The sequence below is a fragment of the Cucumis sativus genome, chromosome 6, assembly GCF_000004075.3.
Source record: "Cucumis sativus cultivar 9930 chromosome 6, Cucumber_9930_V3, whole genome shotgun sequence".
Classification (NCBI taxonomy): domain Eukaryota; kingdom Viridiplantae; phylum Streptophyta; class Magnoliopsida; order Cucurbitales; family Cucurbitaceae; genus Cucumis; species Cucumis sativus.
Genome location: NC_026660.2, coordinates 12,037,982 through 12,159,877, shown reverse-complemented (window position 1 = coordinate 12,159,877; position 121,896 = coordinate 12,037,982). Strand labels below are relative to the sequence as shown.

At 31.9% G+C, this 121,896-nt stretch overlaps 12 protein-coding genes and 1 long non-coding RNA gene across 21 annotated transcripts in view; 7 read left to right on the top strand and 6 right to left on the bottom strand.

The window, feature by feature from the left end:
* The first annotated feature begins 434 nt into the window (after positions 1-434).
* LOC101212799 (SMR domain-containing protein At5g58720) lies at positions 435-6,544 on the top strand. Of its 3 annotated transcripts, XM_004143109.3 has the most exons (11): positions 435-1,284; positions 2,071-2,096; positions 2,771-2,893; positions 2,988-3,103; positions 4,081-4,313; positions 4,477-4,550; positions 4,630-4,686; positions 4,913-4,980; positions 5,067-5,173; positions 5,777-5,847; positions 5,991-6,544. In XM_004143109.3, exons 1-11 carry the CDS (start codon positions 753-755, stop codon positions 6,111-6,113), a joined length of 1,530 nt encoding a protein of 509 aa, XP_004143157.1. In that variant the 5' UTR covers positions 435-752; the 3' UTR covers positions 6,114-6,544. The 3 variants fall into 3 exon arrangements, with proteins under 3 accessions (XP_004143157.1, XP_031742718.1, XP_031742717.1); XM_031886858.1 differs by lacking the exons at positions 5,777-5,847; positions 5,991-6,544 and adding an exon at positions 5,422-5,523; XM_031886857.1 differs by lacking the exons at positions 5,777-5,847; positions 5,991-6,544 and adding an exon at positions 5,411-5,523.
* A 2,549-nt stretch (positions 6,545-9,093) lies between these two features.
* Positions 9,094-11,664, bottom strand: LOC101213040 (peptidyl-prolyl cis-trans isomerase CYP20-1). The gene is made up of 7 exons (XM_004143110.3): positions 11,509-11,664; positions 11,178-11,256; positions 10,378-10,425; positions 10,249-10,272; positions 9,730-9,912; positions 9,563-9,638; positions 9,094-9,473 (listed from the first exon to the last, which is right to left on the bottom strand). Exons 1-7 carry the CDS (start codon positions 11,572-11,574, stop codon positions 9,335-9,337), a joined length of 615 nt encoding a protein of 204 aa, XP_004143158.1. The 5' UTR covers positions 11,575-11,664; the 3' UTR covers positions 9,094-9,334.
* Positions 11,665-14,934: 3,270 nt separating this feature from the next.
* On the top strand, positions 14,935-16,353 carry LOC101213282 (probable pyridoxal 5'-phosphate synthase subunit PDX1). The gene has a single exon (XM_004143111.3). The coding sequence runs from the start codon at positions 15,036-15,038 to the stop codon at positions 15,972-15,974; it is 939 nt and encodes a 312-aa protein (XP_004143159.1). The 5' UTR covers positions 14,935-15,035; the 3' UTR covers positions 15,975-16,353.
* Positions 16,354-16,758: 405 nt separating this feature from the next.
* On the bottom strand, positions 16,759-26,603 carry LOC101213524. Its single transcript, XM_004143112.3, has 5 exons — positions 26,261-26,603; positions 25,671-26,029; positions 25,018-25,113; positions 17,588-17,647; positions 16,759-17,498 (listed from the first exon to the last, which is right to left on the bottom strand). The coding sequence occupies exons 1-5, from the start codon at positions 26,361-26,363 to the stop codon at positions 17,295-17,297; spliced, it is 822 nt and encodes a 273-aa protein (XP_004143160.1). The 5' UTR covers positions 26,364-26,603; the 3' UTR covers positions 16,759-17,294.
* A 2,575-nt stretch (positions 26,604-29,178) lies between these two features.
* Positions 29,179-30,444, top strand: LOC116404648. The gene is made up of 2 exons (XR_004217625.1): positions 29,179-29,350; positions 30,215-30,444. It is a non-coding gene; the product is annotated as an uncharacterized LOC116404648 (long non-coding RNA).
* An 11,236-nt stretch (positions 30,445-41,680) lies between these two features.
* On the top strand, positions 41,681-44,760 carry LOC101213761 (zinc finger CCCH domain-containing protein 66). 2 transcript variants are annotated; one of them, XM_031887537.1, is made up of 2 exons: positions 41,681-41,920; positions 42,454-44,760. In XM_031887537.1, the coding sequence occupies exon 2, from the start codon at positions 42,479-42,481 to the stop codon at positions 44,507-44,509; it is 2,031 nt and encodes a 676-aa protein (XP_031743397.1). In that variant the 5' UTR covers positions 41,681-41,920; positions 42,454-42,478; the 3' UTR covers positions 44,510-44,760. The 2 variants fall into 2 exon arrangements, with proteins under 2 accessions (XP_031743397.1, XP_004143161.1); XM_004143113.3 differs by having other exon boundaries at positions 41,682-41,920; positions 42,401-44,760.
* Positions 44,761-47,211: 2,451 nt separating this feature from the next.
* On the top strand, positions 47,212-49,103 carry LOC116404797. Its single transcript, XM_031888282.1, has 3 exons — positions 47,212-47,565; positions 48,297-48,593; positions 48,685-49,103. The coding sequence occupies exons 1-3, from the start codon at positions 47,479-47,481 to the stop codon at positions 48,697-48,699; spliced, it is 399 nt and encodes a 132-aa protein (XP_031744142.1). The 5' UTR covers positions 47,212-47,478; the 3' UTR covers positions 48,700-49,103.
* On the bottom strand, positions 48,050-56,984 carry LOC101214006 (internal alternative NAD(P)H-ubiquinone oxidoreductase A1, mitochondrial). Of its 3 annotated transcripts, none has more exons than XR_004217874.1 (9): positions 56,304-56,982; positions 55,978-56,191; positions 55,726-55,886; positions 55,410-55,475; positions 55,115-55,278; positions 49,954-50,068; positions 49,645-49,824; positions 49,131-49,551; positions 48,050-48,872 (listed from the first exon to the last, which is right to left on the bottom strand). XR_004217874.1 is itself a non-coding variant. In XM_031888281.1 (9 exons), the coding sequence occupies exons 1-8, from the start codon at positions 56,766-56,768 to the stop codon at positions 49,399-49,401; spliced, it is 1,518 nt and encodes a 505-aa protein (XP_031744141.1). In that variant the 5' UTR covers positions 56,769-56,984; the 3' UTR covers positions 48,106-49,291; positions 49,391-49,398. The 3 variants fall into 3 exon arrangements, 2 of the variants coding, with proteins under 2 accessions (XP_031744141.1, XP_011657124.1); XM_031888281.1 differs by having other exon boundaries at positions 48,106-49,291; positions 49,391-49,551; positions 56,304-56,984; XM_011658822.2 differs by having other exon boundaries at positions 48,106-49,551.
* A 14,160-nt stretch (positions 56,985-71,144) lies between these two features.
* LOC116404354 lies at positions 71,145-74,042 on the bottom strand. The gene is made up of 3 exons (XM_031886568.1): positions 73,888-74,042; positions 71,365-72,026; positions 71,145-71,288 (listed from the first exon to the last, which is right to left on the bottom strand). Exons 2-3 carry the CDS (start codon positions 71,905-71,907, stop codon positions 71,145-71,147), a joined length of 687 nt encoding a protein of 228 aa, XP_031742428.1. The 5' UTR covers positions 71,908-72,026; positions 73,888-74,042.
* Positions 74,043-83,496: 9,454 nt separating this feature from the next.
* On the bottom strand, positions 83,497-87,286 carry LOC116404429 (serine/threonine-protein phosphatase 7 long form homolog). The gene is made up of 4 exons (XM_031886808.1): positions 87,235-87,286; positions 87,079-87,134; positions 83,887-84,285; positions 83,497-83,810 (listed from the first exon to the last, which is right to left on the bottom strand). The coding sequence occupies exons 3-4, from the start codon at positions 84,253-84,255 to the stop codon at positions 83,601-83,603; spliced, it is 579 nt and encodes a 192-aa protein (XP_031742668.1). The 5' UTR covers positions 84,256-84,285; positions 87,079-87,134; positions 87,235-87,286; the 3' UTR covers positions 83,497-83,600.
* Positions 87,287-90,117: 2,831 nt separating this feature from the next.
* On the top strand, positions 90,118-97,066 carry LOC101206451. 4 transcript variants are annotated; one of them, XM_031887961.1, is made up of 12 exons: positions 90,129-90,357; positions 90,674-93,376; positions 93,452-93,578; positions 93,681-93,763; positions 94,441-94,685; positions 95,009-95,095; positions 95,216-95,315; positions 95,565-95,624; positions 95,709-95,769; positions 95,857-95,983; positions 96,400-96,442; positions 96,540-97,066. In XM_031887961.1, exons 1-12 carry the CDS (start codon positions 90,274-90,276, stop codon positions 96,687-96,689), a joined length of 3,870 nt encoding a protein of 1,289 aa, XP_031743821.1. In that variant the 5' UTR covers positions 90,129-90,273; the 3' UTR covers positions 96,690-97,066. The 4 variants fall into 4 exon arrangements, with proteins under 4 accessions (XP_011657123.1, XP_031743822.1, XP_031743821.1 ...); XM_004143169.3 differs by having other exon boundaries at positions 90,130-90,357; positions 95,565-95,769; XM_011658821.2 differs by lacking the exons at positions 95,009-95,095; positions 95,216-95,315; positions 95,565-95,624; ... (2 more) ...; positions 96,400-96,442; positions 96,540-97,066 and adding an exon at positions 93,891-94,139 and having other exon boundaries at positions 90,118-90,357; positions 94,441-94,563.
* A 363-nt stretch (positions 97,067-97,429) lies between these two features.
* LOC101214250 (asparagine synthetase [glutamine-hydrolyzing]) lies at positions 97,430-102,150 on the bottom strand. The gene is made up of 13 exons (XM_004143115.3): positions 102,071-102,150; positions 100,886-101,024; positions 100,187-100,282; positions 99,928-100,069; positions 99,647-99,837; positions 99,383-99,544; positions 99,211-99,291; positions 98,899-99,120; positions 98,667-98,801; positions 98,488-98,568; positions 98,319-98,405; positions 98,072-98,179; positions 97,430-97,981 (listed from the first exon to the last, which is right to left on the bottom strand). The coding sequence occupies exons 1-13, from the start codon at positions 102,148-102,150 to the stop codon at positions 97,742-97,744; spliced, it is 1,764 nt and encodes a 587-aa protein (XP_004143163.1). The 3' UTR covers positions 97,430-97,741.
* Positions 102,151-115,928: 13,778 nt separating this feature from the next.
* The window catches only part of LOC101214487 (6-phosphofructo-2-kinase/fructose-2,6-bisphosphatase), an 8,361-nt gene continuing 2,393 nt past the window's right edge, over positions 115,929-121,896 (top strand). The window contains exons 1-16 of the mRNA XM_004143116.3: positions 115,929-116,583; positions 116,678-116,741; positions 117,032-117,324; positions 117,839-118,045; positions 118,399-118,608; positions 118,689-118,784; positions 119,210-119,308; positions 119,397-119,426; positions 119,870-119,923; positions 120,207-120,260; positions 120,331-120,408; positions 120,488-120,579; positions 120,674-120,731; positions 120,833-120,907; positions 121,249-121,296; positions 121,886-121,896. The exon at positions 121,886-121,896 is cut by the window's right edge and continues 87 nt beyond it. Of these exons, the coding sequence (XP_004143164.1) occupies positions 116,392-116,583; positions 116,678-116,741; positions 117,032-117,324; positions 117,839-118,045; positions 118,399-118,608; positions 118,689-118,784; positions 119,210-119,308; positions 119,397-119,426; positions 119,870-119,923; positions 120,207-120,260; positions 120,331-120,408; positions 120,488-120,579; positions 120,674-120,731; positions 120,833-120,907; positions 121,249-121,296; positions 121,886-121,896 (1,661 nt within the window). The 5' untranslated portion in view covers positions 115,929-116,391. The remainder of the gene's footprint in view (positions 116,584-116,677; positions 116,742-117,031; positions 117,325-117,838; positions 118,046-118,398; positions 118,609-118,688; positions 118,785-119,209; positions 119,309-119,396; positions 119,427-119,869; positions 119,924-120,206; positions 120,261-120,330; positions 120,409-120,487; positions 120,580-120,673; positions 120,732-120,832; positions 120,908-121,248; positions 121,297-121,885) is intronic.

Sequence of the window (121,896 nt, the reverse complement as noted above, 5' to 3'; positions counted from 1 at the left end):
GAACAATTGTATTTAAAACTATTTTTGAATTAAGCAGGGACATTTGAGACATTGTTTCATTTATTTGTTTTTCAATTTTGCTATTCTAACTATTTTTTTAAATTTGTTATTTTTTAAAATAAACTCCTAATTTGTCCTGCTTCATGTGAGCCCTATTATTTATTTATTTAAAGATTTATTAAAAGAAAAAAGCAAACGCCAAAAGCCAATTTGAGCCCTAAAACATCTAACAATCTCAACAAAACACACAAAATCTATCTTCCCAAAACCCACGCAAAGAAATGCCATTCATCCCAAAAAGTTTTCTTGGCTTTTATTTTTTCCTTTTAATAAAATTTAAAAATAAATAATCTAGTCAGCAACTTATTAACCACATCAGCATTTAAATAATCTCAAATTTAATGACTAATTTGGAACAAACTTTTAATTGGAGCACCCAAATCCGGCGATGGGATGGCGTCGGTTGGGTTCGCCCTATATATATATACATATATATATGAAATCTAATCCTCCGATTTATATGTTTTCATGGATGTAGATGGAGATTCTCCATTGACGTCAAAATCCAGTTCTCACACTTTCCTACCACTTTTTTCTCCCCAATTCCTCAAAAAACCTCCATCGCTATCCTTCTTCCTCTTCCTCTTCCTCTTCCTCATCCTAATTAGGGTTTCCAATTTCTTCAATTTTCTCTTCCTTCCTCATTTTTCCATTTCCTTTTTCTATTTATATAAATTTCAACATCCCTTTCCATGAAGAACCCTAAGAATAAGAAGAAGAAGAAGAAGATCATCCAATCGCCGGCGTTGGGATCCACCCCTGCTACCATTGTTGCCAAAGATAGTGTTATTAATGCCGTTGGTGCAGTGACGGAGGCGTTATCTGTGGCTTCTCTTAACGATCCGTCGTTACCTGTTTCTAGACAAGCGAGGGTTGGTCTGAATGAAGACGTTGATAGTTTTGACGATTTGGCCACGACTTCTTCCTCGTCTTCAAGTGCGATCACGGCTTCGAGTTCCAGTTCCAGTTCGTATTCCTCTGAGGATGTTTTAGATTATAAAGGTTATATGGGGAAGAAACAGAAACGGCTTGTTGCTTCTACGGGAACAATATCTACGGTTTTAGGGAAGGATTATGTTCGGTCCTCATTGAAGAGGGATTCGAGGAATAAATTCATGGAGTTTGACCGTGGGAAGTTTTCTCAACACGAGGCAGAGCAATTCCTTTGCTCCATGTTAGGGGATGAGTGTGAACTGAGCATGGCCGTCGTAAGAGATGTGCTATGTGAGTACCCTTATTATTCCTCATACCTCTTTAGTTTAGATTTTATGGTGTCTGAGTAGCAAACGAGGCTATTTTGCTAGTTTGACTTTATTCATTCGTATTTATCTGTAAATCCAGTTATTTCTAATGTACTGATTTATGCTAGATTATAGATAATATGAATGCTTATCATCTTAATTACAGATTACAGACATCATTATATCTCCATTAAGGCTGTAATTAAACCATATTGCAAATTTCAGGTTTCAGTCCTCTAATAATCTGGGAGAGAAAGTTCTAGGGAAAATATTTAGTTTGAACATCTGAGGCTTGCAATAGACAAGAGAGCCACCTTGTTCTATAGCCAATCTCTTCTCAATGAAATACTGTTATTGTTTGCCATACATATAATATATAGAAATTATATTGCTACAAGGAAAATAATTTAGAGATGGTGTATGCCCCTGGTAAACTGTTAGGAACCAAGGTGGTATGGGTGGCCTTTGTCCTACTTGATTTGAATGGAATGACCAATTTGGTACTAAAATGTCTCTGGGGTGTGGTTCTCCACGGTGCTTAAGTACCTAACATAAACATTATCTTTTGGAACTATGTTTTCTAGTAACTACTTTTTTCTTTTCTTTTCTTTCTTTCTTTTCTTTTTTTTTTTTTTGGGTGTTTTTAGATGTAACAGAATTGGATATCAGCTCTTTTTCTTTCACCCTTAATTATTTGTTATTAATATTATTTGTAACAATTGGATATTAATTGTGTCAGTTCATTGACTATCCAGTTTTATCTCTGCAGGTCAATGTGGCTGTGATGTGGAAAAGGTACTGTGAGTACTTCTGTATTTTGATTTTCCCTCCCGATTAGTTTATCAATTACGTCAGCTACCATCTCACTATATTTTCCCTTGTATCCTTTTCTGCTTGAATTATTTATTGTCATAGTATCATAGGAGCTTATTGTCCAACACAGCCCATTAATATTAATGCCCTTGTAATTAGTAATATACTTTCCTTCAATTTATTGTCATGTCTCATTTATAGTATCAATACTTGTGACAGCTGCAATGTTTGTGGTTCTCATTTTTTTAAGATCTTAAGATATTTGTTAGTGAGTGCTAGCTGTTTCTTTAATTTTTATTAAATATTTGGCTGATTGATCTGATAGTCTTTTACACCATTTGTCAATTTTCAATCTTTATGCCTAATTATTTCCTTGTACGGATTTAGTTTATTTACCAATCACAAGCTACCAGTTCAAATTATGGAGATTTTCTGCTAACCTCACCTGCTACCTTATAAATGAACCATAAGTGGACTTGGAATTTCCTTTTCCCCCTTTCAACCAGAATTGTTGGTGTCAGCTTGTACTTGTTTTTAAGTTTTCTGCCACTGAAAATTGTTTAGGTCCTATATACTACATGAATATTTGCTTTAGCAATGATTTTTTGACTACCATGTTTTTTAATCCCAATTTTGGGTTTGATCAAATGTTTCAGGCTTTAAATGTATTGCTTGATTTAGCTGGTCCTTCTAGTAAACAGTTTGAAAGTGATAGGGACTCATGCAATGGTGCTAACTTTCAACACAGTTTGGAGTCTCCAATTGAGCATATTGAAAATGTGAGGAAGAGTTTTCCCCTTTTAAGTAACCTTCTGTATTCAATCATGTCAGCAAATATGCTTACTATGTGCTATGTAATTTGCACTCTTTCAGGAATATGGACTTGTTGGATGTTGTGGACAGTTGATAGATCGTGCATCAGATTCTACCTCCTACTCGTCCGAAAGTGAGTTTCCGGAGAGTATATGGTCTTTTGCGGCTGTATGTAGGTGAGTTGTTGGTCTTTTTTTTAATTATTTTATTTATTATAGTTGTTGTTTCTGCATTTAACCTCAATGAGTTGAGCATATAGTGGTACGTAACCTCGGGTTCAATTTGACTCATCTATCTTGTTATAAACATCTTTGGATTTTAAGGGTTCCACTTGTTTCCATTACCATTTAGTTCAATTATCTATCTGTTTCAAAACCTTCTCTCACCTTTAGAGCCTTCCCTGGTGGTGGTTATAATCCAACTTAATCATTTCAAAAGTTGTTGCCTCTTCAAACATTGACTTGACAGTTATAAATTGCCTCTTGCTTTGGAGCTTGAAATCAGACACAAAAAGATTCTTTAGTTTCTCAGATGCTGCGAAGCTTGTGATGCTCTGTTTTCTGAATTCCCAATGTCCAAGTCTGATCAAAATGTCTTTTAATTACAATGCCATGCACAGTGTTTGAGTATCAGCCAACCCTGTTTTCCCTTTGATGTTCTTGTTCACAGAAAAACTACAGAAAAAAATTGAGACTCACCAAAGTATTCTGATTCAGTTCGGCAAAAAACATAATCTTTTATGCTTGTTGTTATAGTGACATACAGTCCTTGGGAGTGGAGGAAAAATTATTGAAACTTCTTCTGTGAAGGGTTTGCACGAATGTTTCTGGAGTTGATATGGTTGATCTTTTATGTTGCAAACATTCCCAGTTCATTTAGTAGAAGATGAGAGTTTTAGCATTTTAAGATATTCCAGAGTTCATTTTCATTTTTTTATTGTTCGTGTTAATTCTTTAATAAAATTTGCTACTGTATTCTGTTTGGAAGTCTGTCTACATGTTTAAAGTTGTCAACGACGACGTTTTACTTTAGTGATGCAATTTTTTGGCTTGTGATGAGTCATTTGTGGATGAGGTGAATTCCACGATGAATTTTTCTTTTAATATGTATGTGATGTAAAATTTTATCTGAACTCCCTCAAACCAAAAAATAGGAATGATGTGAAGGTTCTTGCTGGTTCTGAAGTCCAAAAACCTCAACCCTCAAGAAGTGTTGAATCTGATCTCCCTCAAACATTGTTAGAAACTTTATTCAACATTTCGAGAAGTCCTGAATATGAACCAAACACCATGAATTGGAGAAGTATGGTGAAGAAAATGCAATCTCTGGGACCTGCCATTGATGTCAATCCCCCAAGTTGTGTTCAGAATACTAATGAAGTTAAATGTAATTTTGCAACTTCTTTATGTGATTTTGTTTTGGTATTATTTCTCTATATAAACTCTCCAATCATGTCTCTCTCATCAATTATGAGAAGAAAATTGAATTAAGCTAATTTGTTGGTTGAGATCCTCATAACTCTAACTGCTAAGTTCGTTCAATGTTACAGCCAAAGATGACTATCAGTTCTATAGGGAAAATGCAAATCAGCAATGGGATTCAGTGAAATCCTATTTCCAGAAAGTAATATACTTTTTAGCACCTTACAGGTTTTCAATATCTGAATAAGTTTGAACTTATATGTGGGTTCATTTTTCTTCAGGCAACAGCAGCATATACAAAAGGAGAACGCAGTTATGCATCTTACCTTTCAGAGCAGGTTTGTTTGTACCAGAGCAGATATATGTAATTCCATGGGTTTTTTTTTTATCATATCCATGTGCATAGTTCGTATTTCTAGTTTTCTTTTTGCAGACTTTGTTTGTTTTGATTGTTTATGCCATTTTTTTAATGAACTTCTCAATTAAACTGAGGATAATTGATAAATCTTCTAATCTCCATCTCGTGATAATAGCAATACTCAGCTTGAACCATTGACTGTGCAGGGGAAAGCACAAACTCGACTGGCGCAAAAGGCTGATGACAAAGCAAGTCATAATATATTTTTAGCCAGGTAGTTATTTTGCTCAACTTAAAAGCAGTAACATTTAGGCAATTTTTGTTTTTAATTGTAAAGTAAATTGTTACTGATTGTTGCAGAAATAGGGATATAGAGAATGTGATTACAATTGATTTGCATGGGCAACATGTCAAACAGGCAATGAGGCTCCTAAAAATGCACCTACTATTTGGATCATATGTTTCCTGTGAGCATACCTGCCAATTGCTATATTTTTATGCACTCCTTCGTGATTATAATATTTTTTTTTATATTATCATCTTTTTTATTATAATATTAATTTTCGCTGTTTTGCTCACTATATATATTTTTTTTGTTGGAAAAAATCATTTTTACCCTTATACTTGGCTCACTTTGTCAAATTTGGCCTAATGTTTTTTAACTTCATCAAATTGAAACCTATACTTGAATAACTGGATTGGAGTGAGAAATCAGTACCCCTTCATAAAATAAATTAAAAAATTCCCATAGAACCGACGGACAGTTACTAAATATAACCAGGAAACCACTTGAAATCAAGCCACGAATGTCAAAAAACCCAACTATGGAAATTTCCGAACCAAACAACTCCCAACTACTAACAAAATAGCTTCATCCAAGTACCATAATGATATATCGAACAACTTTTTCTTTTCTAAAAAAAGATTAATAACGTAATTTCTAGATAATAATTTTTCAGCGTATTCAAGTTTGAGTTCAATTTGATAAAGTTGAAGGTTAAAATTGACTTGTTGAGCCAAGTACAGGGTTAAAAATGAGTTTTTCTGTCCATTTTTTATTATTATTCTAGCCATTCAGTCTCTCAGAGTTATCACCGGATGTGGATCACATGGTGTAGGAAAATCAAAGTTGAAAACTTCAGTACGTGTCGACCATCCATCCCTTGCTTATGTACTTATGTTTGAGTTTAATAAATATTTAGTTCTGGATGTTGCTTTTGACTCCACAACAAACCCATCTAGGCTTTATAGGAATCATAGAATATCAACATTTTTATCATGCAGGTTATCAAACTCCTAGAAAACGAAGGTATCCAATGGAGTGAAGAAAATCGAGGAACCATACTGATAAAGCTCAGTGGTTACAGAGAGTTTAACTTTCTGGATTCTCATAGCGATACTGAGTAAGATTTCTTATTCATCAAATTGTCTATTACTTGATATATTTACGGTGCTGCTTAGTGCGTAGCACATTGATCAAGGGCAAGGTATTGAAGTTCATTGTAAACTTATAGTTGGGTGTAGTTGCATTTTTAGGCAAACAACTTAAATTAGCCTAAACCAAAACTAATTCATACTCTTAGTTGTACCTAGAGCATTCTTTTGTTGCCCTTCAGTAGAAAACCTTGTAGTCCCCCTTCTTTTCTAGCTTAATCGACTATCACTATGTACAACAATGATTTATAAGATTATTTCTGTTGGGTGGAAATTTTGTACATGGGCAGTAACGGTAAATCTAATTGAGCTTTGCTTGATTGAATTGATCATGTATTGCTATGCTATTGTGTTGTACCGATAACTACTATCCCTCCTGTAGTAGTTCTGATTCTCTTTGTAAATTGCCTTCATTTATATCATCATTCAATGAAACACCTATTTGTGTTGCTGAGCTTTACTTGGAAGGAGCTGCCGTCGTGCAATTTCTGTGATGCTATAGAAGGACCGTTCTATTGCTTGAGATTTGGTTACGTAGATTGGACCATACTCCCATGCTTTTCAAGGGGTAAGGTTTTCAAACTATTTTTTTTTTTGTAGCCCAGCAATCGGATTTAATCACGCTTTACACGACCTATCACTTGAGATTTTGATTGGACGGATTTTTTACTCCTTCCATTGTATTTATTTAATAGTCTAAAGTGGTTGAAATCATTTGTCATTTTCAAAATCACCGATTTTGGAGGGTAAATTTTGCACCATACCATTAAATAGACGTTCTTCCTATTTGAGTCTTTGTTGGCCTTAGTAACAAGTCCACGTGGTTCAAATGGAACAACTATGTCAAACTTGAATACAAAAGGTGGTCAAGACCTAGGTAGGTATGAGCGCACATTGACCCTGCTCATTTGCAGTTTTTGAAGAGTCATTAAACCCTTAAAATCAAATTAATTTATCTGATCACTGCTAACCACCAAAACCATGTTGGAGTTTACCAGCTCCAAAATTCTCTGGAAAACTGCACTCATTTTACTCTCATCTTATCTTTTAGCCAACCGAGGTGTCGTCGAAAAAAGTCTAAGCAACAACCACTTGTTAATGGGTAGACGTTTTTTCTCTTTTTAATATTTGAAAGCTTTATTCAATAAATTAAGGAATGTCCACGTGTTGTTGGGTAAATTTTTATTGTCTGTCTTTTCATTTGAGAGTTGATTCAATACAAACCACGGGAGGGTGTCATGATCATGATGCCTTAGATGTAACACAACTGGATCGGAATGGTGAACCATTGCCACCAATCTGGTTGACGATAATCTGGTAAAGAATGTGTTGTTAATTCGTGAAAATGGTGATGTTGATCTACTCGCCCATTGCTCGTGGGAATGCAACATAGGTATATCCTGTCGGAAGAGAAGGCAAGGGTTTTGAGAATGATGGTGATTAATTGTATGGCCTTGTATCACTCCGTTTTTATGGAGTTTGTGAGTGATCAGAGACTGTTTCGGGGATCTTGGAATGTGTGAAAGTCAACCAAAAGTATGGCGTTTGTTTTGCATCCGTCTATCTTCCATTATGCTGCTGGGGACAGTATTCCTCTTTTACTTTGTTAGGTTGCATTTTACTTTCCAACCAAAGAAAATGATATGAATTGATGAAACCATCTAGGTAGAGGATGCTAACAACTCCAAAAAGAAAGTTGGTTTCTAGTTTTAACAATTTCAGGCATTTTTTTGCTTCAATTAATTTTCTTCTATTCTTTAAACTTGTACTTGTCTCCTCTTTAAATATTAAAAACAAAATACAAATTTGGTTTAAATTGAACTTGCAAACATTAAAAACTGTGTTCGACATCAGCTCAACTATAGAAACATACGTAAAGGTGAAAACAAAGAATTACGAGAAAAATTCAAAGGCACAGTTTAGAACGGTGTTGCCTTATTTTAGTTGTTTGTTTGGTAATCCATGAACCCTTTCTTTTTTTTTTCTTTCTATTATATCTCTAGTTCGTTTATTAAAGTAACTGTGAGTTGGAGTGCAGGTAAAAGAGTCGTCACTAAAATTAGCTTTTAATACTCAGATTGAACGAAATGAAAGCTTAGTGAAACTGAGAAAAAGGTCAACTTTAATCTAAAGGAGTTTTGAAACCAAATTAATTCGGTTCAATTTCAATTTTAAAACTGAATTTAAAAAGAAACCATCATATATAATATATTTTTTTTAAAAAAATATTCAATTTAGTTTGAGCATCGAACCGTTTCCAGTGCTAGTGGCAGTGGCAAAATTGTGCACAGCTTGCACCATTTTCCATCACATGGGATATGAAACTAAGTTAGAGACTTCGAACTCGAACCCTATTGATTGAGAATAGGTGTCTATGACCTTAGCATAGCCATATTTATACTCCATTAAGCAACTTCTACCTTGTTTTATCTTCTTATAACAACGTAGTCCAGCGATCACTGGGGATATTATGCGTCAATGAGGAGATCTACTGCTTATATTGTTAAAAGGCTCATGATCCACCTCAAATCCCCAATGCCAATTTCTCATTTTCTAAAGAAAAATTGTAATTGATAAACCATTTCAACAATAATAATTAAGGATATAGCAAAATTTCAAAAAAATTGCAAATATAGCAAAACAATCACTGATAGACCAATATTTGCAACATTGATAAAATTTGTCTATGTACTTAATTATTTTGAATCTAATTGCTAAATTTGCAACTATCTCACTTCTAAACATAATCCAGACTAAATAAAAAGATAAACCCTCACTATTCATAACTTCTCATATTTTAATCATTAGTTTCATTAAGCATCATTTAGCCCGCTTTTTTAACCATTTAGTTTTCTTTTTCTTCTAAAAATTACGTTGGAGTTGTTGTTACCCCACCACTACTCTAACATGATATCTAGAGAGCAATTTCATTCGGTGTGAAGAGGACCTTGTGTTGCCAAAAAATGTAAGATTAGGAGATTTCAAACATTACTAAATGGGAAAAGGGAGGTAAAAATAAAAACCACCGCTATAAAATAAGAAGTCCGTTGTGCACCACCACCAATTTTACCATAAACAGAACATCAAAGAAAAGCAGAGTGGATGATAATAATGGGGGCATACTATGTCTAATGCTTTGCTCTTAGATAGAAAGAAGAAAATAAGAAGAAGAAAAAAAGATGACCTTTTGTCAATCATAGAGGGAGCTCGCCGCTGTCAGCAATCACAACTTTGCTCTTAGGTGTTCCGTTCTGCCTTCCCTCAGCTTCGATTTTATAAACCACGTCCATTCCTGACAGCACCTTTCCAAATACTACGTGTCTACCATCCAACCTGTGCGAATAATCAATTTTCTTACTCGAACCGTTTATTTTTAATGATCAAACAAACAAGAAAATAACATTTGCTACACATGGATTTACCAGCTAGTTGTCACTGTTGTGATGAAAAATTGTGAACCATTGGTGTCTGAACCAGCGTTTGCCATAGATAGGAGGCCTGTATATGCGTTTACATTGAATCTTCAACTATGGGGACCAGTTTAATACCATAACACTGAAGGGGTAGGAAAGGTTGATTCTTTTTTTACCTGGTCCAGTGTGCTTCAGCTTGAAATTCTCGTCAGCGAACTTCTCTCCATAGATAGATTCTCCACCTCTTCCATCGCCGAGGGTAAAGTCTCCTCCTTGAATCATGAAGCTAGGAATAATCCTGTGGAATGCACTACCCTTGTAGTGTAGAGGTTTTCCACTCTGCCCAACACCCTTCTCACCTGAAAATGAAAATCATGAATTATGAACCTAAATATCAAAACAAGGTCCTACCATTGCATGTTGTAAAGAAGATGAACTAACTAATATACCAACGGTTACCCCTTTTTTAGGTGTGTTTGATTTAACTTCTCACCAATTTAAATTCGAAAATACGAGCCTCTTCAAATAGTTTTTGAAACAAATGAACACGCACGGGATTATGAGGTATGAGGTAGAGCGATAGAGGAGGGCATTGTATGCTGTACCACGCATGTTTTGATTCAGTGCGCCGTATTTAACTATTTAAGTAAGGAAAAACCTCAAACGCGAAAGATGTAACGGAGTTATCTCCTTACCGGTGCATAATGCTCGGAAATTTTCTGCAAGGAAGAATCAGTAATTAGTGAGTGATAAAATTAAATAGCATGCGGTGTATTAAATAATTCAGCATTACGGATAGTCCAATCTACAAAGAAATAACATACCAGCGGTTTTAGGAACAGCCTTCCCAAAGAGACCCATCTCAATACGACCTGAACAACAGTTATTATTCAAATTAACTTAGTCAAACTCTGGAATGCGAAATCTCCGTGTCTAATTTCCTTAAGTGTAAACGGGCATGGAATTTTACTTCACATCAATATGTGATAATGGAATAAGTATCATTCACCATTCAAATAACACGCAATCTGAAGTAGTAAACAATATCTAACATATCAAATACACCCAATCTCGCCAGATAACTAAGCACTGCATGTTGTTCAAGCAAGAATGGGCATTCGACTGTCCTTTACTACATTATGCGATAAACATGATTCCAGTGACATGCATTCTATTGAATAGTAGAACATCTGATGTCTGAAGCATAGCCAATCAACGGTTGAACAGTAAACAATATACAATTCATGAAAGGATGTCTAAACATTATATCACAATAAACTACTGCTCGTTGGTTCATTAAGAATGTACATCGGGTATTGCGTTGCAGCATTGTGCCACCACAGAGCACGTATAATTTTTATACTGATGAACAAAATGATTGAAGGAAAACTATATTTATTAAAAAAGGCTTAATCGATAAGTATGACATCATAATAACGAGAACAAAGAATGTCATACAAAATGAGTTAGTTAATTTACGTTTTGTCATTGAAGAAACCTAATAATCGATAAACCATGACAATCAAGCATGCTGTACATACGCTAATTGCTGCAGCACTCTATTCTTATTCCGATTCACACTATTTCAATTTAAACTTTAGTCACAAAACAAAATCAATCATACCAGCAGCCTTTCCGTCAATTTCCACATCGAAATAAACTTTGTGAGTCACTTCTTTCAGATTCTCCTTCGACTTCTTTGCCTGGAATAAGAAATTTCATAGATTAATTTTCTGGTTTCACTTTATAAACCTCATTCCAATTCTCGCATAAAGATCGAAAGCGTGATTATCGAAACAGTAAATGGAATGGGAGTTGATTACAGATCTAGACAGCGGGAGGGATCAGAGAGAATGAGGAAGGCGTCTTTAAAGCATAGAAAAAGGTATAGTAGGGGGAATTAGGGATCCAATTACAAGGAGAAATTTGATAGAGATGGAAGATGATTAGGTTACCTGGATGAGAGTTAGGGTTGCTAGTAGAAGAAGGGTACATAAAATGAACGACGCCGTGTTCGCCATTTCGCCGGGAAATTCTCACTTCAAGAAAAATAAATAGTTCCTTCACAGTAAGCTTCGCTTTGGGGGAATTGATCTGATTTTTATACCCAAATTCTCTGTTCGTAATAAACGTGTATTTAGTAGCTTTGTCCAACCGTATTCCGCCACGTGTCTTACTCTACCATCCCATTGGTCGAACAACTCCACTTTGTCTCAATTGGGAAGGGACACATCCTTTCTTTCTCTAATCAAATTTGTTTCTATAATATGAATACATATTTTAATTATGTTGTTGATTTAATATATTTTAATTATGTTGTTGATTTAATACATTTTAATTATAATCTTTATAAAGTAATTTTCTCATTTGTTTAAGTGATCGGGTTTGAAATTATGTTACATATATATCCCTATAAATGGTAGACGGTTTTTTAAAAGATGTGCTTAGTGAAATATAAATATACGAAGTTCCATAACATTTGTAATTAAATCTTAGATCAATACAAATCATGACAACAAGTTCATAAAATAAAAGTATAAAGTAATAAAATCGATAATGGTCAAACATTATCTTTCAAGAAAAAATTGCAATACTCTAAATTAAGTTATGTTCGACACAACAATAATCCCTCTCTATGGAATATGATTTGCATAAGTTTTATTCTCTCCTACGTTTGTAGTAATTCGACTTATGTTGTACGTTTTTATTTCAGTCAATTTGTAATTGCTTTTAATTGATCATTTTCAAATTATATTGGAGTTGTTGAAGTTAAATTAAAAGAAGAGTATATTAAAACAATTTGTAATTTTAATTTATTTCTTAAAAAAACTTATTTATTATAGATTAATTTAAATGAAAAAGACAAAAAGAAGAAAAAAAAGAGGGATGAATTAAAGACTTTTTCATTTTTTTATTTTTGTAAGTGAACATGTTTTTATAAGTGAAGAGTTTCTCTATTACTTTTTCTCTCAATTTCATTTCATCACAAAGAGAACCTATTTAATTTTTTGTCTTCTTCTTCCTTTTATGGTTTTGATTTTGTTTGATTTTCAAAATTTTCAATTAATAAATTTCAGAAAGAACGGTGAGAGGAAGAGGATGAGGAAGAGGAAGAATAATAATTTAAAACTGGAAGAAAATCAAACAAAGAGGAAGAAGAATGAATTTAAAACATAAAAGAAAAAGAAAAAAAAAAAAGAAGAAGTAGAGGAAGAAGAACGAATTTAAAACAGAAAAAAAAAGAAGAGGAATGTGTTCAAAACTAAAAAAGAAAAAAAAGAGAGAGAAAGAAGAACGAGGCCACTCCATTTGCAAATACACTGTATGTGTGATTGTGTGTTATTTGGCAAACGGGTAAAAAAAGAGTATAAACGGGTAAAAAAAGATTAAAAAAAGATTATGTAACCAATAATTTTACCAAAATTCTTAATATTTTTCAGACTTCTATTTTTAAGTTTGTTATACTAAATTTTGCTATTCTCATCACTATCTCAATTAGTTTTATAAATTAAGTTCATGACCTACTATTTTTGGATTTGCAAAATGACAAAATTTAAGCCCAGTCCACAATTGAAAAATGTAAAATTACAGACTTACCCTTTAGAACTATAAATATTCGCATTATTTGATATGTTGTTGATACACTTTATGTGTTTTTGATACACTTGTTATTCTTGCTGAGACATTCGATGAATTAAATAACATTTGATATACATAATTGATTTGATACACTTGATATGTTGTTGATACATTTGTTAAACTTTGCAAATACACTCAATCAATTAAATACATTGATGCACTAAACATAATACATTTGTTATGATTTGCTCATACACTTGATGAGTTTAATACACTCTCTATAAGTTTGATACACCAAATACACTATTGATAAACATTTTATACTTCACCGATACACACAAAAAATCCAATGCACTTGATACAGTTTATATGTTTGATACCTTTGATGTATTGGTACATTTTTTATATTTACCGATACACTCAATTGATTCAAATACACTTGATACATTTGAGGTTCTCTGTTGATACACTTAATATACTTCACTAGTAAACATTGGTACATATTATATGTTTAATACACTAAGTTATATCATTCATATACTTAATAATACTAAAACGGTTTGCATTAATATTTGAGAAAATGAAAATCATGTAGTAAATATATCAACCAACTAATACATATAATATAAGTACATATTAGAACATTAATATACAAAACTAATACATATAACGTGATGCTCTAACAAACCAAAGACAATCATCTTCATTACATCTCAACTCAATAGATCTTGAATTAGATCTTAAAGTCTTAAACTCAAAATTAGTCTTGACAGCGGAATAACTTCAACAAAATTTCTTTACTACAGACAAAACAACTCCTCCTTAAAAGCCAATTCATTCTTAATAGTGGTAATATCAACATCTTTAAAAATTGTTAATTCACCTCCCAAAATCAGTCTCAACTATGGAACAAAAAGTTGAAGAATCAATTAAATATCCAAAACTTTATATATAAAATGAGCAACTAAAGGACATTGCGTAGATTGATCCTTAATTAATGTCAAGAACCAAGTAACATCTTTACCTTCAACAATTTTAAGAACAAGTATCATTACTACCTATAGGCAACAAAACTGAAACTTCTATACAATGATTAAACTTGAATTTTAGTACGTATCAAGTTCACACACAAAAAAAAAGAATCAAATGATGATATTACAACTTGAAAATATAGTTTGAGTTCTTTTTTTTTTTTTTGGAAAATTAAATGTAAAGATTTAAAAAGAATGATGGTTGAAAATTTGTAAGCAGGAGATCTTAAGTTGCTCTAAACACAGATACAAATACAAGAGAATGGAAATTAGGGGTAGAGACACATTAATGTAGTTTATTTTTCTCTTTTAATATTTTGAGAAGTCCACAAGATTAATCAAGCATTCCTTGGAAAGAGATGTTTTAAATGGATCCTTCTAGTTCAGAAGAATATTACAGCTTTAAATAAAATCAAATTTCTCTATTTTATTAATTATAATACTTTTGACCTTCTTTTTTACTCTTCTATTTTTACAAAATAATTGAACTTTTTTTGTTAAAAAAATACAACAAACGATTGAAAATAATAGAATTACAGCCGCAGATTTTGGAGTTATAATGATAATAAATTTAGATTGATTTACTTATGACATTTAATATTTTAATTGAAATATACATAGGTACATATATTTGTTGGGACAAAAGAGATTTACTTAAAATTACCATAAAATTATCCGAGAAAATAGAAAGAAAATTAACCATAAAAATGAAATAGATATATATATATAATTTAAAATCACATTTCTCTCTTACTTAAATGAACCGTAAGCTTCTTCTACGTACGTCACCGCCCATTGACACATATCCCTTTCTCTAAACCAATATTCAATTTGACCTCTCTTTCTCTTTCTCTTTCTTCTACTTCCCTCTAATGGCCGACACCGGCGTAGTCACCGTCTACGGCAATGGCGTCATATGTGAAGCTACCAAGAAATCTCCCTTCTCCGTCAAGGCCGGTTTAGCCCAAATGCTTCGTGGCGGTGTCATTATGGATGTCGTTAATGCCCAGCAGGCTCGAATCGCCGAAGAGGCCGGCGCCTGCGCCGTCATGGCCCTACAGAGAGTTCCCGCGGACATTAGGGCACAAGGTGGAGTCGCTCGCATGAGCGATCCCCAATTAATTAAAGAAATCAAGCAAGCTGTGACCATCCCTGTCATGGCTAATGTTCGAATTGGTCATTTTGTCGAGGCACAAATTCTAGAGGCAATCGACATCGATTACATCGACGAGAGCGAGGTTCTGACTCCAGCCGATGATAAGAATCACATCAACAAGCACAATTTCAGGATCCCTTTCGTATGCGGATGCCGGAATTTAGGGGAAGCATTACGTCGAATTCGTGAAGGCGCTGCGATGATTCGTACTAAAGGCGAAGCCGGAACTGGAGATATTGTTGAGGCCGTTCGTCATGTGAGGTCTGTGATGGGAGATATTAGAATGCTGAGGAATATGGACGATGATGAAGTTTTCTGTTACGCGAAGCAAATCGGAGCACCGTATGATTTGGTTATGCAAACCAAGCAGCTTGGCAGGCTACCGGTGGTGCATTTCGCAGCTGGAGGAATTGCAACTCCGGCTGATGCGGCGATGATGATGCAATTGGGATGCGACGGAGTGTTCGTCGGCTCCGGCGTGTTCAAGAGCAGCGATCCAGCAAGACGAGCTAGGGCTATTGTACAAGCCGCAACACATTACAGTGATCCTGATGTTCTTGCAGAGGTGAGCTTTGGATTGGGAGAGCCCATGGCGGGGATTAACCTCAGCGATCAGAATGTGAATGTGGAGAGGTATGCAAATCGGTCGGAGTAATTTGGGTTTCTGCATTTTTGGTTTGTGAATCAGATCAAAGGCTTCAATGATCGGATCACGGGTAGAGGTGATGTTCTTGAAATCTCCTTTTGTATGATTCATTTGAGTTTTAACTTTGTTTTGATGTTTCGTTTTTTGAGGCGATACCAATAAACTTATCCGTAATCTGGGTTTTTGTGTGAAAGTTTAGTTGTCTTTGGTGTTTTTAGGATTGAATTTTAGAATGAATGGTTTTGTTGAACCATGAATGATTATGGATCAGAAAAATTAAAAGAAAAAAAAGAACTACACAAAATTTGTAAATTATGGGTGTAATATATGTTTGATGTATGAAAAGTTTTCACCTTTAGTCATCAAGGTTAGATTTTGTGTTGTTCCATTTACACAATCTCTCTTCTGCAGAATCTTTATGGCGAAACCAATATTTAAATGTATTAGCTTCCTCAAACCTAACTTTATGGCAAGACCAGATAAAGAATTAATACATCATGATATTTCTTTGTGAATCGTTGTAATATGATCTCAAATGTATGAATCTGCAAGATCAAATGCAAATAATAGTCTTATCCAAAATTTAAAAAATTTCTACGATGAATATTTCGGAAAAAAAAAGGTGAAGCATGAAGAGCTAAGCCACTGACGAACCCTTTCCTACAAATAAATATAAATATAAATAAATAAATGGTAGTAGATTAACTATTTTCAAATAAGTAAACATGACCTTTTTCTTTATATTGACCTTTCAGGTAGAGTTCGATCACCTTAGATAGATACCAAACACATGAAAACGTAAAATTCTGGTGGAAATATCATGTCAATAATTTAATACCATGATCGTAGCACAATGTAGCTGTTAGGAGAGAAACTATGAAAAATACTTTTCAACAACGCAGAGAGAAAATGATTTAAAATCTTCTGTTAATACGTCAATGATTCCAAAAGAAAGCAACCCTGAAGAGAACAGAACGTTTTTCTTCATAACTCAGTGTGATGGCCCTAGTTTTATTCTGCTAACATGTCATTGTAATAACTAATCCCAAAACAGGCATCCGAGGGTTGATTTCTGGAGGAAGATCAATTTCTGGATGACGAGTTACCTCACCTTCACATAATAATCATAAAATATACATAACAAAATTTTAGAATATCACGATGAGAAGTAGACTATGACTATGAAGTTTCTGCAATAACTCCCTTCCTGGCCACAACAAATTTGGAGTACGTATGATTGGGTCAATCGCAGCAGATGAATACCAACTTCGAAGAAAGATAAGGGTGAGGGAAATAATTCACATTCACAACCATCTAAAAACATGGTCTTTAGGATCTGAGCGGGTGACCTCCATCTGCATCAGTATTATCATTGTCAAAAACCTCATACTCAAAGTCCGTATCAAGATTCTCCATGCTTTTGCCAAAATTGAATGATTTGGTTCCCATTGTTGTGAAGGGCATTAAGCCAAATGCTCGTGCAGTTTTGATCTCACGTGCAACTTTCCTCTGTGCCTTGGCACTAATACGTGTCTGCAAAAAAATTGATGATATGATAAAATAAGACAAAGGTTGATGACTCTCAACTTGTTCAAAATCTGGCTTTTGTTCAAGAAGTTTACATTGCTCCTCTTGTTAATGATCCCAGCCTCAGTTATAAAGTTCGCCAAAAACCTAACATTCTGCAAACAAGCTAATCGCTAGTTAGATATGCCTACAGCAGGGGTAAGAAACATGGAAATACAATTTAACCCCCATCAAGTATTTTATTTGCTCGAAGAGGTACTCTATATTATAAATAAACTTCATAAATAGAGCTATGGACAAGACTAAATTTCAATGGCCACAAAAAGAGCACTATGTTTGGGAGTGACTTTTGTCATATTTAAAATCACTCGAAGGCCGACACTCGATCACTCGAAGTCAACTCAATGGTTAATTTTACACTTTTGAAAACGCAATTTTCATACTATTTAAAACGGATGTTGACTTATTAAAAGCATTTTGCAAAAGATTTTGAAAATGACAAGTCGTTTTAACCATTTTAGAATCACTAGGAGAGGAATGGTCATGGGGAATATTAAGGGTATATTAGTAATTAGTGGAGCAGTTTGTCAGGGAAGTTTGTTATAAATAGAGAGAAAAGAGAATGGAGAAGGAAAGCAATATTTTCATGTGTGAATCAGGGCTAAGAGTTTTTTTCAAAATTGGGAGGGTCCAAGTACCTCAAACACTTGGTTTATCTTGTGTTACCATTATCTTTTATATCTCAATATAACCTAGTTTAAGCAATTTGGTATCAGAGCGATCAATCTTGGCATTATGAAAAAGATGGAAGGAAGAGAAGTTGCTTGAAGTGGGAGAGAAGCAAGCAGCAACGAAATCAAGGATGGATTCTCAATTTAAGGAGCTTAGTGGAAATTTTGACTTCCTGTCGGATCACAGCTGAATTTGGTTGTGTCGCCAGGAGACCTGGATGTGCAGCGATTGAGGATCAGCTTCATCAAAGTGAATGGTAACTGATAACGAGAAAGGAATTATGGAATTAGCTTCAGTGGAACCAAAGAAAAATGTGGTGGGAACTTACTCGGTGCAAAAAGTTTCAGAATCAGTGATTGAGAAGGAACAAACTGTTATAAGCAATGAGGAAGAAGAAGGAAAGAAGCCTCTAAATCTTCTTGCAAAGAAGACTGAGAAGAAAAAACAAGAAATCGAGCAAGAACAAATGGGAGAAAAGATTTAGGGAAAGTGATGTAGACAGGAGGCAAATGAGAAAGCGTGAAAAGAGGTGTAGAAAGAACCAAGTGTGCTGGATGACTGTCCATTGCAAAGAGCAGCCAACCAAAAAACTATCGAGGTTTGCATACCATCAAAAAGGAATTCCAGGCAATGGTGCATACCATCGAAAAGGAATTCCAGGCAATGGGGCAAAAGTTCTGCGAAGAGTTCACTGAGTGTTGATTTGATGGTTGGAGACAACTTGGAAGAAGCGCCAACGAAAGGGATGAGTGGAGGTAGCAGAGGGATCGGAATTGGACCTTCAACAAGTCACTTATAGAGTCTATCGTCAACAACAATCACAGAGACAAATCAAGGAGAAGGTTCAGGGAATGTGCTGCAAATTTCGTAAAAAAATAATGGAAGGTCCAACTGAAAAACATCGGTGTTGAAGAATGCATTGATAAATAGGGATGAAGTCGTGTGGAAGACACCGCTGGAAATTTCGTGCATATGTTCTCGGTGACAAAGGGGAAAGTTCTTCAAAGAGATCACCAGCGATCGATTTTAACACAGTATTACAAAATGGTGAAGACCTTCACATCCTGGAGAATTGGTACCTGTAGTGAAGTTACAAACTAACATGTGTTGAGAACTCCACTAGATGTATTAAACACGTGTGTTGAGAATTCTCTGGTCTCTCCTCTCTCCTCTCTCCTCCCCTTCCACCCCTACCCTTCCGACTTTCCTAAGCTACCAGTTCTCCAGCAAAAACCATCCTCACCAGTATTCTGAGGCCGAAAGTTTTCTCATTTCTCAGTTCCCCGCCAGAGGTGAATTTTTTTTATTCAGTTTTCCGGCAAACAAGTTCAAAATGGAGGTTGAAAGCTGTATAAGTTTTCCGGCAAACATTTCTCCCTACTCTATTTGTATGAGAATGATTTATTCCTTGTTGAAGTATGAAAATTTAACACTTTTGAAAGCACCCAATCACTTCTTCCAACCCATTCTACCGTCTCAGCTTCACAATCTCTTCTTCCTCCACAGCTTAAGCATTCTGTTTTCCCTTTGCCCAACTCTAGGGTGAATTTTTTTTAGAGGTTCTGATCTAAGTGCTTTATTTAAATGTGAGGAGGAACTGAAAGTTGAAAAGATGTCCACAGTTACTCGCTCTCATTCCCAGTCTTGCAAAAGCCCAGATCATTTAAAGTCGATAGTTGATGATTGTTGTCTGATCTTTGTTTGATACTTCAACTGCTGATTGCAGTCCTCCCCTGATTTTGAACCTCCGTTTGTCTTTCTAAGAAGTTCTATTTTCACATGGGAGAGAAAGCCAAGTCTTCTGATTGATGTTAGCTTAAAAGTTAACTTTTTGGATGTTTTGTCCTTGTTATCACAATTATTGATGGAGGGCAAAGAACTCTGGGGAAAGAATTATTTGGGTTGAAAAGTTTTGAAGCATCCGATTGCCTCTGCTTGGTGTTCCCCTTCACCTTTCAAATTGAAGCATGTGGAATGCAAAATTTCTGTCTGAAGTGGCTGCTTTTTCGTCAAAGTGTCTATATCTTCTTTGTATTAAGCTATTTACTAATGTTTCAATACTCTATTGCTTTGGTTCTGTCGTCGTTTCTCCTTTGTCTTTGTGATTGTTTGTTGGTCGTTTTCACATTTGTATTGCCCAAGCTCATCTTTGTTTAGTTTGTTTGGATGATATTGTCTTTTCTTATTTTGCTATTAGTATAATACTTTTGTACTTTGAACATTAGTCTCATTTATTATTAATAAGGAGGCTTGTCTCTGTTTCATAAAAGAGAGATCACTAGCAATCGAGGGTTCGAAGGTGGAAGATAATTTATTAGGAAAGGTGTCGACTCAAGGGTAGAGAAGATATTTTGGTGGAAAGGGCGATGGTGGACAGTTCACACAACAACGGAAATAGTCGCCGGTGTAAGCCAGTTTGGGCAGAGATGAGGGCTTGAGGGAAGCATAGATTTCGTGAAGATGAAGGGAAGAGATCCCTTAACCACATGAGACATCAGGAGGTGGGGCTCTGGTCATGGGAAAAAGACAGCTTAATGTTGGGTTGGAAGGGGCTGGACTTAAATGGGCTGGTTTTTAATTTCAAAAGCATACAACACATTGAGGGTTTGTTGGGTTTGGATTTGGTTCACGTTAATGGGATTTGGAACCTGGGCTTGAAAATTATTTTTGAAGTGGGCTGAACAAGGTGAATGAAGGCCATTGTTCCAGCATTATTAAGAGACCAATTTTCAAATCTTTGGCATTTTTTCCAGCATATTTCTTTTCTTTCCAGCAAATTCCATTTTTAGTTAACCACACATTAGGACAAGGTGCGTTTTAGGGGTTGGGAACGATGAATGGCCTTGAGGAATATTAAAGGTATATTAGTAATTAGTGGATCGGTTTGCTATTGTTAGGACATACGTAGAGAGAAAGAGGAATGGAGATGGACAGCAATATTTTGATATGTGAATTAGGGCTTGTGAGTTTACTCAAGATGGGGAGGGTTCAAGTACCTCAAACTTTATCTTGTATTATATTCAGGTATATCACAATATCAAACATGTAATAAATTATGGTCAGACTACTTTTTGGCAGCACTGAAAATTTAATGATTTGCAAACGAGCAACTGTGAGACACTCAAGGGGGCGTTTGGCGCGCAGATTCAGATTCGGAATCAAATGATGAGTTCAAATGCATGTGTTTGGGGTGCAGGATTTGGAAGTTTGGGTTTCTGATGCCTGTGTTTGGATGTTGGTTTTGAATTCATGGGTTTAGCTAGTCTGTTTTTTTAATTGTACATCCTAAATTTTATTATTAATTTTTTAATAGAGTTACATTTTGTCGTGGTTATGGTTACATCTACAATTTCCACTATATTACCATCATGGTTATGGTTACATTTACAATTTCCACTATATTACCAATATAGTGATATTCTAAGAAGCACCAACACTAGAAATATGGCAAAGTATCAATGTTGGACACGTTTCCGACACCGACACTCCTTGACATCTCCGACACACCTTGACATCTCCGACACACCACCTGGCGTGTCCAATTCTTTTTCTTTTTTTTTTTTATATAATTTTCGAACACATCAAAAGTACGACCAGGACATGTTTCCAAAACGTATGATTAAAGAAAAAAAGAAACAGCCCAAGCCCATTATCTGAATTCCTATTCCTTTACCCTTTACGTTTTAGCTCTAATATATTAAGTTATGCAAGCTGACCAGCAGACCACAATTCACGAACCAGAATTAGAAGCTATTGTTTTTATCTATGTTGGTGGTGAGGCTGAAGTTCAGGAATTCTCAAGAGATCATTGGAGAAGAATGAAGACACATTCTTGATTCTATTTTGTAGTTTTGTAATTTTTTTCCTTTCGACTTTAGTTGGGTTGAAAAAACTACTCTGCTGTTTTATGACTTCTTGAAATTTTTAATTGGAATCCTTGTTATGTAATAGGTTTATATGATTGTATGCATGACATATATTTAATTTTTTAAAGTAAAAAACTGATGTGTCCCTGACGTGTCGTATCCTACTTTTTTTTAAAATGGTGTATCGTCGTGTCAGTGTCGGTATTTGTGCTTCCTAGGTGATATTTGATTTATACTTGAAATCACCATAGATAGGTCATCAATTTTCCACTAGAAAAATATAACAAAATAAAAACAATCTCAAAAAATGAAAGATAAATTAATTTTAAACAAATAAGAGAAAAGAGATAATTAAAAAAATGATCTAATAATTATTATTAAAAAAACTCCAAAAGAAAAAAAAAATAGAAGAATGAGAAAATATATTTTAAAAAACATTATTGTGATTAAGTCAAAGGCCTATTTGGAACGAATGATTAAAAAAAGGTCCTTTCAAAAATTCATTTTTAATCATTTTTCAAGGTTGGCGGTGGTCACCAATGTTGGTGGTCGGAAGTTTGCCAATGGAGTTGTTGGAAATGGCAACCCAATGGTCGACCGACAATAGTCACCAGGGGTGCTATCCGAAGTTGGCTGACAAATTTTCTTGGTTGAATTAAGGAAAAAAAAGGTAATCCATAGGCTTGAATAGTGTTTGTTAGTCAAACCCATGGAAAAGATTGTAAAATGCCTTGGTGAAGACGGTCGTCGATCAATGGTGAAGATGGACAACAGTCGCCAATGATTAAGACGATTGGTTGGTCACCAACCACAGTTGATCGTCAAGCGTCATGGCTATTGGTCATTGACCATCACCACGATCGTTTATTAACATACGTTAGTAGTGTTTTAAAAAGCCCACTAAGGCACGTGTTTCAAGAGTTGCCGGAGCAAAAGAACCATCATTCTATTCTAGAGCTAGTACCTCAAGAGACCTTAGTAGTGTTTTGACGATGATTCTTTAACGTGGGGTGATGTCTCAAGAGCTATCGGAGCAAAAGAACAATCATTCTATTCTAGAGCTAGTACCTCAAGAGCAAAGACTAATGTTTCATGCTCATCCTCGTCTACCACGCAACCCAAACAAGTAAATTTGGATGACTTTGATTTGGAAGAAGAAGATACTGATAGCTATAAGTCTAACGAAAGAGTGAATGAAGACGATGATCAATTTAGTGATGATGAGTTTGTTCTTTAGGGATGAACTTTTATTTTGATTGTTGACTTGTTGAATACTGAGTAGTTTTGTGTTTTATTTTTTAGGTAGAAAACTAATTTTATAATATTTTATACATTAGAGTTAAGTCTCAATTCCATCTTGGTTACATACTTATATTTTATATATTGTTGCTCTGCTATTTGTGTGTGTATATATATATATATATTTTTCTTTTTATATATAGTGCGCCTTATGAAAAAAGGCCGCGCATTGCGCCTTTAAAAACACTGGACGTTACGATCAATCATTAACGATAACGAATGATCGCCAACGATCAAGATGTTCATTCGATGACAGTGATGTCCAAAGTTGTAGGTCACCAGCGATCAAGACAACTGATAATCGACTATCAATAATCAACGGTCAAAACAATCAATAATCAACTGTCAAGACGATCTGGATCCAATGATCTAGATGATATGAAGCCGACGGTCAAGACAATCGGTCGTTGTGACCATTGATCGGTCATCAATGGTTAACTGTGAAATTGGCCAACGGTCATCCATGATTATTGTCTAATGATAAGAGGTTGAAGTGAAAGTTTTTTTAAACCTATGGCATTCATAATATATATATATTCCAAGCCCATGGGTTTAGTTTCTGAATCTTAGGAATTTTATTACAAGTGCCCAAACATGGATTTGGCTTCAAGTGCTAAACCCCCCCTTAATTCCAAACCCATAGGCCAAACACCCTCTAAAGAGGCCATTACATGATCTTACTTTCTTGATTGACTGCACGGTGTGTGGAAACTTGTAAATTGATTAACTACAATTTATATGAAAACTTCGATGGTCCATTGGCCATTGATGACTTGATTAAGCTTATTATGATAGGCAAATTTCAAACCAAAAGCAGTGTTTTAAAAAGCCCTCTCGAGAATGTACCTAAGGTGCTGGTTTGGCAAAATATGGCGTGCACATTATGTGAAGGCTCAAGGCTCAAAGCTCTGGGCCTTGGGCCTTTTTCATTATTTTAAAAGATAGTAACAATTAAGGGTTTTTCTTCTTTGTTAACTAAAAGATTCGAGCTTACTAAACCTAAATGCAAAATTTCTTGTGTTTGGGTGTTTTTCCTATATTTCCACTTTAACTATGTTTTCTCTTTTTAATGTAATGTTTTTATATGTAGTGCACCTCACAAAAAAAAACTGCACCTTTTTGTGCATCTTGTACCAAGAATCCGGAGAGCCATTGTGCATTAGTGCACCTTGGGCATTTAAAAACACTTAACCATATGACTCCTTTCATTCTAGGCATGGACATTTTTTATCAAAGAAACACAAATGTACACTACCAGCCAGACTTCTTAAACAGAAGTGTGCAGGAAACCGGCAGCTAAATTCTATTCCAATTTATCATTTCTTGAACATTGAAATTTCCAAACTACTCAAATTTACTAGATTCAAAACCAAGGTTTAAAGCTATGACCCTCTTTTCTAATTCATAAGCTACGATACTTAATAGACGAAAAATCCATGCCATAAGATATCCATATTCAACTACGTAGCTATGAGAGACGATCGCAAAAGATCAAAAGGTATGTTACCGTACAAGGTATAACTAATTCTGACCAAGTTCTAATCCTAATCCTAGTCCTAGGTATCCATAATGAAATGAGAAACGGGATTTGTAAAACGGAAAGGTAAATGAAATGCAGGAATGCTCACCCTGAAATCAGCTTTTCTTAAAGCCTCCTCCGTTGTCACCTGAAACTCAACCCTTTTGGGAGGTTTACGAAAACCTGGCTTTGTTAGATCCAGATCCTGCATAAATTCAAAAGTACTCAAGGGTAACATAACACAACATCAGTTATAGAAGGTGCAGAGAGGTATCAAGCAGCAATAAAATGATAATATAGTGAAGTTCATATCCATCACAGGTAATCCAGGCACAGTTGGCCATAACTCACACAGTATGCCTTTTGAAGGAAACATGGATTGGTTCTGGTAAAAGTAATGTTTTAGGTGGTTTAATTGTAACTTTGTTGTGGTAATAAAAAGAAAAATGAAAATGAATATACAAAGTCCTTCCTCATCAAAACTGCAAACTGCTTGACAAAGAATCAAACCAACAGATTGAAAGAAGTCACAAAAGGAACCGATTTGTTCTATGCGTAACAGAATAATAATAGCATCATTTTAACACAGATGCTCTGCTCAGTGCTCTCTCAATGGCACTGTAATTTTTTATGGCAATAAGTGTCTAGCTATGCTTGGATTGGCATCATTATGTATTCACAGTGGAATAAAAAATAGAAGCCATGAAGGATAAACTTTTGTTCTTAACAAGTATAAAACTAACTAGTTGCTCAGCTACATACCTTGATATTGTATGTTGATCCAGGCGAGAAAGACATATCTGCTCTGAAAGTATAATCATCTTTTTCTATTTCCTCTGGATCAAACTTAAAATAAGTGGATGCTTTCTTCAACTTGCCATCCATCCCATCCGACAGAGTGTCAAAATTATCTTCACGGTCATACAACGCATGAAAATTGTTTCCTCCACTCAGTTTTGAACCTATTCTTTCACGAGGTTTGCCAAGTCTATCAAACTTCTGAAAGAAAGCATCATTTCCGGAATCCACCATAGAACCACCCCCAAAAATCCGACGTTCAAAATCATCAGCAGTCTCAAACGAATCAAATTTTCCCTTATTATCATCATCAAACCCACTACCTGTTTAAAAATTTTAAACACGAAAGTTATAAAATACATGCCTTGAAACACATTATCAAATTTACAACCAAACATGAGGTTTTGCTAGACCAATATCCAAACGGAAACACATTTGAACAACATTAGCTTAGAATAAACCTGAAGCATTTCCACCCGAGTCCAAAAGAACTACAGCAATCACAGTATAAATAAAAATTCATAGATTTAAATCCAAAACAAATGGTAAATTACCACGAGCGGCGTTTGTGGAAAGGTTCCTGAGCACAGAAGGTTGCTTTAATCCCCGAGATAAGCCACCGCCAAGAGTTCGCAAAGCAACCTGAAAGGTTCTCATTTCGCAACCGAACGAAGAAGTAGCAGAGTTCAAGAAGAGTGAAAACTTACCTTAGGAGTTTACACTTACTGCCACTTATCAGAGATTAAAAGAAAACAGAGAAAGACCCTGAGGTAGACGAAAGAGACGGAGAGGAATGAGAGAGTTGCCGTGGGGAGATCGACGGGGAGGGAACAGAGTTGGAAGCGGTGAGGTGAGGGAGATAAGAAGATCGACACGGGGGGAATGAAATCGGCGAAGGTGAAAGCGGAAATTGAAAGTAAAGAAATGGGCTTATGAGGCCCAATAAGACACTTGACACAGGCCCTTGTGGCCCAAACACTACCTTTCCAAGATGGAATTCAAAATAAGGTCTTTTAACTCATATACCCTAATTTACCCTAAGATATTATAAAAATATATATATAAATTACTAATATTTTAATGAATGGGCCACAGTATTACACAAAAATATGCCCAAATTATCAATATGTCCATATGGTATTTTTTTTGTTGTTTTAAATATACATAAATATTAATTATAATGAGAAGATCGTGGATCATTAAAATAGAAAACTGATACTGATGAAACCTCACTTTCCATATTCAAAAAAATCAAATTCATTTCGTATGATATCTTTTACAAAACATAACTAAAAGTATTATATCTCACGAATAATATATAAAACTAATATAAATGTAAATTAAATGTGGTATATATATAATAAATCACATGTACAAAGTACTATATATTACAATAATATTATAAAATTAGTATAATTGCAAATAATATATGGTATTTATTATAAAACATCAACTAAAAAGTATTATATATTACGGGTAATTTATAAAACTAATATAAATGTAAACCAGATGTGGTATATATATAATAAATCACATATACAAACTATTATATATTGCGATAATATTATAAAACTAGTATAATTATAAATAATATGTGGTGTATATTTACTAAATCACATCAGAAAATCATTAAAACGAGGGGTATATCGTTAAAATATACGATATATACGCAGATGATATACTCTCAATGATCTAATCATGTAGTTTAACTATTTAATTTTAAATTGGTAAAATAACAAATGACTTACTGAGGATTTTTTAGTTTTCGTGTTTATGATTGAATTTTTTAAAGTTTCAAGTGATGGACAATAATGGTTGTCGACAATAAAGAATAATAAGTAAAATGATAGTTTTGGAAAGAATATATCATACCGCTATTACAAATTAGAATAAAATTACCCATATTATAATATATTTTGATTTATAGTTAATGGAATTCATATTAAATTCAAATCATTTTCAATAAGAAAATATTTCAAATAATATTATGAATAAAATATCTAATGAATAATCCTAATATGTAATTAATAATTATGAAAAAGTTAGAATGGTCCCTAAAATATTATCTTTCCTATTTAAGAAAATAATTTTCAAATTATGACGTTTGTAAAATTTCTTATTCAATTAATGTCTTTTGTCTAAATATTTCTTCAAAGTAACTAGTTTATAGCAACGTTTTATAAAATTAAAAATATTGTAAAATTTATTAAAGTCTATGGATGACAGACTTTTTTTTAAAGAAATTAATATAATATATTTAATTATTGTTTCTAAAATTACTATCAACTATAATTATCATATTTAATTTTTGCTTCTTAGCCAACAACCCATTGAAAAATGCCTCCAACAAAACTTTAGAAAAAGAAACCTCCAAACAAATGTGGAAGTTGTATAAAGCATTTAGAGACATGCATAGAAATAAACTTATAGGAAAAAGTGAAAACTTTTTGAAAAATCAAATAAAACTATTATAAAATTTATAATTGATATTGATTATACTTATTCTATTCTCATGTCTTTGTCATTTGTCACTTTCATACCAATTTTTAGTGCTTTGTAATTTACCGCATACTTGTCTATAAAGACGCTGATGGATATATTTTATAAATGTGGAAGAATTTCATAAAACTTCTAATTTCTTTCATTTTTATTCTTGATTGAGGAGAAAATAAAAAATTATGCTTAAAAAATTGGAAGGGAAAATTTTACTTAGTTTGAGGTTAAATAAACTATTATGGTATTATATTCAAATGAAACTTTGCTATACAAACAAATTTCTCTATTTATCAAAAAAAAAAAAGTGCACTTTAAAAGAAAAAAAGAAAGAAAGAGAGAAAGAAAAAGAGGGTTTGACTTAGGGTTGTATTTGAGTCCAAATTCAACATATTTATTGAGTTTGGTTTTGGTGGTATCTTAACCCTCTCCGTCAATTTTTTTTTATTTATTACTAATAGAAAGTCGATGTGACACTTTGTTTTTTTATTTATAAAATAATATATCTTTTTTAAATTAAAAAAATATTTATTTTAATTATTAGAAAATTAAATGAATTATTTTGTCTTCCACTTCCTTCTTTTATCCCTCCCCTCCAAAGACCCCATCTCCCCCTCTTCTAGTCATGCAGATTGCATTTTACTATCATTTTCTGAGGCCATGACCACGTTTTATCTTATGCGATAAGATTCATACATCAAGATTGACCTATACAATAAGACTGTTATATTGCAGAAAAGATTGAAAAGTAACTTGTGTTTTGCTCTATGTAACGATAAAGGCTATGCAATGAATTACTATGTGATGTGAACTTCCTTCACCAGAAAAGTAGTGACATCATCCTCGTGTAAGAAAGTTGGCTATTGATTTGATATTATCGTCCAATCAAAGTTTAGGATAAGAAAATGACATTGACACGTGACGTTTTGGTATTGGCTTATTCTCACAATGTAGAGGTAATCATTTAGACATGGAAAGTGTTACCAAAGAGGCTTATGGATAGATGAAGTCCGATCATCTTGAAGCTGCTTTTATCTTGTGTTCATTTAAGAAAGAATCGTGAGAAATTCAAGATTTTCAGAGATTCTTCAGAAGCTTGAATCCGACAAAAAGTTGCAAGGAAGTGCAAAAAAGCTAGCTGATTGTTGATTGTGAGTGATTCTTCTTAAAATGTTTTCGAACTAAAATGATTTTTCACGCTTTGAACCCTCGAATAATATATGTTTATTGGATTCTTGATTTATGTGATTTTCCTTGTGATCTTAAATCCTTGAAGTAAACTTGATTTCTAAATAATTTGAATTTGAAATGAACTAAAATGATTAAATGAGATGAACTTGTGTACCCTGTGCGATAGAATTTTCTCACATTTACTGTGTGTTTTAGTGTGGGATGTCTTTATCCTTATTGTGTGGTTTGAGATAAGATACTATATTTTTGCTATGTGATTAGGAATATAAACATGTCTCATACTTGCTGTATGATTTGGTATGAGATGTCATGTGCTTACTGTGTGATCTGTCATTGAAAAACATGTTATGCAATATGGAATTGATGGAAACTTGTTGAACGCAATGAAACTATTGTGCATAGCTGCAACTTGATAAAAAAAAGTTTGGTAAACACTTGAGTTAAGAAATGGTACAAAGGTGTAATTAACTATGCAAAATGATTTTGCGTTATGATGATATGATGAGTTTGATAAAATGTGTTCTACGTGATTTGATCCGTTTTTATACATGATTTATTAAGAAATGATTTTCATGCGATTATGAATGTTTAATGGTGAGCTTTGAATTGTGTTGAATAGCCTAACACATTGAAATGATTGGTTTTAGGTTCAATGTTTTTCTATTGAAACTCATATTGTTTGTATCACATGATTTGGCGAAATAATTTGTAACGTGTTAAGACAAAATTTGATCTATTAAAGCTGTTGATTAAAGACCCAACTCGCTAGACATTTTCGTTTAATCTTTTAAATGTTTTGTTTTATCCCCCTCCCCCACAAGTAGTGAATGGCATCCAGCGTTGAATCACCTATTGTGCTATACGTTATACACATCATTTTGGTAGTAGTCACTATCAACTCGCATAGTATGTAGAAGCTAAGCGAGAAGAGTAGAATTGTGTTTTGAGTTTGTATCTAGTTTCTTTTGAAGGAACCTTGTACTGAGGGTTAAATGAACTTTGTTATTAAACATCAATGAAGTCTTACTATTTCAATTGAGTTCTCATTTCACATTAAGCTTGCTGGTTGTGTTTAATCTGCTTACCAGACGTTCTTCATGTTATTTCGTGGAAAAGGCTCGTATAGAATATCTATGTGATCACATCTCCACTTGGTTGTATAGAGTGATTTTAGGGCGAGGGGTGACATTTTTTGTTTCTCATTTTCATCTCCAACTTCCTTTATTTTCTTGACTTCTTCGAGTACTAGCATTGAAACACATAGATTAAAGTCTAGGATAGCGTTCTTATTTTTTGTCTTCTGTTTCTATTTCTCTTTTTCTTAAAAAAAAAATAGATGTGTTTGGTAACCATTTATATTTAAAAATTGGACAAAAATAGAGAAACTAGGAAATCGAGTTATGTTCCCATTTTATTTTATTTCCTTTCTGCTATGTTTTAAAATTTCTTGTTGGCTCGTTGGCTCGTTGGCGGTGAGAGAGACTTGTATTCATTTTCAAGTCTTGGGTTATAATTCCCAATTATCATATATATATATATATATATAATATATATAATATATATATATAATATATATATATATATATATATATATATATTTCTTTATTAATGTTTCATATTTATATGTTTAATATTTCTTTTTTTTTCTTCCTTTATTAACCTTTCATATTTATACGTTTATTAAATATTAGAGAATTGTAAAAAATAATGACACAATGTACGAACTATTTACACTTTAAAATTAAATCTATTATCTTTAGTGATCTTTTTGGCATAGAGTGTAAATAGTTTATATATTTTTTATTATTTCTTAAAAATGTCTCTTTAAAATTTTTTAATTTATTTTTCCTTTTTATTAATATTTAATATAAATGTTTAATATTTTTAATTATATGATAAATCTAATTTTAAAATTTTCAATATTTTAGATTAATGTATTATTTGATTTCCAAATTTTAGACGTAATTTAAAATTTTCTTTTATATTTAGTTGTATTTATTTTATATTTATATTTATATGTTAAATTTGAATTTTAATCTGTTGAATACTTAAATTTATATTTTACTGTTATCTTCCAAATTTTAATTGTGAATAGGAATTTAAATATTTTCTATATTTTAAAATTCAAATTTTAGATTTTCATGTTATATGTCATTTTATATTTAAATTCATTGTTTTTCGTATAATTGAAATGAATTATAATTTCACATTATATTTTTTTTACTAAAATAATTATTTAGGTTATCTTTAATATTTTACAACCACAAATGTTTTGCTCAATTAAATTATGTCGCATCATCACATCAAATATTGTGATAATTATAATTTGATTTAGGTTTAAGTTATTAAGTTTTATCGTACTGAGCCTAATTCAAGCCATAAATATAAAAAGTTGGTCAATAAATGATAATGGGCTCAAGCTCAAATCCAACCGGTGCATGGGCCCAAGTCCAACAATCAATGGGTCCAAACTCAAGTTCACCTAAAACCCATGAAAATTCTCTATAAATAGATATGTTCTCATTCAATTTTGGGATATTTAGTTGAAGAATTGAAGCTCCGAAGAATTGAAGACTCAAACTTTTAAAAGCTCTCAAGATGTGCAAGTTCTTATCAACGTCGAGATTATCATCTCCTGAAAGATTGAAGACTTGAAAGATCAAGTTTTCTTTGAATTCCAGAAGATTGAAACTCAAATAATAGACTTGCAACTACAACTTCTCAAAGACCGAAAATTGAGAAGTTCTAAACTTTAACTTGTATTTGAGAGATCATCATATGGGTAAATATTAGAGATTGTATTCACTATATCAATAAATATATAAAGTTCAATTCAACGAATTACATTTCTCCGCAAATCTTGTGTAAACAACGACCTTTATATAAGAATATAATTGAGTTGAATTTGAATCAACATCATTTAAGAGAAATGAATTGAATAAAAAATAATATTTCAAATCAAAATTTAACAACATATTGTTAATATAAACTATTGTATAATATTTATTAGTTTTGTAATTTATTGACAATGGAGCTTCGAGTTGTAACTTAGAGAAAAAATAAAAAAAATGGAAAAAAAACTACTCAAGTTTTGGTTGGAAGGGGGCTGACAAGCATAATTACCAATAAAGATTTTGTTTATATATATATATTATATAAAGACAATAAAATTGAGAGGGTGCCCCCACTGGGCCTATACTAAATCCGTCGGTGTTTGTAACGGTATTTATGTGTATTTGATCATGTTAATATTTTATTATTTTTCATGTTTTAATGAATTGTGTATATTTTTTGTTTTTTACATTATTAAATATATTTAAACTAAAATAAATAAGTGAAAATATTAAAAAAAATAACTCAAGAAACGAAAAACAAGAAATAATTATCAAACAAATTTCTTTTTCTGTTTCGTTTTTTCAAGAAACAAGAATAATGATCAAACATAATTTTGTTTCTTGTTCCTAAAAATGAAGAAAAAATGAACAAGAAACAGAAACGTGATCAAACGGGCTCTAAATTTTTAACCTCTAAAAATGGAGTACATGTTAATACGACTAAGTCAAACTCATATTATTAGCATATAGTCTATCTTGAATTATACTCACACTGACATATTCATAAACTTTCTATCTAGTTCAATATTTATGTTCAAATACAAAACTTAGTATCAAACGAACATTCACACGTTTATAAATACACTTTTTTCATGTCCATAAGTATCAAAGGAACATTGACATGTCCATAAATACTCCATAAACCTACAGTGCCTCTTTTTAGAAGAAAAATAAACCACAATGCAAGGTAAAAACAAAAAAATATGTGTTTAAAACAATTCATTAACTAACTAGGGAAAAACAGTCGACAAGAATGTTGAACTCTAAAGAAATTTTTGTGAGTAAGTGTGAGTTGTCAATTCATTGTACATGAACAAAGCAAAAGGCAACAACGTCAAATGAAGAAGCTAGCCATGAAGTCTCTTCAATCATCGATTTATTGTCAGGATGAGAATAGATCGTGTCATTTAGAATTTTTATAAGGAGTAGTCAACTTCTTTTCCATAGAACGAGAAGCAAGGTTGAAAGACCCTACACCATAGCTTGAGGTTCATCACATAAAGAAAATAAATGATAATCATAAAAGTCATACTTGACTCCTCTAATAGTAGCCTCACGATCAAGCACCACAACATCGAAATAACCAAAAACCTATGTACCAACCCAATAGGTTGCATAAAAAAAAAAGTAACCTAATTGTTTGTACAAGCGAATGGACTAGGCAAATTTTCCTTCCACTTGACACCAACCTATATCATTCCTTGACAAGAGAAAGAAGCGAGGTAGTCCACCCGCCATTGGCAACGAAAAGCCACCTAAGGGATACTATGCTAATAAATAAACTTATTTTGGTTATCCCATATAATCCAAGTTCCAACACAAGCCACTATAAAACCGAACTCAAACAGCAACCTGAACTTGTTGATCCACCCACTATTAATAAAACGATCATAAGAAATACTCATTCACGTTGAGAGAAGACATTTCCAAACTTTTTTTGCTCTAACACACTGAAAGAGAGCATAAATTCTGTAACAACCGAAAATAAACACAATAATTGACCCAATCTTCTATTCTCACCTCTTTTGAACTAAAAAAAATAAAAATAAAATAAAATGGAGAGTAATTATAATAATGATAATAAATAAATAAATAAAAAGTTTTACACGTATCTATCATGGACCCTACTTTTACTTTTATTTAGCATTTAATTTTCGACGCCGGTTTCTGCTTCTTAGGTCAACATCGGTAGGCGCTGTGCTTCAGCTTGGAGCTTAAGGAACTTAATCTGAACCGTTCATCTCCATTACCCCACACACCAATGACTAACCACACTTCTTTTGGCGGCTTCTATATATATATATATATATATATATCCATTTTATACGTTTTTAGGATATTCTTTAAATTGGTAAATTATTAAGAAAATATCCCCAATATTTTATCCTTTTTTATTATTATTATTAAAATACAATCAAAACTTGAGCTTTCTAAATAATCTGTTTTTAAATATATCAAAATCAAAATTAAAATTAAAATATTTTTAAATTTTTGTTGTCTTTAAAATAATTATATATATATTTTAACTTGAAAATTCAAATGTCTTGATGAATTCTTTTAAAGCATAAATATATTTTCCTAATTTTTTTTAACTTGAAAATTCAAAGGTCTTGATATAGGTTAAATTGATGTTTTGGCTTCCATATTTTGAAAACTATGCTTATAATTTTAAGCTACTTTTACTATAGTTTAAAGACTATAAACTTTTTTTGGAACAAATAAATTTGAAAATGTTACCATTTTATTTTAATTGAGTTTCTATGTTTAAAAAAAAAAAAAAAAGTTATCTCAAACTTCTACTGCATTCTCACTTTCCATCTTTGTATTAATAATTATGAATCGACGGTCATGATTGAAAGCAAGTATGGTCCATATCTTTGAATAGTGTGATGATGTTCCTCTAAGAGTTTATTAGGAAAAGATCTCATCTTCATTGGATTTTCGTTTCCTTATCTGAGGGCAAAGGAAAGAGACACCGTAGAATGAAAGGTCAGCTAATTTAAATTAAGGAAATGTTATAAAGTTCATTTTTATTTATAGTGATTTATTAAATGTGTAAGTTGGTTACCTTTTATATTCATTTCTATACTTTAAATTACTTAAATTTTAGTACTTTAATTAGCAGATTGTGTTGCACTACAATGATAATAATTGACATGCAACAATAAACATGATTGTGAATATAATTGTTAAGGGAAAATAAATGAAAGGGAACTAAATAAATAGACTATGACTTGGTTTATTTGATATATGTGAACTAAAAACTTTAAACTTAACTCAAAGGAAATTAAACAAAATTATTGATCAAATAATCTAAAAAAAATTAGTTACAATGTCTTCAAAAAGCTTTTTATATATTTTGTTCCTTCTTATCATCTTTAAGAGTTTGTTACCAAATACAAATTTAGTTGTGTATAAATCAATTTTACAAGAAATCAATTGTACCTTTTCTTTATTTTAAAATCACTACTTCAACTATCACTTCAAAACATATTGGTAGTCTATCTTAATATATCATTGATAGATGATGACATCTTGTTATATTTGAAAATATATTAAAAAAATGAATAAGAGAATAATAACAATAATAATAATAATGTAAAATTAAAATAATAACGTTGGTGCAATTAAGCTAACTACTCCAACCCCATTTTGTCAACAAACAAACAATAGGAAAGGGAAAAACACAAATACAAGATGACGTCGTTTCGTACACCTAAGACAAAAGAATGCTAGCCGAGAGAGAAGGTACTTCTAAAAACTACTTGGACTTTAGTCCTTCCCCATATTATTTGGTAAAACCATTTGAATAGAAACATGCATGCCCTTCAAACAATCAAATTATTTTGTTTTTTTGTTTCTTATTTCGTTAAATTAAGCCTTTTTTTTAATTTTTTTTTCAAATTTTAGCTTAGTTAATGTAACATGAGTAAATAAATAGATGACACATGGAATAAAAATATTTTATGTAAAGTTTAATTATAAAAAAAAAAAGAAAAAAACAAGATAGATTAATGAATACTATCCTAGTTTTTTTCTTTTGTTTGTTTTTTCCCATCTTTATCTTTAAAAGCTATATAACAAATAAAAACGTATGTATACTTTTTAGGTGTTAAATTTGAGCTTTATTTTTTAAACTACTATAAAAACATATAAAAAACAATAAATTTATAGGTGAAAGGATTATGTATAGACTTTATTCAAAAACAAAAAACAAAAAATAAAAGAGAAACAAATAAAATAAAATGTTCTCCAAAAATTAAAAAAAAAGATCAAAATTATTTACAAACGATAAACTGTCATAACTTGTTATATTTTAAATTCTTTCAATATTTTTGTTATTTATAAAACAAACACCCGACTCAAATGGGTACAAAATAAAGGTTGTACTTTAAAATTCATTTGATAACAATTTGATTTTTGGTTTTTAGATTTTGAAGTATATTTTCTTTCTATGTTTTTATAATGTTGTATATGTAGCGTAGGAACTTGAATATGAGTTTAAGGAGGTTAAATGACAATTTTATCATTGAACTAGCCACTAATATAAGTATTATTTCAGTTTATATATATATTATAAAGAGTATAGAGTTGAGAGAAGACCCGAACCTCTCGAATTATACGAAATCTATAAATAGTTTGCATGATTCAAAACTAAAATGAATTAAAAGTCAAATAAAAAAGAAATTAATACTAGTAAATGAATTAAAAGTCAAATAAAAAAAGAAATTAATACTAGTTCTTGAGTTCTCAAAGCTATTAAAACATCGCTAAAAAAAAGTAGATAAATAATAAACATAAAATTTAGAAGTGAAAATAATGTTGACCGTGATGTTTATTTTTTATTTTTTATTATAAAATACTAAAATCCAAGAATAAAATAGTAATTTATAATTTAACTTAAATAAATTTAATTTTGGGAAATGCCAAAAAAAGAAGTTCAAAGATGTTTTTTTAAAAAACTTTTAGGATGATTTAAAATTCGAATATTAGGACTCTTAAAAGATATGAAATGACAAGTTCGCCCTTGAAAGTAAAAAACATTCATTATTATTTTCTAAAATTTACATCTCTTCATTCCAAATCTCCACTCCCATCTCTCATTCAACCTTTCCCTCACTAATTTCTCTCAACTACCACTCCAAGCTCTAATATTATTACCTTCAATACTCCACGACTTTACTAACATCTTAACATTTCTTTTGATTTTTTTTTACCATCCCCTAATTTTATTGAGAGCCACATTCTACGGTTGCTTTTTTCCGCACAACAAACTTATACATGCTAAGAAATTATACTTCATTAATATTAAAATTTAGAAGACACAAAACATACATGACTTTCATGTGACAACAACTACAACAAATTGTAATTCGGAGAAAAGATGACTTGCAAAACAAAATAAATGGTTATAATGCTCGACTCAATAAGAAAATTATAGAATGTAGAAAAAGTCAAAAGTTTTTAGTTACCTCACGTGGAGTCAGAAAGAATGAGACAAAGTTTACCTTTTCTTTCATAATAAGAGTTGTATGGATATTTATGATCATGATTAGATTTTATTAGATGATCAATTCATTTTATCACATCAAGTAGAACATGTGTGGGCCTTACTCTAGTACAGGTCAAGTGGCCTATCGTTCTTCATAGGCATGCTTGAGTTTCATTTCTCAAGGCCTAATCTTAGCAGACCTGGGCTATTGCACCAATCTTAGAAGCTTGACCATACGCATAATACGCGTATTGATCTATTGATTTAATCTTCTCAAGTTCCTTCTTGACTTTCTTACTTTTAATTTTATAATCAGTGACGATCTAGAAAATTTATATAGGAGGGACATCGAGCGTCACAATCGTAGCCTTTCAAACTCGGGACTGACGATTGTGTGGCACTTGTTCGAACTCGTTGAACAAGGCAGTCAATCAAAATTCGAAAGACACGATCAATCTCAGCATATGATGTAACCTTCCTTCGTGTTCTTGAGAAAATTATTTATAAAATGCAAGAAAGAAAAAATTAAATACATTGAGCTGACATTACAATATGCAATGAAAACTGTCACTTGCAAGGGAAAAGAATTTGCTTGCACTAGTGCACACTGCTTAGGCGGAGATTCAACTACTATGTCTCCCTTATAGTACATTTTGAACATTTTCAGCTCTGGTAGGCTTGCATATGAAAATGTAGAAATCAAGCTTTGTGACTTTAAATGGAAAGCAACTAGCTAAACTAAATATAAGATAAATTGGAGGTATTCGAGCATACGACTATAGACAAACACGTCCTGGACAAGTATGACCGTGACACTAGGCACTATATAATCAACACATTAAAAAATGTTAAATATCTTGATATTACATTTCACTAATGCTCCAGTAACATTCACTACATTTGTAGCATAAAAAAAGAAAAAAGAAAGAATAATAAGTTAGGGTTTTATCTTCTAGGAGGGCATAACCACTAGAATAAAAGCAATTTGACAAGATTTGAACTCACAACCAAAGGAGGGCATAACCACTACAACAAAAGCATAGTTTAGGCAAAAAGAAGCTAAATTTAATATATTTTATAATCGAACACTTCAAAATTAATATTAAAGTACAAAAACTGATAATGTGACCCTGGCCCCTTCACCTATAGTAAACCTAGGGGCCCATTTAAAAATGTTTTCGTTTCCTGTTTCTTGTTTCTTGTTCTCCGTTTCTTCCTTTTTTAGAATAAGAAACATGAATGTGGTTGATAACTCTTTCTGCTTCTTGTTTCTTAAAAAAAAAAAAAAACTGAAATGTGTTTGACGACTATTTCTTGTTTTTTTTTTTTTTTTCTCCAGATTTATTTTTTATTTTATTCATGTTATTTTATTTACATATAATTCAATTGAACATTACACCACTTACTTTATCAAACCTTAGATAGGAAAGTCTTTTAATAATCTTATGAAGATTAAGATGAAGATTGAGATATGAAGGACAGAGCCGACGAGGAGGAAGACGAAAACCCAAGATGAAGAGGAAGACTAAAATCCACGATGAAAAGGAAGACAAGAGCCACAGTTAAAACACAAATCTGGCAAAAACCAACATATTCGGTGAAAACCCATAGAGAAAATTCATATATGCACGAATAGAAAAAGGAAAACCCAGATCCGACGAAGAGGAAGACGTTGTGTAGAGAAAGATGATGAGAGGCAGAGAGGAAGATGAAGAAGACAATAAGAGGAAGAAAAAGGAAACCTTGTGGAGACTGGTTATTTGGGGAAGAAGATGAAAATAAAAGGAAGAAGAAGAAAATCAAGTGAAAAAATGGAAAAGGAAATAGAAAAAGAAAAAGAAAAAGAAAAATAATTGAGAAAAAGAAAAAGGAAACTAATAAAAATAATTGAAAAAAAGAAAAAGAAAATCGATAAAAATAATTGTGAAAAAAAGAGAAATAAAAGTCTATAGAAATAATTGAGAAAAAGGAAAAAATCAATAGAAATAATTGAGAAAAAAAAAGAAACCAATAAAAATAATTAAAAAAAATAAAAAGAAAAAAACCAATAAAAATAATTGAAAAACAGAACAGAAAAAACTATTTTTTTTCAATAATTCGTTATAAAATGAGAAATGTTTCTATTTTCTTTAGAACGAGAAATAAAAAAACATTACCAAACACCTCTGTTTTTTTAAAAATAAAAAACAAAAAACAAAAACGTTACCAAACCCGCTCTTAATTTTCAAATATCAACAAATAAAAAACTAGTTAAAAAACAAAATGTAAGATATTGAAATTTCTGTTCCATCCTCAAATTTTGAGAGCGTTTTCAAGGGTGAAAATTGAATTTTAACAAAACAAAAAAAGAAAGTGAATTTAGGTATTTAAAAAATAGGGAAAATGGGTTTTAAACTTTTACAAAGGGCGACGGTGCGTGAAATTCCACGTAATTCTTGCAGACCAAAAACGCGTAAGGCGTGATGATCCGAAGTATTGATACGGTCACTTTGGTGCACGATTTCTTCCACTCAAACGCCAACACGTGGCACCCAAAGTAATTCAAAATCAAAAGATATCCATTTCCCTTTTGTGGGCGTGCCACATTATTGATCAACATTACGATTTTAGCCCTCTACTTTTTTCTATTTAATTCTCCACTTTTCAATTATTTAGATTTGGATCATTTTTACAAAATATTTTGTTCCAAAAGTTCTTCTTCATCATGGTTGTTATTTTTTTATAAAAATAGTTTCAATCTTTTTTTGGAAGTGTTACAAAAAGTTGTTAAAATATTTAAAATAAATTTTCACAATCATCACAACTTTTTATACAATTTATTTGAAAAATTAAATCAAACTCATCCTAATAATAGTTTTTATAGTTATAATAATTCTCAAATTTAATCTTCTACAACTAGTGATTTTTTTTTAAAAAAAACACCTATTTAGTATGACGATAGTTACAATAGCACGTTTGATCTTGAATAAGAATAATTAGGCCTTTTAATTTTAAATAATATTAAAATTTAACTCTCAAATTTATAATAGTTGTGAAAATTAAACCCACATATGATAACAATTAATTATCAAACTTATATAATTAGTATAATTATACAACTTGGATAACTCCATTTTAAAATTTAAATAAGTTTTAGAACTTAATTTTTAATATAATTGTAACTACCACCATACTTTACGAGTAATATTTTTTAAAAACTAAAATTTAAGTTTTTTTCATAAAAACTATTTTAGCTCATGTACTTAGAAAGTCTTCTCAAATTTTGTGCCATGCTTTAAATATTTAATTTTAATCAAGACAATAAATTTTGTGTTATCGTGAGTTTTTTACGGATAATTGTTATTTTAAAAGAGTTATAGATGATTTGATTATTTTTTCTATATTTTATAAATAGTTTTAATATCTTGTTGTTTTTTAAAATGTCCACTTTTATATCTACTATCATTTTCACATGCATGAAAATTATTATTATTTAGTCTATTATAATAAAAAAATAACTTAAAAATATTAAATTTAAAATCTATTGAGAATAAAAAACTAAATCTGAAAAGTTTAAGTATATGATCCAACAGTATTGAATTAAAAGGAAAGGTTAACCCTAATTTTAAATCGAATTTGATGGACAATATTAATAAATCCATGAAAAAAATATGTATATATTTTTCAATATACGTTTTTAAAAATTTAAAATAAATTAAAATATTTTCAAAGTATATGAAAATTTTGGGATCCTATCAATACTAGAAGCATATTTATGCGGTAAATATTTTGTTATTATTTAAATAAAATTTATTATATTAAAAATATAAACAAAATAGACTATTTTGAAAAACCAACTTCTAAGCTAACAAGAGTTTAACTCAGGTTACGAGCATATTCTAAGCATAGAATAACTAGGTTATTTGTTGTTCAAATTTTGTATGTAGATTGTTATTTTAAAAGAAAATTAATGAAATAGATGAGAGTAAATAAAAGGAAGAGAAGACCGAGACATAATTTAAAAAGAACAACCAAAACACTATTTATTATAATTTTTTAATTATTTTTTAAATTCTGCATTTGAGTTTGCATTTCATTTGGGATTGAATTTGAGTTTCATTTTGGGAGAGGAGAAAATAAAGACGAAGAAGACAAGAAAGAAAATATAATTATAAAAAGAAAAAGGGAAAAGGAAAAAAGAAAAAAGAAAAAAAAAAGAAAAAGTTTGAAAGAGGACGGTGGCGAAGACCAAAGAGCTTTGGTTTATGCATAGAGAAGTAGTTCGGTCTTTTTGACTCCAACCTAATAAAGGCGAGAGAGCTAAGGAAGAAAAGTCCTACTTTCTTTCTATCGCTTTACTCTCCATAGCCAAAAATCTAGCCCTGTTTCACCTTCTCTTTCGATCTCCCAATTCCCGCTCTCTCATCTTTTTTCTTTCTCACCAGGTAATTTTCTCCAGCTTTTCTTGTGTTTTCATAAGTTTATTTTGTTGTTTCAACATGATTTTGAAATGGGGTTTTCTTCTTTTGAAGTTTTTTGTTAGTTAAATCGTTTGTTGTTGGCAATAAATTGATTGAATTCTGAGTATTTTCGTGTTGTGTACAGTTTTTCAGTTTTTGGGTATTATCCGTTTCTGTTCTTTCATTCTTCTTTTTCCTTTTGCTGTTTTTCCGGTAACTAAAACAGGGGTTGTTTTTGTTATGTCGTTTTGCTTTTTGGGTGTCTTAATTTGTCTTCTCTTTCCATTTCTACTTGATTTTGTTTTCTCTTTTAGTGATTGCTGAAGATTTGGATAATGTTTTCACCAATCTAAACTAATATACCTTCTTTTTGGGTTTTGGTTTCTTTCTTGTTCTGGGTTTTTTTTGCCTTTTATTGATTGCAATTTCTGATTGTGTTTCTTGTAAATTTATTATTTTCTGTAGCAATTTGGAGGTCTTAAGACGGATTAGATTATGATGTGTAATGGTTGCAATAGGAAATCTGCAAGCCCTAACTTCGTGATGGACGGTGGATTTAAACGAGGGGGATTGGGATTTTGCATCTCTGTTTTGCTTGAATTTTCAGCTACAGATGATTTGATTGGATTTAGGAGTGCTGTTGAGGAAGATGGTCATGATATTGATGAGGCGAGTTTGTGGTATGGGAGGATTTTTGGTTCTAAAAAGATGGGGTATGAAGAAAGGACTCCTCTTATGGTTGCAGCCATGTTTGGGAGCCTGAATGTTCTGTCTTATATCCTTCACAGTGGTCGTGTCGATGTTAATAGAGCTTGTGGTTCAGATGGCGTAACGACTCTTCACTGTGCTGTTGCTGGTGGTTCTGCTGTTGTGGATCAGGTTGTCAAACTCTTGCTCGATGCTTCCGCTGATGTAAGTGCTGTTGATGCAAACGGTAACCGGCCTGGTGATTTGATTGCTCCTGATTTTACTTCAGCCTTTTATTCAAGGAAAAAAACACTACAACAATTGCTAAATGGTCATGAAGGTCTTAGCTCATCTGAGGCAATATTTTACGAGAGGGAAACTTTGGAGCCACTGGAGCTTTCAACCCTTCGAGCTTCACGAGATGGGACGGAGAAGAAAGAGTATCCAGTTGATCTCTCACTTCCAGACATCAAGAACGGAATCTATAGCACGGATGAGTTTAGAATGTATACTTTTAAGATCAAACCTTGTACAAGAGCTTACTCGCATGATTGGACAGAGTGTCCATTTGTTCACCCTGGCGAAAATGCAAGGAGGCGGGATCCAAGAAAATATCATTACAGCTGTGTCCCGTGTCCGGAATTCAGAAAAGGAACATGTAGGCAGGGGGATGCCTGTGAATATGCTCATGGAATTTTTGAATGTTGGCTCCATCCTGCTCAATATCGTACCCGTCTTTGCAAGGATGAAACCGGATGTACCAGAAAAGTCTGTTTCTTTGCTCACAAGCCAGAAGAGCTCCGCCCCTTGTATGCTTCAACTGGTTCTGCTGTACTGTCTCCAAGATCAATATGTGGTTCTTCACTAGACATCGCGTCGATCAGTTCACTTACCCTTGGTTCTCCTTCAGCTTTGATACCTCCTTCGTCAACTCCACCTTTAACTCCTTCTGGAGTTTCTTCTCCAATGGGTGGAACCATGTGGCAGACTCAGTGTAATATTGCTCCCCCAACCCTGCACCTTCCAGGTAGCAGGCTAAAGGCTTCCTTGAGCGCAAGAGACGTGGATTTAGATGTCGAGTTACTTGGTCTCGAAAGTCAACGCCGTAGACAACAACAGCTAATGGATGAGATGTCCTGTCTATCTTCCCCTTCTAGATGGAACAATGGCTTACCAACTCCTGCATCTTTTCCTTCCCCAAGGAGTAGAAATGGAGAACTGAATGGACTTGGAGGCATGAAGCAGACCAACCTCGAGGACTTTTTCGGGTCTGTAGATCCTGCAATTTTGCCTCAATTACAAGGACTTTCATTGGATTCTGTGGGATCTCAGGTGCAGTCCCCTTCTGGAATCCAGATGCGCCAAAGCCTCAATCAGTCTTTCCTCTCGAGCTATGGTAACAGCATTGGGTCCCCTCCTCCAAGGTTGTCTCAACCATCCGTGTCTACTGCAGCCAGCGTTTTGAGTTCTAGAGCTGCTGCTTTTGCTAAGCGTAGCCAGAGCTTTATCGAACGTAGTATGGTGAGCCGCCATACGGGACTATCACCCCCAGGTACATCCACAACTGCCATGCCTTTGAACCTGTCTGATTGGGGTTCGCCTGACGGAAAACTAGACTGGGGAATTCGTGGAGAAGAACTGAACAAGTTAAAGAAGTCCGCATCATTTGGGATTCGAAACAATTGCACCAGTTCTCCAGTGACGTCCACGATGCACACTACTGCTCCCGAGCCAGATGTGTCCTGGGTTCAGTCCCTGGTGAAGGATGCTCCATCCGAAAATGCTGTGCAGTTGAGTATGGACGAGCAGCAGCAGCTGCTGCTTTGTCATCTCAATAATGGCGATTCAAAGCAAATGTACATGGAACAGGAACAGTTGGTTGCTTGAGCTTTGGAGTTTAGCTTTTTTTTTTTCTTGCTTCAAATTAACGGGTTACTGGTATTATATATATTTATAATTTTTTTTAAAAATTGCTCATTGATATTCATCATAATTAGGTAGGGGAGACTTTCCCAAACTTAAAAGAATATTGTATCCAGAGTACTATTAATCAAATTTGGGCAGAAGAAATGTTTCTGCCCATTCCATAACTAGTTACTTTTCATTTGAATAATAACATATTTTATATTCAACATTTCTTTTCTTTTGTGCACCTATTTCAAACCATTTGATCTCATTCTTATTCTTTATGTGATTCTGAATTCTCAATGTTCAAATGATATTTATAGTATCCATTCACAACACTACATGTTTGATTCAGAATTAAGACTAAATTATAAATACTACTGTTTAAATTCTTTTTAAAGTTGCAATGTTATCCTAACCTGGTTTCACCCAATGTTATACTCTTGTACATACTAAGATATAAACAAAAAATGACCATCAAAAGATCAAATAAGAATTTTTTTTTTATATATATATATATAAGTGAGTGTTCGGGTGAATCTACGCACTTCATGGAACAACCCAACTTGATCTTACAACATTTGAGTGTTGAATTAATTTCTAGATAGGTGGCCACTATGGATCGAACTCATGACATTTTAGTTACTTATTGATCCCAACCCAGGATGATTATCAAATAAAAAAATTGACACAATCTGGTTGAAGAAGTTTACAAAGAAAACACCATTCTTAAAGCTTGAGACAGTTATACATATTGAGACAATCAATAAGAAATTTAAAAGACAAGGATAATACATGGAATTACTTCATAATACATTCTCAAGTGCATACCAAAAAGGTTAAAAAAGCTAGAATTGAAAGTGGGGAGTGGTGATTATGGAGCACTACAAAAAGGCAATCTTTATTTACCGCTTTAGAAATATATTTTCTGTTTTGATGATAACTCTTTCTTTCTTTTCTTTTCTTTTATGGTGTTGGTAGTGGGAAGAGCACTTGACAAAGGAAAAGTTAGGTTGAAATCCAATATAAATGAAGGTGAAGTGAGAGCTTTCTCCTTGCAATTCCAACTCTTTCAAACTTTTTTTAGTTCATGATTATAAAAAAAAGCTTTCCATACCCTTTATCTTCCTAAATTTTGCAAATAGGAAGACACATTTGTTAAGCTCAAATGATGAGAAAGAGATTTGATATGGAGCTCTCCATTCTTTCTTTCTTTCTTTTTTACACCCTCTCATCTCTTTATTTGTAATATTTACTTTAATTAGTGAACTAGGTTCTAATTGACTACTTATGAAAAACTCATTTAGAGGATAAAAGTCGATCATGAAATTGATGTTTCAATTGGCATACAAATGAAAACTTAACAATCCATCTATTTGAATACATTTCAAATTTCATCCTTTTTTTTTATTATAAATTCTTTTAAAATTTTATCCATCCATTTAATGATCTGGTTATAGTTCAAAAACTTTAATGTCATTGATCTTTTATATACATATAAAAAAAAATTAATTTAAAATTTACCCATTCTTTTAATCTATTATTATTGTTGTTATTAATTTTTATCTTTTATTAATTAAAGCCATAGAAAATAATTAGTCCTATCACAAATGAACTTAGTTCCTGATTTGCATGCACACCCTTAGGTTAAGATCAAAAGTTTGAATCCTCATATTCGTAATTGTTGTATGTATGATAATAGATATTATTATATTATTTAGTATACAAATATTAATTTATTTTATAACATATTAAATCTATTTAGGTTAAATGTAGGATAATTTACCTATAACGAACAAAAATAAAAATATTTATTACTCGTATAACAAAATTAAAAAAAGTCTATGAAGTCCTATAACTTGTTAATTTTTTTTCATAAATTCTATATTTGCCATTCCAAAATTTTTTCATATCCTTCTACGAAATTTAATCCTTCTATGTCATTTCTCTTCAACGTCATCTTTTTCATAAAGACAATATTCTTTTCCTTATTACTTTTTCATGGAATAGTTGCAAATTTAGCAATTAAATTCAAATTAGTTAAATATATAGCATAATTTAAAAAGATTTACAAATATAGCAAAATTTGTCAAATTCTATCAATCATATGAGTCGTTGTAAATATTGGTCTATCATTGATATACCATATGAAGTCTATTAGCGATACAAGTCTATCAATGATATTTTTGCTATATTTGTAATTTTTTTAAAATGTTGCTATATTCTTAATTATTATTGCTAAAATAGTCGTCCATTGCAATTTCATTTTTTCATTATCAAATATTCTGTACTTCTTTTTCTTTTTTTCATTACACGATCATGTATTAATATCTAAACAATCACGATCGGTTGTCTATCCCAAAAAAACTTAAAATATTTATTCATCAATTTAAAAAATTATACAATCATTTATGAGTATTTATACATCTTTTAAAGTATTGAACAAAAGTATTTTTAAAACTTTTGGAAAGTTGGGAGAGTATTTTTGAAAAGAAAAAAAACTTAGCATAAGGATATACTTGTAGGGTATTTTTGGTAGAAAGTCCAAAGTTCAAGATGCCTTGAACTTCAATAAAAGAGGGAAAATAAAAAAGACACGTGCTTCCAGCGTGCCACACTCCCTCCCTTCACCCACAAGCTACTCAAATTTGAAACCTAATTTGAAGGCGCATTCGGATTCATTCATCTTCATTCTTTAATCATGAATTAAATTGAAAAAGACAAGCCCGAAGGTGTAGCGAAGCGAAATGAATCGAGGAATTTTGCTAATGAGTACATTGTTGTCGCTCTCTGTTTTCTCTTTCGATATCTACGATTTCATCTCAGCTGATCCGCACTCCAAATTCTCTCGTTTATCATTACTCAAACACCACCCATTTCAATCAGAAAATTGTCGCCTGTTTAAATCATACGGCAGAATACAGTTTGAATAATGCGGAACTAGCGCTCTTATGACTCATTCGGAAATAGATCAGAGATTGAATAATCACACACAACGATACGCTTATCGTCAAATTCAACTCTCCGTGTTCTTACAGGTAATAATGCATTTCGTTTTGGTAAATATGCTCAATCGTTCGCTTCTGTTGAGTTTGATTCTTTGGTTCTAATTTGATTAATCCGTGTGAATTTGTTGGAGTTGAAGTCACGGTGAAACGATTTTTAGGGAAATTTGAATCGTGAGAAAAGGCTCAACTTAGATAAAAAATTTATACTTATCCAAATTCTAATAATTTAAGTTTATAAATACATTTTCTGTTTCTGAATATTTTCAAAATCCAAACAAGTTTTTAAGACTAAAAAAAAAAAGTATTTTTTTTTAAAAAAACTAATTAATTAATTTGTTGCTGTATTTGACATTTGAGTAAGAATTCAAAACTGATTTTGTTACCATAACGAACTTTAATATCTTTTCTAGATACAACTTAATTTTTAGTTGTATTGTATGTCTAATTGATTTATTGATTTTTTGAAATGTTAAATAAGCCAAGGACATATTAAATAGAAAATTGAAAGTTGAAGTACCCATTTAAATTATTAAAGTTTATAACGAACAAAACACGTCCACCTTCTTTTTCTTTGAAAAATAAACATTATTAAACCACAAGTAAAATTACAATCAAATTTCTCACGAAGAAGAATAGACGACACCCAATTAGGATAAAGTGACAAAATCCCAAAGGCTTCCACACCTTCAGGGGAAAGAAGGAATGAATCAAAACATGTAATCCAGAAACTCATTGCACTAAGGTATTGCCACATCAATTAGGTTTCTGGTGATACAAAAGTTTCCTGCAATCAACGTTACTCTTTCACATCACCCTCCAAATCGGCCAAAATAAATTGCTACAAAACTCATATTAACAGCACATGTTTTGATCATAACGATGGTGTGATGGCTGGTAAACATATTTTACTCGAGCTCGGAAGGCCAATACCTTCTTGGTACTACAGTTTGACTGCACAACAATTTTATATCGTTGCAATCCCTTGGCTTCTGGGCTGCATAACCATAAACTACCTCCGGAGCACTGAGGACTTTCAACTTTTCTTCAATGATAATTTGGTACTGAAAGTTGTCCTTGCTTGTATCTACATTTTTAGAAATGATTCTTAAGAATCAGATTTCATTTCCTTTTGTTTTCTCTATTGTTCAGGTGTTCTGTAAATAGCACGAGGGAAGGTTTCCCTGTCTGGGCGAGGTGAAAGAAATCATTTGTAGTCAACTTGCTGGTTGAAGAAGAGTACGGCTGTCAATCCAGTATGTCTTTCCAGATTGATGACTCTGGTAGAGATGAATAATTCATTTTCTCGGTGCAAGGGAACTAATTTTCCTTTTCAGATTCTGTAGGATGGCAAATTCTCTATTAGTTGTAGAACTCAGTTTTTCCATCAAACCTTAGAGATGATTCTTCACAATCACTTCCAAGACTCTTTAGTTCCACTATTCTTTTTCTTTCCCCTTTTTTTCTCTCTAACAAAGAGAAGTAGAACAGTGAACTAGACAGAGAAGTTGTTAGAATTCGGGCAGCCATATGGATTGAAATAATCGTCAATGAAATAACTTTATTGAAAAGCAGTGATGAAGTTGTACAAAACTTACAATTCTTATGATTGGCTTCATTTGGGATTACTTTGAACATGCAATAATGCTTTGGATTTAACACAATAAGTTGGTGGAAATAAACTGTACAGTGAGCTTCTGATGAGAAATTGCAGCAGCCATCAATTTTTCTTATGAACCACAAGAATCTGATGGTTTTACTTCAGATCCACACAGAGATTAATCAGCAAGAGGTTTGTCTTGAAGAACAACTCACTTCTGTGGCAGTAGTACGAGGAAGCGAGATGTTGAGTACTTACATCCAATTCTATATTCTGCTTATATCGCGTCCAAAGATGAAAGTTGTTGCCCAGTTCACCGCCACGTAAAATCGGTTCCTCCAGCTTATGACACGTGTTAGATAAGCCGAACGCCAAACGAACCAACTGAGGAACCCTGCCATGGATATCCCCTTTGCTTCCTGTAGAAAATACTCAAAAGAGTAAGCCACACAACTACATAGAGTGAAAAAGAAAGGTAGGGTAGCCTTAGAGCAACTTGGTCGTTTGCTTACTTTACTCTGCCTAAGGTCGACAAGGGCCTTGTATCTTCCAATAGTTGCCATACTTCCAAGGTGCTTGTAGACAAAAGGATCTCCAAGTTCCAAGTTTTTTCCACTACCTGCTCGCCCTCCACCTTCTTTACCAATTTTATTCAGCAAGGCGGCTAAATATTTGCCTTGGCGCTCTGCTACCTTCAGTATCCAAAAATGGTTGCAATAAAATCATGACATCTCTTGGGAAAAATAACTACTGTTGGAATACGTAATTGCATTTTATGAATGAGCAGAAAAACTAGAATGTTCGGGAGCATCTTAACTTACCTGAGCCAAAGCTGGAAGAACTTGTTTCCCTGTACTCTCTAGGAATCCACTGCAATCACCTATTGCAAACACATCTTCCACAGCAGGGACGCGTAACCACTCATCTATACCAATCCTGCCAACATAATCAGAGATATATCATCTCTTGACACAGAATGTTTGAATCGGTAATAGAAAAGCAAGCATAAATAGCCTTAATCATAACTCATGAGTTGAGGATTCCAGGACTTGAATAAAGATGACACGAAAGTTGGTCCAAAGCAGATCATGTGCAGGGGGAAAGAAATAAAATTATTGTCCATAAATATTGAAGTTGAAATTAAGCTTTTTAAGGTGATAGATGGCAAGCTCAGTAAGCCTGAGAAAATGGCGACTTCCATAAATATGAATGGATTCCCATCCAGTTCGGGAACAATGTGCCTATCTTATGAGGCATACATAAAAAGGTGCATGACACTTATAAAACAATTGCTTGAAAGTTCTGAAATCTAAGAGGCAACAAATTGTTGGAACTCAATCCTCCAACACAGATTGTATAGTATATGAACTCACTTTATTGAAAGTAGTAGGAATTACAATATAGAAATAGAATTGAATATGAAGTTCAATTCGATGAAGAAAAGCTAAGCTCTCACTCTGTTACTCTCTCTTTCAAGAATATACAGAAATGAATTCTTCCGCAAAATACTCAAGGGATTTTCTCTCTATTCCACTTTCTATTTATATCCCCCCTTTCCACTCACTGTGGTCCCTTCCGAGTCAGTTACATAATAACCTTGGTCTCTCTCCACAGAAACAACGTAGGTAGCAACAGATTTATTGACAACCTTGGTCTGCCTATCCGTTTGTGGATGATAAGCTGTACTGCTATTCAATTTGATGCCTGCTAACCGAAATAGCTCTCTCCAAAAGTTAGTCAGAAATATCTTGTCACAATTGGAAACAATGGATTGGGGAAAACCATGCAGCCTTACTATTCTTGAACAAACAGTTCAGCCACTCCTTCAGCATTGAATGGACGTTTTAGACTTAGAAAGTGGGCATATCGATCCACTACCACCAAGATAACTTCATACCGCAACGACTTTGGCAGCCCTTCAATAAAATCCATGGAAACATCTTCCCACACTTGGAATTTCCAATGGAACCAGTAACTCTGCAGGTGTAAGAGCCAATGACTTATTTCTTTGGCAAATGACACATTCTTCACAATATTTTTTAACTTCTGATTTCATGCCATCCCAAACCAGTTCTCCAGTCAATCTCTTGTAGGTTCTTAAACATCCCAAAAGGCCCCCTAGGATAAGAAATGCCCCCTAGGACAGAATCATGATAGGTATGCATAATGGTGGGAATCAATGAGGAAGCCTTTGCAATCACCAACCTTCCTTTATATCTAAGCATCCTTGCTGCAAGGAATAATTTTTGACTTCTTGATTATGTAGCTGAATGATTATTTCTTTCAACTTCTCATCCCTCTCAACCTCTTCCTTAATAATTTTCAGATCAATCAATGTAGGGGCCGTTAAGTGATTGAGGAATATCGTAGGTGGTACTCGAGACAGGGCATCTGTTGCCTTATTTTCCAAGCCGGGTTTCGAAGGAATAGTCAAGCAATTTCGCAATCCATTTCTGGTATTGTGGTTATATCACTCTTTGTTCAAGTAAAAATTTGAGAGAGCGTTGGTCAGTCTTGACTATGAACTGTCTTCCAATCAAATATGGCCGCCAACACTACTGCCATCAACTCCCTCTCATAAACCGACTTAGCTCGATCCCTCATTGCCAAGGTCTGACTATAAAAAGCATTTGGTTTCTTGTTTTGCATCAACATCGCTCCCACTCCATACCCAGATGGAGTCCGTTTCCACTTCAAACGGTATATTGAAATCGGGCAATGCTAATACTGGTAGAGTCATCGTAATATCTTGCAACTTTAAGAAAGCTTCATGAGCTTCTTCAGTCCATTTAAAAGAACCAAGCTTCAATAACTGAGTTAAAGGGGCTGCAATGGAACCATAATGTTGTACAAATCGTTGATAATATCCCGTCAATCCCCTAACCTCTCGTACATTAGATGGAATTGGCCATTTCTTGATAGATCTTATCTTCTCCGGATCTATGTTAGACCACCCATAATACACCAATACAGTAGGAGAAAAAACGATAAAGAAAAGAAGAAGAATGAGTTAGTTGAGAAATGTAACGGCATATGGGGACCACAACGAGTGGGGCGACATTTGGGAGGGGGACCATAATAGGTAGAGAGTGTAGTTATAAATAAGAAAGGGAAGAGAGAGGAAGGTAGCTTTTTGGTGAAGTAGTAGTTTTCTGTGTATTCTTGAAAGAAAGAGTAACAGAGAGGGGGGAGGGTCCTATCGAATTGGGTACTCTATCCAATCTTTTGGTTAGCATACAATTTGTGAGTTCTCAACACTTCTAACACCAACTCCACATGTTGATAATTGTTCAACAAGGACTGAGAAGGTGCTGGTGCATTAGTTATCTTGATTACACATAGTGCCCTTCATGTGGTCTAAATGCTATTTTTTCTATATCTTAATTACACATCCTAATTTGGTGATAACCAACTTTAAGGTCAATTTTAAAAAAGAGATTTGCACCATTCAATTCATCAAAAAGCTCCTCAATAATAGGGATAGTAAACTTATCTGGAATTGTTACGTTATTGAGTGCCTGGTAGTCAACATAAAACCTCCAATTTCCATCTTTTTTTCTCACCAAAAGCACTAGACTCGAATAGGGACTTGTATTGGGACGAATAATTCCAGAAGATAACATTTCATCTACCAGTTTCTCCATCTCTTCCTTCTGTTGAAACATGTACCTATACGGCCTAACGTTTACTGGATATGTTCCTCCCTTCAGGTGTATATGATGCTCAATATCCCTCCTTGGGGTAATTCTTCCGGCCACTCGAACACATCCTTATATCTTACTAACACAGATTGAACTCTCCTGCCTTGTATTTGTTGCCTCCTCTTCTTGTCTGCCAATCTCAATAATTCTAGCTTCCAAGGCTCTGCATTCCACCCAATATCCTTGGTCTGAAACGGTCCAAGATTTCTTCAAGCTCTTCAAACTGACTTGAATTTTTGTTTAACTCAGATCCCCTTAATTATCACCTTACGGTTTTCATAAAAGAAAGTCACAATAAGATTTTTCCAATTCATTTCAGTCACCCCTAAAGAGTACAACCATTGCATCCCAAGTATTACATCCACCCCTCCTAACTCCAATGACAAAAAAAATTATATTATTGGCCAACAATCGAGGTTAACTTCCACCTTCTCACATATCCCTTTTCCTTTAATGACTGTTCCGGATCCAAGAATAACTTCATAGTTGGAGGTATCCTTCGTGTTCAATTTCAGCATTGACACCAGCTTATCTGAGATAAAATTATGCGTGGCTCTGCAGTTAATCATCACAATGGCTTCCCTTCCTTGGATCTTCCCTCTTACTTTCATGGTACCAGGATTCGTCAGCCCCACCACGGAAGTAATACATAATTCAACTACCCCTACTATTTCGCTTTTCAACTCCATAGAACACAACTCCTTTTGCTCATGTTCGTCTTTCTCTATAATTTCTTCTTCCATGTTATTTGCCCTTACCACAAACTTTCGTTGCTCCCTTATTTCTTTTGTTTTACATTTATGCCCCGAATAGTACTTTTCATCGCATTTGAAACATAGTCCCTTCTCTATCTTGACTTGAAATTCGGCATCTAATAAACGCTTGGATGGCCCTTCCTTCTTATGATCATTGGCCGTTGATCCTTGCAAGGTAATGGTCCTCATCGGAAATACAATGTTACCTTTGTTTTTTTGATAATTATTCACAACATTCGGTTTGATATTGACAGAAGGGTAGTTTGGGAATTTCGCTCCAGCATATCCCGATAAATTTGCTTCCCTCCTTAAAATCTCCTTATTCTCCACCATTTGAGCGTACTTCATCATCTGTGATAACCCCACCGATCGACAAAATTCCACTTCATCCTTGATCCACGATTTTCTCCTGAATATCTGATAAAGGGGCAACCAACTTATCGAAAAGATTTCGATGTTCATCCATGCTTGGTGTTTGTTGAATTCGCAGAAACCGGTTATAAAGAGAACCTTCACTTATCGAATGAAATCAGATTAATAATAGTTCCTTCATAATTAACCAGTCAGTAAACTTATCTCTCTTCCTAAGATCGATACCAGTGTCGGGTCGGGCCTTCAAAACTAACCGTCACTACAATGAGCTTCTCGTAATCGGATAACCGATGTATTTGAAAATATCTATCTGCGCGAAACAACTATAAGTTTGGATCGTCTCCGTTGAAGACTGACATTTCAACTTTTTTAAATTTGTGCCGATCAAGACTTTCGTCTTTGTTTTCATTTTTCTTCTCCTAGTTTCGCTTATCATTTCCTTGCTCATTGAGCCTTCTCCTTATTTAGATTTCGTCGGTGATGTTTCTTGTTCCGCCGATTCAACTGTCTTACCACTTGCTACCGATCGTTCCTTTGCTATCAATTCCATGAAGAACAACATCATCTGGTGAGTTTTCTCTGATTGGGCTTGAAGAACCTCCATATTTTTCGAAATCGACGTTAGTTTCTCCTCCATCGCTGGCAACTTGCTAAGTTCCTTCTTAATACCAATCAGTTCTTGATCGTGCGCCTCCAATCTTTCTTTGATCCTCGTCTGTACCATGATAATTCTTCCCCCAAGATCAACTTGCTCTGATACCAATTTGTTGAAACTCAATCCTCCAACACAGATTGTATAGTATATGAACTCACTTTATTGAAAGTAATAGGAATTACAATATAGAAATCAAATTGAATATGAAGTTCAATTGGATGAAGAAAAACTAAACTTTCACTCTGTTACTCTCTCTTTCAAAAATATACATAAATGAATTCCTCCACAAAATACTCAATGCCTTTTCTCTCTCTTCCACTTTCTATTTATATCCCCCTTTCCACTCGTTGTGGTTCCCTCCTAGTCAGTTACATAATAACTAACTCACTCTCCCTCCTATTTTCTATTTTCTATCTTATTTCTTCTCCTACTATGATGGTGGGTTATTGATGGTCTAACACAAACATTTTGGATAAGTTACTTGTATATTTCAACTTACCTGCCACCAGGAGACTTTGGAACTTCCAAGGAATTTACAAATGGAGAAGGCCCAACACCAGTAGACCAAACCAACAACCCATAAGGAACCTCAGAACCATCATTGAGAATGATGCTCTGAGGTTTAACATCTTTGACAATTCCACGAACAAGTTGAACTCCTGACTGCGGGATATGAAAAAATGAGATGAAAGAATTTCAAATTCAAAGTATCCTAAAAAAGGTGAAATTGAAACCTATTGTCACCATCACTAAGGAAAGAGAAAGGCATAACTTAGATGTATTAACTTCCCTACCTTTGTCAATTGCTTAGTGGCATAGTGCCGAAGGCGATCATCAAAGGAAGACAATATCTCATTTGCCTGTTAAACAATTAAACAAATACAAGCAAGTGAAAATTTTCAAATCCTAAATATATATCCATTAAACTTCCCAGACAACACCTTCCTCTCTAAACAAATGTCAACTTTTTCTTTCCAGAGATATTAAAAGCTCAACAACCTAATATAGAGAAACAGCTCAGACAAAACTTCGAGAAACCGAGATCAATAACAACGCACATGGTGTATTACGTGTAAAGATTTCGATACTCGGGTCGACATTTTTACAAACCTCAATCAAAGTAACTTGGATATAATCTTTCACATGAGAATATCTTTGAGTAACATCCTTGATGATAAAATCACTAAGCTCCCCACTGAATTCAACTCCAGTTGGACCCCCTCCAACAACAACACAGTGTAGAAGCCGACGTTTCTCTTCCACTGAGATACCTGCCAATCACATACACCAAATTATCTCGACTGAGAAAAGAGGAAGAATAATTCTTAATACCAAGTTCTAACAAAACCATCAATCCAATACCTGGAACATCAGATAACATCAAGTTCAAAAGCAACTTCCTACGAATTTCTTGAGCATGATAGACCTCACGAAGAAAAATAGCATGTTCTTTAACCCCATGAATCCCAAAAGTTAATGGCTGAGATCCCAACGCTATGATCAACTTATCATATGATAATTTAAACCTCCACGGTTCCAAAGTGTTCGACCCATCAGTAACCGTCTCGCATTGTACCTTTCAACAACAAATAAAACAATCTCCTTCTCAGAAGAAACTCAGAATCGTGCATTCGATTCTAGATTCATAAACCAATTGAGAATATTATGTAAGCAATTGAGAAGCATACCGAATGTTCATCAGTGTTAACGCTCGTACAATTTGCAAGGAAGAAATAGGAACCCGGTTCGCGAGAAATGGAAGGCTGAATCCGGCCGATGGGTTCAGCGACGGATCTGAATTCGAGAGTTCCAACGCAGGTTGAAGCCAAAAGAGGAGTGAAAACCATATGGTTACGAGGAGAAACGCAAGCGACGTCGTATATGCTTGTGTCCAACCCCTTCATGAGTCTACAACCAGCCCAACCGGAACCCAAAACCACCACCCTCGGTTTCTCGCCGGAGGCCGTCGGACCGAGACCGGGAGGGCGAGACAGTGCCTCCGCTGACGCCGACGCATCGGAAATGGGTTGGGAGCTAAAATGAGAGAGGAGGAAGGTGAAGGGGGTGGTGGAAGGAAGAAATGGGTGGGGATTTGTGGATCTGAGTGGTGGTTTAGAGGGTGAAAGTTTGTTGAGATTCCTGAACCAGGCCATGAGGATGGATGGAATATTCAAAGATTCTTTGTTATAATTGGAATCTGTGTGGTTGGTTGGAAAATAGAAAAGGGAAGACTGGGGAGGGAAAAAGAAGAAGAAAAAGTGGTTGTAGTTGTTCTCATTACCTAACAAATGGTTTGGGAATTGAGGGCTGCTTCCAGTTAGCTTATCTATCCCCTCCTCTACCTGGTGAAAGAACGCAGCGAATTACTCGTGGCAAGCTTAATGGTGACTCAGCATTTTTTTTTATTTTTTTATTTTCGAAATATGACCTTTTTAGTCCTTCTGGTCTTTTGATTTTTAAAAATATATCTTTCTTTATATAAATTGATTTATTTAGTTTTACTCTCAAATAACTTTTTACTTTTATTCTAAATTGTTATACACCATCAACAATGTATTTTAGAAAAGAAATGTACATATTCATCCAATTACCAAACTAAATATATGATTTTCCCTTTTTCATTTTTGGTTTAGACCATAATAGTTCCAACATTTGTGTTCATTTTGCTTTTCTTCAATTTGATTTCATTTATCAATTTAGTCTCTTATAGATTTACTAAAGTGTATATCCATTTAGTCTATTCACTTTTAAAATTATAAATATAGTGTTTATGCCTTTTTAATATATATATATATATATATTTATATATATATTACTGTGTGTTAATAATCTAATATAATTCTTTTAAAGAAAAGAAATTGGTGGTGGGAAGTGGAAGTGGGAGTGGGAGGAGTGAAGGAGAAAGAAGAAAGATGAGGAAAATTATCTATATATATAATTTATAAGGTCACTATCTTTCAAATAAAATTGGACAACTCTATCGATCCAAATATTTTATAATTACATTTTTACTCATTTTAATTATTATATATTAGTAAGGTATAAATTCATTCTATTTTGGTCCCATCAACCTTTAAAAATCTTCCTTTTTAATTTTTAAATTTCTAAAAAGAGCATATCTTCGTTTTTCTTTTAACTAAAGGTTTTAATTTTTAGTTAAATGTTGATGGTAAATTAATTTTTTTAATTAAATGCTAAAGTTTTATTTTTTAGTTAACTGTCACGTTACAAATTGACGTTTTGTTGGAAAACTAAAAAAGTAACTGTTTTCTGAATTTTGATTGTCGTCGTTAGAAAAATGTCCTTCCAAAAATAATGCACAAAAACAGCCCTTCGAATGAGCCCAAATCAAAACATCCACCAAAACCATATAGAAAACCATTTTAACCAAGACAAACAAATCACCTCGCTAGAAAGTAAGAAATAGACCAAAACACACAGTATAAGACATGCTAGCCATGAGTATCACTTAGTCAAAATTTATCCAAAAAATAAAGTTTTGGTACTACGTAGAATTTTCATAAATTTCAAGTATTTTTGTTATTTCAAATTGTGGGTTTTCATTTTTTTTTTTTTTTAAGATCTTCTTGTAAGTACACATGAGGTAAAGGGATTTGAACTCAATGTCTCTTATTCTCCGAAAAAAAATAGTAGTTGACATATTTGTAGAGTTTATTTTAAATAAGTATTGTACTTATTATATTTTTCTAATTTATTTTATCTTGTCGTGAATGTTAAACACTATCACGTTCTATTTTATTTTTTATTTTACTCAATGTCATTTTTCTAATATGCTTCAAGTTATATTTTAATTTGAAAAATAAGTAAGTAAATAAATAAGGAGGAATCGAGAGGAGACGTGAGAGATTTAAGTTTTGGAAAAAAAGAAAAAAATAGTTTTGAATTTGTGTTTATTTAATAAAAATGTATTAAATATATTTCTATGTTGGCATAGAAATATTTATAAAATAAATTAGCAAGATAGGGTTAAAGTCGAATGCATGTCATCATTCTACTACATAGAGTTAATGAAATTTTATCGCTTTTTAAAAGTTTGGAAACTTATAAAAGTTGAAGGATCAAAATAAAACAAATGAAAACTTTAGAGACTAAAATAAGAATTTTAACCCATCAGTAATTAATACTTCTTCTTTAAAACCACCAACAAAAATTTAGAATTATAGTTAAGTTGATTATCCATGTGAGACTTTCAAGATTCTTAACAACAAATGATAAGCAATCAAGGTTTTATTTTTAAAAACTCATAAATCATGTTTAAGAGCTTTTTGAAATGCTTAGTTAAATAATAACTAATCACAGTTAATTCCAATTTTGTTGAAGGGCAATGAAAGATGTTAGTTTTATAGATATGATTATGATAATTTGGATTTTAAAATTTGATTTTCTTCATCCTTTTATTGGATATAGATTTGAACTTAAAGAGATTGAAAGGAAAGTGAAAAATCAAACAAAGCGCACATAAGAATATGAACACTTTTAAATGTGTAGACAAGGTTTGAGTAAAGGACGACAATCCATAGAAAATGAGAGAAAGAAGATGGATTAGATTAGGTGGGGAGAAGGGAGAAAAGAGATTTAAGGAGACTTTAAGAGTAGAAAAGGAGGGTTAGATTGTGAGATTACAACACAAATACCCATAGGATTCAATCTGTTTCTTCGTCATCTTCTTCCATTGGTCGCTTTGTGTCATTATCACGATCTACTTCCATAGCCCTTTTCTTCACTGTTTGCATTGATTCAATCAGTTGAATCAAATCTTCCCTCCATCCCTCGAACTCCCCTAGACAAATCGGCAACACTTTTCCTCTGTTCTTGATATCCGAAACAAGTCTGAAACTACCTGAACTTGCAATTCCTTTATTTATACTTTGAATCACATCTAATATATCAACAATATGAATTTTTCTAAAATCATATTGCTTCTCAAAACCTCCCATTTCTTCAAGAACTTCCATACTAATTTCCACATAACTCAGATGTTCATTCAAAGTTTTATCCAGCATTTGTACTCTCTCAACAATCTCACTCCAATCTTGTTTCTTTTCATCCTTTTCCAGAATTTGGTATACGTACTCAATGAAATCGTTGTATTTCAATAGGATTTTCTCTGTTGTTAACAGAGGATCCTCCCCCAATTCATCGCAATTCAAATAGGAAACAGATTCTTGTTCATTCTTTTTGGATGATTCTGCTTCGTCTGATTCTGTGATTCTTGGTCGATTGGGTGATCTGATCACCAATTCTTCGTTAGTGGAAACTATCTCTATCTTCTGTTCTTGAGAAGTTGATGTGCGGATTTGAAGGTTGATATCTTGTTCTTGCTGTTGAACATTTTTGTTCTTGATGTCAGGCAGTTTGGAGTTGGATGAATTGGGATTCTCTTCATTCTCTTTATCGGTCATCTTGTGAATATGGTTAAGAAGAATTCAATCAGAAAAATTGAACTCTCCCCACTGCTGAATATCATTTATATATAGAGACACCTTCCATTATCATTTCCCCTTTTTCTTTTTTCTTTTAACATCAAAACTACTTTTTCTCTATTTTATTTCTATATACATTTGTAATTGCATGACTTCAACTCTTACATAATTTTCAAAACAATTAATTTTTTTCCTTCAAAATTTAACTTCTCCATTTTTAAGACATTAATTGTTATAAAAGATTAAGGGTGAAGAGAGTTTTAATATTTACCTAACTCGATCAATTGCTAAACAACATCACAATCATATAGTTCTAGAGTCTAATTTTAATATAGATAGAAGTTTGAGGGTTCGATTTTACCCCTGTAAAGTTTGAGGATATAATAATAACTACCAATATAAACTCAGTAACATTTACAATTTGTTTCGAAAATCAAAGTTGATTAATTTCCTTTTTTGAACCTAGCAATCGAAAGTGTTTGAGAAATTGCAATTAGTGCCAATTGCTCACACACTTCTTTCGACTACTTAAATTTATTTGATATAGAGTTACTTTCATTTGTTTATTAGTTAAATTTTAACATTGTCTCAACTTCAATATATTTGTCGTATGTCCTACAACAAAAATTGTCTACAACGACAGTTATTTTCTGTCACGAATAAAATTTGTGACAGTTATTTACAGTCATAGTATCGAGAATCATGAAAAGTTCTTCCATGACAGTTTTCAAAAACTGTCGCAATAAGTTTTTTCATGACAGAAAATAAATGTCGTTAATTACTATTTTATGACAACAAATAACTGTCATATGTTTCTATATGGGTGTTATGTATTATAACATCATTTGCGTATTAACGACATTTAAAATGATGTCGCAAATTCGTTTATTATGACATTTTTTAAATGTCAAAGATATGTCAATCGTGATAGTTTTTTTTTAAAAAAATAAATGACATCTTTTCGAAATTGACGACATTTTTTTCCGGTCAAGTATAGAGCAATTGTGACAGTTTTTTTATAACAAAAATGTCATTGTTTTAATATTGACGACAATTATGAGATGTAACAAATTCATATATTATGACATTTATTCTGTTGCAAATTTCTCAATTACTACCGTTCTTCTTGTTCTCCTTGTCGCTCCGCCATTACACGAACCATTTGAATGACAATAATGTTATAATATATATATATATGCTATAATACACTTTGTAATATTCATACATTTTCAATTAAATTTGAACAATTTACAAGTTTGAAATTACCGCCCTTAATCAAAACCAGTGAAATAGTACATCATAATACATATAACATGATTTTCTGTACAAACATGAACAACCAACCGATAATCCTTCACCTCTAAAAATATTCTTTGTTGCTTGAACCATGGTCATGTAGTCATGAGTTTCAATCTGAAAAAGAGATGTACAATTGTATAGTTAGGAATTTTACCTAATCACCAAATTTATACACATAATGTCCAATATGTATGTCCATTATATATAATTTTGGAAGAAAAGTATTGCATCCTTGTCTACTGAAACAAATTTACATGTCTATTCTTCAAAGTCAAGGAAAAACCACAAAGAAAGATGAGACTATACCGTGATGGGGTAGAGTAGCACCATAGCAATCCATAGTAACTAGTTGTTTCAACAATAATCTATGACAAAGATGACGAAAGAAGAGTGTTCTTTTACCATGGACAAGTTTGAAGGTTCTGTGAATGCACCCATAAAGAGAGCGATGTTTGGATGTCATAGACATTTCATTATGGCAACCTAGAAATGCAGAAAAGTGATTGAACCTACTGAATGGTTACTTGCAAGTAGAGCATATTGTTCAAAAATTAGCTTCAAAATACTATGGGTTTAAAAATTTGGACATGTACCTCCCTAAGAAACTCATCAAAACGTTTTGCATGAAGATCTTCTTCCATCAGAATCTTCACAGCAACATCCTAAAATTTCCAACGCACACAGAATTAGTCCTAATAACGTATCAATAGTTTTTTAAAAATGATTAACAGATAATGTCATAAGAATAAAAAAGATATATATAAAGAGCAAGTATATTTTGAACATAGAAAAAAACTCCATACCATTCTAGAAGCAAATGTTTTACTCAACCAAAAAAAATGATGAGAATGACATATTTTGAATAAGAAAACCATACCTCTCAGCATCATTTCGTTGATATATGCTCCGTCCAAATAAACTGTATAAAATACATGAGTAGACACTATCTTTTTTAAGATGATTAATATGTATGAGTGTAAAAAAGTACAGAAGGTTTGCCTTCATGTCGCCATTGATAGAATTAGCTGCTTGGCTTGCCATTTCTTTCCTTGTTTTCGCATCACAACATGATATTTATCAGTACCCTCAACTGATAACAATTTACAACAAAGTAATTTTCTCTTAACAACATAATCAACATTAGGATCATTATACTAAACATCAATATATATTTGTCAACGTTCTTTGATATTGGATGTTAATGTTAAACATATTATGAAGAAAAAAAAAATACTTCATATTTGTTTAGGATCATTACTAAACATCAACACATATTTGAATGTCTACCCCTAATTTTGAATTATACTAAACATCAAGACATAACAACAAATGGTAGCTTAAGATTACAACAACATCTAATTTCTCAAAAGAACAAAGATTAATCAAACCAGAGATCACCCATTCAATTATGTGAAGAATCATTAACCTAATAGAAAGAGTATCAATAGGGTCATTTACCTTATTCCAAATTCCTAACAAAGAAGGAATGTCGTTGGAAGGATGAGTTGTGATTAGATAGCTAAAATAGAACACAATGATTCGATTGTTCAAAAAATATGGACCATTGTAGCTTAAGATTTTCTCATCTCCTTTAGACTTTTCCATTTTGGATCAGGTAGCCATTTCGTGTGAAGAAGGGGGAAAGAACATGAATACCAAATTATACAACCTTCTTTTGAGAAAGGTAGTCCTTACTCACAATAAGTAATATGTACTTAAATAAAATAACAATCCACGAACAAAGTTTAGCTAATTTTCATCATCAACGTCTGCTAAGTGCTTAATATCTTTAAGGAAAATGTAAGGGTATAGTCTAACAAAAAAAAAAAAGGGTAAGGAAATACAAAGTACACAAAAGAAAGTAATATATTTCACTACCGAAAGAAGTTACAATATATTATCAATAGCTTTTCAAGAGGGCTCTCTCTCTCTCCCAAAGTCCCAAAACTTTCACCACAGAGATCCACCCCCTAAGGTGCCCAACTCCTCTTATTTATAACTAAGGTACCACTAACTGATTACTCATAGTACCCCTTACTGATATCCTACCAATCTTACTATTTATCCCTAACTAGTACTCTCAGAATGGGTGGCGGGTGCTTTGTTGAGAACATGCACAAGAGGATAAATCAAGACACCTATTTTCTCATTGCCCACTACATGAAAGTTCATAGAATTCCCTCTTTGAATGAGTTCAACACTTTCGGGTATCATATGGAAAAGCCTATAATCTCTCCAAGAATTGAGATAATGAACTTTTACTCAAAATAAGGTTAGTTCCTAATATTCTAATACAAAAGCCTAAGCCTCCGTTGATGTGAAATTGTCAACTAAAAAGTTAAAACAGTTATCATTAACATTTTAAAATTTTCTTGAAGGTCATCAAAATTAATCCCCATATTTGTCAGTTGGGTTTCTTCTCTTTTTCTCTTTTCCTCTATTTTCAAATCCCAAAACCAAAAATAAATCAAATTTAAATTGTCCTCTAGAAAATTATATTCTACTTCAGTTAAACACTTTTACTTTTAAAAAAAAATTATAATATCATTTTGTGTTCCTTTCCTCCTATTCTAACAATAAAAAATAATATTCTCTTGAAACAATAGAAATTAATATTAGAGAAATTTTTATTCATAGCAAAAAATTGAAAATATTTATCAAAAAAAATTAAACGACCTCTACAAAATTTGATAGATTTATTATATATTTCGTAAATAGTTTTCATTTTTCTATATTTAGAAACATGCATGATATTATTAGCTTTTTGTTTTTGTTTTTAGATTTTTAAAATGAAAGTTAAATTTCTATTTTGATTTAAAGATGATAATATGCAATATTTTTATAATAATTGATGTCTATTCTTATATTTACTTCAAATATATTCTTATGGTATAAATTTGTGCCAAATTCAGAAAAAACCAAAAACTTGATTTCATATCATACAAAAAATTAAACAACATATCTTTGTTCAATCAATATATCTTGATAATGGGGAAGGAGCGAAGAACATGCAACGATCAATTATTAGTGCTATAGACCTCATGCTTCAACCTTAAAGCTTCTAAAAACAATAAGCTTCATCTTTATTTAACATTTTTGTTACACACAACCTTCCCAACTCAAAATGCTAATTCAGAAACGTAGAAATATTAAGATGTCATCCAGAATTGAATAGCATGATTAAAACCATTCACTAATTATACTAAACAAGAACACTGATCCTGAAATTCCACAACAAAGAAATTGGAGACAGAGAGAGTAAAAGAAAAAAAAATGGAAAGAAACTAAAAATTCTAATGAAATCTCTCAAAGGAAAAATCTAAAACAAACCCATAGGATTCCATCTGTTTCTTCTTCATCTTGTTTCATCATCACGATCTAATTCCAAACCCAGTTTCTTCAGTAATTGCATTGAATCAATCATTAGACTCAATTCTCGCCTCGATCTCTCAAACTCCCCTAAACATATGGGCAACACTTTTCCTCTGTTCTTGATATCCGAAACAAGTCTAAAACTACTCGAACTTGCAATTCTTGTATTTATATGTCGAATCACATCTAATATATTAAGAGTATGAGTTTCTCTGAATTGATATTGCTTCTCAAAACATCCCAACTCTTCAAGACATTTCATATAAAAATCCACTACTATCATATGTTGATTCAAAGTTTTAACCAGCTTTTGTACTATCTCAACAATCTCACTCCAATCTTGTTTCTCTTCATACTTTTTCAAGATTTGGTATACGTACTCAATGAAATCGTTGTATTTCAATAGAATTTTCTCTATTACTAACAGAGGATCATCCATATCCGAATCAGAACCAGAATCATAATCAGATTCTTGTTCATTCTTTTTCGATGATCCTGCTTCGTTTGATTCTGTGTTTCTCGATCCATTCGGTGATCTCTCCAATTCTTCATTATTTGAAAATATCTCCATCTGTTTTTGAGAATTCGATGTGCCGATTTGAAGGTTGGCGATTTGAAGGTTGATATCTTGTTCTTGTTCTTCAACACTTTTGTTCTTGATGTCAGCCATTTAGAGATGAATTATCATTCTCTTCATTCTCTTTATTGCCGTAATTATGCCATATTTTGGTGTATAATATTTTTGTATTTAGTTGTTGATACTTTTCTCATGTTGTATTTATTTTAGTACATAATTTTTGCTATATTTAAAAATATCTTTACCTATTATTAACTTTTATTTTAATTTTTTAAAAATAAAAGTTAAATGGTTATTTTCATTATGACAATATTCAATATTTTTATATTTGTTATCTTACTTAATACATGAAGATTGACCTCTATTCTTATACTTACTTTAAAATATATTTTATGGCATAAATTTGTGTCAAATTCATAAGAACAAAAAGCCTTAAACTTTACTTCATATCATAAAAATTATATATACATATATATGTATCTTTATTCAATCCACAAGATAGAACTGAAAAAGTTTGAATATGAAAAGTTTTATTTATGCATTAAAATATATTTATCTATGATGAATGTTATAAATAATTCAGAATGTGTCAATCAATGTTTTAAATTCTAATGTTGAGACGTTAAAATTTCATTTGGAAGAATTTAAAGATTCAAACTTTGGGTCTTTTGCTTCATAATGTAGATCAAAATCAGTAAAGTTACATACATGTTTGGTTGTATGATGATAATTGTGACAAACTATTATCGAGTAAGAAATAAATAATATTACACTTAAGAATGGTGTATACAATTTTGTTAGAGAAAAAGAAAAATATTTATTGTTAAAGTATATAGCAACACTAACTAGAATCTTGTAGAGATATTAAATGAATAGTTTAAAATTCTAGAATTATGTAAACTAAAGAAGAAGAAATCTAAAATATATGGATAAAAAGTTATAGAGAATTCTTTTAGATAAGGAAAAGAGAAATATTAGAATAGGTAAAATTTTAGAGAAGTCTTTTGGATTGGACTCCAAGGAACTTATGCCTATAAATAGGAGGTGTGATCTTCATCTGTGAACTATGCCAATGAAAGCAAGTAAGCAAAGAGAGAAAGAGAGTTAGTAAAAAAGTTTGAGTGAAAGTAAGTGAATGTTATTTAAAAGTGTGTCATTTGTAAATCTTCCTACTAAAATTTTCTTTCTTCTCAGTGATTTGTTTCTTTTTTATTGTCAATTTCTTCCAAAATTATAAAATACCTATTTTTTTTCAAATATATTGAATTATAAAAACAAACGCGTCTCTCTAAACGTGATATTTTGAAATGAAGTTTATATAAACTTTTAGACCTATTAATGTTGAATGACAATGTTATTGTTATTTTGTAACCACATCTAATTTTCATTTTTTTCTTCTAAAAAAACAAACTAACAAAGTCTTGAAATTTAATCTTGCTTTAAATTCCTAATTTATTATTTTAATAACAAATTTTGGTTTTGATAGCTAAGTAACGTTTGAAATTTAGTTTTGGTTTTAAGTTCATAATTTTTCTGTTTTTGTTGTCATGAAATGAATTTGTATCCCACATTTGCATTTAATTGCATTTTTAATTCATTCACATATTCATTTTATTGTGAAGTAAGGAGAGAACACATTAGCCATGGATGATCACCAATGAGATATGGACTATGGTTTAAGGGCAGGAAGTGGTAAAGAGAATGTAATGATCCACGACTAGCATCATTAATGACACACTTCAGTGTAGTTGAATTAAGCTCTAAATGAAACAATTAATGTATTGTTTTATGAAGTTTTTCATTTTTTCGGAAAAACAATTGACAATGCATTGGAAAGAACAGTATGAGTACTATAGATGCCATGCTTCAACCTTAGAGCTTCTAAAAACAAGGAAAGAACACTCACTAATTTTACATCACTCATCTTGAAATTCCACAACAAAAAAACTGAGAGAGTAAAAAGTTGCAAAGAATTAAATTCCAAAATGGAAAGAAACTAAAAATTCTAATGAAATCTCTCAAAGAAAAAAACCTAAAACAAACCCATAGGATTCAATCTGTTTCTTGTGTTTCCAAATGATCACGATCTATTTCCAAAGCCATTTTCTTCAGTCTTTGCACTTTCTCTATCAGTAGACTCAATTGTTGCCTCCATCTCTCGAACTCCCGTAGACAAATCGGCAACACTTTTCTTCTGTTCTTGTTATCCAAAACAAGACTGAAACACTTGGAACTAATAATTTCTATATTTATTTGTTCAATCACAGTAATTATATTAGGAATGTGACTTAATCTGAAATTATATTGCTTCTCAAAACGTGGATGTTGTTCAAGACATTCTATATCAAAAATCAATACTGCCAGTTTTAGATGCAAAAGATTAGCCAGATTTTGTACTCTCTTAACAATCTCACTCCAATCTTGTTTCTTTTCATCGTTTTTCAAAATTTGGTATACGTACTCAATAAAATCGTTGTATTTCAATAGGATTTCCTCTGCTTCTAACAGAGGATCCTCTCCCAAATCTTCGCAACCCAAAAAAAAATAAGATTCTTGTTCATTATTTTTGGATGACTCTGCTTCGTCTGATTCTGTGATTCTTGAACGTTTGGGTGATCTCACCAATTCTTCGTTAGTCAAAACTATCTCTATGTTTTGTTCTTGAGAAGTTGATGCGCAGATTTGAAGGTTGATATCTTGTTCTTGTTGTTGAATATTTTTGTTCTTGATGTCAGGCGTTTTGGTGTTGGATGAATTAGCATTCTCTTCATTCTCCGTAAGGGTCATCTTGTGAATATGGTTACTAAAAATTCTGACCCAATTCATAAAAATCGAACTCTCCCCAGTGCTGATTGCTGAATATCCTTTATATATAGACACCTTCAATTATCATTTTCAAATTCATAAAAATCATGTAATTGCATGATTTTTTTTCTCAATTTTTCGATTTGCAACTCTTACCTAAATTTCAAAAGAATTAATTTTTTTCTTCCAATTTTAACTTGATTTTTAAGATATTAATATTAAGGTTAAAGAGAGTGCTAATATACCTAACCATAAGTTTTTATGATTTTTTATTAATTTTTTTTATGTGATAAGTGTTTATGATTTGATCCTCTTAGTTTAGTTAGGTTTATTTTCTTTTCTTCTCTTGGTGTAATTTTTAAACTTTAAATGTATTGTTCAAAATCAATTTGGTTTTATATACATGTTTTAGCAAGTTTTTTAGTTACTTCTAATCATTTACCAAACGTCTACTGCCCAATCACATATAAATTACATACATATTTTTATGTGATATAGGGTGCTTCTGCGTATGCTTTGGGTAGTTTTAAGATACTATATTTTTTATCTCACAAACATCTTACAACTTTTAAATCTCAAATGTTCAATCTCAAATCAATTATATGCTTGTTTATGTGATTTAGAGTACTTTTAAATAGGGGTGTAAGAATACAGGTTGAATCCGATAATTCGAACTACCCAGTGACGGATCTAGAAAATTGATTGACTAAGGATTTTATAGTTTAGTACGTGTATATATATATATATATATATCTCAGTACCTCTCATAACTATTATTATTAATTTTTAGATGATGACTTTATTGATTTTTTAAAAAAATATCTCTCAATTTAGATTAGAAATTAAATCTACTATAAAATAACATTGTAACGAGAATAAATAAAAAAAGATATTGACATATAACAAAAATATAACTTAAACAACCCAACCTGAATTAATAAAATAGGTATAAAACAAATAAGAAAATAAATTACATAACTATCAATTAATTGAAGAAGTTGAAGAAGAAATATAAGAATGATTTTAAATATTATGGTGGGATTCGAACTCAGTTGTAAAAGGCAGCAAACAAATAGTGTAACCCCTGAACTAACTGCAAATATTGTAAATTAAATAATTTTTGTTTTTTTTGTATATATTAAGAATTAAATAATTTTATTTATTTATATATTTATATTATATATAGACAATAAAGTTAAGGGAGAGTCTGGGCCTATACTAAATCTGTTGGTGCTACATGGGTTGGGTTGGGTTAAAATCTGAATTTTTTCGGGTTGGGTTGGATCTCGGGTTGGAGGGTTAAAAAATTCGGTTCAATCTAACCAAAAAATAACTCTCCACTCGCTTCACCCTCACTACGGAGATATCAATGATGGCTTAAGGGCAGCAAGTGGTAAAGAGAATGTAATGATCCACGACTAGAATCATTAATAACACACTTTAGTGTTTAATGTAGTTGAATTAAGCTCTAAATGGAACAATTGATGAATTGTTTGAAGTTTGAAGTTTTTCTCTTTTTGGGAAAAATAATTGACAATGGGCATTGGGCAACCGGCAAAGATGAACATGCGGCCATAGAAATATTAAGATGTCATTCAAAATTCAGTAGCATCATTAAAACCCATTCACTAACTATACTAAACAAAACAAAGAACACACTAAGTTTACATCACTCATCCTGAATTTCCCAACAAAAGAAAAAAAATTGAGACAGAGGGAGTAAAAAGTTGCCAAGAATTAAAGTCGGATATGGAAAGAAACTAAAAATTGCAATGAAATCTCTCAAAGAAAAAACCTAAAACAAACCCATATGATTCAATCTGTTTGTTCTATTTCCAAAGCCATTTTTTTCAGTCTTTGCATTTCATCAATCAGTAGACTCAATTGTTGCCTCCATCTCTCGAACTCCCCTAGACAAATCGGCAGCACTTTTCCTCTCTTCTTGATATCCGAAACAAGTCTGAAACTACTCGAAGTTGTAATTTCTATATTTATTTGTAGAATCGCATGTATTATATTAGGAATCTGAAATTATATTGCTTCTCAAAACGCTTATGCTGTTCAAGACATTCCATATCAAAAACAATATCATTTGTATATATATACATAGACACCTTCCATATCAAAATGCTGTTCAAGTGTTTGAAAAATTGTAATTAGTAGCAATTGGTTACACACTTCTTCTCGATTACTTAAATTAATTTGACATAAACTTGGATTTTTTTAAAAATAATGTGTTTTGTGAAAATATTTTGAAAAATAGGGTTGTTGGGAAAGAAATTATAAGAATAAGGTTGTTTCCCAAACTATTTTCAAAAATAGGTGTTTTTTTGAAATTGAAGGACTTCCAAATGAAATTGAACGAAGTCGTGTACCCCGTACACGACTTCCTAAATGCACATGTCAGCACATTTGACCACTTCGCTCCACGTATGCACGAGTTTGACCCACGTGGACGGAAGTCGTGTACGGGGTACACGACTTCCTAAATAATTGTTTTTAAAATTATTATATTTTAAAAGATTAACTATTTTTAGGGTAAAAACATTTGTGAAAGGCGGATTTGTTTTTAAAATAATGTGTTTTTAAAAAGTATTTTCAAAATTAGGGTTGGAAATTTATGTTTTTGTTTAAATCTTCAACTTTAAATATGTGAAAATTTTAGTTTTTGTTTAAATGGCCAAATTTTTGGTAGTTTACGTTTATTATGAACAAATTAAAAAAATAAACCAAAGGTAAACACATCATTAGTGATATCTTATAAGAATTTTGAACGTTTTTTTTAATACTTGGTTCTCTACTTTTAAAAAATATATATTATATATTGATATTATTAAGAATACTCCTACATCTAAATCATGTATTAGCAACTTCTAATTTATAATTAATTTAAAAAAGTTCAATTTTTTATTTATACAACTTGAATAAGTTCTAGCAAAATTTAAAAACACTTAAATTATACAACTTAAGAAGCTTCCCCATCTCCCTCTACGACATCATCGCCTTGTCGTCGTCGTCGCCGTCGAATGCGTCTACGATTCTGTGTCGGCAACATTTAAACGTCGAGTCCGCTGAACAAGGCTGTCTATATCTCCCATGAATTCGTCACACATTGGACTAAAAATTTCAAAATTGTTTTCCATGGAGACTCGACGTACGTCTTCAACAAAATTATTCTGAACGATTGTAAATAATATAATTAAAAAATGTCCATACTTGTATTAAATTTATAAATCATATTAAAACTATTACCATGCGATAACAGTAAGCGCCATCAGGTGTCATGAAGCGTCGGGTAAAACTTTTTCTTGTTGTATTGCTTGTCATCCATTCAGCTGCATTGCTTGTCATCCACCCATATCGAGACTCATTGTCATGTGACTGAGTCCATTTTTCCACGTCAATATCTTCAAAAAACTCAAGACACTCTGGGTTCAATCGTTGTAGTTCTTTCATTATTTTTATAAATTTGCGCCTTTGGTGTTGATTACCTACCCTAAACACCAAGTCTTTCAGTTGCTTTGATTTATATTTCTGATTGAAGTTGCTAGCAACATGACGAAGACAATATCGATGGACAGCTCGAGGTTCACTCCAACCTACCTCTTCATTGTTAATGGCAGAAAGAATGCCCCTATGTCTGTTAGAGATCAAGCAAATACCATATCGATCAGTAACGTATTCGCGAAGTGCATGAAGAAACCATGACCAATTAGACGTGTTTTCCCCTTCCACTATAGCAAATGCAAGAGGAAATATATGACCATTTGCATAAATCGATAAGGCAGTTAGCATTTTCCCCTTATACTTTCCATACAAATGAGTTTCGTCGATCTGAATTAATGGTCTACAATGCTTGAACCATTCTATTGCAGGACCAAATGACCAGAAAACCCTTCCAAAAATGGTTGTACCTGGTACATCGGATGGAAGAAAAAACCAATCAACTCGAGTTCCCGGATTATAATGTACAACAACACTCAACCAGTATGGAAGCTCATTATATGATTTCTCCCAATCACCAAAAACTGTTATCAAAGCTTTTTTCTTCGCTTGCCAAACTCGTCCATACTTAACACTGTAACTGTATTGTTGTTATATGATTTCCACAAGCACAGGCACAGTAATAGTAGGATCAGCTTTCACCATGTTTTGAATTTGAACACTCATGAAATTTGAATCTAACTGTGAGTGATCTTGTGTTAGATTTGAGTACAGACACGAGTGCTCTTCTTGGAGCTTAGTTATTTCAAACAATCCGTGGCTCTTACGCTTCGTAGCACGTAACCTCCAGTTGCAGCCATTATTATTATTATTATTATTATTATTATTATTATTATTATTATTATTATTATTATTATTATTATGATTATTATTATAATAATAATAATATTATTATTATTATTATTATTATTATTATTATTATTATTATCATTATTATCACTATTATTATTATTATTATTATTATTATTATTATTATTATTAATATTATTAAAATTAAAAAAAACAAAAAAAAAGTACACTAAGGTTAACGGTACATTAATTAGGTTTTCCTTTTAGATTTTTATTAATAATTGTATTTTAATAATAACCCTAATAATAATAATTATTATTATTATTATTATTTTAATGTTTTATTATTATTATTATTATTATTTTCTTATTATTCTTATTATTATTGTTTTTATTTTTATTATTATTATTATTATTATTATTATTATTATTATTATTATTATTATTATTATTATTAGTCAAATCATTATTATTATTAGTCAAATCAGGATTATTTTTATTATTTTATTATGATTATTATTATTAGTCAAATCAAGAAAGAAAAAAAAGTACATTTAATTGATTTTTATTAATAATTAAATTAATTAGGTTTTCCTTTTAGATTTTTATTAATAATTGTATTTTTTAATAATAACCCTAATAATAATAATTATTATTATTATTATTTTTTATGTTTTATTATTATTATTATTATTTTCTTATTATTCTTATTATTATTGTTTTTATTATTATTATTATTATTATTATTATTATTATTATTTTTATTATTATCACCATTAGTCAAATCATTATTATTATTAGTCAAATCATGATTATTTTTATTATTTATTATTATTATTATTATTATTAGTCAAATCAAGAAAGAAAAAAAGTACATTTAATTGATTTTTATTAATAATTATTATTTTTAATAATAATAATAATAATTTTTATTATTATTATTAGTCAAATCATTATTATTTTTACTATTATTTTTTTCCTCAAATCATTATTATTATTAGTCAAATCAGAATTATTTTTATTATTTTATTATTATTATTATTATTATTATTATTATTATTATTAATCAAATCAAGAAAGAAAAAAAAGTACATTTAACATTAATTAGGTTAGGTTTTGATTTTTATTAATAATTATTATTTAAAATAATAATTTTATTATTATTATTATTATTAATAAGGTTAAAAAATAACAAAATTCAAAAAAAATATAACAAAATTCAAGGAATATAACAAAATTCAAAAGATATATCTAAATTCAAAGATATATCTAAATTCAAAGATATAATTAAATTGAAAGATATAACTAAATTCAAACATATAACTAAATTCAAAAACATAACTAAATTCAAAAAAACATAACTAAATTCAAAAAAACATAACTAAATTAAAAAGAATATAACTAAATTCAAACAATTTTTTTCCACAAAATAAGAAAATAAAATAACAAATCTAAATAAAATTAGGGTTAGAATAAACATACCTTGTGAAGATGAATGAGACAATGGAGGATGGGAGACAATGGAAGATAGGAGAAGCCTACAACAAAAAATAAATTATTTTATCAACATAATAATAAAATAAAATAATTTTAACAACAAAATCGTATACCCCGTCCACGATTTTTAGAAAAACATACACGAAATAGAAGAGGAAAAGTGAAGAGAGGAAGAGAAAATTTGAAAGGAAAAATGGATGAGAGGAAAAGAGAAGAGGGGAAGAGAAAATTTGAAGTTGGAAGGGAGAATGAAATAGGAAGAGAAAAGATGAAGAGGGGGAAAGGAAAGATGAAGTTGGGATGAAGAATGGGTTAGAAAGAGGAAAGATGAAGAGAGAAAAACTAGATGAAGGAAGAGGAAATATGAAGGAAGAGGAAAGGAAAGATGAAGGAAGAGGAAAGGAAAGAGGAAGGAAGAACGAAAAAGAGGAAGAGGAAAAATTTAGGGAGGAAGGAAAAAATATTTGGAATGAAGGCAGAATGAGGGAATTCTAGGGTTTTTAAAATAGGCGAAGTCGTGTACCCCGTACACGACTTCCTGCATGCGCGACACGTGTCCACACCCTTTGAACCCTACGTCCACCCGTGAACCCTACGGTTGACTGGACTGTTGACCGTTGACTCATTGTACGGAAGTCGTGTACCCCGTACACGACTTCCTGCATGCGCGACACGTGTCCACACCCTCTGAACCCTACGTCCACCCGTGAACCCTACGGTTGACTGGACTGTTGACCGTTGACTCATTGTACGGAAGTCGTGTACGGGGTACACGACTTCCACCATACGCGGCAAAATGTGCCAGCTGTACGGGAGTCGTGTACCCGGTACACGACTCCAATCAGAAAACGTGGGCCGGGTCCACGACTCCACTCGGATATCGTAAGCGCGGTCCACGACACCAAATCGATTTGTGGAAGTCGTGTACCCCGTACACGACTTCAGTCACCTATTTTTGAAAATACTTTTCCAACTACCCTATTTTTGTAAATACTTTTACAAAAGACATTATTTTTTAAAAAAATCCCATAAACTTCAATATATATTTGGGGTAAGTGTGTGTGACAATTTTTGGTTATGTTCAGACAGGAGAAAAAGAATCAGCAAATTCTTTGTTTTTGACGTATTGCTTCTTTCCTACTTTAATTTTCAATCATTTTGGTTCTGACCCAAAATAAGAAGAGTTATTGAGGTTTCTGAATTTTAGATCGGTAAGATTATGTTTATTTTCTTATTCTTCATTTTAATGAATAATGAACTCTCTCGAGATTATTTATGTTTATTTTAGGTAAGAATGCTTTTTAATTTGTTTTAATCAACAACCCATGCATGAGGTTAAAAAAACCTCTAGTTTTTACAAAATTGATGTAATTTGGAAGGTTTACAAATATAGGTTCATGTTAAATATACCATCTAATTATGTCAGACAACTTGTTTCACTCACACAACGTAAAGATACTAGAGAAAATGGTAAGATATTAAATCTTAGGTACGTAATCACCATAGATTAAAGTTGTTTATTACACTCATGCAACTTGTATAGATACTAGGCCAAACAACAATGATTTGATTATACATAAATTAGATAAATTCGAGATTCCTAACTGAACGGAAGATAAAAGGCCAACAACTCTTACATTACGCCACGAGCACCCTTGGACACTTAAAAAGGAAGTGTAAAGATAGAAAAATATAGTCTATAAGCTAATTTATTTTGAAGAACATATAAAATGTTTAGTTGATTAGAACCCGATTCAAAATATTTTTTTTCTCAATCAATTTTTCAAGGGAGTAGTAACCGAATTAAGATATTTTATGAACTTTCTATAAAAGAAGCAAAACAAGGATAAGTTTGAAAAGTTTGAATGTCGTTGAACTTCAGTTGCATCAAACAAGAGACAAAAAAGGCATTTTCAGTCAATAGCATCAAGTATGAGACAAATAACAATTACATTATGTTAGAATATGGATTGACATGATCCTCATGTGTGGATCAGGTGGTTGAGAGGTTCTAGCAGACTCACTCACATATACCCGTCCAGTGTTCTGTTTATTGTTGGAAGGACGTTAGTTACCTTCTAGGGGACTACCATGTAATTTCCAACATTGCTCCTTGATATGTCATTGTTTCTTGCAATGATCACATACAGAAATGAGTTTTCCATTGTTCTTTTCACTGTCACTGGTAGAGGACCTCGCACTAAAAGCAGCGGAGTCTATAGTCGAGATTGTCAAACTATATTCATAGCATTTATGCGATCCTCCTCAAAACGGATTTCAGAACAGACCTCTATTAGGGAGAAAATTGGTCTCTGGCCTAGTATACGCGCCCACAAACTATATCAAACTTAGAGTTAAGACCAGCAAGAAAATCATAAATTCTGTCAATCTCTGCAACTCTGGAGTATTGTACACTATCACTGGGATTGCTCTAGACTAGTTCTCTGCATAGATTCATCTCCTGTAAGAGAAGCGAGAGTTTGTTAAAAAAGGATGTAACATCAATGGTCCATTGCTTGCATTCATGAACCTGTTTCCATAGAGTATATAGGCGAGAGACATTTTGACGTTTGGAATACAGTTTTTGGATTGTGTCCCAAATATCCTTAACAGTCGCAGCGTAGAGTAAAAGTTTGTCAATATGTGGCTCCATACTATTGATTAATGTGGATTGAAGAAAAGAATCCTCTCATTTCCAGTATCGTTCCTAAGGGTCTCCAAGCAAAGGAAGAGGTATTTCCCCCCGTCAAAAAACTGAATTTATGTCAACCTTCAAGAGCCATTTTCACTGATTGAGACCATGAGAAATAGTGTTATTGTCGTTCAATTTCCCCCTGAAAAATATATTGTAGACTGTGCCACTGTATTAGTTATACAAAGAGAGGATAAAGAAGGAAATGAAGTTACCGGATTCTCATAATACACCGATAAAAATGAATGGAGACCATGACTAGGGATATTAGATGTTGTCCCTAAGGTAGCCTCAAGTGTCGCATTCTGCTTTCCATGCTCCTTTAGTTGTTGGTGGGCTATATTCGAAGAAGAAGAGATTGGCACGTTAGGGTCCAAATGTGTCGAAAACTGTCCAACTTCAAATGTTGAGTAGATTTGAGGATGCCCAATCTCGAAACGATAGCTAGAGTTTGGAATAGAGGCCGTGGATTGACATAAAGTAAAAATTATTGTGGTGGGGGTACTTTTTTTTCTCTAAGCAATAGTTTGAAAAGGTAAATATTATTCTTGTGGGGTACTTTTTTTTTTCTCTAAGCAATAGTTTGAAAAGGGAGCAATCCAGCTACACAACACTTCCCCTACAGCTCAAGATGAAGATTCTATATTTCTCACAAACTTGGTGGCCTATCACATATATGTTATATAACAAACAATTGAATCACAATGACTCATTAGATTACATGTATGTATTGCCTCTTGAAACATATTAACCAAATTGAAGCATGAGTAAACATACACTTCAAACTCGGACTTCCAAATTATGTATACATTTGGGGTTCAAATTCATAAACCTTAAATCCTTTAGTATATACATTTTCCCTCATCTTCTTCTCTCTTCTTTCCTTCTCTCACTTCCACTTCCACCACCAATTCTTATTTTAAAAAATTAAACATTATGTTAGCCTTATAATATAAAAGTAATTTCATAAGTCAACTTATTGGGTTTGAAAAATCAAGAACCAATCCAATTAAACCTATACTTCATAATCTTAATTATGTATTTTTTTCAATAAAAAATGACAAACTCAGAAACCACTAAATTTATAGTTTTAGTAAAATGTTTATGTATTTTAAACCTAAACCCATGCTTCCTCTGTTGGTAATCAATTTTATATGCTTGTTCTATTTTCATTTTGGCAACTTATAAAATGTTTCCTTACTCATTCCAAACTAGGTAAGTCTGTAGAGTTGCAAATTTAAACATCTTAGCAAATTATCATACTAAAAATTGATAGATTCTAGTTGAAGCATAACAACTGTTTTAAAATCACCCCTCGTTTTGTCACATCAATGTCTGCAATGGGGTCAGTTGATGTAGTTTTTTGGCTCTCATATGGATAGGTATGTGTTGTTTGAAGATTCTATTTCTTTTTTCTCTTGTATTACTGTCGTTCAGTTCTTGGTTGAATCTAAAGTTTATAATGCTTAAATGAGGTTGGATTGCTTTGATTTTGACTACGTCTCTTCTTGCTCTCTTTCTTTTTTATCAGAAGTTTATAGGCTTTAAATGATTTGCTAAAGTTAGTGAGGTAAGTATGTCTCCTTTCGATAGTTAAAATGATTTTAATTCTTATTCTTGTTGCAATATTCTTCACATCAAATCTTGCAAATTACAGTGAAACCCAAGAACAAGAGACAAGAGGTAAAGCAAAGCAGAAGAAGATTGAAAACAGAAAGTTCAAGGAGGGTAAGAAGAAGAAATTGGGTTGTCAAAAGAGGAATTGAATGAAAGAGTTGAAGCTTTCATTGTAATGTTCAAAAAGGGGGCAACCGAGGAATTGAATGAGGATGTTGTTCTCTTTGTTTTTCGATCTGTTTCTTCTTCATCTTCTTCCATTGCTCACTATGTGTCATCGTGACCATCCAATTCGCGTAGCTACTTCCTTCAATATTTGCATTTCATCCATCAGTAGATTCAATTCTTGCCTCCTCGTCGCGAACTCCCGTAGACAAATCGGCAACACTTTTCGTCTGTTCTTGATATCCGAAACAAGTTTTAAACTATTCGAACTTGCAATTCTTGTATTTATGTATAGAAACACATTTAATACATTAACAATACTAGCTCTTTTGAATGCATATTCGTTCTCCATTCCTTCCACGGCTTCAAGACCTGCCATATCTATAGTCACGACTCTCAGCCTTCGACCCAAATTCATAACCAACGTATCTGCTCTATCAATAATATCAATGCTCCAATCTTGTTTCTTTTCATCATTTTTTAAAATTTGCTGTAGGTACACAATGAAATCGTAGTATTTCAATATGACTTCCTCTACTACTAATAGTGGATCCTGTCCTATATAATTGAAGGTGGAATCATCACTTTCACAATCAGATTCTTGTTCATTCTTTTTTGATGATTCTGCTTCATCTGATTCTGTGATTCTTGGTCGTTTCGGTGATCCCTCCAATGCTTCGTTAGTCAGAGATATGTCTCTGGTTTGTTCTTGAGAAGTTGATGTGCCGATTTGAAGGTTGATATCTTGTTCTTGTTGTTGAATATTTTTGTTCTTGATGTCAGGCGTTTTGGAGTTGGATGAATTGCCATCCTCTTGATTCTCGTTATCGCTCATCTTGTGAATATGGTTATTAAGAATTCTGAGGCAAATCAGAAAAATTGAACTCTCCCCACTGCTGAATATCCTTTATATATATATATATATATAGACACCTTCCATTATCATTTCCCCATTTTCTTTTTTTTAACATTAAAACTACTTTTTCTCTATTTTATTTGTATATATATTTTTTGTGGTATGTGTTTATAATTTTTTGTTATTGTGATTAGTGTTTATGACATATCCTCTTAGTCTACTTAAGTAATTTAAACCCTAAATGCTCAAACCCAAATCGATTCTATATTAAATTTAGGCAATTTAGAGAGGGTTTTATTTTTACACGAATGTTTAGCTAGGAAGTGTTTTTGCTATTGTTTTTCAACAGTCATCTTCCCTAGCATCCTTTGTAAAAATAATGATTTAAATACCTAAACACGTTGGATGATCTTTTTTATTTTTTTATTTTTGAAAATTAAATCTTTTTTTTTTCAATTTCCTTCTTCATATTTAAGTATTTCTAAGTACATGAGTTCAACCCCTAATTGGTTTGTAAGACATTGTTCAAAAGCACACAATTGATCCAGAAATTTAGGAATATATATAAAACCTTAACCAACTTAATTTTTTAAAACTAAAAAGAAAAACGAAATGACTATTCAATGAGATTAGAATCATATAAGTTTAATAGCTTAATTTTAATATAGGTAGAAGTTTAAAAGCTCGTTTTTAACTATTAGAAGTCTGAGAATATAATTGTAACCACTAATATACTATATAGTTTAGAGTAAAGTAGTTGTGAGATGATATTTATGTTTATTTGGTTTTTTTGAAATTTGATTAAATCTGCTAACAAGGGCTCAGCTCAACTAATGACACATCTAAACGTGGAGGACCCAAAGGTTTATGGTTTAAACTGTTACTATTTATTAGGATCATAGACAATTTGCTATATTTTTAAATATTTTTCAAATTATAAAAAAAAAGTTTATATCAAACTTATAGAAATTATCTTTTCTTTCAATTTATAATGTTATCTCTTTTATTCATTTAGCCCTCCGATAACTTAAAAGAGATTTGTAATATAAATTTTTTTTATCTTTATAAATGTTTTTGTAAATAAGAATGAAGGAACATGGGTTAAGTAAGAGAATGCAATAACCCATAATTCAAACTTCTAAAATTGTCATACTATCATCTCGATTAAAATTGACGATTTTATCATAAAAGTATCGACGTGTCAATGAAAATTTAAAACTATCTATAGAAAAAGAGTCACAAATTTTACATCAACCATCTTCAAAAGCCCAAAAAAGACTACAAATGAAGAGATAGAGAGAGGAAAAAGTTCGGAATGAAATATCTAAAAAAGAAAAACAGAAAAACTAAAACAATTCTATAAGATGAAATTGCAGAAAAGTAGTAAAAATAAAAAGAGAACATTCTTTATAATCTTCTTCCATTTCTTACTCTGTTTATTCTTCTTCTCCTTCATCTTCATTATCTCAAACCTTTTTCCCTCAATACTTTCATTAAACCAATCAGTTGAATCAATTCTTGCTTCGATCTCTCAAGCTCCCTTAAACACATCGCCATCACTTTTCCTCTGTTCTTTATATCCGAAACAAGCCTCAAATTACTCGAACTTGCAATTCTTGAATTTATATGTCGAAATAGATTTAATATACTTAGAATTTGAGTTTTTTTTAATTCGTGTTCCTTTTTCTCAAGACCTTCCGGGTGTTTAACAGATTCCATTTCTAAAATGAGTGTTCTCAGATCTTGATACAAACCCATAACTAGCCTTCTTCCTCCAACAAGAATCTCAATCCATTTCTGCCATTGGACCTTTAAATCTTGTTTCTCTTCATCGTTTTTCAAAATTTGGTATAAGTAGTCAATGAACTTGTAGTATTTCCATAGGATTTGCATTGCCACAAGTAGAGGATCCTGTCCCAAGGAAATTGTAGTATTTGTGGACGTTGATCCTGCTACGTTTGATTCGGTGATTCTTGATCGTTTCGTTGATCTCTCCGATTCCTCGTTAATCGGAAGTTTGCCGTTCTGGTTTTGAGAATTTGATTGAGCAGTTTGAAGGTTGATATGATCTTCTTCTTTCTTGGATTCTTCATTGTTGGATGAATGATTGTCTTTCTCTTCTCTCTTTCTAACGGTCATCTCGTGAATGTGATTAGTAAAAATTGTGACCTAAATCATAAAAATTTAACTCTCCCAATTGTCAATATTTTATCCTTATATTTAGCTTCGATTATAATCATTATCATTTCTTTAGTTTTTTGAAAATTAAAACGTTTTTTTCACTTTTTTAAACTCATATTTACATATGTATAATTACATGAGTTCAAACCCTTTATTTATATATTATATATATAGTTAGTTTTTCTAGTTTTCCGTTCGATATCATTTTATTTTATTTTCAGTTTTTTTTTTCATTGGTAGGGAGGCATGAATTATGGGTTTGATATGTTGAAATAATGTTTTACGTTTTTATTTGAATGAATTCTATATACTTTTTTTTTCATAACTAAAGTATATTTAAACTGAAAAAAAATAAGCAAAAATGTTACGAAAAACAAAAAATGATTATCAAACAAAATTTTGTTTCTGTTTCAAATTTTCAAGAAACAGTAATAGTCTCATTTCTTATTTAAAAAGAAGAAGAAACAAGAAACGAAAACACGAAACAATAAGTAGAAAACGGTTGGAACGCAAACGAACCTTTAAGAGTCGATAGTGGTTACCAACAGACTTAATTTTTAATATTATAAGATAATAAGAATTCTTTTTTATTATTTAATGATTAGTGGTTACTTTATAAAAAGGATATAGTAATATTAATATTGAAAAGATAAAATATTGTTCTAATTAATAGGAATCTTTTATCTATATCTTTCAAATAAGATCTCGAAGATTTATCTCTATAAATATTGGAGCTCCACGCTTTGTTAGATACACATTTTATTGGAAATTCGATTCGAGAGTATTCTCACTAAAGGATATTATTGATTATCTCACTTATTTCATATAACTTAGAAATATCGATAGTGAATTTGACACCTTAAATTTCAACATATAACTTAGAAATATCGATACTGAATTTGACACCTTAAATTTCAAATCTCACATTCGATACATTTTGACCATTGCCCAATTTAGTTCAAGCTCAAAATATTGTTTTTTTTATTTAAATAAAATTTTAATAATAGTTTAGTAACTAAAATAATGTTATTTTTATTTATTTGGTTAATTTCAAATATTATGGTGAACTAATATATTTTTCATTAGCTAGTCAATAATTAAAATTTATTATATTTGGTTGGATAAATGATTGATAAAAATTTTCTAATCGCCAAAGATTGAATAAATTTAAATTTTGAATGACTTATTTCGTAGTAATTTCTATATTAGTTATTAAGTAAAATATTAGACTAGATTTTAACTTGGCAATCAAATATTTAGAAATAACTAACTTTTAACTAATAAAATTTATGAAAATGATATCAAATATTCGAATCATACAATGTATATCCAATATTCACAACTTACAACACTTTTTTGAATGATGCCAAAATCTACTGAGTTTGATTTACACTTGACCTATAATCACAAATTTAATAGTTGTTAATGATTTTAATGTAAAATTATATAACTATTAAATATTTTTTTTAGTTATTTTATAAACCAAATTTATTTAAAATATAATATTAAAATTAATAAAAACTTATATGCTATGAATATTAAATTTATATTTCATCGGTCACAAAAGGTAGGATTCCAACGGATCTTTCCTCTTAAATTTTGTTAGTATTGAAATCAATATTAGATCATATATTTGTTTTCACGATTTTTTTTAAAAATAATGTGTTTTGTGAAAATATTTTGAAAAATAGGGTTGTTGGGAAAGAAATTATAAGAATAAGGTTGTTTCCCAAACTATTTTCAAAAATAGGTGTTTTTTTTAAATTGAAGGAAGTCGTGTACGGGGTAGTTGGAAATTTAAAATAACGTGTTTTTAAAAAGTATTTTCAAAATTAGGGTAGTTGGAAATTTATGTTTTTGTTTAAATCTTCCATGTGAAAATTTTAGTTTTTGTTTAAATGGCCAAATTTTTGGTAGTTTATGTTTATTATGAACAAATTAAAAAAATAAACCAGAGGTAAACACATCATTAGTGATATCTTATAAGAATTTTGAACGTTTTTTTTAATACTTGGTTCTCTACTTTTAAAAAATATATATTATATATTGATATTATTAAGAATACTCCTACATCTAAATCATGTATTAGCAACTTCTAATTTATAATTAATTTAGAAAAGTTCAACTTTTTATTTATACAACTTGAATAAGTTCTAGCAAAATTTAAAAACACTTAAATTATACAACTTAAGAAGCTTCCCCATCTCCCTCTACGACATCATCGCCTTGTTGTCGTCGTCGCCGTCGAATGCGTCTACGATCTGTGTCAGCAACATTTAAACGTCGAGTCCGCTGAACAAGACTGTCTATATTTCCCATGACTTCGTCACACATTGGACTAAAAATTTCAAAATTGTTTTCCATGGAGACTCGACGTACGTCTTCAACAAAATTATTCTGAACGATTGTAAATAATATAATTAAAAAATGTTCATGCTTGTATTAAATTTATAAATCATATTAAAACTATTACCATGCGATAACAGTAAGCGCCATCAGGTGTCATGAAGCGTCGGGTAATCGACGTGTACCATGAAAAGTAGTTATCTGATACTGTCGGCTTCTGTGTTGCTTCTGCTTCGGCACAAAAATTATTTCGTGAATGCCACATTGCTATATGCTCTGCATGAATCCTACTCCAATCTTGATCGTGCTTGCCTCTTAAATCAATTTGGTGTAGGCCCTGATCTGTGGAGCAAAACTCTGGTGGCATTTGTAGCATATGGAACTGTCGCAATACACGATCTGCTTGATGCTTCTCAACGAGATGAAAGCAAATCATAGGACCCACATATGTCCACATCGCTTGACCGTTATGACATTGATGTTGAAGCAATGCCATAATGTGGGACGTGTATGGTGTCCAATTAATCTGTTAAAAAAAACGAACATAAGGAAACAACAAAAAACATGCCTACGCAATATTGGTATAATATTTTACTACCTGAGAGTTGATCAGCCGATCAAAAAACATTCGGTAGGTGATCAACATATTTGCAGACAGTTCTGACAATGGTATAACGCCGCTCCATCTAATCTGAGTGTTGGATTGGAAGCGACCGTCATAACAACGTTTGAATGTCGACAACAAGTAGCATTCATCAATGTATGGTACGTATGTCAAGTGCATGTAATTACAAACTGCAATTACATGCGAACACGGAATCTTAAACGACTGCCACTTATTGCAAGAACATGTCCCTTCCATCAAACTTACTACCTATGTGTGTTGGCCTTTGTATGGAGAAATCATACTCATACCCGTATGAACCTCAAATGTCTGGGTTTCTCTATCAATGGATGTCATTGAATGTGCAGAAGCTCGTTTTTCCCACTTCTTAAGCTTTCTTATCGCATATTCCGTATAAATATCACCACAATCGAGTGCTTCACTTATCTCAGCTCGCCGACGTTCGAAATAAAGGATTGTGCGATAAAATGCTAGTCTAACCAAAGAAGTCATGGGTAACATTCGAGCTCCTTTAAATACACCGTTCATACATTCAGCTGCATTGCTTGTCATCCACCCATATCGAGACTCATTGTCATGTGACTGAGTCCATTTTTCCACGTCAATATCTTCAAAAAACTCAAGACACTCTGGGTTCAATCGTTGTAGTTCTTTCATTATTTTTATAAATTTACGCCTTTGGTGTTGATTACCTGCCCTAAACACCAAGTCTTTCAGTTGCTTTGATTTATATTTCTGATTGAAGTTGCTAGCAACATGACGAAGACAATATCGATGGACAGCTCAAGGTTCACTCCAACCTACCTCTTCATTGTTAATGGCAGAAAGAATGCCCCTATGTCTGTCAGAGATCAAACAAATACCATATCGATCATTAACGTATTCGCAATGTACAACCTTGTTCACAAACAGAATTCGCAATGTCCCAATCTATTTGTGTAAATATATCGGACGGGATCATTTCATTCTCTTCCTCTATATTTTCTTCATTACCAAATAGTTCATCGACTTCTACATCTATATCACTATCTCCATCATTACCAGGTTCAAGAATAACTAAATCTTCAGGTCGCAACGACATATTTAATTAGCTGTTAAATACAAAAACGATCATCAGTTTAATGTATCTATTTATTTTATTAGTAATGTAGTGTACACAATAAAGTGTACACAGTAACATATGGTTTACTTTTGGATTGATTATTATTTTATTATTATATATTATTATTATTATTATTATTATTATTATTATTATTATTATTATTATTATTATTATTATTATTACTATTATTATTATTATTATTATTATTATTATTATTATTAGGATTATCATCATTATTATTATCACTATCGATATTGATATTATTATTATTATTATTATTATTATTATTATTATTATTATTATTATTATTATTATTATTATTATTATTATCACTAGTATTATTATGATTATTATGATTATTATTATTATTATTATCACTACTACTATTATTATTATTATTATTATTATTATTATTATTATTATTATTATTATTATTATTATTTATGATTATTATGATTATTATTATTATTATTATCACTACTACTACTATTATTATTATTATTATTATTATTATTATTATTATTATTATTATTATTATTAAAATTAAAAAAACAAAAAAAGAGTACACTAAGGTAACGGTGCATTAATTAGTTTTCCTTTTAGATTTTTATTAATAATTATATTTTTTTAATAATAACCCTAATAATAATAATAATAATTATTATTATTATTATTTTCTTATTATTCTTATTATTATTGTTTTTATTATTATTCTTATTATTATTATTATTATTATAATTATTATTATTATTATTATTATTATTATTATTATTATTATCATTAGTCAAACTATTATTATTTTTATTATAATTTTTTTATTATTAGTCAAATCATTATTATTATTAGTCAAATCAGGATTATTTTTATTATTTTATTATGTTTATTATTATTATTATTAGTCAAATCAAGAAAGAAAAAAAAGTACATTTATAGGTTTTGATTTTTATTAATAATTATTATTTTTAATAATAATAATAATAATAATTTTATTATTAAATTTTATTATTATTATTAGTCAAATCATTATTATTTTTACTATTATTTTTTTATTATTAGTCAAATCATTATTATTATTAGTCAAATCAGAATTATTTTTATTTTTTATTATTATTATTATTATTATTTTTAATAATAATAATAATTTTATTATTATTATTATTATTAATAAAGTTAAAAATAACAAAATTCAAAAAAAATATAACAAAATTCAAGGAATATAACAAAATTCAAAAGATATAACTAAATTCAAAGATATAACTAAATTCAAAGATATAACTAAATTCAAAGACATAACTAAATTCAAAGACATAACTAAATTCAAAGACATAACTAAATTCAAAGACATAACTAAATTCAAAGACAAAACTAAATTCAAAGACAAAACTAAATTCAAACACAAAACTAAATTCAAACACAAAACTAAATTCAAACACATAACTAAATTCAAACACATAACTAAATTCAAACACATAACTAAATTCAAACACATAACTAAATTCAAAAAAACATAACTAAATTCAAACAATTTTTTTCCACAAAATAAGAAAATAAAATAACAAATCTAAATAAAATTAGGGTTAGAATAAACATACCTTGTGAAGATGAATGAGACAATGGAGGATGGGAGACAATGGAAGATAGGAGAAGCCTACAACAAAAAATAAATTATTTTATCAACATAATAATAAAATAAAATAATTTTAACAACAAAATCGTATACCCCATCCACGATTTATAGAAAAACATACCTTTATGACGAAATAGAAGAGGAAAAGTGAAGAGAGGAAGAGAAAATTTGAAAGGAAAAATGGATGAGAGGAAAAGAGAAGAGGGGAAGAGAAAATTTGAAGTTGGAAGGGAGAATGAAATAGGAAGAGAAAAGATGAAGAGGGGGAAAGGAAAGATGAAGTTGGGATGAAGAATGGGTTAGAAAGAGGAAAGATGAAGAGAGAAAAAACTAGATGAAGGAAGAGGAAATATGAAGGAAGAGGAAAGGAAAGATGAAGGAAGAGGAAAGGAAAGAGGAAGAGGAAAAATTTAGAGAGGAAGGAAAAAATATTTGGAATAAAGGCAGAATGAGGGAATTCTAGGGTTTTTAAAATAGGCGAAGTCGTGTACCCCGTACGGTACACGACTCCAGTCAGAAAACGTGGGTCGGGTCCACGACTCCACTCGGATATCGTAAACCCGGTCCACGACACCAAATCGATTTGTGGAAGTCGTGTACCCCGTACACGACTTCAGTCACCTATTTTTGAAAATACTTTCCCAACTACCCTATTTTTGTAAATACTTTTACAAAAGACATTATTTTTAAAAAAAATTCTTGTTTTCACTTAGTTAGATTCCAAAAATATCAATTTTTTATACATGTATTTAATTAATTAAGATTTCAAAAATAACTTTTTTTTAAATCTTTAATATATTTTTTAGTCAAGTTTGAAAATATGTATTTTCAATACTTGTTTAATATATTTATTAATGGCATCTATATTTAATATATTTTTAGTTGTATGTTTTATTTAACGGATTTGTATTATTCGAAGTTGTAAATTCAATCTCAAAATTGAAGGCCTATTTTTATCTCAAATTAAAATTTGTCATTCCAAACTATTGTGGATACAAATTAAGGTGCGGTAGAAACTTCATCTTATTTCAAATTAAAATTTTGACTATGTTTCAAATTTTATTTTATTTAAAATTAATTTCAATTTTTTATTCTCAAATCAAATTAAATTGCGAAGAAAATCTTCGAACATTTTTTCAAATTAATTCAGGTTTGGCCCTATTCCAACCCTTATTTCAAATTTGAATCTTACTAAATTCATAGTTTGATTAGTTTGATATGTTGAATTGAGCAAAAAAAAAAAATGCTTGTATTTTGACTTCAAATTTATCTTTTCGAGATTTGCATTCACTCATATAAGTGTATCTCGAAAAAGGAAAAAGGAACATTCGCCAGGGACATTTGAAAAGTTTGTAGACCAATCACAAATTGCCACATCATTTACTAAATTAATGATTAAAAATATAAATAATTGAATTTGGAAAAATTGACATTGTTAGCACGAGATTTTCATAGAAATTTGATTTGTGGTGTTAAACTTGAGTTCATGTTGTATTTTTGATGATTTGATGCGATGTAGTTCGATCTCTAAAATTTGATCTATGATTCTCTCTTGGAAGAAAGCTTGTATTTTAAAGTAACTTCATGGTCTGATCTCTGATTCTCTCTTGGAAGAAAGCTTGTATTTTAAAGTAACTTCATGGTCGACTTGACTTTATTGGTTAGGGAGTTTTCTAACTCTTGAAGAATTCAAAATTTTCAACATTTACTAAGGAGAACCCTTTTATTTATAGAGTTCTTGGGTGTGGTTTATGAGTTTATGTCTGGTTGGTCAGACTCATGGACTAAACTACATGAATTTGGGTCATATTTACCATTTGGGCTCAATTAAGTTTATTTTTGGACTCAATTGAACTTAGTCAAAGTAAATAATATTTAATTGAATGAAAATAATTAATTTAATGAAATGGTTATGATAAAAACATGTGGTATTATCAAAATTGATTTTTCAATTTTAATTTGAGACAATCAATTTTTTAATTAGTTCCAAATTGAATTGTGCAAAAAAAAAAAAAGTAATCTTATTTGAGTCCAAAGACTAAATAGGACTCAAATTCATGTAGTTGAGGTCATGTGTCTGGTGCATAGACAAACTAGACTCAAGTTCATAAAACTCACAAAGAGAACTCTATAAGTAGATGAGTTATTAGAAATCGCTTTCTTCCAATACTCCAACTTCAAGAATATCACGTGCTCCGAGATTGAACCACATTGCATCAAATCACATGTCAACCGTCATATTTTTTGTGTTTAGAGATGTAGGAGAGGTGTTGATTGAAGTGTGAAGATAGTAGAGATTGAGAATGAAGAAGAGTGAAAGGTGATATTTGGTTGCATGGGGTATTAGCTTTCAATATGTAATTTCATTAACTTCATTGGTAAGTGTTTAAAATATAGTGGAGTGTCCTTAAAGTTAAAAAATTTGGTATTTTTTAAAATAAAATTTCAAACTTTGCTATATATATATATTTGCTATTTATGGGTAGAGGTAGTTAGATGTGGATATGAAAGCTATTGAATCCTTATTCATAAGAGAAGAGGAGATATAGGAAACATTCCAATGAAACATTCCAATGAAACATTCTGAAAATCAAAAGAATGAGATTCCAAGAAAGAATGAGACTTTGGTTATGGTCATTATTAAGGATATTGGAAATTATTTAAATTTCATGAATGAAAAGATCGTTTCCAAATCCCATAAAAAATTTCAATCCCCAAATATGGAGATTCACATTAACTATCTTGCTCTCTCCACAACAGATCACGCACTTTTCGAATTCCCTTTCTGAAACTGCATGGCAGGGATTACAAACCGAGGCCCCACCAGATACGCACCTGCCACGTAAACCAAATAACACCCTGGACCAATCACCTTCGACAAATAACAACGTGGACCAATCAAATTACATTCCTTACCCTGTACTCCACCACGTACGATCCTTCCTAGTCTTGATCTCCGTTGCTACCTTGGTGACAAAGCATCAGAGATTAAAGAGTAAGAACGGTTCCTCTTCCAAACAAACCAACTTTTTTTTTTTTTTTCTTTTTTCATTATGATTTTTCTCTCCCTTTTTCTTTTCTTCCCTTTGATTCTTTCGACTTACTCTCCTTGAGTCGTTGGCGTTTCACTCGTTCTTCTGTTTCTCTACTTTCCGTTTCAATGGCGGTTCTGCAGGGTACGGGGAGGAAGAGGAAACGGATACGGAGAACTGAAAGAAGGCTTGTGGTTGATGAAAAAGTTGAGGTAATGTGATTTCGTTTTAGCCTCTTTTTTTTTTTTCTTTTTTTTTTAATGTTTTAAGTCTTCGTAATGAAGGGTACTTTTTGAGAGTAGTTTATTGCTGTATTCGACGCATTCCCTTTTTTGTTTGTTTGTCTTTTTCGAACTTTATTTCATAAGTTTTCAGGGTAACGATATATATATTTTTTCTTTTTTCTTTTTTCTTTGGGTTTTATATTATATATGTAGTGCTTTTTCTTTTCTTTTCTTTTTTGTGAAAGAGATTGAGGATTTTTCTTTGTTTATGAATTTGTTACATTATGAACCTGATTTATGGCAGGTGAGGAGTTTGGAAGACGGGTTTCTGGGTTCTTGGCATGGCGGGGTTGTTGTTGCGTGTGATAATGGAGTTCGTCTCGTGAAGTATGATCATCTTCTTCGGGATGATGGTTCTGGTTTTCTTGTTGATACTATTTCCGTTTCGTCTAGTTTAGACGATGTTAATTTCTTCTGTGGGAATGCGTATGTTCGAGGGAATATACGGCCAATACCCTCTGCACTTGATTTTAGAAAGTGGGATTTGCTTTATGGATTGTGCGTTGATGTGAATTACCAGGACGCTTGGTGGGAAGGTGTTATTTTTGATCACGAAGATGGGTCTGAAGAGAGGAAAGTTTTATTTCCAGATTTGGGAGATGAGTTGACTGTTGGAATTGAAACAATGCGTATTACTCAGGATTGGGATGAGGTTACTGGGAATTGGCAGAGACGTGGGACTTGGTCGTTTCTTGAGTTTATTGACCAATGTGAGCAAGAATCCTATCTTCCTGTTTCTTTGAAGCAAATATGGTATGAAGTACGGGGAAAAGTAGATTTCATGAAGATTAGAGAGTGGACTTCTCCCATGAATGACTTGTGGAAGGAGTTGGTGATGGAGGTTATTAAAGAAAATGTAGATGTTACTCTAAAGGAAATGCTTCGGGTTTTAGAAAGTTCCTCCAGTGTAGGATGTGAGTTAGGTGATTCTTCAATTGATATTGTTAACGTTGATGCACTTGCAATTACAGGGGAATCTGAAAAAGGCAATACAATGATTAGGACTGATTTCAATCAGGAAAATGCATTTGATGCCCCTGATTTGGTAATGGAAGAAGTGCACACACTTGATAGTTTGGATGCAGAGTTGCTGGATTGTGGCCCAAGTTCTATTAATTTTCATCTAGCTCTAGGAAAATCTCAACTGGATGATGATACCAAAATGAAAACCTCAAATCATCTAGATTTATCTTGCTACGATGAAGCATTATCTATGCTGCCTAAAGGATCATCATCTAAAGCTTCTGACGCTGAGGTACTTTCTGGTGCTAGTGGTTCCATTAGCCGTCAGCAACTTCCAATTATCAAGGATAAAAATGTAAAAAAACAGCTGAAATGTTCTGGGCGTGGAAGTCTCTTTAAGTGGGAAACTCTTAGTGCTACAACTCCTCTTGATGCTGTATCGTGCCCTGATGCTGTTACAAAATATTCTCTTTTGGGTAAAGAAAAGCCTACACAAGCTTTGGTTGAAAATGTTAAAAAGCATCTTTTGTATCATGGCTGGAAAATAGAGTGCAGGAAAGATAAGCCTACTTTTAAATATACCTCACCCAGTGGAAAGTGTTTCTATTCTCTTCTCCAGGTGTGCAAGATCTTGGAAGAACTCTCCGTTGAGACCCCCTCACCTGTTTCCAAAAATGAAACGAGAATCATGCAAGGCTCAGGCAATATGACACTCTCATCTCGTCTTGAGCGGGGAGAAAGGAGTTTAAGTCCCAACAATTGCTTTCCGACTACTCTTGATGGTTCTGGTGTCGCTTTAGGACAACCTGAACTTTTGCATAAAGCTGTCATAGACTACTATAACACGAGTCAGTTAGGCAGTAGTGGAGAGAAGGGTGTGGTTAAAATGCAATCAGAAGCAAGGAGGCATCTATTATCTTTGGGATGGGGTATGCTTGTCAGCCAAAAAGGCAAGGGAAACAGGCAAAGATGGAACTACACTTCACCACTAGGAAGAACTTGTACCTCACTTTCAACAGCCTGCAAAATCTGTTTAGATGAAGTGGGTGTCTACAAAAGTACAGACTCTCCTGGTAGAACTATGGAAAATATGTTTTTAATACAGAAGGCCGAGGTCCAGTTAGTGAGCAATAAATTTTGCTCTGCACCTAGTAATGTATCCGTACAGGAATGCTCGATGCCTTCAGATTCAATTCGAACATTTTTTGGAAAGTCTCCTGGAATATCTTCATCCAAAAGCCTCATGGAATTTAGTCCTGATAAATTTCAAAGGTGTGAAAAACTCAGGAGCATGACTAATGAATTTGATTTTTCATCTCACTTACCACAAAGCCAACATAATTTAGATGGTAAAGCATGTGAATCTGGCATCCAGACTGTATGCAAAAAGTATTTGAGGCGCATAAGGACTCCTGAAGCAGTTAAGCAAAAACTGTACAGGGGAAGAGTATCTGCAGGTATTAATAAATTTTCAGATGACATGGAGCCTAGGAGGTCAATTCATGTGTCACGCTCAAGCAAAAGAGTGCATGAGGTGGTCACGCCAGGTCCTTCACACCACAATCCTAGAACAGTACTCTCCTGGTTGATAGATAACAATATGGTGTTGCCAAGGGAAAAAGTTTATTACTGTAAAGGGAAGAGTCGGCAACCAATGGCTGAAGGAAGGATATCTCGTAATGGGATCAAATGCTGCTGCTGTAATAAGCTATATACAATCAATGGTTTTGAAATCCACGTTAGTGGTACTTCATCTCGGTCAGCTGCACATATACTGCTGGAAGATGGAAAATCCTTGTTAGACTGCCAGATACTTTGGAATAAAAAGACCAGGAGCTTTAAAAACCAAGCTTCTACTTGTGGAAAAGGTGACTATTCTAAAGATGAAAATGACTATATCTGTTCAATTTGTCACTTTGGAGGCACATTAATTTTATGCGATCAGTGTCCATCATCGTTTCACCAAAGCTGCCTTGGTTTAAAGGTAGATATACCTCTTCCTAGTTTCTTGGTTCAATATATTAGGAATTTGTGATTAGTTGACTGTGGACTATTTTAGGATGTTCCAGAAGGTGATTGGTTTTGTCCATCATGTTGTTGTGGCATTTGTGGCCAGAACAAATTGAGTGAACACGCCAATATTGTTGATGGCCCTTTCCTCACTTGTTATCAGTGTGAATGTAAATGTAGGTACTTCATCTAAAAGGTCCTTCATAATATAAGATCATGAATATTTTTTTAAGAATAACGACATTGTCTGTTAATGCTTGGATAGTTCTCTTGTGCAGATCACGTTCAATGCCTACGGGGGACCAAAAAATTTGGAAGCTGTTCTAAACCTCATTGGTTTTGTAACAAACATTGTAAACAGGTGGGTTTTACCCCTTGGTCGTCCTTATTTACTTATTTAAAGAGTTGAACCATCACGAGCTTACTACTCCATGTATTTTATTAGGGTAACTGAGAACTGATGTCTATGATGTCACAAAAATATTTAGGGCTCCGACTTCTCATTTAAGTATCGATTATCCTTGGCCTCATCCATGATGGAGAAAGAGCTTGCAACTGCATTAAGGGAAGATAGTATTCTAATATGTGCAAATAAACTTAGCTCTTACCAAACTATATTCAGTGTTTTCTTAAATTTTGGGCCGGATATTGTCTTAGGTCTCCTAAACATGGTCAAAATGAGGGAAAGAGCAATTCGATACTAAACAGCAGATTAACGAAGTCTAAGATAAAATAAAGTAAGATTAAATCGACACTCCAGTTTTCTAACTAAAATGTATAATATATTGATTTCAGTAATTATGGTTATTAGAGGAATGAGGTTCTGAGAAGTGAGAATTAACAATGGGTGGCTGCTTTTAATAGAACTATGGAAACCTAGATGATTTGAGTTTATGGAATTTACTGTTTTTCATACACTTTACCTGCACAATCTGATTCCATCAAGAATTGGTAGGCAATTATTTCTGTGTTAAGTGTAAATAACATTATGGAAATCATATAGTAACTATTCTTATGCTTTCTTGTCTTGGTCCCCAGATATACTGGGGTCTTCAAAAGCTATTGGGAAAATCAATTCCAGTGGGTGGTGACAATCTAACCTGGTCACTTCTGAAGTCCCCATCTTCTGATACTAATTATTTCAATCCTCCTCACCTCGAGACCTTAACAGAAAATCAGAGCAAGCTCAATGTTGCTCTCCGTGTGATGCATGAATGTTTTGAACCTGTTAGGGAACAACACACAAGGAGAGACATTGTAGAGGATGTCATTTTTAGTAGAAGGTGAGAAGTACTTCTAGTTAATAGATTTATTTTACATTGATTTTGCTTCCTCTTAATATATGCCGCCTGATATTGGCAACTCCCTTTAGGCCTTATTTCTTTTTTTCTTCTTATAAAATATACAAGAAAATATAGATAGGATATCTGTGCTTGTTCTATACGATCTTTAAATTTGAGAATCTTGAAATTGGAATGAGAATTTTCAGGATGAAGACTGGTATTGATCAGAAGAGTACAGGACAATTGTGGAAATAGATGCTTTCATGATCACAGCTATGAGTACTTTGCAACGTCCAACTGATTTTGTTGCTATGACTTGGCAGGTCAGAGCTTAAGCGGTTGAACTTTCAAGGCTTCTATACCGTGCTTTTAGAAAGAAATGAAGAATTAATTGCTGTCGCTGCTATAAGGTAAGCAGTATATATCTCGGTTGTAGTGAGACATGGTATTTAAACATTCCTTTGAGATGCTTTTCACTTTTTATTATCCCTATTCCCTATTGCTATTCTAATGTGGGGGCACTACCCTAGGGTCTATGGAGAGAAGGTGGCAGAAGTACCACTTGTTGGCACTCGTTTTCAGTATCGCCGACTTGGCATGTGTCACATTTTGATGAATGAGCTTGAAGAGGTAATTGCACTCTTACATTCATATGTTTTCCTTCATTTCCTTTCTTTTTTGTTTAACCTCTTCTCTCGCAACTCCGTAGCCCCTCTTTTCCCAAATGTCTTGAGGATGTACTTGACTTTAGTCAATGGCTGATAATTACTGCCATCTTTTTTGTAATTTGTAGAAGCATGATATCACCAAGTTGGTGTTTATTCGCTTCTTGTGCTCGAAAATTATGATATTTCTCATGTATTTGACATGTATTTCCAGAGGCTGAGAGGACTGGGAGTTCAGAGGCTGGTCTTGCCAGCTGTTCCAAGCGTGCTCAAGGCATGGACTACTTCATTTGGATTTTCAAAGATGACTGATTCCGAGAGATCAGAGTTTCTTAATTATACTTTCCTGAATTTCCAGGAAACTGTAATGTGCCAGAAATTCTTGCTGAAGAATACAGTTGTGCCTAGCTCATTATCAGGCAATTTATCATAGGCTTATTTTAAGTGAAGTGTATGTATAAACCATGCTTGATTATAATGTCAGATCTCTATCTCAATTTTGGCAGGGAAGTCTGAGCTTCATGATGCTGTCAACAAAAATAGCAATAGCTCTGATAATATTTGCGGATCCAGTGTGATAACCAAACTTAATCCAACAGCACATACTGAGAACAGTATTTTGAAAGAACAAGAGTATGTCTTGCCCTCAATTTTAATTGAATTTATCATTAGTAAAATAAGTGTTCCATCTCCAACATAAGGGCAATCATCGTTGAACAACTATGTAATTTGATGTGATTGACTGAGCACTGGTATTTGATAAAAAAAAAAGTCCGATTGCCTTTATAATATCAATTAAGACATGTTAGAGAGTGATTTTGAAAGTTTAAATCACTTTTACATGAGATTGATTTTGAAATGGTTTAAATCACTTTTACATGCTAAATTATTGTCTGATTTTACATTTTTAACGTTGTTTTTTATGTTACAGTTTTTTGGTTTTTGTTGAATTTGCTTGAGAAACTTTTTCTGCTTCGAACATTTATATTTCACACTAGTTTCTTCAAATCTGCTTTCTATGACCCTATTTTGCATTTATTTTTTTACAGAATCGCAGCGACTAACAACAGCCCCAGTTTGGTGATTAACTTGGTAATTTCATCGTTCTACCTTAACCAATCCCACCCTACCTTTCTTGTCTCATACATCTTTGTAGGAAAAACATTTTGTTAATTGTTCATGTTCTTAGGGTAATCTAAAGAACCATCTTCAAAACAATTCAACAAGCCACATTGAACAACTTCCCACTTGCTCAGCCGGAGACTTCAAACGTCTCCAAGAGAATACTCATGATTATTTGAAGTATTACAGGCGAAGAAAAAAGTTGATCAGTTGTTGATTGAGACTCCATTATGTTATATATTGAGCACGACCACGACAATCGCCCACGTGCATAACCCGCATCCTAGAATTATTTTGCGGTTTGGAATTTTTGTGAAACAATATAAACCCATTGTGGTTTGGAAGTATTTTTTTGTGGTTTGCGGTTTAGAGAGCTTAGTGTTTGTGTTCTCTTGTACAGAATAACTGCAGGAGGGAATTAGGGAAGCTCATTTTGGATAGTTAAAGCCTTGTAGACATAGGGTGTTGAAAATATTGACATGAATTATTAGAATTTTGATGGGGCTGATATATAAATGGTATATAAACCATATGGAAAAACAGATATTTTTGAAATTTTGTTTATAAAACGTCTGTAGTGAAGTTTTTAATTCACTTGATAGTTCTTGCAAGCCAAAAATATTTGGTTCTAACCATAAGAAATAATTTGACGTGATTTGATATAAGATTTTAATCAAATCAACGAAATCTATCAACGGTGATTGAAGAAGTTAAAAAATAATATTTGAAGTTTGTAATAATTATTGATGGTGTTGCATTTCAAGTATTTTATTCTATTGATCTTATTGACTACTAGTATACCAATGTTCATTTCGAATGTTCTATATTTAAATCAATTGACTTGTTTTTTTTATACTATTTAAAGTGGGAAATCGAGCCTATTTTTTTGAACTAAATACGATAATATTTCTATAGTTAGAAAGGTAGGGTTAATAATAAAACAAACTTGAAAACGGATGGTAATCCAACTTGTGGCCATTCTTGATTTTACTTTGCAATTTTTGCAATCACTTCATATAATTAAAATGTACATGAGTACATCCATACAATGCCCTACAGGGCAGAAGAATCTAACATAGATATTATATATTCATAGAAAGTTTTCATGGGAAGGTCTCATATTTAATGACACTCTTCTTGGAGACCTTCACACTCTTCTTGGAGACCTTCACACTCTACATTGCTCCCATATTGTTTGTACATTTAAGGCATACAAATTTACAGGACATGATTTATCATAAAGCAAGACAACCCTACTACAATCCTATACTAGCTAAGGATTTTTACTCCCGGAGTACTAACCTCCATTCTCGGAATGCTATCGATTATCTTCGGTGGGGCGACGTTGTTTACACCATTTGTCTCATCCCCATAAGCTGCAGCATGAACTCCAAGTGCAGCTCTACCTGAAGGATCAAGATTTTTGGACCAAGCAGCGTCCCATTCGACAGCCTTTGCCGTGCTGCAAGCGATGCTTGGTCCTCCCGGAACAGTCAGACGAGCTGAGTTCTGTAAAGCCATACAATGTGCAAAACAAGGTTAATTGAATTTACTAAGAATGTTTAACAGTTAACACTGTTGTTGATGGAAGTAAATTACCTGTGGGAAGAACCTCTCAAATATGGTTCTGTAGTAGTAGGCTTCCTTTGATGTTGGAGTATTTTGGGGGAAGATGTGTTCAGCATTCAACATCATTTTATCAGTCACCTAAAAGCATGTATTGAACATTCATCATCAAGCATATAAACAAAACTTCCAAAAGATTAGATTTCTAAACTTCATTCTTCAACAAAAACATCAAATGGGCTCAAAGGCTAAATAGGAAACAACGGGTTTATCAAATTACATGTTGAGCAGCATGTGCTTTAAGGCCATCGATCCAACTATATCCAACACCATCACTAAATTGTTCCTTTTGCCTGTATAAAACATGCTGTGGACAAGAACAAAGCGTTACATTCTTATTGAAGTTATAGTTTTTGTATACTACTAGAGAGTTCTTTTTTTTCAAATACCTTGGGGAGATAAGGTTGTTGCTCATCATCGAAAGCTCTCCTAAGAACCCATTTTTCAATTCGACCTTGATCACGTTTGATCTGAAATAGATTAGAAGATAAAATGAGAAACAAGAAAGGACTTGAAGATTTAGGGGAAAAGCTAATTTTGATAGATATTCTGAAGTTTATTTCTCTACCATTTTCCATTCTGGATCAATAGCCATTGCAACATTAATAAATTCCTTATCTAAAAATGGAACTCGAACTTCCAAGCCCCATGCTGAAGTTGCCTTGTTTGCTCTTAAGCAATCATACATGTGAAGTGCCTTTATCTGCAAAGGGAAAACAAAGAGGTTTCTGATATGGATGCAATTTCCCTCATCCTTGACCTTATGAAGATCAAGTAGTGCTCTTCATAAAATCATATACCTTGCGACAACTTTCACGGTGAAACTCTTCCTTATTAGGAGCCTTGTGGAAGTACAAGTATCCACCAAAAATCTCATCAGCGCCTTCACCAGATATCACCATCTTTACTCCTAGTGACTTAATCTTTCGTGCCATAAGATACATGGGTGTGCTTGCCCTGATTGTAGTTACATCATATGTTTCTATATGGTAGATAACATCTTCAATGGCATCAATCCCATCCTATTATAAAAGAAAATAAATATGTCAAAATTATAGGTCAAGGAAAGTGGAGATTGTATATTTGGTTGTTGAATTAAGAGTATGTCATACTTGAACTGTGAAATGAAACTCATGGTGGACAGTTCCCAAAAAATCAGCAACTTCTCTAGCAGCCTTCAAATCTGGTGAACCCTGAACAGTAGAGGACAAATGTTATTGCCTACGAGAATATGTCCACAATCAATAATTGTAGGAGCAGCAAGACTAAGAAAAAGAAACCAACCTCAAGACCAACACAGAAAGAATGGAGTTGTGTACCCCAATGCTTGGCAGCTCTTGTGCCAGTTAAGTGACGAGCTGTGATAGAGGCAACCAATGATGAATCAAGGCCACCAGACAGTAAAACTCCAAAAGGAACATCAGTCATCAACCTTTTGATCACAGCCTACAAAAATTTGCTAGCATGTAAGCTCGTTACTCAATAAAATTTCAAAAAGATGTTAAAAACATAGTAATGTGTCTTCAAATCCACCACACTAATTCATACGTTCTCAAATGCGCGTCTCAAAACAAGTGGATCATATGGAGTTGATGGAATATCCTCAGAAAACCAAGTTGGATTATACCATCTTTTGAATTTAGCTTCCTTGCTAGAGTAGAGGTGACCTGGTGGAAAGGTCTCAAAATGTTCACAATCATCATTCAGACCTTTGAGTTCTGAAGATATCCAAACAGAGCCTGACATAATCAAAATCGAAGTGTATTAGAAGAACGTTTGTCCATTGAACTTCAAGACGAGCAAATGAGATTCAGAATTATTTCAATTACCATCGAGTCCCCATCCAATGTAAAGGGAAGTAATCCCAATCGCATCACGAGCAACAACGAAACTGTTGTCACGCGTGTCCAACAGCACGAAAGAGAACATTCCATCAAGCATATCCACAAAATTCTCTCCATATTCTTCATACTACGTACACACCAAGAAATAAAATTATCATAATCTAATCTCACATTGAACGGGTAAATCATGGAAAATCGTATCATTTCCAAGAAAACATATTCTCATAATCATATGTATTAATACCAAATGCGAGATAACATCGCAGTCACTTCCAGTTCGAATTTTGTGGTTCCTCAATTTCTTCCTCAACTCCTCATGGTTGTATATCTCTCCATTTACCTGTTTCCAAGTAAAAACTTTTACACATTAACATGATAAGATAGCGTTTATATTTGTGTACCTATTTTTCACCTCTCAAATCTCTCATTTGAAGAAACATAACACACCCATAAATTATATAAAAAAAAAAAAAGAACTTTTACATAAAAACCACGGATCTTTAAAGCTCAAGGCGCGCAATATACTCTTCTGAGGCTTAAGCGTGAGGTGTAAAAGAAGAAGCGCGAACTCTCCATGTTATATATACAAAGTAGTACATTATAGAAATAGAGAGGTAAAAAACTTCTTATCAAAAGAAGAAAAACCCGTAATTATTAGGCTTTTGAAATCAGAATGAAAAAGTCCAAAGGTGTAGGGCTCCAGGCGTTGAGAAGTATCACAAAATTAGGTGCGGTCTTATTCTGTGAGTTCACCACCTTTTTAAGGTGAGTGTTTGAAAGGTACTTTATAAAATCTCTTTTTCTGAAAAAGAGTTGTCAAACACGAATGTGTAAGGAGTTATTATCAAGAGTGTTTACACGAAAGTATACTTCATGGAAAAACAGTTTTTTTTTTTTTTTCTTAAATCATTACAAGGAAGTCGAAGAAGTTGAGGAGGCGTACCGTGACAACGACGGACTGGTCTTCATTGTAGAGAGGTTGATCACCAGAAGCAGGATCGATAATGGCTAAACGTTGATGAGCTAAATAGCAATCTTTGTGTTGGTAAAGCCCACTCCAATCTGGGCCACGGTGTTTCAATCTGTCAAACCAACACACATAGTTAATTAATTAATATCAATCCTGCTCCAATTAATTCAATTAATCATAAAAACTTCCTTTTCCATCTCTAAATTGTTCAACAACATACCATCCCTCATACGTTTAGTATACTAGTTAGTAAGCTTAAGTCTACCCTCAACTTTATACTCATTATATTAGTCTTTCCGTCTACAATAGATTCAAGTTTAAGCTTCATCCATTCTCCGCTCTAACGCACGATATTCTAGACCCTCTAATACCATCTACCTTAAATAATAGATTGACCAAACAAAATTAGTTAAATAAATCCTAATAAAAAAAACCCAACCTGGTTAGAGATAAATTTTTATTTTCATATTATTGCAAATGTATTTTCAGGTATATACGTTTTATGTTTATATATATATAATAGAGCCAAGTCAACCTAACTTCGTAAGTTACCACCTCTAATTTTCTAACTCAATTTTTATTAAAGGTGGACCTAATAAAAAAACATACCATTTAAAAAGTTTTAAATTTTTTAAAATTGAACCAATATGTAAATTATGGAGAGATATAAAAAGAAAACAGTATTATAGATATAATAATGGCCAAATTTGAAAAAAAGAAAAGAAAGATAAAAAGTCACACTTACACGTTTATTAGACATGAGAGAGAGAGAGATGGTTTTAACTTCTTCTTCTTCTTTTTCTGTTTTTTGTCCTCAACACCATGCTTTTAACTTAACTTTCGAATGATTAAGAGTTGGTAGTTATATTATTATATATTTTCTAAACATAACCATTAGCCTTAAATATTCTGTTGTATATTTTGCATGTTTCTCTACCAAAACCATACCCCTTAGGCTTACACCAACGTAACATATTTGCACTCACTCCCCTCAAAAAATATAAAAAAAAACAAAAAAACAAAAAAACATAATCTGGAACCATCCATCCACGATTTGTATGGCATCGTTGTTTTTGTTTAAAATCCAGGATTTGAACAAGAATGTTAAAAGAAAATGAAATGCAGGGAGAAGAATAATATATAAGAGAGGGGACTTGCCGGCGAGAGAGTTCAAGGACACGAACACGTTTGGCCTGAGAATCATCGGAGCAACCAAGAACGGCGAGAATTCCACACATTTTGAGTTTAAGAAAAAAGAATGGGAGAGACGATGAATAAGACGTAAAAACGATGGTTGGAAAAATGTTCAAAAACTCCGCTGCTAAGGCAACCAATTTATAACGGGATGATCCCCTTCAAGACGTCGTCGTTTTGGTGGTATTAATCTATTATCCAGTCCGTATTTTACGTGGGTCCGGGACCACAGTCAAAGGTACTATGTACCACCACGTGTTTTCATTTGGTTCGTCTTTCGGTCCTCGTTTCCATTTTGGGTTTATCCCTTTGAAAAAGCTTAGAACTGCTGACTCAGCACTCCCTAGGGTTAAGAATACGAAATCAAAACAAAAATACATATTTCTCATAGTTATAAAAAAAATAAAAATAAAAGAATAAAAGAATAAATTTTGCTGTCTGAGTGATGGTTGATGTGAGTTTTCTTCGTTACGGTAAGGTTGAATACTATGTCATGGTGATCATTCTATTGTAGATGTTTATTTGTACTCTATTAGATATTCTTATTTTGTGAAAGTTATTTCTATATCTTTAGTTTTATTCTCTAAAATGGTTGTATCTTTTTTAAAAGATAATGTTGTCTCAAGTAGAACATGTTTACGTCTTAACTTTACAAAATAAAAAATCAATATAAATATGATAAAATGTTGATGTTAGTAGATGATTTTAAAATGTTATTCATTTTCAAATATAATAAAATAAACCAAAATATTAATGAAAAACAACACAATGTCTTTCACATCTAATTGCTTCATATTAATGTTTTATAATTATTTTACATTTATAAAAGATGTTAAATATAAGTAAAAACAAAAAAGAAAGAAAAAGAATTGTAAAATGTATATGATTAAAAATTGAAGTATAATTGGATGAAATGGAAATATAAAGGTTAGAATAACATATTTGTCAGTAAGTGTTAATAATGGAGTGGAAATTGGTTATTTTGGTAAAAGGTAAATGGACGAGCTTTCAAACTGGTCCACGTGTCTCCTCTCTCTTGTTCACTTCACGTGAGTGATGTATCCGTATACTTCTGACGTTATTTGCTTTTCACTTTTTTTTTCACTTCTTTTTTTTTAGAATAAACCTGTTGAATGCATTTATTTATCATATATATTTGTCAAATTTTGCAAAGTTTACAAAATATTTATCTTTTTTTAAAAAAAAATAATCAAGTGTAAATTGTTTGTTAAACAAACAATTTGTTATATGATTGAAATCATATTTTGATCGTAATTTTAAATTTGTTTAATTTTTCACTGCAGTTTTGGTTTTTCAATTTTAGTTTTCATATTTTTAATAAATATTAATTTGGTTACTAAAAGTTAATTTTTGCTACAATTAATTAAATTAATAATATTTTTTTTTTCATAAACAAGTATTATAGACACAACAATTTTATTACTAAAATTAGGGTGAATTATAAAAAAAAAAAATGCCCCTAAGCTAAATTCAAAGAATGTCCCCTTTTCAAATGTCCAATGGAGCATATTTTACGCATGACTCAAACACTTTAAGCCCGAGATATAGTCTACCACAGGAAATTGAGCATGCCTTTTGGACCAGTTGGTCATCTAATTATTCTAAGGTGACTTTAAAATCCTAGATAATGCTTTAGGCCAATTTTCTCTACAAATTCATCATTATAACTTCATACGATGCAATTTGAATTCGACTCTTGAACTTTCTCTAACTTTCATACTCTTTCACTATGCTTGACTTAAACATTAGAATGTGTGTGGTCAACACTACACTTGTAAACTCTAAACTGTAGCATTTCTAAGCCTTCCAATGAAACAAGTGGATGAGTTGGATTTGAGACTAGTTAAAGACTAGATTAGGTTGAAAAAGTAGTTCAAAGAAGGGCTAAAAAGGACTTTACTGTATAAGTTATTGATCCATGTTGTTCTCTATCGAGATTGGTAATTGTGTCTTAAAACTTGAGTCAATCTTAGACGAGAATAACAAGAATTAACAATGAAACTTGAGCAACATTATTGCACCAGGATGCCACAAGATAAGGATTTTATATGCATTCTATGATGTGTCTCAGGCCAATTTCGGACTCGTCCTCGAAATTACCCCACAAAATGCACATGAAATGCAACAAATTTTGGAACTCATTCAACAAATCTCAGAGCAATTCATTAATCTTGGCTAAGATTCTTCATCTACACAAATCTAGATTGATGAAATTGTCAAGATTCATCAAAAGAAACCGCACGCCTTAACTTAAAATTTAATTCTATATCCAATTGCATATATGCTCAAATGCTTCAGATTTCACAAAAAACACTATAACATAACTTAAAATATAGTCATAAACTATGAAATCATTCAAAGTAAATTACCTTCCCATATTTAAGCTTGAAGGTGACTTTTTGAAATCTGAGCATACAAAATCAGTTAAATCACTTCAATTTTAGGAGCAAACACGTTTTGTCTTAGTCGAAATGAGCACAGAGTTTAAGGTTTACAAATATCAAATGTTCTACTACTTTGGTTATTTGAGAATACCCCTTATTTTGAAATTTAAAAACAAAACTCAAAATCTCAGTGTCGAGTTCAATCAAGATGGACTGAGAAAGGATGTTGAAATTATTTTTTAAAAATTAAAGAAAAATCTCGTGTTGAGGTCGATCAAAATTGTTCACGTTTTTTTTAAAAGTGTACTACTTATGAGATGTAAAACCAAAAGTGTGTTACTTTTGCCAATTCTCATATCTACGAAATAGCATACAAATATTATCACAATTAATCATTTTAATTAATATGATAAATTAGCGTAAGTATCAAAATATAGAAAAATCACATCACCCTTTCATTAACGAAATTCTAAATATAATAACCAAAAACAAGTATTTTTAAAAGTTGAAAACCAAAACATAAGTTTGAAAAAGGTTAGATATCAAAATATAATAAGATAAAAAATTAAGGCACCAAAATAGAATTTAAACTTAATATCTAAAGTTCATGGAAAATTAGTGCAGCCACAACCTCCAATACATACATTGATGGCCACGTGTAACATTGAACACAATTATGAATTGATATTTATGCCGTTCAATATTCTTACCAATCCATAAATTCATTCACTATTTTACCAACCGACAATCTTTTTTTAAATGAGAGTTATAAAATAAACTACAAATAGGATTTACTTTAGTAAGAGATTATTATTATAATTATATAATAGTTATTACCTCAATGATGCTACATTCATACAATAAGTTAAATAAAAAAACTATTTTTAAAATATAAAGAATTTTGAAAAATAGTAGATTTTACAGAATATTATAATTTATAGCAAATTTTATCACTGATAGTCTTCTATCATATATGCAATTGAATATAGAATTAAATTTATTTTATTATTTTAAAAAAATCAGAACTTGTTTTTATTTATTATTTTTTAATAAAAACAAGAAACCAAAAAGAAAAATATATAAATTTCTTATCCATGTAAATGGTTGGTTGAAAATCTATTATTTATTGTAAACTATAAAAGATTCAATTGTTACTGACAAAACTTTAAAATTAAATAATTTTATAGAAAAATAATATATATATAAAAAAAAAAGGTGTATGAAAGTAAATAAAATAAAAAGTAAAAGTGGTGTGGATAAGATACTACGATCGGTGGTTCGCCACGAATTTTTTGTGTACGGCTAACCTCCAGCAATGTTATTCATTGTTTACTTGGAAAGAAACATTCTCCATTATTCATTTTCTAAATTAAAAAAACTATTTAGCCTTTTTTTTAAAAAAAAGTTATTTAACATTTTTAAAAGAAAATTGAAAAATATCCTAGAGTTTTTGTCATTTTTTTTTCATAAACTATAAATATAGTTTGTATTTTCTATTATTCTTTGAATAAAATTTTATTTTTTAATATAAAATTTATACTAAATATACATTAAAATTTTCACTTTTTTATGATTGTTTTTAAGGAAAAAAAGAACAATATTTTTCTAATGAAAAGAAGAGGAATATTTAAAAATAGAATTTCCCAAAAGTTATTCCAACCACAATATAAAGTATGCAAATTGAATGAGAGAAAATAAACTAAATGATAATTAAAACTACTTTAAAATAGATAAATTAAATCAAATAATTTATATTAAAAATAAGTGAGGCTGGTAAAAATAGCAAAAAATAAAAATAATAATAATATTTATGATAACAGAGTCTATGTGACTCCATTTTCTAAATTGCAAAAGTAATAAATTTAAAAGTCGATAATCCTCTGATAGTCATCTTAATAGACGTTTAATATCACTAATTACTTGTTATATTTATCATATTCGTAATATACAAACGGTGTTTTTCTAAATGTTTTTGTCATCTGATGTAATTTTTCTAAAAGAACGTCTTAAACAAAACTAATTTGGTCATTACAATGTCCCGACCTTAGCAAATTTTGGACTTGTATGTTTTTAAAATAAATTTATTTCATCTATATGTGTCACACCAAAAAAGATGATAAAACATCCTAAAGATATTGAAGGGTTCAAAATCTGTGCAAAATGTCATACAATTAAAAAAAAAAATGTCAACAAAATATATTCAAAAATTAAAAGAATATATCGTAAATCTAAAGCGAACTTAATTGAATAAAGTAAAAACTTAACATCTTAAGATCTCATTGTACGCTATTAAATATACTTTTAATTTTCTTTTTCCTTTTCCTTTTTCTTTGTCATGCAACCAAAAAAAAAAAAAAACACTTTATTTAAACATAAGGTATATGAAAATAGTTTAAATTAAGGCTTAATAAGGGTTTCAATTTTATAAATGCAAAAACTACATTTAAATTTTGGTATCCTAATTAGATAGACATGATTTTGTCATTTTTTGGTTGCATTCATCTTTTTATAAATATTATTCGATCATTCAATTGACAATTTGTTTTAAAGACAAAAACTCTTGAATTTCACATAAATATATCAATATAGTACCCCGCAATATTTTACCAAAATGATTGCTTTGATAATGTGTTAGGTACATAACCACGTTTACGAGTGAAAGGAAATTATTTTATTTATTTATTAGCTAGAAGGGTAAAGATAAGAAACACTTCTAAAATTTAAAGAGTTTACGAAAATCACTTTTCTAAAACTTAAGGTCCATAAAATACAATTTTTTCAAATGATTAGATATCAAATTCTAATTTTAAAATCATGCATGCATATATACATCGACATAGCCCATGGGCTTAATAACTTTCCTTTCATACCTAAATGTTTAATTTGGTGTCATGCAGTTGTTGTTGTACTAAAATAATAAATAATATATGAATTATTGTGATCAAGTATTGTAAAGGGGCCACTTGAGTTGATACTTGATAAGCCACTAATATAGACCCTTATTAAAACGTGACCATTTCCATTCAATAAAGTACAAATATCCAAAGGGTAAATATGTAAATTAATTTTACATTATATTATCATAATTTTTCTTTCTACCACTTGTGAGACTTTATAAGATAGATGAGATGATTTTGAGATGAAATTCATATATCAAACGTGATATCCAAGCTCATAATGCCTTAACGGGTACTCTCTTCTATGAAATAAAATATAATTAAAATTGGTTAATCGAATAGATAGATCATTTTGAGGAAGTAGGTTAAAAATTTCACAATAAAAGAGGATTCAAATTCTTTATATATAAAATAGATCGACTATTTCTCTACTTCTCTCGTATCATACTCTTAATTCTTTATATATATTTTTAAATGTGGCTTCCCTACTTAAGAATATCAAAATCAAAGGGTAAGTATCAAATATGTAAAAAAAATTCCATTTGTTACTGTTATGTATATATATATTTTGATATGATAACTATAGTGTGTATATGTTAGCAACATTTTGGAGAATTAATTAAAAAGAAAACATAATGTAATAAGAACTTTGGGATTAAGTATAGAAATATATATTTGGAAAAAAGAAGTAATTTGAAAACTAATTGTAAAAATAGGGTTTTTTTCTTCTTTTTGTCTTTATTGATTGCAGTGTATGAAAAAGACGAAACTTTGTGTTATTCTTATTTCTGTCTCCTTGCAAGAAATAATTGCATGTCTCCCTTCTTCACCTCCACCAATTTAATTACCTCATCATTCAAATATTGTTTGTCTACATCTTTTCTTTTCTTTTTTTTTCCTTTTCTTTTTTTTCTATTTAACTCTTCTAAAAATATTTAAATTGTTGATTTTTTTAGGACGATAACCTGTTTTTAAATTTGTTATTACATTTGTTCTATTAGCATAATTTTTTTATTATAAGATTTTAGGTAATTAGTTTTGATGGAAGATTTTTTATTTTTATTTCTTTTAAATGGTTAGACTTTTGTATGAGCGTAAAATTAGTATTTTTTGTAAAATGCAAATAGTTTCAAAGCCTGAATGTTGATTGGATTGGATTTGTGATTAAAAATTATTTTAAAAACAAAATTTTCTTTTTCATTTTTTTAGTTTAAATTAATTAAACCACAAACTTCAGTCTTTTTAAAAGACGGAAAGGAAAATTTTAACCACAGAGCAAACTCTCATTTGAACAACTAAAAATGCAATAAATAAAAAATATTTTTTAAAAAAGAAATAGAAAATTATTTTCTTGTTGTTGCATGAAAGGGAAAACTAGAACTGTCTAATTATTTAAAATAATGGTGTGTTTTAATTTGACTTTCCTCAATTTCCATCACTTTCCCCTCCCAAAGATATGTGACTTTTTAGTTTTAGTCATTAGTTTATTTATATAGATTAGTGTTTACATTTTCTTTTCCATCACTTTCCCTATATTGATGAGACAGATAGGTTGATAGAAATTTCATAAATCAGACTCGTTATATAAGCTAACATATTCTAATTAAGTTTGGCAACCATCAATTTCATAAAACCATTAGATTTCTTCAGTGACAGTGAATAGTTGGTTGTCTCAACATCTTTCTACTTAATTTTCCTTTTTTATATCGTTGATATTTGTTGTCAAAATTTTATTAATTTTTGGGATATCCATTGCATATGTCTCTAATTGTGACTAGGAACAACTTATTGTGTCTCTAATTTTGACTTTGATTTGTCACTTTTTACTTCTTGTATCAATCCTTGCTTTGATAATGGATTCTAATGATACTATATAGTGACAATGTATTGATTAATATGTAACGACACATGTTTCTTTTTTTAATATTTAACAACATGTAGCTAGCCATTTAAAACAAACAAGAGAAAGAAGATTTAAGTTACAAGTTTATTCTATACATTTTTAAACTTCTGTTTTGTACAAAAGGCCTGTGAATAAAAAAAAAAGAAGCCTAAATTTTGTTAATATTACAATTATTGTTTTTGAAATGAGTTAACTTAACTTCAACCTAAGTATAAAAATTTATTAAGCGTTACTAGAGATTAATTTTGTAAGTCAAATATATACAATTCAGGTTTATAATCTAAACAATATATGTGTATATATATTATATTGGTGTATTGTGGATGCATGTTTAGTTCAAAATGGTGAATCTTATCTAATAATCAATAACTAATGTTAGTTGTACGTGGTGCCATGGCATGTCTAGTAAAAACAGGGTGAATCCTTATCTAATAATCATTGGTCAATGATGAAGTCGTTTTTATGTAAGAAATTTCAACACAAAACTAGCACTTTGAAGTGCAAAATTCCAATTTGTGTTACTCATTCAATGTCAATATATGTGGTTACTCAAATACATAAATAATATGTATATATATACACACATGTATGTGTAAAACTTAACTACGGGGTCTAAACAAAAAAAATAAATAGAAACTTAATTCAACTATGTCAAGAAATAGTACTAAAGATGTGTTTATGCCATCAATCAAAATTGTGATTTGGTTATTAAATTTCAAAATATTATTAATTATTTTAACCTTCACTTTTCAAATTTGTTTTACCATACAAACTCGGTTATTTGGCAATAGTTTTTATTATATATTTTTTTGTGTCAAGTAAATAGTGTACCTGACTTTTTTTTACCGGTTAATTAAGTGTAATATATTATACTTGACTTTTATTACACGTAAAGTAAGATAGTATATTTGACTCTTTTCGCATGTCAAATTGGTAAAAAAAATTCTTTGACTCCGATCCTATTTGCTTACTCTTGAAATTTTATTTATGTCAAATATATGGATACTTAACACGATATTTAACTCTTGACATGCTTTTAGCATCACGAATTTTCATTTCTCATTTTCCATTTTCTGCATTACATCCATTTCAATAAGACTGATTCATCAACAAAAATAAACTCTCCAACCAGTAGTATTTTCATTCTTCAACAATAAGTCATAAATGTATTATATACACAGAATTCAACCTTCAAAAAATACATATTAACTAATTCTCTCCCGCAACACAACAAAGAAAGTGATTAAATAATTCAATATAATAAGTAACCAAGAGTAATTTTATTTTTCAACCGTATGTCACTAACAACTACACAATTAAAAGCTAATATATTCAACTAATTAGCTTTCATATATGTTTGTGACTTATTCCAAAATTTACAATAATCTATCTTCACTAAGACCCCTACCCAATCCACTTTCTTTGTTGTGTGTTTTGCTAGACCAACCCACATGTGTGGGTGGTTTACCAAATAAACATATATAATAATAATGACTATGAACAAAATATTTACGCTTATAAACACTTCTCTTTACCACTTTTCATAATGTGATTTTTCTAGTCTTTTCAAAATCTCTTGAGTTTGAAAAATTGTCAAAGATTCAGGGTGAAATAAATTTTTTAGCAATAAAAAAATACAAAAACACCTAGCTAGCTTACATATTCATTATGTATTTGATATCTTCTCGCGAATTTGTTCTCAATAAGTCGAGACGGTACACCTATGCATTAATTACAACTAATGGTGATAACTAAATATGCAATTAATTACTATTTTTCTACAAATGCAACTTTGAATTGAGTAAAATTGTACATATCATTGCATTCATTATAAGGGGGAATAATCAATTCATCTTATTAAGAAGTTATTAATCTACCACAAAAGTTTTGAGCTCTAATCTCTCGAGTGCTATGTGTCACGGACATATTTTTTCAAAGTGTGTTTACCTTTGGTTATATGCTCCGATTACCCCTAGTTTATCCCATCTTTACTTTGCATAACTAGTTTAGGTGTTTGCTTTCCATTCTAGGTCATAAAGCTTGGGTGTGACGTTTCGGCATTTTCATATGCATGCCTGCCAGAGAAGAAAATGTTTAAAATGTACTATAGGGGAGACATACTAGTTGAATCCCCGCCCAAGCATTAGTTGTACTCTTTGCAAGCAACCTTTTTTACTTGCAATTGACAGTCTTTAATGCTTATTGTAACGTCTATTTCAATGTATTTCTTTCCTTCCCGCGTTTTATAAATAAAATTTCCCTAAAACGCCAAGGAAGGTTACGACATACATCGACGTTACCCACAACTCTTGGATTTTGATCGGCTGACTTGTTCGTGAGTTAGAACAAGTGCCGCACAATCGTCTGTCTCAAGGTTGAAATGCTACGATTGTGACACTATGCACTACAAGAAATCGGAAGAATTTCGACGCCAGAAAAAATGTCGGCGAAAGGTGCGTCGGTGTTGACCACCCTTTGCCAACGCAACGTTGCTTACGTCGGCGAAAGAGACATTCCGCGACGTATACGAACCAAACGTCAGGAAATATTTAAAATTTAATTTAATATGTATACTTTCTCCGACGTGTGGCAGGAGGAGGAGTGAGATCGACAAATAGCGGACCGTGCACGACAAATGGAGGAGATGAAGAAGATGATCGAGGATATGAGTCGGGCACAGAAAGGGTCGTGTTCACTTGGGGTACATACTTTTTAATATTTAATTTGTTTAATTTTTCTTATGTGATATTGTAACTTTACTTTTATGTCATTTGTAGGTTTGACATAGCATTAGCTTTCATTTTTTTAAAATGTAATTGTTTTTGTATTGAACATATTTCGTGTATATTGTTTGTAATTAACTAAAATATTTTATTTTCATAATTTACTGCAAATTTAGCCACGTCGGTTTAGACAAATTAACTAAAACATTAAAGACAAAAAGACAAAATAAATAAAATAAACAAAAAATTAACTAAACAAAAAATTATTTAAAGCCTTTCCGCGATGTGCTAACAATGTCCGCCGTCGGAGAAAGTATCTCAGATGTGCTTTCCCTGGCATACTTGCCAACATCGACTTTGACGTAGGAGTAACCTTTCCTGACGTTGTTTAGGGTTTTAGCCGATGTTAGGCTGCCGAAAAACAACCTATTTTCTTGTAGTGATGGCTTGCGGATATAAGAGAGAGATCTACAAAAACATACTTTGAAACCATCTTCAAATTAATATAATGAGCGCGTATTGTAATAAGTACCTACAATAAATCGATTGCACCCATCAACGTATTTTTAATTAAAAAATGTTAATGTATCATAAAAAAAAGTAACGTTTACTTACATGATATAAACCACCATTGATAAAGTCTTCACTTTTTGCATGTTGCAAAAATCGATTGCATCTTCTTGCAAGACAACCTTTTCAGCTAAAACCAAAAAACTAAAGAGGTAGTTGAAAGAAAATACTAGATTCATCAACCGCTATCCTTTCAACATATATATGTGAGAATATATTTCAATTGTATTAGTAGATTGGATGGTGCACTGGTAACTTTCATCTTCTTCGCAATCTCCTTGAAGCTTTTTAATTAAAATTGTTTCTTTCTAAATAAGATAAAACACGAGACTTTTACAATGCATGATTTTCCCTCGATACTCACTTGATACAAATTAGGTTTTTCGAAGTTTCAAATTTTACACTTTTATCCATCATTTTCACTTGATATACTCACTATCATTTTTGGTGTTGCGAATGCCTATTAATAATTTTAAAGAATTAAATTAGTCTTTATTTTTCACTAGTTTGTCATCTCTATATAGATTAATTAAAATTTAATTAAAACGTATCCTTAACATAATGATTTATAATTAAGTAACTAAAATATATTGGCAACACAAAAGAAATATAAGTGATCAATCTTAATGAAAACTTGAAAGCAATAGTATAAAATTGTTCAACCAATAGATCAAATGAATGGAGAATCCATCTCAAAGGGAGATGTACTAAAAAAAATTGAATCATCCTTTGTGGAAAAAAAACTAGAGTTAAAACTAAAAAAATAAATTAACAACTTAACCCTTAAAAATTTAAGGACAACAACCAAACTTAAACTCAAAATTTAAGAATAAACTTTACATTTATAAACTTTAAGATTAAACAGTCGCCTCGAAACTAGACCTAAAACCTAAGAACGAAAGAAGCCTATTTTATTCCAAAAATTAAACACAACGTAACAAAATAGAAAAACTGGCAACATAAAGATATGATAGAGAAAAAACGGTTAAATGAAACCGATTCGAGATTTTAGAGTCAAGTCGATGATATAATTTTGTAGAGTAAATGATGCATTCTCTAGGTATAAAGGGTGTGGGGAGGGTTAGTAACGAAATTCTTTTTCTACCAAAATGATTATATGCTTTTTAGACAAGACAATGATACAAAAGAACTACAGAACAACATAAGAGGCTTTGAGTTGTAACTTAGAGAAAAAATAAAAATTTGAAAAAAAAATTACGTAAGTAAGACTTGAACTGTCTACAAATATTAAATATTAATTGAGTTTGTTTATACATATTATATAAAAACAATAAAGTTGAGGGAGGGCTCGAGCCCCCCTTGGCCTATACTAAATCTACCGATGATTATAATCCAATCTAAAATAATCTACCCCTCAAACACAAACTATCATAACTCAACTATAATAACCAGGACAATAATTATTCAATCTTTATCCCAAACACCACTTTAGTTTTTATAGCAAAAACAAATATAACTCAACTGACATAAAAATGTGTTAATAACTAAAAGGTCTAATAGTTCCAATTCCATCGACTTATACTAATAAAACTAATAATAACAATATTTTTCATAATAGGATTACAATTGTATACGACATATCATAATAAATTTGCTAAATTGTTTACTTATTAACGAAAACGATACGTGGACTACCAAAATTTTATTTATTTAAAGTGATAGATTATATGGAGATTCGTGTAGCCAATACTATACCTAATCATTACTCTTAAACAAAACTCAATGACTAAGATTTGGTAACATTTTTTTCTTTTAAGATTAAACTCATAAATACTACTTTCACGTACAATTTTCTTTCTTTGTTATCTATATTTTACCGATGATTTAAAATATCAAATTAAAATGTTAAAATTTTAAAAAAGTAACTTTAAACAATTGTTTTTGTTTTTGTTCATTTAAATTTGTCTAAGAATTCAACTATTATATTTAAAGAAAGATGAAAATAACGATAAGATGTAAGACAAAATTAAACATAATTTTCAAGAACAAAAGCAAAAATCGAAATACTTACGAAACGAGACTTAAATTGTTAATTATTTAAAAATAGTGGGACTAAACTATTAGTAATTTAAGTTGAGAGATTTGCTTTTCTTTCTTCAAAATAAAATAAAATAAAGAAATGGAAATAAATAATGTAAAATTGTGGATAATTTCTCAATTTTATAAAATGATAAAATAAAATGAAGAGTTCCAATTTGATATGGAAAAATAGAGTAAAATAGGTGCAATGGGCTTATGGTGATGACTTTTTCAAAATCGTTGTTAAAAATAGAGTAAAAAATTATCTATTTACAGCACTTTGTTAAAAACACGTAGATGATATCAAGGCCTGATGCAAGCGAAAGGGCCGAATAGCCCGTAAATTGTTGAATTTGGGAGCAATGTCAGCCCATTAAAGTGGTCCAAACAATTGGGCTTAGGTCCAATATTGGAAAACGATGTCAACCACCTATATTCTTTTTTCTTCTTTTCTTTTTGTCTTTTATGCTTACGTGATTATTAAAACGATTTAGTGTGTGTGTGATATGCTCCATTCTTATTATTACTTCCTCTATTTCTACTTTATGCATTCTCCTCCTATCTACATTCTTTCGAAGCTTTTTTTCATACTTACTTCCCACTCAACCTTTCAACCTTCCATTTTCCTTTCAACTTTTTCTAATACACACCATTTTATCTCTCTTAAATCTAACTTGGTACCCTCCTCCAACAATAATCTCAAACAAAATTTCTTCTAATACTGGTGGATGTGAACTCTACATTGTAGATCCTACCATGTGTTTTAACAACACTTTTACATGAGTAATAATAATAAGTGAATAATTTTTTATTATACTGCCATGGGGAAGGAGATTTTCCATTAGTCTCAAACTTCCTTTTCTAGAATTTGGAGAGGAATCAAGGATTACACTTTTTTTTGTGTAAAGAATGTAAGGACAACGAGATGTGAGATAAAGGAAACAAGTTGAATGAGTGAAAGATTCTCAAGCAGGTTGTACTTTTCTTGCGAGAATAAAAATACCGAATTGGAAAGGTTCTCTCAAACCGAGACCACATTTGATTGTTTTGGTAAATTTTTACTTTGTGATAGTAAAAGAGTGATTAACGTTAGATTGTGGGTCAAAAAAGAAAGTTCTCACTCCAATAATTAAAATTAAACTATAATGTCATTATAAAAAAAAGTTGGGTATAAATGATATTGAAATGGGTTTTATGATTAGAGGTTGGAGGTTAAATATGTAATGGGTAGAATGTTAGTATGTAGAGATGCACGGAAATAGGCGATTGGTAGAATGTTAGTATGTAGACATGCACGGGTTGGTTGTGGAGTAGAGACCAAGAAATTGGCAGTCGTCGTGGCAGCACTGGGCCTTCGTCTTTAACGAACACACAACCAAAAAAGGTGAAAGGGTATTTCCAATTTCCATTTCAACTTTTCATAATCCTCGTCTTCTTTCTCTGTCTTTCTCTCTTCGATTCTGTTCTTATCGATAACTAAAAAAATACCAATGAAAAAAAACTGATCGCAACTAATCCGCCAAACTCACCATTTCATCACTTTTATTCTCCATCTCTCGTCCCTCTCACACTTTTATCCGATTCCACAACACACCCAAATCGAACCCTATCCCTCTTTTTCAATCTTCATGGCTTCAACTTGTTTCCTAGATTGGCGATAGTATCTCTCTCTCTCAAAATTCCCACTTTTCTCTACTGCAAATTTCTCCGGCCGTAGCTATTCGTTGTAAGCGGGTGAAGAACGACAATGGGTACTGGTGCTTCCAGGAATTCGGATGGTGGGTCTCAAGGAAATGAAGAGCGAGAGGAAAACCTAGACCAAGCTGGTGGGCAGCTCTATATTTCCTTGAAGATGGAGAATTTTAAACTCAAAGGCGAGCTCATTCCTCATATTTATGGCTCTGTCCCGCTTGTTGGTTCCTGGGATTCGTCTAAAGCTGTAATCAGTCTCTTTGTGTTGTTCTTTTTTTTTTTTTTGTTGAGTTAGTTTATGCCAATCTTCAGTGTTGAATTTAATTGGGTTGGTGTCACAGCTCTCTTTGGAACGTGAATCAGCATCAATGTGGGAATTGAGCTTTGTTGTTCCTCCTAATCATGGTAGCTATGTTTCTATTTCCTATTGTTGAATTTGGGGTGGACGGTGGGAGTTACTTTGATGATTAAAAAGTATAGAGATATTAAGATTCTGAAGATTTTTGTTAGTCGGTTTTCTTAATGAACTAGGTTATAGAAATGAGGATTTTCAATCTCCTTACTACTACGTAGTTTTTTGAACTTGATTTGGTTGTACAACAACAAAAGCAAAACCTGTCTGGTGGACCTCTATAATGGGAATGGAATTGCAAAGGTTTTTCATTTTTATTTCGTCGTTACACTTTTGAATTCAGAGTCACTGGATTTCAAGTTCCTGTTGAAGCCGAGGTATAGCAATTCACCTTGTATAGTTGAGGAGGGTCCCAATCGTCTACTCTCTGGAGGAATGTTGCAAGGGGATACCAGGATGGCTCTTTTCAGGTTGAGTACTGATGAAGTTTTGGAGTACAGGGTGTTCATTAAAGCAGACCGAGTTTCACCCTTTGATCTTGCTGCAAGTTGGAGGGCATATCAAGACAATCTTCGTCCTTCAGCTGTTCGTGGAATTCCTGATGTGAGCATAAATTCAGTGTCGGAGGGTCCTGAGGTATCTTTTCTTTGCCCTGAATTGTCCCATTGAATAGTATTACTGCAATGTTCCGCTTGCTATCAACCTTGGAGAGTAGAATTGATTAGTTTGCAATCTTTTTCTCTTTGGTTTGTGTTCTTCGTTCAGTACTATTCTGTACTTCATTGCTTTAGCATTTGATTAGTTTAGTACAGTAATGTGTAACAATGTAAAGTTAGTTTAGAAATGCCAAAAGGAATTGATTATCCCATGCTTTTGTCTAAAGTGCAGGAACATGACACATAGCACAAATAATATATGAAACTAACATGACTAACATGTTAGTATCTTAAAGCTAGAACATACAGATGTCAGATGCATTTATTTAAAATTCTAATTGGATATTTCAGCTTTTTGCATTAGTTTATGATATTTATATTTCAAATACAATTGGAACTGAGTAATAAAAATGGCATTTTTCCACGTGTATTGGAAGCCAAATTTTAGTAATTTTTATTACCCTCTTCTTCTATCTTTTCTATTGCCTTTTCAGAATAGCTCATCAGCTAGCTTGGAGCTCGATCTTGAACACTATGTGGTTCCAGCTCCTTCTTCAAACTCAGGCCTTGTATATGCAGCTAACTTGACAGAGACTCCTAGATCATTGACTGGTTTTGGGGTTCAAAATGCTGACGGATCGGGAAACACATCATCATCTAAGGAGAGTAGTACGACTGGGGATCGACCAACCACTGTAAAGGTGTTTTCTTGCTTGTAATTATTAAATTTGAATTCTCTTATAGGCTCAGAGTGTAAGACAGAAGAATCAATACAGAGATGAAATATATGGAAATATAAGAATACAAAAGCACCTTCTCAAACGGTCTTAAAAATGAAAAACAATGGAAAACAATTTTTAGTTCAATCTTAGAAAAATATTGCTATGGTTTTCTAGATTTTTTTTGTCCATCCTTGGTCTCCTATTAGAAATACAAAATTAATATTCAAATCATTAATAGAAATTATATTGATTTTTGCTCGATCAAACTTTTAGTCTTCTTCCGTTTGGTGGCATCTTCAATTGAATTTACATTTTGTTGTTGCTTATTTAAGGATATGACAGTGATTGTCCCTGATCCATCCAAGATGTATATGGGTTCTGGAATGGTTGAATCAAAGTCAGTTGGGACGTTTTCACATTTGCAAAGACAAGACAGTCATAGGGGACTTTTTGTGGATCGCGGTGTTGGATCCCCAAGGCTTGTTAAATCAGCTAGTACTAGCACTTTCTTTTCGGATCTGAAATTGGATACGGAGTCCAAGGTTTGTTTTTGCCTTTTTCATCTCTCAATATCACAAGTCACATTATTTATATTTTGTGTTTCTTGTTTGTTAATATGTAGAATTCAATGCCAGCAGCAGCTGGAGCTGTTGCCGCTGCAGCTGTTGCCGATCAAATGCTTGGACCAAAGGAGGATAGGCATTTGGCAATTGTCTTGGTACTTTTCTTTGAATGTTTTACATTAAGTATCATTAATAATTGATTTGTTCATATGGTTAGGTTTGGTAGACTTTGCTCATTCTAATAGGTTAACCATTATGGGCAGACCTAGTGGAAAAAAGGGAGACATAGTCTCAATAACTAACTAAGAGGTCATGGACTCATATTTCAATCCATGGTGGCCATCTACCTAGGAATTAATTTCTTACTGATTTCCTTGACAGCCAAATGTTGTAAAGTCAGGGGTTGTTTTTGAGATTAGTCGAGGTACCTGTAAGTTAACTTAGTCACTCATGGATATAAGAAAGAAAAAAGCTAAGAGAGTTGTAGCCTGTAGTAGTTGGTGGTGACACAATTTCACTTTTCCATTAGTAGTCTGGTTTCAAGAATGAAAGTGCTCTCATGACTTTTTAATATGTTTAGGTTGGTTTGCCAGCTCGAGGTAAAACTTTTACTGCTGCTAAGCTTACAAGATATCTTCGTTGGTTAGGCCATGAGACAAAACATTTCAATGTTGGCAAGGTTTGATTTCTTATCATTCTTCTGCTTTTCATTTTATGATGAGCAAACTTCAGTTTTCAATATAAATATGTCTTCTTTTCTGTAACAGTATCGCCGCCTTAAACATGGAGCTAATCAGGTATGTTTTCAAATATGATGTACAATTTTGATGTATTGTCAATTCTTCAATGTGATAGTAATTTATTATCTATTTGGAAATTTGTTCTTTATATTTGTATTTTATAATTTATAGTTTTTACCATATAAAATCGATAATGTTTGGGTGGGAACACAATCAATTATGACTAGATGGACAGGATTCAAAAGGTTCTTAGGAGCCACCCCCAAAAAAACTATTGTGGTAGGGCTACATTTTTAGGGTTGCTCTCTTCGAAGACTGCCATTAGGCTCCCTAGGTTACTTATGGAGGCACTTTCATAGTTTGTTTTGTTTTTTTTTTTAAGTATTTTTTTTTATAGGAAACAAGGGCTTTCATGGTTTTATTAACTCATCTTTTGGTGATCATGAGGATGTTGTATGCTACTATTGATGTTCTGTTATGCCAAAAAACTTTGTATGCAGTCTGCTGACTTTTTCCGAGCTGACAATCCGGAAGGCATGGAGGCACGTAATGAGGTGAATCCTAGAAACTGATGACATGTTATAAGTTGAAATTTATGCTGGGGGACTCCTTGGGCCCCAAAAAAAAAAAAAAAATGGAAAAAGAAAAAGAAAAAAAGAAAAAGCAGAAGGGAAGTTGTCCATTAGTTTAAGAGATTAACTCTTCCTTTTCCTGCTGCTATAAGGAGAATAGATGCAATTTTAAGTTTACCTGGCTAACATGGATTATTGGTAATGTTAACACCATGTTAATTTTTTTTCTCTGTGTACATAGTTTTAATATATCACCTGCTACTAGGTAGCAGCTTTAGCTATGGAGGATATGATATCTTGGATGCAAGAAGGTGGCCAGGTAAGGTCTTTGACTGTTGCATCTATTACGTAAACTAATGGTTTTATTTGCTAATGCTAAATTAATTTAGGTTGGAATATTTGATGCCACAAACAGTACCAGGAAGCGGAGAAATATGTTGATGAAATTGGCTGAAGGAAAATGCCGGGTACAACGATCATAATTGAAAATAGCAAGAAGAGTTTCAGAAATATATAGTTTTTTTATTCTTCATCTTTCAACTGCAGATAATTTTTCTGGAAACTCTATGCAATGATCAACGCATCATTGAAAGGAATATACGTCTTAAAATACAACAAAGCCCTGATTATGCAGAAGAGTATGTTCCCAAGCAGCATATTTCATTCTGGTGTGTGTATGTTCTTTTTTCCTTGGGACATATAGTGAGTGGTTTTTTCCCTTCCTTCTTTCAGGCCAGATTTTGAGGCTGGATATCGAGACTTCAAAGCTCGGCTAGACAACTATGAAAAAGTAGTTCTCTAAAATATTAATATTTTCCTGGTACTTTTATATATGGATATCATACTTATTGTGTTTAAACGTTGAAACATCTGAGTTGTTCCTCATGCCAGGTTTATGAACCTGTTGAAGAGGGGTCTTACATTAAAATGATCGACATGGTTAGTGGCCATGGAGGACAGATCCAAGTAAGTTTATCTCCTGCGGTCTTTTTCAATTCATTGGTTGCTAAAGTAAATTATTTGTTATTTCCTTTCATATTTCTGATCTTTTTAAAAGCTTGATTTCAATTTTTTTTTTTTTTTTGTAATTGTTCTATTGGCAACATTGTATTTAGTTAGAGCCGCTTACTTTGATGGGGTTTTTGTATGCCCTTGTAAGTTGTTTTTTTTTAAATAAAAAACAACCCCTTTGATGTTTCAGGGTGGTCATTCTGAAACTATCATTTTTAATTCTTTTTAGATGAAGCCCAGTTAATATTTATTTCACTTGATTACGGTATCTTGAAAGTATATGTTTTCTTATCCAGGTCAATAACATCAGTGGTTATCTGCCCGGGCGAATTGTCTTTTTCTTGGTATGATCTCCTTTGATCAATATTTTTTATTTATGGTACAAAAAATGTAGACATTATCCATACTTCTGCTCCACAAATGCTAGCTTGATTTTAATGGATTTATTCTTGTTATAAATCCAATCCCCCTTACGCCTACATGACTTCTATGAGTGTTGGGGAGCTTACAGAAAGGGGACATCGGGATAAGCTAAGATTTTTGAATTGCCAACGAGTGTTAGCATATTTACAAAAAGGGCAATTAAAATTCCTTTAAAAATATTATATAACAAATAAAGGAGAGGGAATTCTATAACCACTTGATCTAATAGGGCTCAAGGTGATGCTCCTGATGAATTGATATATTTTAATGAGGGCTCAAGGTGATGTCACTTTATGAATTGTGAAATCTGAAAATTTGAATCTTGAGTGTATGATTTGCTAGAATTTCCATATGTGGAGTCTGTTGAGATTGATGACTGTTGCTTTCATACAAGTTTTACGATTTTCTATGTATTTTCATGTACTAGGAAAAGTCATCTTTATTTTTATTATTATGTACTCAACAAACTTCTTGGTGCTTTCGTCAAATAGTTTATATATCTTGGTGCAGGTGAATACCCA

Bases quoted from the DNA above. Each gene is read 5' to 3' on its own strand.
- LOC101212799 (XM_004143109.3), top strand. From the start codon at position 753: ATGAAGAACCCTAAGAATAAGAAGAAGAAGAAGAAGATCATCCAATCG. The intron at 4,981-5,066 runs GTAGTTATTTTG...TGATTGTTGCAG, and splicing joins CATAATATATTTTTAGCCAG to AAATAGGGATATAGAGAATG. The intron at 5,174-5,776 runs GTGAGCATACCT...TTATTATTCTAG, and splicing joins ATTTGGATCATATGTTTCCT to CCATTCAGTCTCTCAGAGTT.
- LOC116404429 (XM_031886808.1), bottom strand. From the start codon at position 84,255: ATGGCATTGCTTCAACATCAATGTCATAACGGTCAAGCGATGTGGACA. The intron at 83,811-83,886 runs GTAATAGTTTTA...ACAATCGTTCAG, and splicing joins GCGCTTACTGTTATCGCATG to AATAATTTTGTTGAAGACGT.
- LOC101214250 (XM_004143115.3), bottom strand. From the start codon at position 102,150: ATGTGTGGAATTCTCGCCGTTCTTGGTTGCTCCGATGATTCTCAGGCC. The intron at 101,025-102,070 runs GCAAGTCCCCTC...TTGGTTTGACAG, and splicing joins GTCCTTGAACTCTCTCGCCG to ATTGAAACACCGTGGCCCAG. The intron at 99,292-99,382 runs GTTGGTTTCTTT...TCTACTGTTCAG, and splicing joins CTTTCTGTGTTGGTCTTGAG to GGTTCACCAGATTTGAAGGC.
- LOC101213524 (XM_004143112.3), bottom strand. From the start codon at position 26,363: ATGAGAACCTTTCAGGTTGCTTTGCGAACTCTTGGCGGTGGCTTATCT. The intron at 25,114-25,670 runs GTATGTAGCTGA...GAATTTATGCAG, and splicing joins GATCAACATACAATATCAAG to GATCTGGATCTAACAAAGCC. The intron at 17,499-17,587 runs GTAAACTTCTTG...ATTTTTTTGCAG, and splicing joins TCATTAACAAGAGGAGCAAT to ACACGTATTAGTGCCAAGGC.
- LOC101213040 (XM_004143110.3), bottom strand. From the start codon at position 11,574: ATGGCGAACACGGCGTCGTTCATTTTATGTACCCTTCTTCTACTAGCA. The intron at 9,913-10,248 runs GTAAGGAGATAA...TTTCATTTTCAG, and splicing joins TTTCCGAGCATTATGCACCG to GTGAGAAGGGTGTTGGGCAG. The intron at 9,639-9,729 runs GTAAAAAAAGAA...ACGCATATACAG, and splicing joins GCTGAAGCACACTGGACCAG to GCCTCCTATCTATGGCAAAC.
- LOC101213761 (XM_004143113.3), top strand. From the start codon at position 42,431: ATGATGTGTAATGGTTGCAATAGGAAATCTGCAAGCCCTAACTTCGTG.
- LOC101213282 (XM_004143111.3), top strand. From the start codon at position 15,036: ATGGCCGACACCGGCGTAGTCACCGTCTACGGCAATGGCGTCATATGT.
- LOC101214006 (XM_031888281.1), bottom strand. From the start codon at position 56,768: ATGGCCTGGTTCAGGAATCTCAACAAACTTTCACCCTCTAAACCACCA. The intron at 50,069-55,114 runs GTAAGTTGAAAT...TTATGTTGGCAG, and splicing joins CCAAAGTCTCCTGGTGGCAG to GATTGGTATAGATGAGTGGT. The intron at 49,825-49,953 runs GTAAGTTAAGAT...TGGATACTGAAG, and splicing joins TTCTTCCAGCTTTGGCTCAG to GTAGCAGAGCGCCAAGGCAA.
- LOC116404354 (XM_031886568.1), bottom strand. From the start codon at position 71,907: ATGCTAACTGCCTTATCGATTTATGCAAATGGTCATATATTTCCTCTT. The intron at 71,289-71,364 runs GTAATAGTTTTA...ACAATCGTTCAG, and splicing joins GCGCTTACTGTTATCGCATG to AATAATTTTGTTGAAGACGT.
- LOC101206451 (XM_004143169.3), top strand. From the start codon at position 90,274: ATGGCGGTTCTGCAGGGTACGGGGAGGAAGAGGAAACGGATACGGAGA. The intron at 90,358-90,673 runs GTAATGTGATTT...GATTTATGGCAG, and splicing joins TGGTTGATGAAAAAGTTGAG to GTGAGGAGTTTGGAAGACGG. The intron at 93,579-93,680 runs GTAGGTACTTCA...TCTCTTGTGCAG, and splicing joins TTATCAGTGTGAATGTAAAT to ATCACGTTCAATGCCTACGG.
- LOC116404797 (XM_031888282.1), top strand. From the start codon at position 47,479: ATGACTCATTCGGAAATAGATCAGAGATTGAATAATCACACACAACGA. The intron at 47,566-48,296 runs GTAATAATGCAT...CACATCAATTAG, and splicing joins AACTCTCCGTGTTCTTACAG to GTTTCTGGTGATACAAAAGT.